Raw genomic sequence first — 113,483 nt, 5'->3', positions numbered from 1 at the left:
CAGTTGACCAGGGTAGGGGTAGCCAGGTTGAAAGCATGGCCAGCCGTAGAAAAATGCTTATTGAAACGTTCAATTATAGTGGATTTATTGGTGGTGACAGTGTTTCCTAGCCTCAGTGCAGTGGGCAGCTGGGAGGAGGTGCTATTATTCTCCATGGACTTTACAGTGTCCCAGAACTTTTTGGAGTTTGTGCTACAGGATGCTAATTTCTGCTTGAAAAAGCTAGCCTTAGCTTTCCTAACTGCCTGTGTATATTGGTTCCTAACTTCCCTGAAAAGTTGCATGTCACGGGGGCTATTCGATGCTAATGCAGAATGCCACCGGATGTTTTTGTGCTGGTCAAGGGCAGTCAGGTCTGGAGAGAACCAAGGGCTATATCTGTTCCTGGTTCTACATTTTTTGAAAGGGGCATGCTTGTTTAAGATGGTGAAGAAGCCACTTTTAAAGAATGACCAGGCATCCTCTACTGACGGGATGAGGTCAATATCCTTCCAGGATACCCAGGCCAGGTCGATTAGAACGGCCTGCTCGCTGAAGAGTTTTAGGGAGCGTTTGACAGTGATGAGGGGTGGTTGTTTGACCGCAGACCCATTACGGATGCAGGCAATGAGGCAGTGATTGCTGAGATCTTGGTTGAAAACAGCAGAGGTGTATTTGGAGGGTAAGTTGGTTAGAATGATATCTATGAGGGTGCCCGTGTTTACGGATTTGGGGTTGTACCTGGTGGGTTCATTGATAATTTGTGTGAGATTGAGGGCATCAAGCTTAGATTGTAGGATGGCCGGGGTGTTAAGCATGTCCCAGTTTAGGTCACCTAGCAGCACAAGCTTTGAAGATAGATGGGGGAAATCAGTTCACATATGGTGTCCAGGGCACTGCTGGGGGCAGAGGGTGGTCTATAGCAAGCGGCAACGGTGAGAGACTTATTTCTGGAAAGGTGGATTTTTAAAAGTAGAAGCTTGAATTGTTTGGGTACAGACCTGGATAGTAAGACAGAACTCTGCAGGCTAACACTGCCCCCTTTGGCAGTTCTATCTTGTCGGAAAATGTTATAGTTAGGGATGGACATTTACCGTTTTTTGGGATGTTGAAGAGATCAAAAATATTTCTGGAGTGATTGATGCACGTCAGTTGAATCTGTGTGGTGAATTAAGAAAAAGTGAAGAGTATCTGGTCTTTTGTTTTTTGATAAATAGTCTCTCCCTACTCAAGTGCAGTTAGGGTATATTAACTACAGAGTCAGATCATTTATCCCAAGACCAATGCAGTGTGATCATTGTAAAGCTTTTGGTCATGTTTCAGGTGTTTGCAGAAGGGAGAAGCCGAGATGTCCAAGTTGTGGGAAAAAATCATATCATGTGTTATAAAAGTGATGCAAATGTAACATGTTGCAATTGTGGTGAGAACCATGAAGCCACGTCTTTCGATTGCCCCACAAAGGTGAAAGAGAATGAGGTGGCCAAAGTCAGGGCTGTTCAGAACATTTCATATGCAGCAGCTGTTAAAAGGGTTGAGGGTTTGAATGGTGCACCTGAAGAGTCCATGTTGGTGGACAGGCCTTCACCGCAGGCTGTAGGGGTTGCCTTTCACCAGCAGGATCCTGACATTTTAAAGATTAAGAAGGTGGACTTTGTGGCCTTTATAGCTATGGTGATTTAATGGCACTGCCAAGGTGGAGAGAAGGTCCAGCCATACGAGATATGGAGATTTGGAAGAAGTGGGAGATTTGTTTTGTCAATGTACTATTTTTATTTGGGTGGATTAAGTTAGTTTCCCAGTTACGTATGGATTTTCTTTTTTACCTTGTTTTCGTTTCAACCCGTCCAGTTGGTGGTGGCAAGACACCTTTTGGGGTTGTAGTCCGCCATAGAAGGAGGTCGGGAAGACGAGAGGAAGGAGCGGGACGGAAAATGGCAGAAACTGAGGTTTTGTTTGAAACTGCTAGTGAGTCACGTGAAACTAATAGTACAGAAAGTGAGTGAGTGGGTTAGAGTGGCGAAGAAAAATGGAAATGAGAAGTAAAACTATGTTGGAAAACCACTAGACTCGTTTTTGGTCGGAGTCAGGGTTTTGGATCGATGCTACTTGGGAAATCTGTTTTAAAGTCTCCTTGAAAATCTGGAATGTGTTGGAAGAAAGTGTGGAGTCGGTGAGAGTCACAAGAAGTAGTCTTATTTAAGTTTTTTGTGTGTCTGTGGAGCAGAAGAAGTGTGTGTTAATGTCACGTCCTGACCAGCACAGGGAGGTATTGTATCAGTTGTGGTCAGGATGTGACAGGTTGTTTGTATGTTAAGGGTTTGTGTTGGGGATGGGACTCCCAATTGAAGGCAGGTGTGTTGAGTTGCCTTTGATTGGGAGTCCTATATAGAAGGGTGTGTTTTTCTTTGGGATTGTGGGTAGTTGTTTGTGTGCACTACGTTTGTTTTAGCCTGCCACACTGTTGCTGTTGTGAGTATTGTTTTTTTGGTTTTCCAGTGGATACTTTACTTGTTTTTTTATTAATAAACATGAGTATCCACATTCCCGCTGCGCCTTGGTCTTCTCTCCACTACGAATCTTGTGACAGTTAAGACAAAAAAATATATCTGATTGGAATGTTTCCTGCATGGATTTTCATAGCAGGGCGCCTGTCAAGGGGGTTATTTCTCGGGTGGCACGAAAAAAATAAAGGCAGAGCATATAAATGAAGACATTGATGTAGTGGTTGGTGCACGTCGATTGACCTGTATGGTGGATGGAGAAAAGAAGTTCACTTCATCTATGCTACTGTTCTTTGATGAAGAGTCTCTCCCTTCTCATGTAAAGTTAGGATTCATGAGATACCCTGTAAGGGCTTTTGTGCACAAGCCCCTTCAGTGTCATAAATGTAAAATATTTGGTCATGTGGCAAGTGTGTGCAGAAGGGAAGAATATCATATGCCAGATGAAGGGAAATGCTGCAACTGTGGAGGTGAACATGCACCTGAATTCTTGGGAGTGCCCTGTAAGGAGAATGAGGTGGCAAGGGTAAGCTGTGTCCAGCGTGTCTCCTATCTGGAGGCGGTGAGAAAATTGAAAGGAACGAGTGGCGGGTAAGAAGCAATGGTAGTAGTCAAAGACTCTAAGTTAAGTTGTCTAGTACAGCTTCCACACTAAAGCACATTTTTAAAACACTAACTTGGCCGGCAACTGCAAGCTCGGAAGTTAATATTGTTTGTCAACTGATCTGGTGCTTCCCCAGACACCTGATGAGGTCCATGGTTTCCTTGGTCACCGAATAGGTACCTCCGCTGCTATGATAAATTCACCTACTATGCTGTTGGAGTTGACTGATACTCCACAAGAAAGAGAACATTATGGTAAGTCCTCTAGTTATATCTGCTAATCATATGAGGGACTGGACAGTAAAATAGAAGTCGAGGAACACTTATCTAGTACACCTATTTGGAAACTATATAAACTTGCTAGCTAACATTGTTTGCCAGTTTATTAGTGCTTTTAACTGATCTGGGGCGCTCACAGATTAATCTCGAGCCAGCTGGTCACCTGAGGAGGTCCATGCATTGTTAACACTGGATATTAAGTTGTACTATACATTTTCAAAATATGTGAGTGCTTTTAAAAATGGTGGCTGGCTTTATAGCTATTCGTTGAAGCTGGCTAGTATCCCAAACTCTAGCGAAAGCCATTTTAGATCTAACTTATACAATATTTTAGGTTTAAACTTGTCCTTGGATTTTATCTTATGTAATACATATTTTCTTGTTTCCCACTGTAGGTCCTGGTTTAACTCTGTCCTCACTGTGTCTCCTTGCTCCACCATTATGCCTGATGTCAGCATTCATGTGGCAAGTGGCTCAGCAGCATATTGTAAAGCATTATGGGAAGCTGGAGGAGTTTGTGCCTTTGGTGACAGAGATGCTGCTGAGTTCCAGGCAGAGGACCCAACTACTTCTGGGTCTGAGAGCAAGGGTGAGATAGGTGGAAATGCATGCAGAGGATTCTGATAGAAGTTTGGGCAGCTGCTAGCTGCAAATAGTATGTTTTCCTCTGGGGCTGCCTCTCACGTCTACCTCTTTTTCAGCTGGTACTGGAGTTGTCTCAGTGAGAGCACAGCTGACCTCGTGACCATCCAGCCTCACTTGGACAAAATCCATTATTTGACAGAATACGTTGTACACAGAGGTTAGTTAACTTATTTTGGCAACATTGTAAAGTGAAGCAAATATGAATATTTTTAAGATGTTTTCAGCCAATATGTTGCAGTGAGTTCATGTCTGATGTCATTTGTTTGGTTTGTTTATGCTTACTGACAGAGTAATGATGATGAGTTGGAGGCTACAGAGTCTCTTTGTGGAGGTGGTCCAAACCCTACTGGAAGACCCTTCTGAGAGGGAGCACTTCTTCCAGATAAGAGATCTTTCTGGTTCGTGACTAAGGTGCTTATTGCTTGTATAAGCATTGGCACTGGATGTTGTGTTAAATTATCTATTTTTCAGGAGGTATTCCCAGTACACTACAGCCCTCGGGTATGACAGCACTGCATGTACTGGTGTGGGAGTTCCCCTCAAGACTGGAGGAGCTGCTACCTGTACCAGACTTCACACAGGTACAGAATAGTATACGTTTGATCCTTTTAGTTTACAGTAGGTTTTATGCAAAAAAAATGGTTTGCTGTCTTACAAAGTTGGCCAGACTACAACTGAATAGAAAATACTTCACATTACATTTTAGGTAATTCCATGTGTGTAAAACATCAAGTGACTGGCATAGTGTATTTTAACTCTATATTCCTCTGCTCCTCAGACGGCAGCATGGCTCAGTGCTGCCCCCTCTGTCTTGGAGGAATGTGGACAGATTATCTTTGACCCTGAAGCGCTAAAGTCTTCATCCAGAGCAAACCAAATATGATAATGCAGGTGTTTGGAGTTGGACTACACAGCCAGTCAGTGGCAATCATTTTAGCTGTAAGGGAAAGGAAAACTTCTGAGAAATATAGCAAGAGTAAAATACATTTTAGTTTATATTGTTTTTCTAAGATATTGTCAGTTGGATATGCTCTCATCAAGGTTTTATATACGCATCTTCCCTATCATATGATCATCCTTTTCTGACTTAAATAAGATTCCCTCAAGATTACTCTAGTGTCCAAAAGATGTCAAATCAAAATTTTGTGATATGTAATTTTTAAGTTACAGAAATTACAGACATTTTCAATACGCACAATAGCACAAAAGCTTATTTCTCTCAAATTCTGTGCACAAATAGTTTTACAGCTGTGTTTATTTACACATTTCCCATTGGTAAAGATAATCCATCCACGTGACAGGTGTGGTATATCAAGAAGCTGATTAAACAGCATGATCAGTACACAGGTGCACCTTGTGCTGGGGACAATAAAAGGCCACTAAAATGTTTTGTTACACAACCCAATGTCACAGATGTCTCAGGTTTTGAGGGAGTGATTATTTGGCATGCTGACTGCAGGAATGAGCTGTTGCCAGATCTGTTGCCTAAGAATGTAATTTTAATTTGTCTACCACAAGCCGCCTCCAACATTGTTTTAGAGAATGTGGCAGTACTTCCAACCGGCCTCACAAACGCAGACCATGTGTAACCACGCCAGCCCAGGACCTCAACATCCGGCTTCTTCATCTACGGGAGCCACCCAGACAGCTGATGAAACTGAGGAGTATTTCTGTCTGTAATAAAGCACTTTTGTAGGGAAAAACCTATTCTGATTGGCTGCGCCTGGCTCCCCAGTGGGTGGGCCTAGCTCCCAAGTGGGTGGGCATGGTTGGGTCGTGTTTCGGAGGACGCATGGCTCTTGACCTTCGCCTCTCCCGAGTCCGTACGGGAGTTGCAGCGATGAGACAATTGGATACCACAAATTTGGGGAGAAAAAGGGGAAAAAGTTTTTTAAAAATTGATTAGGGCCTAATTCATTAATTTCAATTGACTGATTTCCTTATGAACTGTAGCTCTGTAAAGTCATTGAAATTGTTGCATGTGTTTCTATTTTTGTTCAGTATATCTACATTAGTCAATCCAAATTACATTTTTAATTCTGTCATGGAAATACATTTCCTATTCAGTTGTGATTTTAGCATGTAAATCTTAGTGGGGCAAAAAAATAATGTGGGATACATGCCAGCAAAGCCACTAGACAACACTAAACAATACATGAATTCCACTATAATGGTAACAAACGGTTCCCACAAACTGTTAGGGCCTACATAAAGCTGTCCCAACAGCAGTCCTAACACCTTACCACTGCTACATCTGGCTATCAGCGGAGCCTTGTCTGGCAGCGAAATAGTTCATTCAGTCTCATTTACTGCCTTTAAAAAAAATAGCTGATATGGCTGACTTGCTTAAACAAATGTAGTTTCTACTGACAATTGAGATGTAAAAACTATGGCACAAGGGGACAACAAGCGGATAAGAGGCAATCCGTAATTTTGATTAAGACATTAATGAGCGAGCTAGGACAGACGTAGTCAATATAACTATTTGTTCAGCACTTTTGAAATGTACAGTGACAGAATTCAGAACATGAGCCATTCTTACAGTGTACTCCCTGTACACAAGTCAGAACTGTAGGATAAATAAATGGGGCATATAAGCAGACAATGAAAGCTCTTGCAATATTTGATGATTACATTTCTCAGAAACAGGTCATACATGTGCACCAACAAGTCAGAACAGTAGGCGAAATTAAGAGGTGAAAATAGACCAAATCATTAAGGTGAGGCACATGGGCTACTAACAGCTTACTACACAACATGCACTTTGTATTACTTTCCTAGCTACAGTATACATGTTTCCCTGTCATATTACATAATTTATACAGCAGCATGCAATACATTTTTGGACTCACCTTGTTGTGCTGTGCTCACTTCAACAGGAAGGTGGCGCAGCGGTCCTTCGGTGGCAAATTATGGCCTCAAACGTTGTCAAAGTCTGGCATTATCTGGATTTATGGTGCTTTCAAGACAACCGGGAACTTTGGGGAAAAAAAGCTTGAATCATGATGACGTCAGTGATCTTCAGGTCGTAGCTCTAGAAAGATGCACGAGTTCCGAATTTACAATTCCGAGTTGGATGAAAGTTCAAAAATTATTTTCCCAGTCGTAGTTCGTTTTTCCCAAGTTCCCAGGTGTCTTGAACTCACTAAAGTCAAGCCCGATTTTGCAGTTCCGAGTTAAGTTGTTTTGAGCGCTTCACAAATCATGCTTAATTGACAGCATGGCCAATGTAGAATGTTTATAATTTTAAACTAGGAAATGAGACCCTTAATCTTGGGATCACACAGCCACTCCATTGAATAACAAGCTAATGATTGCTTTGCAATGCTTGCAGTTAGCAACTGATTCCTTCCAAATCACTTATTGTTGAATTTGCCATTTCCAACTTGTGTAATGTTTATGTCCAATAGCCGATGAGCATCAATACGTTCTCTAATTTCTCTTCATTATTTCTCTTTATATGACAAGTGTCACGTCCTGACCAGTAATAGGGGTTATTTGTTATTGTAGTTTGGGCAGGACGTGGCAGGGGGTATTTGTTTTATATGGTTTGGGGGTTGTGTGTATGGAGAGGGGTATTGTATTTATGTGTTCCGGTATATGTTCTGGTGTTGGTGTTCTAGGTTTTTCTAGTTTGTGTATTTCTTTGTTGGCCTGGTGTGGCTCTCAATCAGGAACAGCTGTACATCGTTGTTCCTGATTGAGAGTCATATTTAGGGAGCTTGTTTTCACCTGTCTGATTGTGGGTAGTTGTTTTTGCATTGCTTATAGTCTAGCCTGCAAAACTGTTGACTGTCGCGTTTCTATGTTTTCTTGTTTTTCCGTGTTCACGTTTATAATAAATATAATGATGAGCACGCAACCCGCTGCGCCTTGGTCTAATCACTACGACAGTCGTGACAAGGATTGAAAAGGATTTGCCAGTAGAATGTGAACTTGATTCTTGACTGCTAGCTAAGATTTTGAAAGTATGATGTTGACATGATCAATCAAAACTACTGTAGCTATAACGTGATTTGATGTAATTTTATCTGTGGCCAACAACCTTGAGCCTTCTTGGATGGGCACTTCTAATGTAACTCTATGGCAGCACCCAAGGGGCTTGAATTTTCGAGCTCTACCCTTAGACTTGGCTGTGACGTAGTGTCCCCATGAGTGACAGAACACTGAGCCAATCACAGCGCAACGCTCCGTATTTTCTGCTGGCTTGCCCCACCACCACGGAAAGCACTGAGCTAGGCTGAAACACCTTCATTTTGGAGCTGCCTTACTCAAGAAAAAAAGAGATCACGTTTGTATGCGGCTTTAACTAAATTAACTAAACTTTACATTGTTTGCAAACTGATATGTGACATGTATTAATGCCTAAATAGCATGCAAAACAGGAAAGCCCACCCCAAGAATTTGCTAAAACTGTGGGGCTCAAAACAGGTGAGGCTCTGCCCTACCTACCCTGAATGGCGAGTCGCCACTGTTCCTATTACCAAGTCATTTATGGTTTCTATGCCTTTAGTTTTTCATGTGGACCAATTTATCTATATATTCTGAAAAGCTATCCAAGGATTGTACCATAAGGTTGTGTTTTTAGGACGTGATATTGGTTCTTGTAAAATCTGTTTGTTTTCTTCCATATTGTTATAGTGTTCTAGACTGAACTATGCCCGAGAAGCTGGTGTTTGGAGGATATATTTGTCTCGGCTGGCAAACTGTGCCAATGTATCCTCCAAACACCGGCTTCAAGGGCATTAACACTTTGACATCGGTTTACCAACATATGTAATGATTGACATGTTTTCATGAAAAACATTTTGATGAATTTATTCTTACCATTTCATCCTTCCACAAGATATAGTCCCGACACAAATCTAAGGTTGCTACCCAAGCCGACTGGTCGTTTGTTCTATCAGTTCCGTTGCAAGAGAAACCACCCAGTCATTCAGTCTTGTTCTGTATCTATGGAAAGGACCCAGTCGTTTGTGTTAGGCAGAGCGACACAGGGGAACCCAAGAGCAGACTCAGATGAGGAAACGGGGATGAATGAAACAAAATATTTATTGTTACACAGGGAGATATGGAGTGCAGATCTGGGGAAGCTTGGATGAGTTGCAGAAAAAACAGATGTGGAGATTGAGGTTGGAGTTAGCTGAGACGAACAGGGTAAACAGGTCCTGAGGGGAATCCAAGGTAGTGATGGTGAGTAATCCAGAGCTAGGTAGTTGGGTGATGTGGAATGGGAGACAGGAACCAGAGACAGAGCTGGAAATGGCAATGAGAGGATAAATGTGTCAGGCAGGGAAAAAGGCACAGCTGAGTAACATGAACTTGAATAATCATAAATGGCTAGAATCATGAACTGACTGAGCAGAGATTACAATCTGGCAGAGTGGAAGTGGCAGGACTGAGTATTTGTAGAGGTCTTGATTATGGGACGAGTTGCAGCTGGTAGGGATCTGCTCTGACACCAGCACACCTGTCTCTAACCAGACAGAGAGGGAGAGTGTGTGCAGGGGGGACTAACTGCAGGTCAAGAAGACACCGGGTGAACACCAAAGGGCGTAGCAGGAGCAGATGTGGCAGTACCCCCCCACAGATGCAACCTGGCGCACGACCCGGCTTGTCTGGGTGTGAGGTAAGAGGGAGGGATCCAGAATGTGACGACGGGGCACCCAGCAGCGCTCCTCAGGCCCATATCCCTCCCAGTCCACCAGATACTGCCAACCACGACGGCGCACATCCAAAAGCCGCCGGAAGGTATAGGTAGGATGGTCGTCAATGAGCCGAGGGGGTGGAGGAGCAGCTGCAGGAGGGGACAGGGGACTGGAGCAGACTGGTTTAATTAAGCATACATGGAAGGTAGGGTGAATTTTGAGACAGTCTGGGAGTTTAAGGTGAACAGCAGAGGGGTTTATGACATGATCAATCTCAAAGGGCCAATGAATCGGGGAGTTCGTTTTTTGGAAACCACTTTCAGGGTCCTTAGATGAAAGTCATACCTTTTGGCCTAGTGTACAGTCGTGGCCAAAAGTTGAGAATGACACAAATATTAATTTTCACAAAGTCTGCTGCCTCAGTTTGTATGATGGCAATTTGCATATACTCCAGAATGTTATGCAGAGTGATCAGATGAATTGCAAATGAACTGAATCCCCAAAAAACATTTCCACTGCATTTCAGCCCTGCCACAAAAGGACCAGCTGACATCATGTCAGTGATTCTCTCGTTAACACAGGTGTGAGTGTTGACGAGGACAAGGCTGGAGATCACTCTGTCATGCTGATTGAGTTCGAATAACAGACTGGAAGCTTCAAAAGGAGGGTGGTGCTTGGAATCATTGTTCTTCCTCTGTCAATCATGGTTAACTGCAAGGAAACACGTGCCGTCATCATTGCTTTGCACAAAAAGGGCTTCACATGGATATTGCTGCCAGTAAGATTGCACCTAAATCAACCATTTATCGGATCATCAAGAACTTCAAGGAGAGCGGTACAATTGTTGCGAAGAAGGCTTCAGGGCACCCAAGAAAGTCCAGCAAGCTCCAGGACCGTCTTCTAAAGTTAATTCAGTGGTGGGATCGGGGCACCACCAGTACAGAGCTTGCTCAGGAATGGCAGCAGGCAGGTGTGAGTGCATCTGCATGCACAGTGAGGCGAAGACTTTGAGGATGGCCTGGTGTCAAGAAGGGCAGCAAAGAAGCCACTTCTCTCCAGGAAAAACATCAGGGACAGACTGATATTCTGCGAAAGGTAAAGGGATTGGACTGCTGAGGACTGGGGTAAAGTCATTTTCTCTGATGAATCCCCTTTCCGATTGTTTGAGGCATCCGGAAAAAAGCTTGTCCAGAGAAGACAAGGTAAGCGCTACCATCAGTCCTGTGTCATGCCAACAGTAAAGCATCCTGAGACCATTCATGTGTGGGGTTGCTTCTCAGCCAAGGGAGTGGGCTCACTCACAATTTTGCCTAAGAACACAGCCATGAATGGTACCAACACATCCTCCGAGAACAACTTCTCCCAACCATCCAGGAACAGTTTGGTGATGAACAATGACTTTTCCAGCATGATGGAGCACCTTGCCATAAGGCAAAAGTGATAACTAAGTGGCTTGGGGAACAAAACATAGATATTTTGGGTCCATGGCCAGGAACCTCCCCAGACCTTAATCCCATTGAGAACTTGTGGTCCATCCTCAAGAGGCGGGTGGACAAACAAAAAAACACAAATTCTGACAAACTCCAAGCATTGATTATGCAAGAATGGGCTGCCATCAGTCAGGATGTGGCCCAGAAGTTAATTGACAGCATGCCAGGGCAGATGCAGAGGTCTTGAAAAAGAAGGGTCAACACTGCAAATATTGACTCTTTGCATCAATGTCATGTAATTGTCAATATAAGCCTTTGACACTTATGAAATGCTTGTAATTATAATTCAGTATTCCATAGTAACATCTGACAAAAATATTTAAAGACACTGAAGCAGCAAACTTTGTGGAAATTAATATTTGAGTCATTCTCAAAACTTTTGGCCACAACTGTAGACTAGGGCTGAAACTCGGCGGCGGTTAGCGCGGAATTGGGTCCTGGTGGAGGCACGAAGAAGAGCAGCCTGGGCCCTCCTCCAGGTGCGACGACAACGGCGCATGTGGTCCTGGACTGAGGGCACTGCTACTTTGACCTCTTGGGCAGGGAACAACACTCAAAGGGAGACATGCCTGATGAGGCGTTTATGAGGGTGTTGTGGGCATATTCCACCCAGGGTAGCTGGGCACTCCAGGAGGAAGGGTTAGCCCAAGACAGAGTATTGCAGTTTCCAACTCCTGGTTGGCCCGCTCGGTCTGGCCGTTGGTCTGGGGGTGATATACAGATGAAAGGCTAAAATTAATACGCAGAGCTGTGCAGAAGACTCTTCATACCTGGGATGTGTCGTGTCTTTGGGGTACCATTAAACTGAAGACATGTTTATCAATTAACTCCCTCTAATTATTATCACGCGATTAAACTGATTAATCGTTTAATTGTAATTAAGTAGGAGATCGGGGCACCAAGGAAAATATTCAGATTACAAAGTTATAATTTTCCTAATATAACTTTCCTATATTATAACATTATATATTATATTCTATTATAGTATAGGCCGATTATCTTCTGGTTTAAATGGTGTATTTTACCTCGCATCCAGTCTCATTCCAAACGTCGTAAATTGTTGTATCTGCACGAACCCAGTCTTTACTAAGAGTCATCCATACATCAATTGTCTTAAAATCATTTATTTACTAAAGTAATTAATTCACAGAAAGTATACAAACAGTAAATATCATCACAAAGAATTGGTAGGGTAATGTGTCCTAGTGGGCTAAAACAGGCATGGCTGGTCTGTTAGACAATGGGTCATAAACGGTCAGCTGAGGAGGTACACAGAGTTCATTAATATTAACAATTGACAATTGAACGCTCACTCATTCGGGAACAATTGCAATCAATATATATTTACGCTCAGCGTGTCGTCGGGATCCTTGTTGGAGCGTCGTTCTATTGGAGAGTTCTCTCTCTCTCTCTCTCTCTCTCGGTTAGAATGGATCTTTCAAAGCGACATTCATTAATGTCGTCATAGAATGGATGTTTCGTTGGTCTTCGCGTTCAATGATATAATTTACTTAGCTGCAGACTAATAATTAATATCAAAGACTTGTTCTTATTCTGTCGGTATCGATAGTCTAAAAGTTAACCACGTGGTATAGTTCACTTTCAGTAGATGGATTGGATGGTCAAACCTATTGGCCAAATTCTCGCAATGGAGTGGAGGCCTGGTCTGTTAAATGTAAATCAGGGTATAGTTTTATAGTGAACATGTCACATGACGCCTGGTCCTGTCTGTGTCCCTGGGGGCGTGCCGATGACTGAGTTAAGCTTGGTACAGAAATATAATTCTATCACATTAACCTCTATGGGACCGGCGGGACGAATTCGTCCCACCTACGTAACAGCCAGTTGAATCCTGTGGCGCGATTTTCAAAACCTTTGAAATGCTATTACTTCAATTTCTCAAACATATGACTATTTTACAGCTATTTAAAGACTAGACTCTCGTTAATCTAACCACACTGTCCGATTTCAAAAAGGCTTTACAACGAAAGCAAAACATTAGATTATGTCAGCAGAGTACACAGCCAGAAATAATCAGACACCCATTTTTCAAGCTAGCATATAATGTCACAAAAACCCAGAAGACAGCTAAATGCAGCACTCACCTTTGATGATCTTCATCAGATGACACACCTAGGACAATATGTTATACAAAACATGCATTTTTTGTTCAATCAAGTTCATATTTATATCAAAAACCAGCTTTTTACTTTAGCATGTGACGTTCAGAAAAAGCATACTTCCGGGGAATTTACTAACAATTTACTAAATTACTCACGATAAACGTTCACAAAAAGCATAACAATTATTTTAAGAATTATAGATACATTACTCCTCTATGCACTCGATATGTCCGATTTTAAAATAGCTTTTCGGATGAAGCACATTTTGCAATATTCTGAGTAGATAGCCCGGCATCACAGGGCTAGCTATTTAGACACCCGGCAAGTTTAGCCTTCACCAAAATCCCATTTACTCTAACAAAAATGGTCTTACCTTTCCTGTTCTTCGTCAGAATGCACTCCCAGGACTGCTACTTCAATAACAAATGTTGGTTTGGTCCAAAATAATCCATCGTTATATCCGAATAGCGGCGTTTTGTTCGTGCGTTCAAGACACTATCTGAAAGGGTAAATAAGGGTCGTGCGCATGGCGCAATTCGTGACAAAAAAAATCTAAATATTCCATTACCGTACTTCGAAGCATGTCAACCGCTGTTTAAAATCCATTTTTATGCCATTTTTCTCGTAAAAAAGCGATAATATTCCGACCGGGAATGTCCATTTAGCTAAACAGAGGAAAGTAAACAAAGCTTTCGGTCGACGCGGGTACGAGCCTGAGTCTCACAGTACTGTAACCAGCCACTACCAAAACGCGCTACTTTGTTTCAGCCAGAGCCTGCAAAGCCACGATTCAACTTTTTGCCGCCTTCTGAGACCCTATGGCAGCCGTAGGAAGTGTCACGGGACAGCTAAGATCCTCACTCTTCAATAAACAGAGACAAGAAGAACGACACCTTGTCAGACAGGCCACTTCCTGCATGAAATCTTCTCAGGTTTTTGCCTGCCATATGAGTTCTGTTATACTCACAGACACCATTCAAACAGTTTTAGAAACTTTAGGGTGTTTTCTATCCAAAGCCAATAATTATATGCATATTCTAGTTACTGGGCAGGAGTAGTAACCAGATTAAATCGGGTACGTTTTTTATCCAGCCGTGTCAATACTGTCCCCTATCCCCAACAGGTTAACATCAGTACATAGCATCTCAATGTATTACAAATAGCTTTATCCTTATTAATACATTCTATACAACCATGTGAATGCAAGTCTCAAGGCTGAGGCTATTATATAAACCTTTTTATGGTAATATGGCTATATTGTCTCTTCTGAGTATCACAAAATTGTACCAAGCGGATCAGTTCGTAGCTGGATTCTTCACCAGTCTTCCATACCTTCTCCAGAACACAAATGTCGCTTGGCTCCCCAATTCTGTGAGTTGGAAGAATTTCCTGTGTCTCTCTATGGGCCATGTGGCCAGAGACTCTCCTGGAATTTTACCACTCCTTCACACAGGGACTGGGTGGGGGAAGGTAGGTTGGGGGATGGTGCAAAGGGGGGGAGGGGGTCAACTGTCCTCCCTGTACTCAAAGAGGCCAACGTCATGACATACCCCCCCTGGTGGTTTGGATCTTGTTTATCCTGCAAGTTACAAATCAACATAAAATCATGACCACGTGATGTCCCGTTGGTAGATCATCGTTGCAGTCCCCTCTGGTAGTTGAACTGTTATAGGCTCTCTGGAAGCGGAGCAGTCCCCCACAAGGATGGGCAGTTGATGTCCGGTTGGTGATCGCCGTTGCGGTCTCCTCTAGTGGTGTACCTTGGTAGGTTCCCTGGAAGCTGCAAAGTACCCCAGGAAGGGCCAGGGGATGTCCTGGTTGGTGATCGCCGTTGCGGTCCCCCCCTCTGGTGGTTTACCTTGGTAGGCTCTCTGACAGCGGGCATGCCGCCACAAGGATAGGCCGTGGGTGTCCGGATTTGGGGTCGCCGTTCCGGACCCGTCGTCCAGACTGGAAGATCTGGGCAGTAACTTAGGCAGATGTTAACAACGCACACACACTCATGAAATATATATAATTACATTCATTCCCCAATGAGCGGCGTTGTGGCACTAAGTGATGGTTGTATGGGGATGGTGTTTATGGCTCTATCACTTCCTAAGTGTCAAAGGAACTGAACCGAAAAGGAATGAAAGCATAAACAAAACAAAAATATACAAAATATAGTTCTCACACAAAAAAAATAATCTAATTGGACTGTATTCTATATACGTCCAATGTTCTGGCAAAATGATTATCATGGCATTGTCTCTAATGCCATATCTAGGGTTTTCCTACTTGGTGTGTTGCTTAGGCACTATCCTAAGTTTAACTATATGATAAGTCTACAGCTGTAATGCACTAGTTTTGGGCAGTCTACAGGGATGACCTATGGACTTCTGGGAAGAAAACTGGTGAGTGCTGTAGAGTCAAAGGCCTATAAGTAAATGTTCAACTTCACTAAGGCTGGTATATTGCTTGGGCCCTTAAGTGGTCCTAGCATAAATCCTAATTGGATGTTCCGTTGTGCATGTGCGTTTATGCTTACACAAGCACGCATGTCAAGGGAAGAAAACCAAGTATCCGGGCAGATTACAACTTGTTCAGAATGAGTCTGACGTAGTCAGGTAATTTTCAGGTCAATGCCTGGAGGTCAGTCAGAATTGGTGTCAAAGGAGGCTGTAGTAGTTTTTCTACAAGTCACTGTGTCTTCCACTACTGTAGTGGCGATAGGTATGAAGTCTATTTCATAGCTATGTTATCCACGGAGGAGCTAACCTCACGACGGAAGTACTCTTTAAGTATTGGACCAGTCATACGTGGTGTGATCATGGTTCATGACTTCTAATAATTTTACTCCTGAATGGAGGGTCCTATTTATTAGTGACGTGTGTGTTAACCATTGGAAGAGTGCACTGGAGATTCCCCTCCACATGTTGCACTCTGAGTGACTCCTATGTCGCTGTTGTCAATGGTAATTTGATTGGTTAGGTCTCTAACCTTCTTACTGATTGTAGCGGGACTGACTGTTGCTAGTATTGGTACTGGTACTCAAGGGGACCAGTTATCCTACCGATTTATTCTGAAATATTATCTACCGGAACACATGATTGGAGCATATTACTAGTTGTATTGTAGTTGAACCTACACATGGCAAGGAATGACTATTGATGCCATTTGTGTTGGAGGTGAACAAGTCCACTGGACTTCCTTTACGACCAGTGTGGTACACCTCAGTACTATCTTAGATGTCTTCTAAGATAATCCCCGTTTAGGGGCCTGTCTGCTCCTCACTGTTCTCATAGGGGAGTTTACAACTAGATTTGATTTATGCTCTGGCGGCCTCGTACGGTGTTGTCCGTAGTCTTGACCCCCCCACCGGCCTCGATGAGGCTCATCATGGGTCTGGGCTACTATTCCCCCCCTTTGTGCCTCGGGACCCCCCCACCAGTGGGTGGTGTTGGTGTCCGATGCGCAAATGAAAAGGTCGGACCCTATGTACGAGTTGTCAGCGGCCGCGTTGTTATGAGAATGGCTGTAACCTTTCAACCAAATCTCCTGGTGTTTGTGCTTCAAAACGCTCAGTGGCTGTCGAGGCATGTCAGTCACCACCGCGTCCGCGTGTGGCAACCTCTTCATTACCTGCGAACTGAGACGAGGATATCGGTCTGTGATATCGCAAAGTGTTTCACCAGTGGGAGTCATCGGGTCAGTTGCTGGACTGACGCCATTAGTGTCATTGTAAGGGGTGACAGTCCCCAACAAAGCGGAAGGTGTATCATCGGAAGCAGAGTATACTCTGCACATCGATGTTTTTCTTGCTGAGACGGCTGCAGTGCTTGTGGAAGTGTCCAAAGGGCAAGAGAAGTTCATCTCAGCTATTGTATTGCACGACTGCAAGGAGGAGGGAAGTTGCTTATTCACAGAGACAGCTGGCTCGAAATCATGAAAAGAATGGTCGGCTGATGGAATGTGTCGAGATATCGTACTATCTCCGTGGATCGGATTCTGTACCAAGAGGTTTCTAAACGTCTTTTTCCCAAGGGGTGCTTTCGACAGATACCCCTCGTGAAGGACTGCGTTGCAGCTAGCGTTAGGGGGAGACAGTGTGGTCAGTGGAGAAGGCACTGTGGCCTGTGACCATACCTGGTTGGTTTTCCAATCCATCAATGGGAGTAACCGATCCATCAAGTCTGCTCCAAGTAGCAGGGGTACAGTTTCGAGGCTGGTAACATACACAGGGTGAACGAGCGATACGTCCTGGAAGTGTAGTTTCAGCATGACTCTCAATGTGAGAGGTGAGGTAGTCTGAGTGACCCCTCGAAGTTTAGTGTCGCATCGTTCCACTTTTAACCAACGTTTAGTTGGCTTCAAAGCCCTTTTGAGATCATCAAACAATGTTTGAGAGATGAGTGATATTGTCGCACCCGAATCCATTAGCGCATGACAAGTTAAGCAGTCCTCCAGGACTGTTTCCAGGTATGGCCGTTTAGATTCGTGGTTAGTGGGCATATTCCCCACAAAGTGGAGTGGTCGTTCGCAACGACGTGATGTGCCATGTCTGTTCAAGATGGAAGCAGATTGACTTATCAGATTTTGAGTGGGCTTGGCTTTAACGAAGCGTTTGACCTTTTTCTTCGCAATTTTTGTATCAGAGTCTATAGACAGAGCCCGGGGGCTTGTTTCTTGATCAAGCGGGCCCTGGATACGGTCTTGAATGAGAGCGGGAGAAATTTGAACTTTAACGTCCTTGCTATGGGTGTTAATTCCTGCGGACCTGGTGTCCGGTAATTCCCCGTCTAGTCCTTGTGACTTATATTTTACCCTTTTCTCAAATTGTTCTCGCTTAAGTTCTTCCCGTAGTGGGACTTCTGGAGAACATTGGTCTACGTTTTGATCGTCCTTCAACCCTTTGTTACCCTTGTGCGCTGACACTTTTTGTGGGTTGGGTGCAGGAACGTAGCGAACGGGTCGATTGTAGCGGTAGTCATGTTGATGGCTACGTATTTTACAGTTATTTCGACCGCGGAGGTTATTGGAACCATGGTTTCGTGGTAGAAACTGTTGTTGTGCGTCATCTCTTGACGCTCCAATACCTGATAATGCACCCTCTAACTGGAGTGAGTGCTCCTGGTCAAACTTCAAAACCGAGTGGTCAGGGCTCTTAGCGTTGTGAACTTTTGATGCCTCAAAAGCTGTGCTTGCAAGCTCTGAGTTGTAAGATAGGCAAGCCAACGTGGGCGGCAGGGCCCAAGTAGGTAATGAAGGTGGGATACATGTTCGACAGAAACATTTGTTTGAATGGTAACAGCTCTTCCATTCCTGTTTCAGTGAGTAGGCCAAAGTAAGCTGAACGAAGCCTATGATAGTAAGCTTGTGGGTGTTCGTTTCGAGCTTGTTTGACGGTGTTAGCCAGTGAGCTATCGTGTTTGCGAGTCGCAGAACCACTGAATTCTAATTTCAAAGCTGTGGCAAGTTTAGCATAGTCATTTAGCACGTGTTGCTGTTGTAGACGAATGAACCTCGTCACGTGTCTATTCGACGTTCGCTTCAACAGGTAAACCCGGTCAGAACCCGTAGCGTTCGGGTAGCCATCCAACGCATCCTCTATGTCAGCTAGGAACGTCTCAGTATTGTTTGGCTGACCTGGAACGGGGTCAAAGGTGGGGAAATTCTTGACGAGTTTGTCAAGGTATTCCGCGCCAAGCGGGCGGAGAGGGTTGGCTTCATCCTGTGGAGAAATTGGGGCCGAAAGGCCAAGAGAAGAAGCCAAGCCTTGTTGTCGTTGACCAAGAGGCGCCATATTACTCAGTGCCGAAGGGCCAAGAGGAGAAGACTGAGGGACACATGAGGGAGGCAAGGTCTGAAACCTATTGTCTTAACTCCTGTGAGTACAGGGCTCCGGTTGCTTGGATGGGTAGTTGCGCTGTAGAGCGTGACCATTCTGGATTTCCTCCAGATGGTACCTAAGGGTGGAATTCTGCTGCATTGCAGAGTCCACTTGAGCGCTTAGAGTACTGATTTTGGACACGTGAGTGTCACACCTGCTCCTTTCGGTCTCAAACTTATCTGTCATGGTTTGCAGATAGAGGTCTTGAGTACGGAGCGAGAGATTCAGTGATGAGATTTCCTCTGCTTGCTTAGAAATCAATATTTCCATCCTCATCACCTGAATTCTCTCATCATTCAGTTGGACTTCAACAAGTTCTGCTGATTTATCATCCAACTTTGTCACTGTGTTCATTAACTGATCGTCTTTGGTCTGCAGCGCTTTGAGGAGAACCGTGTTATTTTGAGTAACATTCAACAAAACAGCATGCATGTTGTCAAGTTGAGCGCTCCTGTTTGTAGATAACTCTTCAGATTTATCTAGTTTGGCGTGGACATCATCGTATTTAGTTTTAGCTAAATCGAGTTGTTCCTGTAGCATATGATTTTGTTCCTGTAGAAAACGATTTTGTTGAAGAGCTTGTGCTTATTCGTCGTCATACGGATTTGCAATTACATTTAATTGTTCAGTTTTCGAACGCAGTTCCATAGCTAGCAGAATTTTTCCCTTGTCTGCATTGGTCATTGGTTTCCCGGTTCTCTCCACCTGTCCCTTTATGTCTACCGTTACCTGCTCGTGCTTCAGCTGTGCACTGCGGTATTGGACAGATGGCAATCTCGGATGGCAAGACATCAGAGCTAGACTGGAGAGAACCTTTATGAGACCTGCGCCCGATGGTTGGTTTTGGAAAGCATTGTTGTCTGCTTTTCCACTAATGGCATAATTAGGGTTGTTATCGCTGCTGAGGTCAGAGATCAATCCATTTACAGGTGGAGGTTCACTAATTAGCGGGCGAGTGGGGACCACCCCCTCTGATAGCTTGCACATTATTAGAACATTTGAAAGGAAAAAATGTTTTTCCTAATTTTCCAAAATTTGGTTTTGGAATGTGGGGAGCTGCAAAGACGATTTTAATCTATTTATAGACGTTAACCTGTTAGGGCTAGGGGGCAGTATTGACACGGCTGGATAAAAAACATACCCGATTTAATCTGGTTACCACTCCTACCCAGTAACTAGAATATGCATATACTTATTACATATGGATAGAAAACACCCTAAATTTTCTAAAACTGTTTGAATGGTGTCTGTGAGTATAACAGAACTCAAATGGCAGGTCAAAACCTGAGAGATTCCTTTACAGGAAGTGGCCTGTCTGACCATTTCTTGAACTTCTTTTCCATCTCTATCATTTACTAAGGATCTCTGCTCTAACGTGACACTTCCCACGTCGTCCATAGGCGCTCAGAGCCCGGGAAAAAACAGAATGTCGTCATTCCAGCCCCAGGCTGAAACACATTATCGCCTTTCTCAAGTGGCCGATCAAGGGACACTGGGCTTAGGCGCGTGACCCCGACCGCCCCCGCCTTTGGGATTTTTTCCTCTGTTTGCCGAAAAGGAGATTCCCTGTCGGAATATTATCGCTTTTCTACGAGAAAAATGTCGTAAAAATTGATTTTAAACAGCGGTTGACATGCTTCGAAGTACGGTAATGGAATATTTAGAATTTTATTGTCACGAATTGCGCCATGCGCGCGACACTTCTTTACTATTTCGGATAGTGTCTGGAACGCACGAACAAAACGCCGCTATTCGGATATAACGATGGATTATTTTGGACCAAACCAACATTTGTTATTGAAGTAGCAGTCCTGGGAGTGCATTCTGACGAAGACAACAAAAGGTAATCAAACTTTTATAATAGTAAATATGATTATGGTGAGTGCTAAACTTGCCGGGTGTCTAAATAGCGAGCCCGTGATGCCTGGGCTATGTACTTAGAATATTGCAAAATGTGCTTTCACCAAAAAGCTATTTTAAAATCGGACATATCGAGTGCATAGAGGAGGTCTGTATCTATAATTCTTAAAATAATTGTTATGCTTTTTGTGAACGTTTATCGTGAGTAATTTAGTAAAATGTTAGCGAATTCGCCGGAAGTTTGCGGGGGGTATGCTAGTTCTGAACGTCACATGCTAATGTAAAAAGCTGGTTTTTGATATAAATATGAACTTGATTGAACAAAACATGCATGTATTGTATAACATAATGTCCTAGGGTTGTCATCTGATGAAGATCATCAAAGGTGAGTGCTGCATTTAGCTGTCTTCTGGGTTTTGGTGACATTATATGCTGGCTTGAAAAATGGGTGTCTGATTATTTCTGGCTTGGTACTCTGCTGACATAATCTAATGTTTTGCTTTCGTTGTAAAGCCTTTTTGAAATCGGACAGTGTGGTTAGATTAACGAGAGTCTTGTCTTTAAATAGCTGTAAAATAGTCATATGTTTGAGAAATTGAAGTAATAGGATTTTTAACATTTTGAAAATCGCGCCACAGGCTGCCAGTGGCTGTTACGTAGGTGGGACGAATTCGTCCCGCCTAGCCCAGAGAGGTTAATGAACCATCAGTACTGTACAGTACTGTGGAAGTTGGACGTGAATGAATTTGCAAAAGCAAATTGAATTAATCAATGCTAATGATTAGTCCTACCTGGGTAGGCTATCTGGGTATTAAACTTGAAATTACCTGAGAGGTTGCTTCATCCAGGTTAATATGCAAAGTTTAAGTTGTCTCATTTAATTGGAAGAACCTAGAAAGGTATGTTCGACAATTTAACTTATTAAATTGAATGAGACGATAATCCATACAATTTCCATTGATTGGATATCATAAGTGTAAACCGTAGGTCAAATGTTGGCACCCTTCACCACTAGGGTACGCTCCTCCCTGGGGCTGAGCGTCAGTAATGGGTTTTACTGACTGTGCTTTGCTAAAGCAGATTTTACTGATTAATCTATTTATGATATATCAAACCTGTATAGGCTATCTGGGAATTAACTTTCAATTAACCTGAGAGCATTGCTTCATCTAAGTTAAGTTTGGAAAAAGTTAATCATGTCTCATTGTAGACGCCCAATCAATTCTGGATATTATTTAAAAGATCCACTTGAAAAGGTAAATCTGGCAATTTCACTTGTTAGTTAAATTGAATGAGACGTCATATCCAGTCAATTGCGATTGTCTGGATATTTTACTGTGCTCCACGTTTGGATTTCCCCTAGAGATGTACTGGCAATTCTTCACCACCAGGTGAAGTACAAAGGTCGGACTTCCGTCGCGCTACGGTGGAATTTTAAACGTGGTACGGGGAGGGTAAAATGTTCCCTCTCTGTTAGCTTGCAGTAATGCTAAGCTCTTCCTAACTTTGTTCAGGAGTATCACTTCCAATCACCAAAATAGGGTCCTTTCACTATGGAAAGGTTGGGTTTTCTAGTGACGTCTCACCTTAACCCCATTCAGCATATTCTGCTAGCATTTATGTTGACCGGAGCGACACGGTACTTAAATACAGATACGCATACGGTCTGCCCACACTGTCTTAGTGCGGTAGGCCATTTATTCGGCTCGGTTACCGGACAGTTAACTTCTAATTTCTAACCTTACTCTAGAAGTTAATATTGACCGACAGAAATAGTACCGTTTGGCCTAACGGACTAAATCTGGAATTTATCCCTCACTGCTATCGACATAAGACTGGAGCCACTCTAAATAGCTTCTCCCAATGGAAAATACACAATCACTTTGTTTAGATAGCAGGCTGTTTGTACAATTCTGTTTGCACAATTGATATATAGAATTTCACAGCAAAGTCCAATTCTATCTTAGATTCCTCGCACGGGGGCTCCAAATATGTTGTGTCTTTGGGGTACCATTAAACTGAAGACATGTTTATCAATTAACTCCCTGTAATTATTATCACGCGATTAAACTGATTCATCGTTTAATTGTAATTAACTAGGAGATCGGGGCACCAAGGAAAATATTCAGATTACAAAGTTATAATTTTCCTAATATAACTTTCCTATATTATAACATTATATTCTATTATAGTATAGGCCGATTATCTTCTGGTTTAAATGGTGTATTTTACCTCGCATCCAGTCTCATTCCAAACGTCGTAAATTGTTGTATCTGCACGAACCCAGTCTTTACTAAGAGTCATCCATACATCAATTGTCTTAAAATCATTTATTTACTAAACTAATTAATTCACAGAAAGTATACAAACAGTAATTATCATCACAAAGAATTGGTAGGGTAATGTGTCCTAGTGGGCTAAAACAGGCATGGCTGGTCTGTTAGACAATGGGTCATAAACGGTCAGCTGAGGAGGTACACAGAGTTCATTAATATTAACAATTGACAATTGAACGCTCACTCATTCGGGAACAATTGCAATCAATATATATTTACGCTCAGCGTGTCGTCGGGATCCTTGTTGGAGCGTCGTTCTATTGGAGAGTTCTCTCTCTCTCTCTCTCTCTCTCGGTTAGAATGGATCTTTCAAAGCGACATTCATTAATGTCATCATAGAATGGATGTTTCGTTGGTCTTCGCGTTCAATGATATAATTTACTTAGCTGCAGACTAATAATTAATATCAAAGACTTGTTCTTATTCTGTCGGTATCGATAGTCTAAAAGTTAACCACGTGGTATAGTTCACTTTCAGTAGATGGATTGGATGGTCAAACCTATTGGCCAACTTCTCGCAATGGAGTGGAGGCCTGGTCTGTTAAATGTAAATCAGGGTATAGTTTTATAGTGAACATGTCACATGACGCCTGGTCCTGTCTGTGTCCCTGGGGGCGTGCCGATGACTGAGTTAAGCTTGGTACAGAAATATAATTCTATCACATTAACCTCTATGGGACCGGCGGGACGAATTCGTCCCACCTACGTAACAGCCAGTTGAATCCTGTGGCGCGATTTTCAAAACCTTTGAAATGCTATTACTTCAATTTCTCAAACATATGACTATTTTACAGCTATTTAAAGACTAGACTCTCGTTAATCTAACCACACTGTCCGATTTCAAAAAGGCTTTACAACGAAAGCAAAACATTAGATTATGTCAGCAGAGTACACAGCCAGAAATAATCAGACACCCATTTTTCAAGCTAGCATATAATGTCACAAAAACCCAGAAGACAGCTAAATGCAGCACTCACCTTTGATGATCTTCATCAGATGACACACCTAGGACAATATGTTATACAAAACATGCATTTTTTGTTCAATCAAGTTCATATTTATATCAAAAACCAGCTTTTTACTTTAGCATGTGACGTTCAGAAAAAGCATACCCCCGCAAACTTCCGGGGAATTTACTAACAATTTACTAAATTACTCACGATAAACGTTCACAAAAAGCATAACAATTATTTTAAGAATTATAGATACATTACTCCTCTATGCACTCGATATGTCCGATTTTAAAATAGCTTTTCGGATGAAGCACATTTTGCAATATTCTGAGTAGATAGCCCGGCATCACAGGGCTAGCTATTTAGACACCCGGCAAGTTTAGCCTTCACCAAAATCCCATTTACTCTAACAAGAATGGTCTTACCTTTCCTGTTCTTCGTCAGAATGCACTCCCAGGACTGCTACTTCAATAACAAATGTTGGTTTGGTCCAAAATAATCCATCGTTATATCCGAATAGCGCCGTTTTGTTTGTGCGTTCAAGACACTATCTGAAAGGGTAAATAAGGGTCGTGCGCATGGCGCAATTCATGACAAAAAAAATCTAAATATTCCATTAGCGTACTTCGAAGCATGTCAACCGCTGTTTAAAATCCATTTTTATGCCATTTTTCTCGTAAAAAAGCGATAATATTCCGACCGGGAATGTCCATTTAGCTAAACAGAGGAAAGTAAACAAAGCTTTCGGTCGACGCGGGTACGAGCCTGAGTCTCACAGTACTGTAACCAGCCACTACCAAAACGCGCTACTTTGTTTCAGCCAGAGCCTGCAAAGCCACGATTCAACTTTTTGCCGCCTTCTGAGACCCTATGGCAGCCGTAGGAAGTGTCACGGGACAGCTAAGATCCTCACTCTTCAATAAACAGAGACAAGAAGAACGACACCTTGTCAGACAGGCCACTTCCTGCATGAAATCTTCAGGTTTTTGCCTGCCATATGAGTTCTGTTATACTCACAGACACCATTCAAACAGTTTTAGAAACTTTAGGGTGTTTTCTATCCAAAGCCAATAATTATATGCATATTCTAGTTACTGGGCAGGAGTAGTAACCAGATTAAATCGGGTACGTTTTTTATCCAGCCGTGTCAATACTGCCCCCTATCCCCAACAGGTTAACATCAGTACATAGCATCTCAATGTATTACAAATAGCTTTATCCTTATTAATACATTCTATACAACCATGTGAATGCAAGTCTCAAGGCTGAGGCTATTATATAAACCTTTTTATGGTAATATGGCTATATTGTCTCTTCTGAGTATCACAAAATTGTACCAAGCGGATCAGTTCGTAGCTGGATTCTTCACCAGTCTTCCATACCTTCTCCAGAACACAAATGTCGCTTGGCTCCCCAATTCTGTGAGTTGGAAGAATTTCCTGTGTCTCTCTATGGGCCATGTGGCCAGAGACTCTCCTGGAATTTTACCACTCCTTCACATAGGGACTGGGTGGGGGAAGGTAGGTTGGGGGATGGTGCAAAGGGGGGGAGGGGGTCAACTATCCTCCCTGTACTCAAAGAGGCCAACGTCATGACAGATGTAAACTGGGGTCCTCTGTCAGAAACAATGTCACTAGGGTTGCCATGAAGCTGCAAAACATGGGATACCGGCAGGTCCGCAGTCTCCTAGGAGGAATGAAGCTTGGAGGGGAATAAAGTGAGCCGCTTTGGAAAATCAGTCAATAACAGTGAGGATGACTGAGTTACCATTCGATGGGGGAAGGCCAGTGATGAAGTCCAAAGCTATGTGTGACCTGGGGCGACTGGGTATGGGAAGAGGACGAAGCAGACCAGATGTTGTTTTGGTGGAGATTTTGTTCCGAGCACAAATCGAGCAGACGGAGATGAATTCCCGAGCGTCTTTCTCCATTGTCGGCCACCCCCAAAAAAATAATATATATATATATATATATTTAATTTTAAAAAACATATATATTTTTTTTAAATCGCTGACGCAGGAAGGTGACAGTCCGGTTCTGTGAGTATAACAGAACTCAAATGGCAGGTCAAAACCCTGAGACATTTTCTGACAGGAAGTGGATACCTGATGTGTTGAATTACCTTTAAGCCTATGCCATTGAAACACACAGGGGTTGATTCATGTTTTGGCACTTCCTATTGCTTCCACTAGATGTCACCAGCCTTTACAAAGTGTTTTGAGTCTTTTACTGTGAGATCTGACCGAACAAGAGCCTTGGAACGGTGATGGCCGATTAGACTCTGGCGCGCGAGTTCATGTTGGGTACCCTCGTTCCAATACGTTATAAAAGAGAATGCATTCATCCACCTTGAATATTATTCATGTTCTGGTTAAAAAAGGCACTAATGATTTATGCTATACAACGTTTGACATGTTTGAACGAACGTAAATATATTTTTTCCCCTCGTTCATGACGAGAAGTCCGGCTGGCTTAGATCATGTGCTAACAACACGGAGCTTTTTGGACATAAATGATGAGCTTTTTTGAACAAAACTACATTCGTTATGGACCTGGGATTCCTGGAAGTGACATCTGATGAAGAGAATCAAAGGTAATGGATTATTTACATAGTATTTTCGATTTTAGATCTCTCCAACATGGCCGTTTGTCTGTATAGCAAAGCGTATTTTTCTGGGCGCAGTGCTCAGATTATTGCAAAGTGTGATTTCCCAGTAAGGTTATTTTTAAATCTGGCAAGTTGATTGCGTTCAAGAGATGTAAATCTATAATTCTTTAAATGACAATATAATATTTTACCAATGTTTTCTAATTTTAATTATTTAATTTGTGGTGCTGACTTGACTGCCGGTTATTGGAGGGAAACGATTTCCTGAACATCAACGCCATAGTAAACCGCTGTTTTTGGATATAAATATGAACTTGATAGAACTAAAAATGCATTTATTGTCTAACATAATGTCCTAGGAGTGTCATCTGATGGAGATTGTTAAAGGTTAGTGCATCATTTTAGCTGGTTTTATGGTTTTGGTGACGCCTGTCTTTGAATTGACAAAACATTACACACAGCTATTGTCAATGTACTCTCCTAACATAATCTAACTTTATGCTTTCGCCGTAAAACCTTTTTGAAATCGGACGACGTGGTTAGATTAAGGAGATGTTTATCTTTCAAAGGGTGTAAGATAGTTGTATGTTTGAAAAATTTGAATTTTGACATTTATTTGGTTTCAAATTTGCCGCTCTTGAAATGCACCTGCTGTTGATAGGGTGCACCACGGGTGGCACGCTAGCGTCCCACATAGCCCCAAGAAGCTAGCAGGGCTTTGTCATGTTGCTCAAGAAGGGTGCCTTGACCAACAACAGTTTGGTGAAGAGTAGTGGAGTCTGCTGGGTTCATCTTTTGGCCAGATCGTACTGTTAGGTGGAGGGACACAGGGGAACCCAAGAGCAGACTCAGATGAGGAAACAGGGATGAATGAACCAAAATACACAGGGAGATATGGAGTGCAGATCCGGGGAAGCTTGAATGAGTTGCAGAAAAAACTGATGTGGAGATTGAGGTTGAAGTTAGCTGAGTAGAACAGGGTAAACGGGTCCTGAGGGGAATCCAAGGTTGTGGTGGTGAGTAATCCAGAGCTAGGTAGTTGGGTGATGTGGAATGGGAGACAGGAACCAGAGACAGAGCTGGAAATGGCAATGAGAGGATAAACGTGTCAGGCAGGGAAAAAGGCACAGCTGAGTAACACGAACTTGAATAATCATAAATGGCTAGAATCATGATCTGACTGAGCAGAGATTACGATCTGGCAGAGTGGAAGTGCCAGGACTGAGTATTTGTAGAGGTCTTGATTATGGTACGAGCTGCAGCTGGTAGGGATCTGCTCTGACTCCAGTACACCTGTCTCCAACCACACAATCACACAGAGAGGGAGAGAGTGTACAGGGGGGACTAACTGTGCTGCTTTTGATACCATCGACCACCACATTCTTTTGGAGAGATTGGAAACCCAAATTGGTCAACACATACAAGTTCTGGCCTGGTTTAGATCTTATCTGTCCGAAAGACATCAGTTTGTCTCTGCAGATGGTTTGTCCTCTGACAAATCAACTGTAAATTTCAGTGTTCCTCAAGGTTCCGATATAGGACCACTATTGTTTTCACTATATATTTTACCTCTTGGGGATGTCATTCGGAAACATAATGTTAACTTCCACTGCTATGCGGATGATACACAGCTGTACATTTCGATGAAACATGGTGAAGCCCCAAAATTTCACTCCCTGGAAGCCTGTGTTTCAGACATGAGGAAGTGGACGGCGGAAAATACTTTTAAACTAGGACAAAACAAAAAGTTCTAGGTCTAGGTTCCAAGAAACAAAGATATCTTCTCTTTGATCTGACTATTAATCTTGATGGTTGTACAGTTGTTTCAAATAAAACTGTGAAGGACCTCAGCGTTACTCTGGACCCTGATCTCTCTTTTGACGAACATATCAAGATTGTTTCAAGGACAGCTTTTTTCCATCTATGTAACATTGCAAAAATCTGAAACTTTCTGTCCAAAAATGATGCAGAAAAATGTATCCTTGCTTTTGTCACTTCTAGATTAGACTACTGCAATGCTCTACTTTCCGGATACCCAGATAAAGCACTAAATAAACTTCAGTTAGTGCTAAACATGGCTGCTAGAATCTTGACTTGAACCAAAACATTTGATCATATTACTCCAGTGCTAGCCTCTCTACACTGGCTTCCTGTTAAGACTAGGGTTTTTTTCCAAGTTTTACTGATAACCTACAAGGCATTTAATGGGTTTGCTCCTACCTATCTTTCTGATTTGGTCCTGCCGTACATACCTACACGTACGCTCTGGTCACAAGACGCAGACCTCCATATTGTCCCTAGAATTTCTAAGCAAATAGAGCTCCATTTTTCTGGAATGGTCTGCCTATTCATGTGAGAGACGCAGACTTGGTCTCGACCTTTAAGTCTTTACTGAAGACTCATCTCTTCAGTAGGTCCTATGATTGAGTGTAGTCTGGCCCAGGGGTGTGAAGGTGAACGGAAAGGCACTGGAGTGACAAACCGCCCTTGCTGTCTCTGCCTGGCCGGTTCTCCTGTCTCCACTGAGATTCTCTGCCTCTAACCCTATTACAGGGGCTGAGTCACTGGCTTACTGGTGCTCTTCCATGCCGTCCCTAGGAGGGGTGAGTCACTTGAGTGGGTTGAGTCACTGACGTCTCAACGTCAACAGTAAAGAGGCGACTCCGGGATGCTTGCCTTCTAGGCAGAGTTCCTCTGTCCAATGTCTGTGTTTTTTTGCCCATCTTAATCTTTTCTTTTTATTGGCCAGTCTGAGATATGGCTTTTTCTTTGCAACTCTGCCTAGAAGGCCATCATCCCGTTGACGTTGAGACTGGTGTTTTGCGGGTACTATTTCATAAAGCTGCCAGTTGAGGACTTGTGAGGTGTCTGTTTCTGAAACTAGACACTCTAATATACTTGTCCTCTTGCTCAGTTGTGCACCGGGGCCTCCCACTCCTCTTTCTATTCTGGTTAGAGCCAGTTTGCGCTGTTCTGTGAAGGGAGTAGTACACAGCGTTGTACGAGATCTTAAGTTTCTTGGCAATTTCTCGCATGGAATAGCCTTCATTTCTCAGAACAAGAATAGACTGACGAGTTTCAGAAGAAAGGTCTTTGTTTCTGGCCATTTTGAGACTGTAATCGAACCCACAAATGCTGATGCTCCAGATACTCAACTAATCTAAAGAAGGCCAATTTTATTGCTTCTTTAATTAGGACAACAGTTTTCAGCTGTGCTAACATCATTGCAAAAGGGTTTTCTAATGATCACTTAGCCTTTTAAAATGATAAACAATGATTAGCTAACACAACGTGCCATTGGAACACAGGAGTGATGATTGCTGATAATGGGCCTCTGTACGCCTATGTAGATATTTCCCAAAAAATCTGCCATTTCCAGCTACAATAGTCATTTACAACATTAACAATGTCTACACTGTATTTCTGATCAATTTGATGTTATTTTAATTATGAACAAACGTTTTAATGGTAGTGTACATTTCCTTCCCTGTAGCTCAGTTGGTAGAGCATGGTGTTTGCAACACCAGGGTTGTGGGTTCGATTCCCACGGGGGGCCAGCACAGAAAAAAAAAAAATATATACATTTACGAAATGTATGCATTCACTACTGTAAGTCGCTCTGGATAAGAGCGTCTGCTAAATGACTAAACAACAATAAAAGCTTCTAAAATTGTCATTAATCTCGTTGTTTCTAATTACAGTGTTTGTGTCTTTACCTTTGAAAATTATAACTGGTTAATCATGTATTCATGCGAGATACTGCGAGATACTGTATTTACCAGGCTTATTTGCCATTAAGTAGTATGCTTTATTTTAGATTAACCTGTAGTTGTTGGCTTTCTTCAAAAGTAAAAGATCATATTCCTGCTTACGTTCTGAAATTGTATTTTCTTCTTTACCCTGTAAAGATTTTTAATGGTCTTTTTCTGAGATAGTGATTCCTTATTCTTTCATTTTAATTTCTAAATCAGATGTAACTTTTGCAGAGTATAACAATTAGTAAATGAATAGTAAATTATCCTCTCCTAATGTTCGCCTTATAGGTATCCCAAATTATATCGGGGATCGGCTTTTCTCTGTCGTCTGTGTCTACATTTGTAATTGTAAAGGTTTTAATTTTTCCGTTTAAGTATTTAATGCATTTAGGGCCCAGAAGATGCTCTCTGTTCATTCTCCAAATTCTGTCGCCAATTGTATTTTCTATTGGTGTAATAAACATGATACCGGAGAATGATCCAATATCACTATATCATGAATGTTTTAATCCACTCAATTTTGAGTGCATTTTTAAAAATAAAAATGTAGTCAATTCTTTAATAGTTTTTCTTACTTTGAGAAAAAAATGAATAGTATTTTGTAGTTAATAATAATCTCTAGGTGTCCTGTAAGTAATTTGTAGAGATGAAAATGTTCAGCCTCTTTGGATCTCCCTAAATTAGCCCTTTTTATTACTACGTCTATCAGTCTTATCGAATGTATAATTTATGTCACCAGCTAAAATAATTCTTCCTGTCTGGATTTGATCTAATATAGCTTGAATTCCATCTAAAAACATCACATTTGCCCCTGGTGGGATATACATTAAAATCAATATGTATTTTTTTACCATGTAAGGTACAATTCAACATTAGAAAACGGCCTTCTTTGTTCTTATTTATCTCCAACCCAGCTCCTCTTTAAATGTTACATTTCTCTTTTTTTTTTAAATGTAACTCTTGCAAGAAAATCACATCAGCTGACAATCCCTTAAAGTGTTCGAAAACCATATGCTTCTTTTTTCAATCATGGAGCCCATGCACATTCCATGTGATAAGTTGTATTTTGTTGGTCTTTACTTGTATAGAATCAAAGTTAATCTTATCTGTTCCGTTTATCATTGAAGAACCAGGTAAAACATTTTAGCAGACACAACATATGAAAAAAGTGGGCATTCTATTAAATGGGAGGATCATAGTATAAATACATAGTTATTGTATACATTACATATATAGAGCTAGTGGGCATGTTGTACACAAAAAGTTGGAAACCGCAAATTCAACAATGAGTGGTTTGGAAGGAATCAGTGGCTAACTGCAAGCATTGCAATGCAATCACTAGCCTGCTTTTCAATGGAGTTGGTGTGTGGTCCAAGTCTGGGTTTTAGGGTATCTTTTCCAAGCTTAAAAGTATAAACATTCAACATTGGCCATGCTGTCAATCTAGCATTACTTATGCCGAGTTCAAAACAACCGGAAACTCTGAACTGGAAAATCTCAGACCAAGACAACAGGGAACTCGGAAAAAAACTAGCTCCGACTGGGAAAATATGTTTTGAACAGTCATCCAACTCAGAATTCCAAGTCATGAACTTAGGCCTCTTTCTAGAGCTCCGACCTGAAGATCACTGACGTCATGACTCAACCTTGTTTTTTCAGAGTTCCCAGTTGTCTTGAAGCACCATAAATCCAGATAACGCCAGACTTTGATGACAAAGTTTGACAACAAAATTTGCCCACGAAGGACCGCCGCATCACCTTACTGTTCAAGTGAGCATAGCACAACAAGGTGAGTCCAAAAATGTCTTGTATGGTGCTGCACGTCATATGCCATGGAGATATGTATGCTGTCGCTAAGTGTATGTTGTGTAGTAAGCTGTTAGTAGCCCATGTGCTTCACCCTAATAATTTGGTCCCTGTTCCCCTCACAACTTAGCCTACTGTTCTGACTTGTTGGTACACATTTAGCCTATAGTCTGTTTTAGAGAAATGTCATCATTGAATATTGTAAGAGCTTTCATTGTCAGCTTATATGCCCCCTTTATTTATCCTGTGGTTCTGACTTGGTTTACAGGGAAAATACTGTAAAAACGGCCCATGTTCTGAATTCTGTCGCTGTACATTTAAAAAGTGCTGAACAAATAGTTATATTGACTATGTCTGTCCTTGTCTTAATCGAAAACAGATTGCCTCTTATCCACATGTCGTCCCCTTATGCCATAGTTTGTACACCTCAATTGTCATGTCCTGATCTGTTTCACCTGTCCTTGTGCTTTTCTTCACCCCCCTCCAGATGTTGCCCATCTTCCCCATTATCCCCTATGTATTTATACCTGTGTTCTCTGTCTGTTTGTTGCCAGTTCGTCTTGTTTGCTTCCAGCTTACCAGCATTTTTCCTGTAAGCTCCTATCGTTTCCCAGCCTCTCTTTCCTCGTCCTCCTGGTTTTTGACTTTTGCCTGTCCTGAACCCTGTACCCGCCCGCCTGACCTCTCTGCCTGACCCTGAGCCTGCCTGCCGACCTGTACCTTTAATACACCTCTAGATTACTGAACTCTGACTGTCCCTGACCCTGTCACCCTGAGTCCCTGACCCTGTACCTTTGCCTTACCCTGGATTTTCGACCCCTGCCTGCCTTGACCCGTCTTTGCCTGCCCCTGTTGCTACAATAAACATAGTTACTTCGACAGTCTGTATCTGGGTCTTACCTTGATCTCTGATATCAATTGTCAGTAGAAACTAGAGGTCGGCCGATTATGATTTTTCAACGCCGATACCGATTATTGGAGGACCAAAAAAAGCCGATACTAATTAATCGGCCGATTTTTATTTTTTTAATAATTTGGAATAATGACAATTACAACAATACTGAATGAACACTTATTTTAACTTAATATAATACATCAATAAAATCAATTTAGCCTCAAATAAATAATGAAACATGTTCAATTTGGTTTAAATAATGCAAAAACAAAGTGTTGGAGAAGAAAGTAAAAGTGCAAAATGTGCCATGTAAGAAAGATAACGTTTAAGTGCCTTGCTCAGAACATGAGAACATATGAAAGCTGGTGGTTCCTTTTAACATGAGTCTTCAATATTCCCAGGTAAGAAGTTTTAGGTTGTAGTTATTATAGGAATTATAGGACTATTTCTCTCTATACGATTTGTATTTCATATACCTTTGACTATTGGATGTTCTTATAAGAACATAAGAACATCCAATAGTCAAAGGTATATGAAAGACTCATGTTAAAAGGAACCACCAGCTTTAGTACTGCCAGTGTAACAGTATAGCTTCCGTCCCTCTCCTCGCTCCTACCTGGGCTCGAACCAGGAACACATCGACAATAGCCACCCTCGAAGCAGAGTTACCCATGTAGAGGAAGGGGAAAGACTACTCCAAGTCTCAGAGCGAGTGACGTTTGAAATGCTATTAGCACGCACCCGGCTAACTAGCTAGCCATTTCACATCGGTTACACCAGCCTAATCTTGGGAGTTGATAGGCTTGAAGTCATAAACAGCTCAATGCTTGAAGCACAGCGAAGGGCTGCTGGCAAACGCACGAAAGTGCTGTTTCAATCAATGCTTACGAGCCTGCTGGTGCCTACCATCGCTCAGTCAGACTGCTCTATCAAATCATAGACTTAATTATAATATAATAACACACAGAAATACGAGTCTTAGGTCATTAATATGGTTGAATCCGGAAACTATCATCTCGAAAACCAAAAGTTTTTCCTGTCAGTGAAATACGGAACCGTTGCGTATTTTATCCAAATCGGCGTCCAAAAATACCAATTTTCGATTGTTATGAAAACTTGAAATCCGCCCTAATTAATCGGCCATTCCGATTAATCAGTCGACCTCTAGTAGAAACCACATTTGTTTTAGCAAGTCAGCCATATCATCTATGTTTTTTTAATGAGACTTAGTGAACTGTATCGCTTCCAGACAAGGCTTCGCTGATAGCCAGATATAGCAGTGGTAAGGCGTTGGGACTGCAGTTGGGACTCTGCTGTTGGGACAGCTTTATGTAGGCCCTAACAGTTTGTGGGCACCGTTTGTCACCGTCATAGTGCAATTAATGTATTGTTTAGTGTTGTGTTGTGTAGTGGCTTTCTGGCATGCATAAGGTTAACCCCACCAAGATGTATATACTAAAATCGCCACTGGGATACGTGTATGAATGATAATGAATCACTTCTTGTTGGGATGCGTTTGTTTTTTATTTTATTTATTGTTGTTTTTTTGTACTTTTCACCCCTTTTTCTCCCCAATTGGTAGTTACAGTCTTGTCCCATCGCTGCAACTCCCATACAAACTCGGGAGAGGCAAAGGTTGAGAGCCAGGCGTCTGCCAAGCCGCACTGCTTCTTGACACACTGCTCGATTAACTGCTTGATTAACCCGGAAGCCAGCCGTACCGATGTGTAGGAGGAAACATCATACAACTGGTGACCAAAGTCAGGGTGCATGCTCCCGGCCCACCACAAGGCTTCACTAGAGGGCGATGGGACAAGGACATCCCGGCCGGCCAAACCCTCCCCTAACCCGGACGACGTTGGACCAACTGTGCTCCGCCTCATGGGTCTCCTGGTCGTGGCTGGCTGCAACACAGCCCGGGATCGAACCCGGGTCTGTAGTGACGCCTCTAGCACTGCCTTAGACCACTGTGCCACTCGGGAGGGCCCGGGATGCGTTTGTTGAGTAAGGATGCATATGTGGGAAACCCGTTTGAGGTGTAAAAAATGGTGATGTATGCGCTGGGAAAAGTGGAGTCTGTCAGAGTGACCACGAATGGTCTTATTTTGATTAATTGTATTTCTGAAGAACAGAGGAAGATTGCAGTGAGCCTCAAAAGAATCTGAACAACAGAAGTTTTGTGTTTTGAACTTCGGAGTTGAGCACCCGTCAAAGGAGTTATCTCAGGGGTGACGATGGATGTTCAGGTTGAATACCTGAAGAAAAATCCTGGTGTTGTTGGGTAGGTTACTTTCTAAATGTAATCCGTCACAATTACTAGTTACCTGTCCAAAATTGTAATCAGTAACGTAACTTTTGGATTATCCAAACTCAGTAATGTAATCTGATAACATTGAGTTACTTTTAGATTACTTTTCACTTAAGAGGCATTCGAAGAAGACAAAATGTATGTTACCAATTGAATGATATCTATTGCAGGATAAATCAATGTTAAAGTTTACATTGCTGGCCATACTGTATATGGATGTTAAATTTTACTTTATGAATTGGTTAGGTAGGCTTTTTCTAACCCATCACTTTCTACTACATATAATAATACGATTAAATTATATCTTTACATTAAAAACCAAAGTCTATCAGAATTCCAGTCATTCCAATAAATGTTATACCCCTTGATCTTCAAGAATAGCACATGGAAATATGGAAGTATAGATTAGCCAAATTGTTTTACCTGAGCATAACCCCAAAACAAAGGACTTATTAGCCAGCCATACTCTGTTGTTTATGATATTGTTGTCATGGAGGACTGATTGGGCTCATTGATTCGAGTTGAAAAATAAATGCTGCGCCATGGAATGGCATGCTTTCAGCACTACTGAAAAGTGCTATTTACATGTGAAAATTGAATGCCATTTGCTGCATTTACTATAGGCCTATTGTATATGTAATCTGATTGCAATATTTTTGCTGGTAACGTAATGGATTACAATTACAGTTTTTGTTGTAATTTTTTGTACTCCCCAACACTGGTGGTTGGTGCTGAGCGTCTGACCCGCTGGATGAATGGAGAAAAATAAGAAAGTCTGTCGGTCTTGTTGTTTTAGGTGTTCCTGGAGTGCCCTGTAAGGGTGAAGGAGACTAAGGTGGCAAAAGTTTGAGCGGTCAATCGAATCTCTTATGTGGAGGCGATTAAAATAATTGAGAAAACAAGTGAAGATACTGTATGGTAGTGAATGCACCACAGCCTGTAGTAAATGTTTGCTTCCAGTCAAAAGATACCCTGTGTGTTAAAAAGGTGGATTTTGTGGCATTCATTGCCACATGTATAAACTGTACAGCACAAGTCTCAAAGAAGTCTAAGAAACTGGACATTATTGTGGCTGCGGCAGAAAAGGTTTTGGGACTTAAGGATTTTACATCTGAAGACTTGCAAGGAGTACTGGCACCGGAAGACCCACCCTCCCAGGTTCCCCTTGAGGCTGTGTAGGAATAAGATCTGTTTTATTTTTTTACTGAAAAGTTGTTTGATTTGGTTTAGTTTATTTTTTGGTAGTTTGGTAGTTTTTTGGGGGGGGGGGGGGGGGGGGTGTATTTTGTTAAATTTTTGGGAATCCTGTTTCCACCCCGCACAGTAGGTGGCGGGATGCACATTAAGTTGTGCGATCGCCAATATACCATAGAAGAAGAACATTCCTCCAGGAAGAAGATTCGTAGGTATGACAGATCATTTCATTCAATTTGTGTGACTAACACATTTATATTTGTCTAGAATATGTATCATTTTCGAATGTGAACAGAGTTGTGGCATTACAGTCAACACAACAACTGAAGTAACTAGATCCTAACATGTTTCCATGGTTGTTGTAGCCTATACTATTTCCACAGTGTCGTTAGCTAGCCACTTAGCTAGACAGAGCTATCTGGCCAACTAGCGACGTCAACATGCAATGGGTTACTGTAGTTTATAATCCGTTATTAATAGTTAGAAACATTGAACAATTAATTGTAGCTAACTATGTTTTTATAAACTCACTCCAGCCAGCTAGCTAAGGGAGTGATATTACACACGCTACTTGTTAGCTAGTTCTTGAAAACCCATGGTGGTTTATACAGCCGGCCAATGTAATCCAATGGAGTTTGAGTCGTGAATAAGGGTTACTTGTTATCAGCTGTTTGTTAGCTTGTATGCCGGTTAGCTAGCCAACTTTAGCGTGTGGCAACATCTTCCACTAGCTGTCATTTAGTGACAAGCAATAACTAGCTAATGTGCTTCCTACCGTTGACAGAGGCCAAAAAAAAAAAAAAACGTATTTGCTGGTCTTGTCTTCAGGTTGTCTGGTCGATTCAACAGTGAATGAGATGGCAAAGAATGGGGCAAGCTGTGAACAACCACAGAAGCGAGGAACCAAAGACAAACAGAATGGACATTTTGCAGGTTGGTTTTGAAACTGCTCCAACTGAACCAGCATTAGGCTGTGTTTTTATGGAGAATAGATAAACAATTTTACCAAGGAAGGAGAATGGTGTGTGTTGCTATTGGTAAGCAGCAACGGCAAAAATTATTCTTGCAACATTCCAGTATTGCCAGAATGGTCCCAAGCTGTTGGGTACTAATTTATTCCATAGTTAATTAACAACTAAATGATTAAAAGGTCTAGACTATAGAACACCACCAATTGCTAGTTTTATGTTCCTACTTAGGCCTAGACAGTCACATGACTTTGTGAAAGTCAAGATAGTCTGTCAAATTAAATTGTATTTGTCACATGCGCCGAATACAACAGGTGTAGACCTTAGAGTGAAATGCTTACTTACGAGCCCTTAACCAACAATGCAGTTAAGAAAATACAACAAAAAAAGTAACAAATAATTAAAGAGCAGCAGTAAATAACAATAGCGAGGCTATATACAGGGGGTACTGGTACAAATTCAATGTGCGGGGGCACCGGTTAGTTGAGGTAATATGTACATGTAGGTAGAATTAAAGTGACAATGCATAGATAATAACAGAGAGTAGCAGCAGTGTAAAGGGGGGGAGGGGAATGCAAATAGTCTGGGTAGCCATTTGATTAGATGTTCAGGAGTCTTATGGCTTGGGTGTAGAAGTTGTTTTAGAAGCCTCTTGGACTTAGACTTGGCGCTCCGGTACCGCTTGCAGTGCGGTAGCAGAGAGATCAGTCTATGACTAGGGTGACTGGAGTCTTTGACCATTTTTAGGGCTTTCCTCTGACACCGCCTGGTGTCCAGCAAAATAATGGGATATTGCAGTAGCTTTTTAAAAACTATCCCACTTTATAAGTTAGTCTGACCTCACGAGTGTGCTCCGGAATCTACAGACTCTGCGGTGAGTGAGAGGAGGCAGAAAGATCGGGAGGAGCGTCTCGCTCTGGTGCTGTGGAGGAGGCCTATCGTCACACTGCACTACTTCCTCCTGGAAACCTTCATCACACTAAAGAAATGGACATTAAAGTAAACCACCAATACTTAACAGTAAAACTAGAAATCAACTGATCAGTTGAAAGCTTTTTTCAGTTTGCCAGTCTAGTCATTAAGTAGTTGTACCTAATAAACTGTTTTACTTCTCCCCTCTATAGGTTATGGCAAAGAAGGGGTACAGTGTTCTTGATCCTGGTATTGTGTTCACTCTTCTCCCTTGCCTACTCCACTGAGGGAGCACACCAGAAGGTAAGGAAGGAGAGAAACAGAAACCTCTATCACCTCCTCTGTAATTGATTTATTTGAGATGTTTAATGGTTAAAGATAAGTAACTGTTCATTCAGATACACAGCATTTCTAGAGGAAAGGTCATCTGAGGAGGAGACATTTTTTGCTTGAGGCTCAGGCCAATACATTGGATGTAACAAAATGTATATGTTGATATTATGGTGTACAATTTTTACATTTCCTCTTTTTCCACCACTATCCTTAGCATAACATAGATCACCAATGTTCTCTCCAAAGGATAAAAGTATTTTGCAGTAGTATGTTATGGCTATCTATGTCCATGCAAAAGCCTAAAGCTTTCTCTACTTCTCTTTCCCCCTCCTGTCTGTTCTCCTTTGCAGTATGTGCAGTACCTGGAGAAGAGATTCCTGTGGTGTGCCTACTGGGTAGGTTTGGGCATCCTGTCCTCAGTAGGCCTTGGGACTGGCCTACATACCTTCCTACTATACCTGGTAAGTAAGATAACCACCCTTCCCTTGCCTGTCAGCTGTGCCAACAAAAACATAAGCTAACTTATCACGCTCAGACAGTGGAAAAGCCTGCTGTATCTCTGTAGTAATTACTTATCTGAGAATGCTGGCACAGTATGTGACATTGGATATTTTTGTGAGTCTGTTAGCTCTGCTTGTTGTTCCATAACTGGCACAATAGATACAAAAATATATAGTTACGTTGAATTAGATGACAGGCTTGTCCTTGTCCTCTTTGAGCAAGAGGGACATATTTTGTGCACAGGATATTTCCATCATCTGAGTGATATTTAACGCTGACCACTACCAGAAATGTAATACATATCCACAGTTTGTCCAGTGGGTGGCCTCATACTTCCTATCTCATTCTTTGTGTTCAGTTCTCCATAGATCTGCCTTTCACCTCTGGGCACAGTTTTTCAAAAGTTATCTATCTGAACTAAGTCCAAATAGATAACTTTTGAGAAACTGGGCCCTGATTAGGGCTGTTACAGTGACCGTATTATCGCTACACCCGCAGTCAAATTCCATGTGACCGTTGAGTCACGGTAACTTGGCTTCTCCAAAACTGCGCTCTGATGCCACTGATGGTCATTAGTAGCCTACCAAACTTGCTAACGGCCGGTTGCTAATGACCTGGTACTCAGCGATCTGTTCCTATAATCACTCTGACATCAATGCAAATGCAATCGAAAATCAAATCAAACACTGAAAGAGAGCCCTGACATTGAGTTTGAGCAGAATAGGATCACCTGTTGCGCAGCGAGAGCCAGCTCCTCATAGCTGGTTGATGCATAGAATGAAATAAGTGTTAATATAAGCCCATGATGCGCAAAATTTCTATAGGCTATGCAAAAAATAATTTTGATGGCCTCTATTGAAGAGGATCTTATCAGCTTTCTATAGGCTAGGCCTACTTTATTTATTTCTCAACTTTCCTAATATTAAGCACATTGCTTATTTTACAACCGGAGTAGGTTATCTGGCATGAAAATGAACCATGGGAAAAGTGTCCTCCATTCACTATGACGTCTTTTTTTCCCCCCCTGTTCCTACAGGTGCTTGATAATGGCCCATTCTAAATCAAAACTAATTTCACACACATTATTTGGCATATGTAAAGACAAAATTAAATTGAGAAAAGTCTAATGAGTGAAATAATAATAATAATAATAATCACTTGTGAATGATGGTCAGCATGTGCAGTCTAAGGGAAGACACTTTTTGCGACTTTTTCAAATCATAGTCACATGCATCATGTATCCTAGCCAATAGGCCTGTATGTTTTGACAAGGTTCGTAGCACAACTAAAGTGGCCAAATAACTCTAAGCATAGCCTATAGGCCTAAGGATCCCTGGAACAGAGTTGGAGAGCCTACAGCCTACAGAGTCTAGTGATACGTGTTCTTATAAACCCAGTCATTGCACAATCGTGTGTGTAAAGAATTTTGACCGACCACTATTTTAAAAGAGGATCCAAGCTTTCTTGTGCTGCTATTTATTGCTCGATTTTTATTTTTTATTTTTTTATTGCTAATTCAAATTGTGAGTGAGAGAATGAGGGAAGAGCTTCCTCCATTTTCTATTCGAGTGCAGGCTATGTTATTTGGGGGGGGGCTTTTAAAATAAATAAATAAATAAGGAGACAGGTTAAAGAAGGATTTTTAAGCCTTGAGACATGGATTGTGTATGCGTTCCATTGAGGGTGAATGGGTAAGACAAAATATTTAAGTGCATTTGAACGAGATATGGCAGTAGGTGCCAGGGGCACCGGTTAGTATGAAGATCTGCAACGCTGCTGGGTTTTTCACAAAAATGGCCCACCACTCAAAGGACATCCAGCAACTTGACACAACTGTGGGAAGTATTAGAGTCAACATGAGCCAGCATCCCTGTGGAACGGTTTCAACACCTTGTAGAATCTACGACAAATTGAGGCTGTTTTATACACTTGTTAAAATTAGTAGGCTATATGTAAAGACCATATTTTAATTCTAATCAAATCAAACTTTTTGTCACATGCGCCGAATATAACAAGTGTAGACCTTAACGTGAAATGCTTACTTACAAACCCCTAACCAACAGTGCAGTTCAAGAAGAGTTCAAATATTTACCAAATAAACTAAAGATAAAAAGTAACACAATAACAATAACGATGCTATATACAGGGGGTACCAGTACCGAGTCAATGTGCGGGGGTACAGGTTAGTTGAGGTAATTTGTAGGTAGGGGTGAAGTGACTGCATGGGGGGGTGTCAATGTAAATAGTCCGGTGGCCATTTGATTAGTTGTTCAGCAGTCTTATGGCTTGGGGGTAGAAGCTGTTAAGGAGCCTTTTGGTCCTAGACTTGGTGTTCTGGTATCGCTTGCCATGTGGTAGCAGAGATCACAGTCTATAACTTGGGTGATTGGAGTTTCTGACGATTATGGGCTTTCCTAAGACACCGCCTATTATATAGGTCCTGGATGGCAGAAAGCTTGGCGCTGGTGATGTACTGGGTTGTACGCACTACCCCCTGTAGCGCCTTACGGTCAGATGCCGAGCAGTTGCCATACCAGGCAGTGATGCAACCGGCCAGGATGCTCTCGATGGTGCAGCTGTAGAAGTTTTTGAGGATCTGGGGACCCATGCAAAATTCTTTTCAGTCTCCTGAGGGGGAAAAGGTTTTGTCGTGCCCTCTTCACGACTGTCTTGGTGTGTTTGGACCATGATAGTTCGTTGGTGATGTGGACACCAAGGAACTTGAAACTCTCGACCCGCTCCACTACAGGCCCGTCGATGTCACTGGGGGCCTGTTTGCCCGCCTTTTCTTGTAGTCCACGATCAGCTCCTTTGTCTTGCTCACATTGAGGGAGAGGTTGTTGTCCTGGCACCACACTGCCAGTTCTCTGACCTTCTCCCTATAGGCTGTCTCATCGTTGTCGGTGATCAGGCCTACCACTGTTGTGTCGTCAGCAAACTTAATGGTGTTGGAGTCGTGTTTGGCCACGCAGTCGTGGGTGAACAAGGAGTACAGGAGGGAACTAAGTATACACCCCTGAGGGGCCCAGTGTTGAGGATCGGTGTGGCAGACGTGTTGTTGCCTACCCTTACCAACTGGGGGCGACCCGTCTGGAAGGCCAGGATCCACCCGTCTGGAAGGCCAGGATCCACCCGTCTGGAAGGCCAGGATCCACCCGTCTGGAAGGCCAGGATCCAGTTGCAGAGGGAGGTGTTTAGTCCCAGGGTCCTTAGCTTAATAATGAGCTTTGTGGGCACTATGGTGTTGAATGCTGAGCTGTAGTCAATGAACAGCATTCTCACATAGGTGTTCCTTTTGTCCAGGTGAGAAAGGGCAGTGTGGAGTGCGATTGAGATTGCATCATCAGTGGATCTGTTGGGGTGGTATGCAAATTGGAGTGGGTCTAGGGTGTCCGGGAGGACGCTGTTAACCTCTTGGGGCTAGGTGGGACGCTAGCGTGCCACCCGTGGTGCACTCCATCAACAGCAGGTGCATTTCAAGAGCGGCAAATTTGAATCCAAATAAATGTCAAAATTCAAATTTTTCAAAAATACAACTATTTTACACCATTTGAAAGATAAACATCTCCTTAATCTAACCACGTTTTACGATTTCAAAAAGGTTTTACGGCGAAAGCATAAATTTAGAGTATGTTAGGACAGTACATTTACAAGAGTTGTGTGTAATGTTTTGTCAAGTCAAAGACAGGGTCACCAAAACCATAAAACCAGCTAAAATGATGCACTAACCTTTTACAATCTCCATCAGATGACACTCCTAGGACATTATGTTAGACAATGCATGCATTTTTAGTTCTATCAAGTTCATATTTATATCCAAAAACAGCGTTTTACTATGGCATTGATGTTGAGGAAATCGTTTCCCTCCAATAACCGGCAGTCAAGTCAGCGTAACAAATTAAATAATTAAAATTAGAAAACATTGGTAAAATATTATATTGTCATTTAAAGAATTATAGATTTACATCTCTTGAACGCAATCAACTTGCCAGATTTAAAAATAACCTTACTGGGAAATCACACTTTGCAATAATCTGAGCACTGCGCCCAGAAAAATACGCGTTGCGATACAGACTAGACGTCATGTTGGGGAGATCTAAAATCGAAAATACTATGTAAATAATCCATTACCTTTGATTCTCTTCATCAGATGTCACTTCCAGGTATCACAGGTCCATAACGAATGTAGTTTTGTTCAAAAAAGCTCATCATTTATGTCCAAAAATCTCCGTCTCGTTAGCACATGATGTAAGCCAGCCGGACTTCTCGTCATGAACGAGGGGAAAAAATATATTTCCGTTCGTTCAAACATGTCAAACGTTGTATAGCATAAATCATTAGGGCCTTTTTTAACCAGAACATGAATAATATTCAAGGTGGACGAATGCATACTCTTTTATAACGTATTGGAACGAGGGTACCCAACATGAACTCGCGCGCAAGGTGTCTAATGGGCCATCATCGTTCCATGGCTCTTGTTCGGTCAGATCTCCCTCCAGAAGACTCAAAACACTTTGTAAAGGCTGGTGACATCTAGTGGAAGCAATAGGAAGTGCCAAAATATTCCTAAACCCCTGTGTTTTTCAATGGGATAGGTTTAAAGTCAATACAACACATCAGGTATCCACTTCCTGTCAGAAAATGTCTCAGGGTTTTGCCTGCCAAATGAGTTCTGTTATACTCACAGACACCATTCAAACAGTTTTGGAAACTTTAGAGTGTTTTCTATCCATATATAATAAGTATATGCATATTCTAGTTACTGGGTAGGATTAGTAACCAGATTAAATCGGGTACATTTTTTTTATCCAGACGTGCAAATGCTGCCCCCTAGACCCAACAGGTTAATGTGAGCCATGACCAGCTTTTCAACGCACTTCATGGCTACCGACGTGAGTGCTACGGGGCGGTAATCATTTAGGCAGGTTACCTATGCTTCCTTGGGCACAGGGACTATGGTGGTCTCCTTGAAACATATAGGTATTAGACTCAAACAGGGAGAGGTTGAAAATGTCTGTGAAAACACTTGCCAGTTGGTCCGCGCATGCTTTGAGTACACGTCCTGGTAATCCGTCTGGCCCTGCGGCTTTGTGAATGTTGACCTGTTTAAAGGTCTTGCCCACATCGGCTACCGAGAGTGTTATCACACAGTCAACCAGAACAGCTGGTGCTCTCGTGCATGCTTCAGTGTTGCTTGCCTCGAAGCGAGCATAAAAGTATTTTAGCTCGTCTGGTAAACTCGCATCACTGGGCAGCTCGCGTCTGGGTTTCCCTTTGTAGTCCGTAATAATAGTTTTCAAGCCCTGCCACAAACAATGAGCGTCAGAGCTGGTGTAGTAGTATTAAGAATAGTCTGATAGGTGAGAATATTATCAAGTGCTTGTCAAATTGTGAAGTAGAGACTGAAGTGTGTGTAGCCTGCGCCAGAAACAGAGCAGAGTTCATGACTTTCATGGAACTTTTTCAAATCATTTGAGTTGCAGACTTAAGCCTCGTTCACATTACCCATAAGTACACTGTTACGCCGGATGTCATGCATTTCATTGGGGACGTTCACAACTGGGAGGAATCGCAATGCCCCCTTTTGAAGGCTCCATTGTCAGACAGACGAAGCATGCTTTGACATTTTTCAAACATTGAGTTTTCAGTCCAGCTATTTTATTTTACCTTTATTAAGAACATATTATTATTTTTAATGATGGCCTAGGAACAGTGGGTTAACTCGCTTGTTCAAGGGCAGAACGACAGATCTTTACCTTGTCAGCTCGGAGATTCGATCTTGCAACCTTTCGGTTCCTAGTCCATCGCTCTAACCACTAGGCTACCTGCCGCTAGAGTCCATTGATGACTTGAATAATACACATGGGCTGTTAAGCCAATTATATTATGACAGTTGCCTCCCCTTTTAAGTTTATTGTGATGGTAATGACGTTTGTTTTTTATGATGATTATTAGGTGGAGGTCACTAGCTACACTGGTATCTTCAGCCTAGCATTTAGTTGCCTAGTTAACTAGCTACTCTGCAGTGCAAGCTAGCTTGACTTGCTATAAAGTTAAGAGAAACAAGTTGAGGAAAAAGTAACAATATACTCCCAGTTTATTAGGTACACCACCCCGTTAACGAAAATGGATAGCTCCTACAGACAGTGAGTCACGTGGCCGTGGCTTGCTATATAAAGCAGGCAGACTGGCATCTAGGGATTCAGTTACTGTTCGATTGAACGTTAGAATTGGCAAAATGAGTAACTTAAGTGACTTTGAGCGTGGTATGATCGTCGGTGGTAGGTACGCCAGATCCAGTGTCTCAGAAACATCCGCTCTCCTGGGCTTTTCACACACATCTTTTGTCTAGGGTTTACCGAGAATGATGAGACAACCACTCCGCGGCAGTCCTGTGGGTGAAAACGGCTCGTTTGATGAGAATGGCAAGAATCGTGCAAGCTAACAGGCAGGCCACAAACAGACAAATAATGGTGCAGAATGGTATCTCCGAACATACAACTTGTCGATCCTTGTCACAGATGGGCTATTGCAGCAGACGACCATACGGGGTTCCACTCCTATCAGCTAAAAACAAGAAGAAGCGGCTCCAGTGGGCACGCGATCAACAACACTAGACAATTGAGGAGTGGAAAAACATTGCATGGAACAGGACAGCGAGTTCAGTTTACTTGAGTGGCCAGCGCAGTCCCCAGACCTCAACCCAATAGACCATCTTTGGGATAGTGTGGAACGGAAATTACAGTGGGGGGAAAAAAGTATTTAGTCAGCCACCAATTGTGCAAGTTCTCCCACTTAAAAAGATGAGGCCTGTAATTTTCATCATAGGTACACGTCAGCTATGACAGACAAAATGAGAAAAAAAAATCCAGAAAATCACATTGTAGGATTTTTAATGAATTTATTTGCAAATTATGGTGGAAAATAAGTATTTGGTCACCTACAAACAAGCAAGATTTCTGGCTCTCACAGACCTGTAACTTCTTCTTTAAGAGGCTCCTCTGTCCTCCACTCGTTACCTGTATTAATGGCACCTGTTTGAACTTGTTATCAGTATAAAAGACACCTGTCCACAACCTCAAACAGTCACACTCCAAACTCCACTATGGCCAAGACCAAAGAGCTGTCAAAGGACACCAGAAACAAAATTGTAGACCTGCACCAGGCTGGGAAGACTGAATCTGCAATAGGTAAGCAGCTTGGTTTGAAGAAATCAACTGTGGGAGCAATTATTAGGAAATGGAAGACATACAAGACCACTGATAATCTCCCTCGATCTGGGGCTCCACGCAAGATCTCACCCCGTGGGGTCAAAATTATCACAAGAACGGTGAGCAAAAATCCCAGAACCACACGGGGGGACCTAGTGAATGACCTGCAGAGAGCTGGGACCAAAGTAACAAAGCCTACCATCAGTAACACACTACGCCGCCAGGGACTCAAATCCTGCAGTGCCAGACGTGTCCCCCTGCTTAAGCCAGTACATGTCCAGGCCCATCTGAAGTTTGCTAGAGAGCATTTGGATGATCCCGAAGAGGGTTGGGAGAATGTCATATGGTCAGATGAAACCAAAATAGAACTTTTTGGTAAAAACTCAACTCGTCGTGTTTGGAGGACAAAGAATGCTGAGTTGCATTCAAAGAACACCATATCTACTGTGAAGCATGGGGGTGGAAACATCATGCTTTGTGGCTGTTTTTCTGCAAAGGGACCAGGACAACTGATCCGTGTAAAGGAAAGAATGAATGGGGCCATGTATCGTGAGATTTTGAGTGAAAACCTCCTTCCATCAGCAAGGGCATTGTAGATGAAACATGGCTGGGTCTTTCAGCATGACAATGATCCCAAACACACCGCCCGGGCAACAAAGGAGTGGCTTCGTAAGAAGCATTTCAAGGTCCTGGAGTGGCCTAGCCAGTCTCCAGATCTCAACCCCATAGAAAATCTTTGGAGGGAGTTGAAAGTCTGTGTTGCCCAGCGACAGCCCCAAAACATCACTGCTCTAGAGGAGATCTGCATGGCGGAATGGGCCAAAATACCAGCAACAGTGTGTGAAAACCATGTGAAGACTTACAGAAAACGTTTGACCTGTGTCATTGCCAACAAAGGGTATATAACAAAGTATTGAGATAGACTTTTGTTATTGACCAAATACTTATTTTCCACCATCATTTGCAAATAAATTCATTAAAAATCCTACAATGTGATTTCCTGGATTTTTTTCTCTCATTTTGTCTGTCATCGTTGAAGTGTACCTATGATGAAAATTACAGGCCTCTCTCATCTTTTTAAGTGGGAGAACTTGCACAATTGGTGGCTGACTAAATACTTTTTTCCCCCCACTGTATTTGCATGACAATTACCGTCCGACAATTCCATGACCGCCACAGCCCTAGTTCCTGATCATAGTGTGACTGCGGTTGAGTCACGCTCCTTCCTCACTGTGTGGTATGTTTGTGACATCCATCTTGGCTGTGGTGAAATGAAGCATTCAACTGTGACGAAGACAAGGAAGTGATTCTGCCGAGGTCCCCATTTTTTTCACTGAGGTGGCCATTGTTCACTAGATCTTATGATATAGATACCCTTGAGTCAACAGCTCCACATTTACAAATAGGAAATTGCAAGGTTTCTACTAAACTTTTGAAATAACTGCTTTGGAAATACAATTTACTTTGATAGCCTTTCCAATTCTATGCCTAACGACCCATTTTCCTCACTAAACACTACCTAAACCCACTAGTAGAGACATGCCTGTAAACCACAGCCTCTGGTAGTGTTGGTGGTGTTGACCTCATGACGTGTCACCTTCCCTAGACATGTGTATGACCTTTCCCACATCTCCCCACTCAGTGTGAGGGTGGTTATTTCCATCAGCTTTCAGTCATCTTCTCCAAAATTAGAAACTGTAGCTCTCTAATGCAACTTACAAACACTCAAATTATTCAATATGAATTCATAAAGACAGTGTCAGTATCATGATTTGTATAGTGGTTGGCCCCACTTAGTCTAATGCAACTTATAAACACTTAAATTATGCTATATTCATTCAAAGATGCAGTGTCATGATTTCTATAGCGGTAGGCCTACTTTGTATTGTACAAATGTTCATGTGGATATTACCAGTATGTTTGCTTTATATTTCAATCAAGGCATCACTAACATATCAACCACTTGTGTAAATATGTGCTGATATGAGAGTGCTTGCTTAACTGTTTTTTTGTACTCTCCACTTAACAATATCCTCCTATCTGGAGAATGACGAGGTTGTGCTCCCTGATAAAATAGTTAGGCTTTGTGCACACTTTACCATACTGAGGTGAGGTCAACATGTTGGACAGTACCAAGTTCAATGGTGCCAGAAACATCTGCCCTCTAAAGAGCTGCTATGGATTTACCTCAGACCTAAAGAATTAGATACCCCATAGTAAGGAGCAGATACCATACTCCCATTTAGCTGGGGGTTACAGGCATAATTGTATGATTCATGAGTCTGGTAATGCTGGATTCAGATGGAAATGTAGGGACTGTTTTTCTTATTTTGCTAAACATTCAAGGCAATGGCCACCGTGCATTTCATTTGCTGTGTTTCGTGGATTATTTCTTTCCAAATAATGAAAAGGTGTTGTTTTGTTATCATTGACTCACCATCATGGCGAAACGAGTATAGATTTGTAATGGAAGGAATGGAAAGGCAGGGATTGAGACCTGGTGAACCCGTATTGTGAAAAGAAGACTCCTCAGCATGTCTGCTCGCTTTCTCAAGGAGAGCTATGGTGATCAGCCCTGACTAATTGTCTTCTGTCTATCTCCTGTCACTTTGGTATCTCAATAGGATACGGCATACTAGGCTTCCTGTGTTGTGGTTTCAGGTGCCCTGACTGCCCTTACTTGTTAATGAAGCCAGGTGGCTAGAGCTGGGCGACATGGACAAAAATCCATGTCGCAGTAAATTGACCCATTTCCCCCCCCCCCCCCCCCCCCCCCCCAATAACGATAAATCAGCAATAAATTACAACACTTTTTTTGGGGGTTGGGTAAGTGCTAGAGCTGTGTACAAAAAGTCACATTTAATAGCAATATAACTATTTTGCTCAATTTTTTAAAAATGTTTTTTGACAGTTACTTTACATTAGCGATGCGGCTCTAGACAACTTATTTCTCCAGTGCCAAGTAAGACAACTGAGGTTGTAGCCTTGATTTCATCTAACATATCCAGCAAATGCATGATTGATATTTTGATGTGCAACCTGTCAAAATAGGATCTGGAATTATCAGATTTATTTTTGGCTCTGTAGAGAATCTGCTGACATCTTTGTACATATTGGCCTACAAGCTATAGCCTATTATTCACCAGCTGAGGAAGTGGGAACTCAAAACTCTAAATATGATATTGTAGCTAGATAGATTCATTGATTAGTCTACATGGCTATCAGTAAATGTAGTCTAATGTCCTACAAACACTTTCCAGCGCTAGGCCTATGCTACTTGATGTAGGCAAATGGCGCACTGGGCTCTGCGGGCGCATCAAAACCATACTAACTAAAGCCTACACCGGTTGTAAAGTGGTGTTATGAACTCAATGTTATGAGGTGAGAAACGCATTGACATACTCACAGAAAGCTGTGAATCGCCTCTGTAACTAGAACAACAGTAGTTGCTTTGAAAACAGTCTTTGTCCCGCAATAGCATTTTGAGCAAAGGTCATGTGCTTTTCAGATTGCATTGTTGTGTAGCAAAATCAACAAATTAAGCTAAATGCTTTGCTAAGAAGGTGGTGTCGGTAATTTTCGGTTTATCATCCCAGCTCTAGTGTGTGTCAACTGTACATGTTCAGTTGAATTATGGAATACCCATCTATCCTCTGGCTCTCAGGGTCCACACATAGCATCAGTCACCCTGGCTGCGTACGAGTGTGGTTCTACAGACTTCCCCGAGCCCCCCTACCCAGACCAGATCATCTGTCCAGAGGGAGGAGTGGAGGGCAGCATCTCACTCTGGTCCATTGTCTCAAAGGTCCGCCTGGAAGCCTGTATGTGGGTGAGTAAACATGCCTTTCTTCAATGGCAAAAATAAGTAGAATTAACCTAAAATCTAGGTTCAACATTCTAGTGAACTCTATGGGGTGGTTTCCCGGACACAGATTAAGCCTAGTCCTGGGCAAAAAAAGCAAGCTCAATGGGGAATGTCCATTTTTAAAACGTTTTTGTTTTTTGGTCCAGGACTTAATCTGTGCCTGGGGAAACCGCTCTTTTGGGTTTAGAACAATCGGGGCATCTTGAGGGCTCAACATGGGTAGTCTTCAGTTGACCTCACGTAACCTCACCAAAGAGATTCTCTAGTAGTGAGAGACCATAGAGCTAGGCTTGACTCTGGTATGAACCAGTGCTAAACTAAATCAATGTGTGACTGTCTCTCCAGGGTGCAGGCACAGCCATTGGGGAGTTGCCCCCCTACTTCATGGCCCGAGCAGCCAGGCTATCTGGAGCAGACCCAGACGACGAAGACTATGAGGAGTTTGAGGAGATGCTGGAGCAGGCACAGACTGCTCAGGTGAGTGGGGACTCTGTCCTCCCCTCTCACAGTGTAGTAGCCTACCTCTTGAATGCCCCATTCCACCCAAGTCTCTGGAGTCTTATATACTCTCATTTAGTATTTTATTTGGGGATGGAATTCTACCTAACTGTCCATCACTATCTACTGACTTCTCTATCTGGCCTGCGATTGGCTTCCAGTTATCACATGACTTCTCTGAAAGCCCCTCCTCCCACCATTTCCAGTAACAGCGTTGCTAGTGGAGTGAGTCACGGTGAAACAAGCTCCCCTTTAATCATCCCTAAGGCCTTTCATGATCCTTTCAATTGAAGGACAGGCAATGTGAACAGGCTACTGACATGACAGCCAGTGCCTACCCTTTAGATTAGATTGCTAACTAAGCAAAGAGCTTAGATTAAGAATCAGATTTTCCTCCAGTCTAGTCTCACTTAATGGAATCTGAAATAAAGAAGTAATATCTTATCATGTCTTCACTAGTAAATGTGTGTACCACTGCATACTCATTTATTATTAAGATATTGTGACCTTGGGACTATAAGGTTCTATCTGCGCAAAGCATAGTTTTGAGATATTGAGTATCAAAGTTTTTACATCCAACATCTCAGAACTGTTTGGTAGTGAATTCTTCTTTCATAACCCATTTAAGGTCCTCACCTTAAAGGTACCTAAATTACAGAGTATCCAAACCCAATCCAACATTTGTAAAAAGTTTCTGAAATGTCAATATAGGTTCAGCCATAAGGTTCTATCTGGCACAGAATGTTACAATTATTTCAACAGGTAGACATGTTAATGATTAAATAAAGAGAATACCCTTCCTTCTTTATAATCACATCAGCAAATATATTAATGTTCATTACACAGTCATTAGTTCACTAAAATAACAACAATACACTATATCCTATGCAGAACTAGCAACATTGCTAAAGCTTAGCTCTGGATGAGTACACTGATATATTTTTCTGGTCACTGACACCCAAAGTCCGTAAACTACTTGCTAGTTATCAATAAAATGTGGTATGTTTGTAGTTTTAGTGAAATACTCCTTCCATTAAGGGGTGGCAGGTAGCCTAGTGGTTAGAGCGTTGGGCCAGTAACCGAAAGGTTGCTAGATCAAATCCCCGAGCTGACAAGCTAAAAATCTGTCATTCTGCCCCTGAACAAGGCAGTTAACCCACTGTTCCTAGGCCGTCATTGTAAATAAGAATTTGTTCTTAACTGACTTGCCTAGTTAAATGAAGGTTAATTATTATTTATTTATTTTTAATTTAAGGTTTTCATATTGATATCGAACAAGACAAAAACGCAATGCCTCTCCAATGGTTCTTAAACATGCCTTAAGGCACCTGTATTTATGTTTGCCATAAAGAGCTTAAGTGATGGCCATTTTTCTGAAAAAGTGGTGAAAAAAAATCTAAGTAATTGCAAAACCTGTGATATGAACAAAGGACTTGGTACTGGAAGGTTCTATCTGAAAAATGTATGGTTTTGAGATGAGTATTTTTCAAGTCCCAGACTGTTTTGTGATGTCTTCCTCTTTCATGATTCAAAAAGTACATCGACATTTTTTTTGACAACCCAGCTCTGTGTGATTGGATTGCAGATATAACCTTTATAGCACCAAGTTCAAAGGTGTTTGCACAGATTCAGACTTTCAGATTTTTTTCATTTTAAATGGACTTTTTCACAAATCTGACACATTTTACACGTGAAGGACTTCCTAAACTCTATGTGAATAACTCCTTTTTGACAAATGTCAGATGGAACCTTGTAAGTCCTAAGGTCTCGATATAGAGATTCATGTCAGATGTTTTTGACCTGACGTTTACAACTGAATAGTTTTAGGGCAAGGGTTGACACATTATCACTGAAGACGTCATTGATTTTAATATAGTGTATATCAATCAGATCAAAAGAGTTCAACAGTTCTTTGCCAACAACTCTTGGCTTGGACTTTTAGCAGAGCTGCTAAAAGAGATCAAAGGAAAAGATAATAGCCCATCTGATAGCGTTTGTTATACCACATGAATTCTTTATCAAGTAACACCCTTTTCAGAATTACATTAGACTTGTTTTTCAGTTTGGTTATATATCATGATATTATTGAAAAAAATTGTTTGTTAAGGTGTTAAGCATAAATGTAATATTTGATAATAAACTGTTGAATTATGTTTCCAGGATTTTGTCACAAGAGCAAAACTGGGCGTTCAGAACATGGTGCAGAAAGTGGGATTCTTTGGGATTCTAGCCTGCGCCTCGGTAAGTCCAAACCTACATTTGATGACTTGACGTGCACTCTGTTATCTTGTACTGTTTTTTAAAGTTGAGGCCTTTATTATTAAAGTGCATCACTGAATATTGTATGTTGATGTTGGTTGCAATGAAGTTATGGAAATGAAGGTAAACCTCAAACTCCTCTATTACAGGATATATTTTCACATGTTACAACCTGTCTTTCAGATACCTAATCCTCTGTTTGACCTGGCTGGTATAACATGTGGCCACTTCCTGGTACCATTTTGGACCTTCTTTGGAGCGACGCTTATTGGGAAAGCCATCGTCAAGATGCACATACAAGTAAATATTTTAGTTGTACTAACCAATTAGACATTCAGACAATGTCAGAATATGTTCAGTTGGCTGTAATTCCATGGTTTCTGTGTGTTGAAGTACTTTGAGTGCTGCTGTAGAAGACCATTCCAAATGAAAGGAGTATGGAGAGCACTTTAATGAGAGCCATTGCTTTTTGTAAACCAGATCAAACTCTTAATTGTAGGCTTTATTGTTGAGTCTGCCACAGTGACTAATCTACTCCCAGACGGTGAGAGACTGACTGTGAGTCGTGGTGGTGAGAGCTGAGCCGTCTAACCAGACCAATTCATCTCCGTGGTACCAGCCAGTGATCTCAGCATCTGACAAAGCCCTCCAGGGTTGAGGAGGACCAGGGTCCGGGGGAGGCTTTGTTCTTCTCCCTCAGACCTCATGGGTCTTTTACTGTCCAGATTTGGCTGGGATGGCATGTGTCACTGTGTTCATAGGATATGTCCCCCAACTCGGTGCAGATGGCGACTCAGGTTCTCACTGTCTGTGTCTCTAACTGAGACTGATCACTAATCACCCAGTTGATTCATTTGTCTTCCCACAGAAACTGTTTGTTATTATAACGTTCAGCAAGCACATAGTGGAACAGATGGTGTCTCTGATCGGGTGAGTATGTGTCTGTTAATGTATGTGTATAGATGAAGAGAGAGGTGCTTTGCTTTGCCCACTCAGCATTCTTCCTCTGCTTTCCTGGGGGGGCAGGGGCTCAACATGGATGCTTGTCCTCTTAAGTAAAAAAACAAATAAAAATTGTTTAAAACCGGATTTCAAAGTAGCTGAACCAAAATAAGACCATAGAAATGTTGAGGGAATTATTTTATAAACACTTAAGTCTAATAGCCTATGCCATTGAAACCAGCATTTTTCTCATGTTCTATGTAGTGAGCGGTGTTTTCCCACTAATTGCATTTTGGAACATTTGCGCACAGCCTACAGCCATGTGCACATTGTTGAGCTTATAATATTAAGAAATAAAACTACTGTATCAACATTCTAAGCTAAACTGTCTGATCTGTTGCATCAGCATCATTGCTTTTTTTATTTTGTGCAGTGGTTGTATGAATCTTCCCAGAACTGTCTAAGAGTCTGTTTTGTACCGTAGACATAAAGTATTTGTCGACGGGACGCCCTTAATTTCGAGCCCTGGAGGGAATTATTTAATAAGACCAAGTATTTTGTTATAATTGTAATGTTGCAGTATTTTATATGCTACCAAGGGTGATCAACCATCCTCCAGGAGAGCCTTAAAGGGGCAGTGTTGTATTTTGAGACAGGCTTGAATATGCAAAGCAGCCAATGGGCAGAGTGTAGCCTACATTTTTGTCTGATTCTATGGTGAAAAAGTTGTTGATCATTCTGAACAAATACCATCATAAAAGCTTAACATCAAAGTCAGATGTGTGTGTTTACCATTAAGGGTATTTCCCTTACACGCAAACCAATTCCCCACATAGGACCCCACACAGCTGGCTGACCACCTATCAGATGGAATCTGTTCTGACTCACATCAGTTTAGCTTTGACTGCACCAGAATCTCCCTGACAGCAGCAGGGAAACAATAACTGCAGGATGTACAGTGCCTTGCAAAAGTATTTGTCCCCATTGGTGTTTTTCCTTTCTTGTTGCATTACAATTTGTAATTTAAATGGATTTCATGTAATGGACATACACAAAATAGTCCAAATTGGTGTAGTGAAAGGAAAAAATTACTTGTTTCAAAACAATTCTTAAATAAAAAACGTAAAAGTGGTATGTGCATATGTTTTCACCCCCTTTGCTATGAAGCCCCTAAATAAGATCTGGTGCAACCAATTACCTTCAGAAATGACATATTTAGTTAGATTGCACACAGGGGAACTTTATTTAAGTGTCACATGTTCTCAGTATATACACACCTGTTCTGAAAGCCCCAGCATCTGCAACACCACTAAGCAAGGGGCACTACCAAGCAAGCGGCACAATGAAGACCAAGGAGCTCTCCAAACAGGTTAGGGACAAAGTTGTGGAGAAGTACAGATCAGGGTTGGGTTATAAAAAAATACCTGAAACTTTCAACATCCCACGGATCACCATTTTAAATCATTATTAAAAAATGGAAAGAATATAGCACCACAACAAACCTGCCAAGAGAGGGCCGCCCACCAAAACTCACGGACCAGGCAAGGAGGGCATTAATCAGAGAGGCAACAAAGAGAACCTGAAGGAGCTGCAAAGCTCCACAGCAGAGATTGGAGTGTCTGTCCATAGGACCACTTTAAGCCGTACACTCCACAGAGCTGGGCTTTACGGAAGAATGGTCAGAAAAAAGCCATTGCTTAAAGAAAAAAATAAGCATACATGTTTGGTGTTCACCAAAAGGCATGTGGGAGACTCTCCTAACATATGGAAGGTACTCCGGTCAGATGAGACAAATGTATCTTTTAGGCCATCAAGGAAAACGCTATGTCTGGCGCAAACCCAACACCTCTCATCACCCCAGGAACACCATCCCCACTGTGAAGCATGGTTGTAGCAGCATCATGCTCTGGGGATGTTTTTCATCTGCAGGGACTGGGAAACTAGTCAGAATTGAAGGAATGATGGACGGCGCAAAATACAAGGAAATTCTTGAGGGAAACCTGTTTCAGTCTTCCAAAGATTTGAGACTGGGACAGGTTCACCTTCCAGCAGGACAATGACCCTAAGCATACTGCTAAAGCAACACTCGAGTGGTTTAAGGGGAAACATTTAAACGTCTTGGAATGGCCTAGTCAAAGCCCAGACCTCAATCCAATTGAGAATCTGTGGTATGACTTAAAGATTGCGGTACACCAGCGGAACCCATCCAACTTGAAGGAGCTGGAGCAGTTTTGCCTTGAAGAATGGGGGAAAAGTCCCAGTGGCTAGATGTGCCAAGCTTATAGAGATATACACCAAGAGACTTGCAGCTGTAATTGCTGCAAAAGGTGGCTCTACAAAGTATTGACTTTGGGGGGTGAATAGTTATGCACACTCAATTTTGCATCTTCAAAGTGGTAGGCATGTTGTGTAAATCAAATAATACAAACCCACAAAAAATACATTTTAATTCCAGGTTGTAAGGCAACAAAATAGGAAAAATGCCAAGGTGGTGAATACTTTCGCAAGCCACTGTTTGAATGAAAAATAAATGATCACTTCCATCTAACATAGAGGTAAAATCTTCAGCTCTTCCTTGACAATTTTTTTTAATCATGAACAAATAAAATACAAATCTTAGCACTATAAACTGATAATTAGTTGTATCTTATTCACAGTTCAAATGAGTCGCATGAGAAAGAACAATTGCTTGCTACCATTGCAATTGTTTGACTGGTCAGACTCACTATTATGTGTTACACTGGTGCTTGAATGCTGAATCGGAACTGTTGGTGATTGCAGCAGTTTGTGTGTCGCTGAGTGAGTCACTCAAAGTTAGCCTGGGAATGGGCATGCCATATCCCTTTGTTTAAGATCAGCAATTCCAATTAACTTTTTACCCCGATAGTAAATTATCTTGAATCTGTCTAGTCAGGTTTTAGATGAAGTTTATATTAACACCTGCATTTAAAAAAACTCTAACCATGTCTAAGAAATGTTTGTATATTGTATTTAATGATGGTTGTGATACATTGATTAAACTATACCAATTATTTTGGTATAGTACTGCCAACTATGAATTATTGTGGTGTTACTCAGGTACATCAAGTTGTGGTGTCTGAGGGTTCTCTTCCAATAAATTTATGTCTGCATTCCCTGTAACTATAATGTAAAGAGCCCTGATGAACTGAGGGGCCCACACAGTGATCTAATCCTTTGCTCTCCCTCCCATATATGGACAGTCATATTGATGAACACGCCTAGTTTTGATCTGTTTTCACCCATAAGGCTGTGATGACAGCATATCGAGTCACTTCCTGGTTATTGGGCTCAGACTGATTTCTTATAGGGACCTCAGGAATAAATAAGAGATGAGGACTGCCTCACTTCACTCTGCTGTGTGCTCTCAGCCACTACACTGGCAACTCCCAGCTAGACTTGATGCCTAACTAGAAACACAGAAATTGGAACTCTCGACATCATGAGCAGTAGACTGCTCTCTTTAAACCCTGGTCCTATGGACCAAGGGTTCCCTCTACAAAGCCTCATTATTTTACCATGTGAAGGGATACTGCTGATATGGTAAGTACTCTGGGATATAATGTTGTCTGTCTTTACCTCCCTCTTTTCCCCCACCTCGCCTCTCCCTTGCCTGTGGATGTCCTTGCCCTGCCACTGTGTCAGGTCTCTGCCAAGGGTAGGTCCCTCCATACAGAAGCCCTTCAGTGAGTACCTGGAGGCCCAGAGGAGTAAACTCCACCACCACACTGGCGCTGGCACCCCGGCGGTAAGAGCACTACTACCATCATCCATCCTTCCTAAGCATGTGATTTTATTGATTGCCAAGATAATACAAATTGTAATGCATTCGTGTTAGTCAAGAGTAATATTCCTCTGTATGCATGTCTCTCTGTGCAGACTGAGAACTGGCTGGCATGGGTCTTTGAGAAGGTGGTTCTGGTCATGGTCTGTTACTTTATCTTCTCCATCATCAACTCCATGGCTCAGAGCTACGCCAAGCGACGACAACAGAGTCGGCAGCAGAGGTACACTGAGGAGAAAACCAAGTGATAAGAGACTCACCAACTGACTGCTGAGAGTCCCTCGGCTCTGTCTCAAACTAACCTCGCCCTTTTCCATTCTTAAGAGGCTGAACTGGCACTATTCTGTGTGTGCTTACGGATGTATACTGTTTGTTTGTCCTTAAGGTTTTGTAGTTTCCCCTCATCTGTGTTTAGTGTGTGATGATTGATGATAGGATATTATGAACAGTTAAGCAGAAACTGGAGGTCAACTGTTTTGCTGGCAGCTATACCAGCTGCAATGCCTTATGCAAGGTGGAGGGTCCTACTTCCATTGAACACAGTTCTTAAACACTAGACTTTGATTTGTACCAAATATTTCACTGTATGGATGGACTCAGACATTGTGTATGCTGATATGATGCTAAGGACGTTTTCAGGGTTACATTTTCTTGTGTTTTGTCCTGTTGATCAGAAATAGACCATCTGTCATTTGTGTTTCTTGGAAATAGCAATATCAAGACGGATCAATGTGTTATTGGTTTGCACATCCTGGAAATATTTTTTGGGACGGTATGTATGCACATGTATTCTGAATGATCTGGACGAACTAACTTGGACCAAAACGGAACAAAAAGGATTTGTAACTTAACACTCAGCTAACTTAGTGTCATTTTTATTCTGTACATTTAGACGGTCTTTGAGCAGAATATATAAAAATGCCTAAATCATTCTTGTTTCCATGTCTGAGTTTCTCTCTCACTATTTAAACAATTGCTTCCATTCTTGTAAGCTTGCCCCATATTATTGTATATAGAGAGTCTTCTACTGTTGAGGTAATAGTGCTTAGGCACTCATGACCACCAAGATTGAAAAAATGCTTGAACCTCTTTTAAAGAATTAACATCCAAAAGGTAAGTGCCAAGATTCTCAAAGCATATGGATCGCTATATTGTAAATTGGAGAATAATGTATTTAAAGGAAAATATGGAATTGATATGTTGTAATTTGAAACTAGATATGAGCGAGTTGTATATCATCACAGCTTATTGTCCTGTCGGGAAAATACGTTTTCTGAAGCTGGTTCGTATAGACCTGGTCCTGGCTGTTGCAGGTATTTTACTCCCTCTCCCATCCTGTCAGATAGCTTATCAGACTGGTGTTGACTGTTTGAATCACATGGCGACAACAGTCTGTAAGCTGTCTGAAGTTCTGGGTATTAACCATCTGAAGAGTGCTGTCTTGACTATGGTACAACCTTTAAAAGCATGTGCTAATTTCAGTACCTTTTGTGGCTAATGGATCAAATCAAACTTACCTTCCCAACAAAGACATCTTTGTAGGGCATCATGGCTGTTTTGTGTGCATTATTGATCTTTTCTGAAAAATTGTCAATAAAAAGCCTTGTTCATATAAAATGTGTTACTTGTATTTATACACCTCAATGTACTTGAATAATGGAATTTTATTTGTATAAATTCATTTTACATAAATGTACATGTAATTCTTTCAACATTAATGCTCTTTGACTCAAGAGAACAGTACCTGTGTAATGTTCAATCTCCCGTCCAATAACATGCCAATATAGCATCAGCTCCCTGCAACTTTTTATTGGCTTAGGCCGGAATACAATCTGATTGCGCAGTTTAAAAGGCAATGTTCAGAGACCACATTCACGCTAAACACTGCATATGTTGGCTCAATCTGAAAGTACATTGTCCAAATTTGCAGTTGGAGTGAATCCTGGTTTTTGTCGTATCTTACTGGTCCAAAGCAGACCGTAGCATCAAAGTTGACTGTAGCTAGAGATGACCTGTTCAAGAGATGTGAAGCTATCCAAGAAATCCTCCTCTGAGATCCCGAACTTTGTGTATTGATGAATGTAGGCCCTATGGAAGCAAAGATACCACATCACTATGTGGAAACCCAATAACCTGGGAATGAGGTAGTTTAAATCAGAAGTCTACCATTGGAAAACGTCAATGTAAGTGAACATGCATGCCTTTTTTACATGATGTGTCTAACTGTACCTGGAGGCAAACATGTTCCAGGCTTTCCCCACCATGTTGTCCAGAGGCCTCAGCAGAGTCTGGCTATTGCTGACCAGTATAGCAGACTTCTCATACTTGTTAAAGGGGACTGGGGTTTTCCACATGCTGAAAGCCTCATCTGCTGGAAGCCAGGGGGTATATAGACTCGGATGCTGAAATCCACCTATAGATTTAAAAACATTCAAAAGTTGTTGGATTCTAGAATGAATAAAATGGAATCAACTACTATCTATATTAAAGTCTAATGTCCCATAGTAGTTAGACACCTATGTACTGGTCTCTTACTTATCTCTGCATTGTTCACATCCTTCCCCCGCAGTATGAGCAGGTTGGCCAGGGAGGTGTTGAAGCCTGGTCGTCTGTGACTCCTGGTCCTCTCTATCCCTTCGGGCTGGAGAGAAGGGGCTCGCACCTGCCAGTCGATGCCTGACAAATAACAGTCCTCAGAGCATTAACATGAACATCTGGACATGAAACAGTAAACACATGATGTAGAAGCTAGCTTATACAAACTAGCATGGCTACACCCCAAAAAAATATTTAAAAAAATACAATTCATGACTAAACAGCATCAATATAAATAGACCCATGTTGAGTTGCATGGGGACATAGATTGATTTGGAATTTCACAGTTAGCCAATACAGACTCCTAGTGTTCAAGACTAGTACAGCACTCATTTCTGACCAATGCACTATGAGAACACAACACTTGCCTTCCTCCATTTTGGAGTTGGCAATGAGCATCTGACGAAGGTGTTTGAGCAGGCCCGGCCAGGTGAACATGCTGTAAGCCATAGAGGAGCTGGACACCTGGGGAATGTTGCACACGCTGAGAAGCTTGTACTCTGGGTGACATACCAGGCTGCTCATCAGTTCACCTGGAAACACAGTGTGTGATATGCAACTTCAAGACTTTCTGACACACTGGTTTGTTTCGTCCTCCGACTACACTTGAAGGGGGCATATGTTTATGTACAGAATGTGTGTTGTTACAGTACAGTGTTGATGTTGCTCAGTGCTCACCTATGGGGTTTCTATTGTAGACACCATGGGAGTCACCAGTGAGTGCAGGCTGCAGAACACTCCCTAGCTGGTGGGCGATGACTTTGTTGACGTCCCTGAATGATATGTGTTTGATATTCATGAGCTGGGCACAGATCTTGTGAACCGTGTCATTTTCGTGAACCAGGATGGCATCTGAGAGTTGGTAGAGGTGTGACAGTGTGAGCACAGAGTTGTAGTTCTGGACTATCACCTTCAAAAGGAAAGCACAATACAGCAATTAGTGAAAACTGGTCATCCAGAGAGTACTGATGATGTTGTTTCTACATTCAAAAATGATATTATTGTAACTGTGTAATTGTTTTTCATTTCTACTTTGGAAATGTGGTTCTCACCTAGCTATCTTAAGATGAATGCACTAATTGTAAGTCGCTCTGGATAAGAGCGTCTGCTAAATGACAAATGTAAAAAGTAAATGCTTTGCAATATTACTTTCTTATTCCATAGGAAATATGTCTGTATTGTAAAACATAAATCTTAGGCCTTTACAGTGCATTCGGACCCCTTGACTTTTTCCACATTTTGTTACGTTACAGCCTTATTCTAAAATCTATTAAATTGTTTTTTTGTCCACATCAATCTACACACAATACCCCATAATGACAAAGCAAAAATAGGTTTGAAATGTTTGCTAATTTAAAAATAAAAAAACTGAAATATTACATTTACATAAGTATTCAAACCATTTACTCAGTACTTTGTTGAAGCACTTTTGGCAGCGATTACAACAGAGTCTTCTTGGGTATGACGCTACAAGCTTGGCACACGTGTATTTGGGGAGTTTCTCCCTTCTGTTTTTGCTTTGTCATTATGGGGCATTGTGTATAGATTACTGAGGAAAATGTTTTATTTTATCCATTTTAGAATAAGGCTGTAATGTAACAAAATGTGGAAAAAAGTCAAGGGGTCTGAATACTTTCCGGAGGCACTGTATATACATGTTTGTTGACAGATCTGTGATGTTTTGCAGGTGCTGAAGCAAGCCTCTTACCTCTCCAGTGCCATAGGGCCATGTCAGGTGATTGAGGATGAAGGAGTTTGGGTATTCGTCCCGGAGACACTGAGTAACGTATGTGCCCACCCCTGACCCTGTGCCCCCTGCCACACTCATCATGGCCATGATTCCTGCCAGACAGTCACAGTGCTCCACCTCCCTCCTCACAATGTCCATCACTACCTCCTCATGACGTGGTCCATGGACACAGTATCTACACACAAAGAAAAGAAAACACAGTGTTGTCATATTATAGTGCTATGGACACTGCTGTCAGATGCGGGGCATAGAGTTTTTCCTAACTACAGTGCATTCGGAAAGTATTCAGACCCCTTGACTTTTTCCACATTTTGTTACGTTACAGCCTTTTTCTAAAATGATAAAATCATTTTTCCCCCCTCATCAACCTACACACAATACCCAATAATGACAAAGCAAAAACAAGTTTTTAGACATTTTTGCAAATATATTAAGAATAAAAAATGGAAATATAACATTTACATAAGTATTCAGACCCTTTATTTAGTACTTTGTTGAAGCACCTTTGGCAGCGATTACAGCCTCAAGTCTTCTTGGGTATGACGCTACAAGCTTGGCACACCTGTATTTGGGGAGTTTCTCCCATTCTTCTCTGCAGATCCTCTCAAGCTCTTTCAGGTTGGATGGGGAGCGTCACTGCACGGCTGTTTTCATGTCTCTCCAAAGATGTTTGATCGGGTTCAAGTCCGGGCTCTGGCTGGGCCACTTAAGGACATGCAGAGACTTGTCCCGAAGCAACTCCTGCGTTGTCTTGGCTGTGTGCTTAGGGTTGTTGTCCTGTTGGAAGGTGAAGCTTCGACCCAGTCTGAGGTCCTGAGCGCTCTGGAGCAGGTTTTCATCAAGGATCCCTCTATACCTTGCTCCGTCCATCTTTCCCTCGATCCTGACTAGTCTCCCAGTCCCTGTTGCTGAAAAACATCCTCACAGCATGATGCTGCCACCACCATGCTTCACCGTACAGATGGTGCCAGGTTTTCTCCTGTCAGGACACTTGGCATTCAGGCCAAAGAATGTTGTTCCTCATGGTCTGAGTCCTTTAGGTGCTTTTTGGCAAATTCCAAGAGGGCTGTCATGTGCCTTTTACTAAGGAGTGGCTTCTGTCTGGCCACTCTAGCATAAAAGCCTGATTGGTGGAGTGCTGCAGAGATGGGAGAACCATCTCCACAGAGGAACTCTGTCAGAGTGTACATCGGGTTCTTGGTCACCTCCCTGACCAAGGCCCTTCTCCCGATTGCTCAGTTTGGCCGGGCGGCCAGCTCTAGGAAGAGTCTTGGTGGTTCCAACATTCTTCCATTTAAGAATGATGGCGGCCACAATTTCGAGTCTCATAGCAAAGGGTCTGAATACCTATGTAAATAAGGTATTTCTGTTTGTTATTTCTAATAACCTGTTTTCACTGTGTCATCATGGGACATTGTGTGTAGCTCGATTAGGAAAAATGTTTACTTTATCAATTTTAGAATAAGGCTGTAACGTTTCCAAAAATGTGGAAAAAGTCAAGGGGTGTGAATACTTTCTGAATGCACTGTACATGATGTCACCTGACCAGTTTTTCCTGTCACGTCGTGTGGTCATGAAAAATTCAGAGCCTTTATAATTACAAGGTGGCCAGCCCCTCCAAACAAATTCTGCACATTGAAAACGTCGTTACCCATTTGCCCAGTTGTTTCCAGAACCCTGTTTCTGACTGAAGTGTGAACGGTCCCCATATCTCCACTTCCCAGATTTGGCAGTCTTTGCAATACTCTGCGAGATGACTTTGGGTTCCATGTCAATCAGCACTGACCTTGCCACGAGTTCTGTGCAAAGACAACATTAAATGTTAAATACACATCTGTTAAGTTTACATGTTAGAAGCGGTGCACCATCTTATTATCATTAGGAATAGCTAACTTACCTCTATTTGCAGTCTCATTGAAGAACCGCTCACTGCTGCATTCACTGTAAACCTTTCTTTGCGTATCATTTGCATCATTGCTGATCACCTCGAACAACTCTTGGCCTACCTGGTTGCCACATTGTCCAAGTTGTACTGTCACGATGGACATTACTATTCCTGTTTGCAAAAGCTGTTGTTTTCAAGTATGTTCGCCTAAATGTTCAATGATTATGTGTGGAAAATAAACTTGCTAGCTATGTTTGCTCCAACTGTCAATGAGAGTGTTATGTTTGTATTCCAATCTGGTTTGAAGCTCGCCGCGTTTCCTGCAACAAATCGATCATGTCCGCGCTTCACTTGGTTGGTTGCGTGGTGCGCATGCTCTGTGTAGTAGCCGGTTATGGCCGCGGCGATGTGTGTTTGTCCATGAGGCGGGGAGCGCGAGCTATTTTCACGGACTGAACGAGAGCAGCGATGGCGGGTATATTCGACATCGATTTGGATCAGCCGGAGGAAAATGTCTCCGACGATGAGCTCGAGGAGGTAATTTGCTCGATTTTTGTCGCGTGTGGTTTCACAAGTATTCGATGTAACTGCTAATAGCCTTGTTAGCTAGCTTACTAGGCCTGTCGTCTTGGTTTGTTGCCAATGCATTAGGCCCAATTTTGACAATACTACCAGCTAACATTAGCTAGCCGCACAGATCAACCAGCTAAATGAACACTCATGAGCTGTCACTTGTTCTCAGCTTTCGCGAGATAGTTGTTATACATTGAATTACGACATTTGCATACGTACCGCGTTATACTAATATTGAATATACTGTTTTCAAACTTGCTGGGCAGTCTGTGCAGCAAAGGCAAGCGTGCTTTGGTTGCTGGTGTGCAACAGTTTATTTTGGCACTTCTGCAGTTTAGAACAAAATGGACTGGAGGTCTTTATGTGGACACAGGCAGATCCCAATTTGGACAAGCTTTTTAATCATGGTTATAGTGGACATCCACAGTTCTGATAGACCTATCTATGAACAATTTTCGACAACTAGCCAGTGAGTTGGTTGTATAGGGCCATGTTTAAATGGTATGAAATAACTATTCATGCACTGACAGTTAGCTACCAAGAATGACAACTTTAGCGTAAACATTTCGTAAGTAATCGCATCTCATGTCAAGGATTTTGGGCAACACTGAATATTACGTCACATGTTTTTTGGGGTGTAAAATATTTACCTCCATAAAGATTTAACATTTATAACATAATAAACGTAAATTAGGGGTCAATTCTAAGGCTGTCAAGAAAAGCAGTCTACAGCTCAAGATCCGCTATCCAGGGTTCTGAATTAAATGTAGACAATACAAATTGTAATTTAACCTGCTTTCACATGATGGTATGCTCTCGCATGTTGGCCTTTGTTGAGTTAATGTTGTAACTAATATTGCATTGATTTCAGTTGTCCTTGCGTCTAAGATTGAACACTTTTAAAATATAATCAACATTCCTGCTGAATCTAATGAGATGCTACTGCGGTTCTATGGCTCTGCAGTGATTTCAGTTATAAAGCAGATTTGTTTTTACAATGTGCTAATTCACATTTTCTGTCAGACTCAGATCAACGATTTCATGGACCAGTGCAGCGGCTTTGAGTTGTAAGTGTTGACACTTAGCATTATAAAGGCCTGGTCGATTAAATCATTATGTTGAGTAGTTATAGTAATTGTACTGTGCTACAGTCAGTGTATTGAAAGTGAGCATATAATTGCATGACTTCTTTCCCCAGCAATATGGACGACTGTGAGAAGATCGAGATATCTGAGGACAACGTCAATCAAGGAACAGAGAACATCAGGCCAGAGTGTTTTGAGCTGCTGCGAGTGCTGGGAAAGGGCGGTTATGGAAAGGTATCCTCCTCTTATTCAAATGTCTTTTCATAAGATTACTTTTATGACATTTTTTAATTCCATGTCACACTTGTCATTATTTGGCCTGGCCCATTGTCTTGAACTGGTCATTCCCTTTTTCTTTTTGTAGGTTTTTCAAGTTCGAAAAGTTGCTGGGGCAGCATCGGGGAAAATATTTGCAATGAAGGTTTTAAAGAAGGTACCTAAAAACAACATTCAAACACACATTTAGTACATAATTGGCAGCATGCATAGCCCTTAAGTGTGTCTCAATTTTGTCTCAAACTTAGTAAATATGACAAATAAACATTGTTTTATGTTGCTTCTGTGTACAAATATTTCCTTGGATCCTGTTAGTGGGTAAGGTCTTGTTGGTAGTTAGCCGTCTTTGCTGCTGCAGACTTGGCTGTTAAGAAGCTGTCTCAGTCCATTAGATTTTGCACAATAGATAGTGCTTTTGCTTGATCAGTGAAAGTGAAATGGACTTTAATGACAGATGCAGTCACATACCACTTCAAGATTTGTCGATCAAGCTATGCTACAAAAATGCACTGAAAAGCCAATTGCTTAATTTCAAACAGAACTATTCTAAGCAACACAGTGTTAGCACATTCTTGACAGTGGCTGCTTGTCGTGAACTGATAATGAAATGTATTTTATCATGTGGCTTTTGAAATGGCAGACTAGTGGTAAAAGCGTGAATAATGGTCATGAATGTTTTGGGGCCTTGCAGGCTATGATTGTACGCAATGCTAAGGACACTGCCCACACCAAGGCGGAGAGGAACATCCTGGAGGAAGTGAAGCATCCTTTCATCGTGGATCTCATCTACGCCTTCCAGACGGGGGGAAAGCTGTACCTCATCCTGGAGTACCTCAGCGGTCAGTAAATCAGGGGTCACACAGGCAGTTACATCGAACGACCTATTCACCCAAAGATGAACAACCATCCATTCTTTCCACACTCTTCCTGTTGCCCAAGAGTTGCTGGGGAGTCAGACTGAATCTCCTTCCATATTAGCAGTCCCAGTCATGCAGGTGGTTTCTTTTCTTAGACCAAAGGATGGTTTCACCAAAATGATGATTCAAATCATCTGAATTGGTTGTCACACACAGGATGTTGGCCTTTGCAAACTTTACATCAACACTTAATGGGCCTCTGCTCATTACATCTAACCATAATGTATGTAATAGTGTCTACATCCTGTCTGTGCACATCTAGAGTTAGAGAAGAATGCACACTATGGTATGTGAAATACAGTCAATGTCAGGATTCAAAATGTAAATGGGTTATTTTGGTGTAGTCTCCCCACAATTATTTTGTGCATTTGTACAACACTACAATTGCGTATTTTTTGTTGTTGTGTCTGTTTTCAGTTTTAATTAATTTGGTTGTAATTTTCAGGTGGAGAGCTGTTTATGCAACTGGAAAGAGAGGGGATTTTTATGGAAGACACAGCCTGGTGAGTAGAGATGACGAAAGGCAATATTGTCATACCATTGGCAGTTTTCTTAGATCCACTGCACTAAGACACTTCTTTGGAATATCCTACACTGTTATGTTAGTTGGTGAAAGGGAAAATACAATTTACAAAAGCAGTAAACTGAAGATTAGGGTACCAGGTGTTGGCTGTGCCTGGCACAGAAAATAACTTAGTAAAAGTCAGTATAGTGTGTGTATATACAATGTAAATGTGGTTTCTTTCTTATCTGCAGTTTTTACCTGGCAGAAATCTCCATGGCTCTGGGCCATCTGCACCAGAAAGGCATCATCTATAGAGACCTGAAGCCTGAAAACATCATGCTTAACAACCAAGGTAATGCTGGAGCTGGGCAAGGATGTCAGAACAAACATCCTGAGTTGCAATCATGTTCACTGCAAGTCAGACAATATTTGATGCTACATTAGCTGTAAATACATCCACATTTGTGCTTGTATATGCACTTCATGTTAGACATTAGGGCTGGGAATTGCCAGGGACCTCATGAGACGATATCACTATACTTAGGTGCTGATTCGATATGGGTTGTGATTTTCACAATTAAATATGTATTGCGATTCGATACTGAGATTTTATTGCAATTTGGTATTCCAAAAATATTGCTCATTATAAGTCTGCTGCTGAGAGACGAGAGAGCATGTTAAAACGAGTTTTTATCAGTCATGGAAATAAGTGGTGAAAACATGTTGCAACACTTTAAAAAGAAGATGGGGAACAAGCTATAGGATGACAAACACCAGAGTTTTGGCTAACAGCTGACTAGCGCTAGCTAATGCTACCTACAGTAGCAAAAATATTAAATAATACTGCGATATATAACTTGATTTCTTCCCCATCAATATAAGACACAACATTATTCTGCAGGAAATGTAATTTACTAAATGTTCTGCATAGCCACCTCAAAGTGAAATTGACTGACTTGTTTCTGTGTTGTGTTTTTCCAGGCCATGTGAAATTGACTGACTTGTTTCTGTGTTGTGTTTTTCCAGGCCATGTGAAATTGACTGACTTGTTTCTGTGTTGTGTTTTTCCAGGCCATGTGAAATTGACTGACTTGTTTCTGTGTTGTGTTTTTCCAGGCCATGTGAAATTGACTGACTTGTTTCTGTGTTGTGTTTTTCCAGGCCATGTGAAATTGACTGACTTTGGGCTGTGTAAAGAGTCCATCCACGGCGGCACAGTCACCCATACTTTCTGTGGCACCATAGAGTACATGTAAGTCACACTTTGTAAAATACACACCACCTGTTCTTCATGGAAATCTGTTGAAAGCTGTGCAATTTTTATATATTGACTGCCTCAGTCTATCATGAGAAGATGTATAAAAAAATGGATGTTGTGTCAGGGCCCCAGAGATCCTGATGAGAAGTGGACATAACAGAGCAGTGGACTGGTGGAGTCTTGGAGCGCTTATGTATGATATGCTGACTGGAGCGGTGAGTGCAAAACTTCTCTCATAGCCTCCTGCTTATAATGATGTGGTAATACAACAACTTCTATTACAATCAAGTGGTGTTGACCCAAGGTTATTATTTTGTTCTTTCTTCAAATGTAGCCACCCTTCACTGGTGAAAACAGGAAGAAGACCATTGACAAAATCTTAAAATGCAAGCTGAACCTCCCACCCTACCTCACACAAGAAGCCAGAGATCTCCTGAAAAGGGTGACTATTTGTTGAAACATTTTACCTTTTTATTTTCATTTTTTGTAATCACCTATGTATTTATACTAGTTCTTGTTTTTCAGCTGCTGAAGAGAAATGCCTCGTCAAGACTTGGAGCAGGGGCCGGAGATGCTACAGAGGTGCAGGTGAGAACAAGAGAAGGAATGGAACATTTTTGGATGGAGTGACTTGATGCTGTCAAGAATGAACTGTAACCTCATCCTTGAGGGCAGGAGAGTTTGAGATTTTACCCCATTCTGGCAAGCGCCACTTTCTGTCTCAAGCCTTTGATCATAAAACAACAGAAGATGACCCTAAATAGAAGTGTTCAAAAGTGAGAAGGGAAAGGGAAGTATTGAAATTAAAAAGCTATTGTTATAATTATTTTCTGATGATCTTTCCTTAGGCTCATCCCTTCTTCCGACACATTAACTGGGAAGAGCTCCTGGCCAGGAAAGTGGAGCCTCCATTCAAGCCTTTCCTGGTAAGCAGCAGAAGAGCTTCTGTTTTGTTTTAGACAACCTTTCAAGCTCTCACAGGCGTTAGACTCTGTAACACACCTGATCTCTTGTATCCATAGCAATCCGCTGAAGATGTGAGCCAGTTTGACTCTAAGTTCACCAGCCAGACACCAGTAGACAGCCCAGACGATTCCACGCTGAGTGAAAGCGCTAACCAAGCCTTTCTGGTAAGACCGCTACATATCTTGTTAGGGATTACATTTTTAAAATTTTATTTGTTTTTTGGCCTTTTTTTTACCTCTTTTTCTTTCTTTGTTACATGCACATTCTACAGACATTTTAAACGGAACAAAAATATAAACACAACAATTTCAACGATTCTACTGAGTTCCAGTTCATATAAGGAAATCAGTCAATGGAAATTAATTCTTTAGGCCCTAATCTATGGATTTCACATGACTGGGCAGGGGTGCAGCCATGGGTGTGCCTGGGAGGGCATAGGCCCACCCACTGGGGAGCCCGGCCCAGCCAATCGGAATGAGTTTTTCACCACAAAAGGGCTTTATTACAGACAGAAATACTCCTCAGTTTCATCAGCTGTCTGGGTGGCTGGTCTCAGACGATCCTGCATGTGGAGGTCCTGGGCTGGTGTGGTTACACGTGGTCTGCGGTTGTGAGGCCGGTTGGACGTGCTGCCAAATTCTCTAACCGACTTGAGGCGGCTTATAGTAGAGAACTTGAGACATCTGTAGCATTGTGTTGTGTGACAACTGCACATTTCAGTGGCTTTTTATTGTCCCCCGCACTAGGTGCACCTGAGTATTGATCGTGCTGTTTAATCAGCTTGTTGATATGCCACACCTGTCAGGTGGATGGATTATCTTGGCAAAGGAGAAATGCTCACTAACAGGGATGTAAACACATTTGTGCACAGACTGAGAAAAATAAGCTTTTTGTGTGTATGGAAAATTTCTGGGATCTTTTATTTCGGCTACATGTTGTGTTTTTATTTTTGTTCAGTATACATAGTGGCAAGAAAAGTATGTGAACCCTTTGGAATTACCTGGATTTCTGCATAAATTGGTTATAAAACGTTATCTGATCTTCATCTAAGTCACATCAATAGACAAACCCAGTGTGCTTAAACTAATAACACACAAACAATTATACATTTTTATGTCTTTATTGAACACACCGTGTAAACATTCACAGTGCAGGGTGGAACAAGTGTGTGAACCCTTGGATTTAATAACTGGTTGACCCTCCTTTGGCAGCAATAACCTCAACCAAACGTTTTCTGTAGTTACGGATCCGATCTGCTCAGAGGTCAGGAGGAATTTTGACCATTCCTCTTTACAAAACTGTTTCAGTTAGGCAATATTCTTGGGATGTCTGGTGTGAACTGCTCTCTTGAGGTCATGCCACAGCATCTCAATCGGGATGAGGTCAGGACTCTGACTGGGCCACTCCAGAAGGCGTATTTTCTTCTGTTAAAGCCATTCTGCTGTTGATTTACTTCTGTGTTTTGGGTCGTTGTCCTGTTGCATACACAACTGAGCTTCAATTGGCAGACAGACAGCCTTACATTCTCCTGCAAAATGTCTTGATAAACTTGAATTCATTTTTCCGTTGATGATGGCAAGCGGTACAGGCCCTGAGGCAGCAAAGCAGCCCCAAAACATGATGCTCCCTCCACCATACTTTACATTTGGGATGAGGTTTCATCCCAGTAAAGTATGGTGGAGGGAGCATCATGTTGGTGTTATGTGCCATTTTTTTCTCAACACATAGTGTTGTGTGTTCCTTCCAAACAAATAAACTGTAGTTTAATCTGTCCACAGAATATTTTGCCAGTAGCGCTGTGGAACATTCAGGTGCTCTTTTGCAAACTTCAGATGTGCAGCAATGTTTTTTTTGGACAGCAGTGGCATCTTCTGTGGTGTCCTCCCATGAACACCATTCTTGTTTAGTGTTTTACGTATCGTAGATTCGTCAACAGGCGTTAACAAAATATTCATACAAATATGATTAGGCCTCTCATAGACTAGGCCTTGTAGAAAGAGGGTCAATCAAGTTAGGTCTGCCAAATTAATGTAGCATAGGAAAAAATATAAATCCAGCCATAGAGTATAGCCTATCATCAAAAAGAAAATGGTTTATAACATGCACAATTAGATGCATCATCTATATAGAACAAGCTTGACTAAATTCGAGCCTCCTTTGATTGTCTCTTCTGGCTGCCACCAAAAGCCCCCACCTTGGAGACAATCGATCACATTGTGGAGCTGCTAATCTGCACGAAGTTACAGGCTGACTACACCGCTCGAATTGCAAAATAAATGTAGAAATCTATGTTATTCAATTATTGCACCAACGAGCGTCTGCACTGCCAAGGGCTAAAATAGAAGTCAGTTCTATTTCTGACGCAGATCGCGCTGCAAGTCCTGCCTCTCCCATCTCCTCATTAGTTTATAGAAGCAGGTACCCACGTGCCATCTCCTCATTGGTTATACACACATGGGTGATTGAAAGACAAACGAGGTCAGTGGCGGTAATGCATCTAATTTATGAAAGTTGCTAATGGCAATATAAAGTCAAGAGAAGAAAAGGTCTGGAATGAGGAGAGATGACTAGAAACGATTCGGTTGACCATTTTATGCGTGGATTAATTGGTGGAATAGAGGACCTTGTGCATTTCAGGTAAAATAACAACTCAATGTTTATATCCCAGGACAAATTAGCTAGCAACAGCAAGCTAGCTAAATAGGACAAATTAGCTAGTATGTGCACGCTAGCTAGCTAAAGTGCCATACATGTTTACAGATTTTCGACCTGTCCCCAAATTAATGTGATTGGTTCAGAGTTTGTTTTGATATTTTAACCTGCGTGTCGTGATCGCGTTTGGTGTGGGGGGACAAAATTAATTTATGCACGATGGCACACGCGCACAGCTGGTTTGAGTTCTGTGTTATAAACAAAGCGCAGAATATATTGCCCAAAAAATAACACATCTGATTTGGAGAAAAGTAAGGCGGGACATCCGTTAAACTGTAATTCAACTTGTCCAGCTTTATACATTATACATCGTGTTTTAAGTCATAACTATTATAGAACATGAGCTTTTAAACCCACCCAACAGCTACTCAGTCCATCCCACCTATCTCCGTAAACCACCCTCTTATTATTTCCATGTGCCATATAATTTAACTGTGCTGTGATGTTTCACAAATTCTGAACCTGTCTAATCGCATAGTACATGTGTTGTGTTCATTTTGCTCATAATACAAAATCATGACAGAATTCACCTTCATTTCTCCTTAATACATTTGTAGGCAGTACTGGTGACCATAACCCCTCTGTCATTGCTTCTGCAGGGCTTTACGTATGTTGCTCCATCAGTACTTGAAAACGTCAAGGAAAAATTCTCATTCGAGCCAAAAATCCGCTCACCCCGACGGTTTTTGGGGAGCCCAAGAACACCAGTCAGGTATTCCATTGTTTCAGCCTCTACGGCTGTTCCTACATAGCTTGTGCAGTAACACTGAATATGCCACATCATCACATAGTCATAGTATGTCCCCTATTCCTTTTCAGCCCTTTCAAGTTCTCTGCTGGTGACGTGTGGCCCCGGGGCCCCTTGATGCCCGGCGGATCCGCTCTATGTCTCCAGTCGCCCCAGGAGCAGGTCATGGAGGTGTCCGCCCCAGAACAGATGGAAGTGCAGACCAGCTCTGAGGCCTCTGCGCCCCTTCCCATTCGCCAGCCTTCGGGAGCCAACCTGTCCCAGTTCAAACAACAGGCCTACCCTGTCATGGCCAAGCGGCCCGAGCATCTACGCATTAACCTATGACCAGCAGCTCATCTTAGACGATTTTTTAATTTTTTATTTGTTGATATTTCTTCTCTTATTTTTTTAAATATAAAGACACTAGAGACTATGAAACATTACATTTCACTTCTACACACACATCACTACCTGAAGTCTCCCTCGGGCTTTAACCTCCAGTGTGCTGCAGCTGAGCTCGGCGGACTAGGCCACTCCTTCAGGTCCCCTTGACCTCTTCACCCTGACCCCTAGCAGGACTGGACCAGCGGGACGGGGCATCACTTTGAATCTTTAACTTGTTTTTATTACTCCATCCTACCACGAAAAAAAGGAATGAGAAAATGTATAAAATGTGCAGTATATAAAATATCATCCAAAGTGCTTCATGTTTGATGATTGAATGCTTATGAGGAATTAATTGCTTTCACTGAACACTTGGGAGATTTTACAGTATTTCTTGAAGATTGCTTCCTGGCTCAGAATGAAATCATGGATTATTGTTAATTGAAAAATATGATTGGGAGGATTATCAATAAGCTGAGGTTCTGAACATAGCTTTATGTCTTAATACAAAAGAAATGCATCTACTGTGCTATATCAATGATGGATCAATTCATGAGGGCCTCAATAAAAACAAATGTTTACTTTTTACATTCTTTCACTTTTAGTGTCAATTACTTACTGAATGGGGACATTTGGTTATTATATTTGTTCTTGTGCTGAGAGAGAAGAGAATTGTGTCAGGTAAGAGCTAAATGAGTACATGCATATCTTCTATAATGGTAAACATGAATAATGACTCATAGTGTATTTTTAATTGTTGGAAAGGTACCATTGCTTAGTTGGACTAGAATTGCTGTGACAAAGACCTGGGACTATGACTAGACTTTAAAACGTGTTAAATCTCCTGGTTCGTATCCTGCCGAGATTAAATTCTGCTGCCTGGCAAACTTTGGCATAAAGTAAATATGTTCAAGTCATTAACTCAGCTTTCCAGCCTGTCGTACCAGCTCGCCTTGAATAATATTTGCCAGCATCAACAACCTTGTATAAATTATTTTCACGTCCTCTTCGCTGTGGAAAAGTCTCTGCTTCTGTCCTATAAACCAGCAGTACCAAATTGAGAGCCAGATTGGGTGGCTGCTGCCAATTTTGGTGAAAATACATTTCTCAAACTGGAGCTGCCGCCACATGGTACTGCATGACTAGATGCACTTGTTTGGATTTTGCCTCCCAAACATTAACTAGGCAAGTAAGTTAAGAACAAATTGTTATTTGCAGAATGACAGATTTTTACCTTGTCAGCTCAGGGATTAGATCTAGCAACCTTTCGGTTACTGGCCCAATGCTCTAACCACTAGCCTTTCCTGCCGCGCTAAAACAATGATACTGATAGAGTTTAGACTCAAAATGAACCATGTATTTGGATTGCTGTCATACCTTGTCCATTGGTTTCCTTACCCTGTAAGCAGTCTGTTATTTTGTAATTTGGGTGTATCCCTTTAAATATGAGGTATAATACTCCCCAGAAATCTGGATCAAAAGAACGGGCAACAGTTTGGTCAAAATGCACTGCGTGCAAGACTGGTCTTCACACCAATGTTCATATACAGTACCAGTCCAACATTTTGTACACACCAACTCAAGGGTTTTTCTTTATTTTTACTATTTTCTACATTGTAGAATAATAGTGAAGACAAACTATGAAATAACACATACAGTTGAAGTTGTACATTTACATACACCTTAGCCAAAAACATTTAAACTCAGTTTTTCACAATTCCTGACATTTAATCCTAGTAAAAATTCTCTGTCTTAGGTCAGTTAGGATCCCCACTTTATTTTAAGAATGTGAAATGTCAGAATAATAGTAGAGAGAATTATTTATTTCAGCTTGTATTTCTTTCATCACATTCCCAGTGGGACAGAAGTTTACATACACTCAATTAGTATTTGGTAGCATTGCCTTTAAATTGTTTAACTTGGGTCAAACATTTCGGGTAGCCTTCCACAAGCTTCCCACAATAAGTTGGGTGAATTTTGGCCCATTCCTCCTGACAGAGCTGGTGTAACTGAGTCAGGTTTGTAGGCCTCCTTGCTCGCACATGCTTTTTCAGTTCTGCCCACAAATTTTCTATTGGATTGAGGTCAGGGTTTTGTGATGGCCACTCCAATACCTTGACTTTGTTGTCCTTAAGCCATTTTGCCACAACTTTGGAAGTATGCTGGGGGTCATTGTCCATTTGGAAGACCCATTTGCAACCAAGTTTTAACTTACTGACTGATGTCTTGAGATGTTGCTTCAATATATCCACGTAATTTTCCATCCTCATGACGCCATCTATTTTGTGAAGTGCACCAGTCCCTCCTGCAGCAAAGCACCCCCACAACATGATGCTGCCACCCCCGTGCTTTACGGTTGGGATGGTGTTCTTCGGCTTCGCAAGCCTCCCCCTTTTTCCTCCAAACATAACAATGGTCATTATGGTCAAACAGTTCTATTTTTGTTTCATCAGACCAGAGGACATTTCTCCAAAAAGTACGATCTTTGTCCCCATGTGCAGTTGCAAACTGTAGTCTGGCTTTTTTATGGCGGTTTTGGAGCAGTGGTGTCTTCCTTGCTGAGCGGCCTTTCAGGTTATGTCGATATAGGACTCAATTTGCTGTGGATATAGATACTTTTGTACCTGTTTCCTACAGCATCTTCACAAGGTCCTTTGCTGTTGTTCTGGGATTGATTTGCACTTTTCGCACCAAAGAACGCGTCTCCTTCCTGAGCGGTATGACAGCTGCGTGGTCCCATGGTGTTTATACTTGCCTACTACTGTTTGTACAGATGAATGTGGTATCTTCAGGCGTTTGGAAATTGTTCCCAAGGATGAACCAGACTTGTGGAAGTCTACAATTTTTTTTCTGAGGTCTTCGCTGATTTCTTTACATTTTCCCATGATGTCAAGCAAAGAGGCACTGAGTTTCAAGGTAGGCCTTGAAATACATCCACAGGTACACCTCCAATTGACTCAAATCATGTCAATTAGCCTATCAGAAGCTTCTAAAGCCATGACATAATTTTCTGGAATTTTCCAAGCTGTTTAAAGGCACAGTCAACTTAGCGTATGTACACTTCTGACCCACTGGAATTGTGATACAGTGAAATAATCTGTCTGTAAACAATTGTTGGAAAAATTACTTGTGTCATGCACAAAGTAGATGTCCTAACCGACTTGCCAAAACTATAGTTTGTTAACAAGAAATTTGTGGAGTGGTTGAAAAACGAGTTTTAATGACTCCAACCTAAGTGTATGTAAACTTCTGACTTCGATGGTATTTATATATAAAAAAGTGTAGGTCAAATAGCCCATTGCAGAGCTTGGAGGTGTGTTTTGTATCATTGTCCTGTTGAAAAACAAATGATAGTCCCACTAAGTGCAAACCAGATGGTTTCGCTGCAGAATGCTGTGGTAGCCATGCTGGTTAAGTGTTCCTTGAATTCTAAATACATCACTGTCAGTGTCACCAGCAATGCACCATCACACCTCCTCTATGCTTCACGGTGGGAACCACACATGCGAAGATCATCCGTTCACCGACTCTGCGTCTCACAAAGACACGGCGGTTGGATCCAAAAATCTCCCATTTGGACTCATCAAACCAAAGGACAGATTTCCACCATTCTAATGTCCATTGCTCGTGTTTCTTGTTCCAAGCAAGTCTCTTCTTATTATTGATGTCCTTTAGTAGTGGTTTCTTTGCAGCAATTTGACCATGAAGGCCTGATTCACGCAGACTCCTCTGAACAGTTGATGTTGAGATGTGTCTGTTACTTGAACTCTGTGAAGCATTTATTTGGGCTGCAATTTCTGAGGCTGGTAACTCTAATGAACGTATCCTCTGCAGCAGAGGTAACTCTGGGTCTTCCTTTCCTGTGGCGTTCCCCATGAGAGCCAGTTTCATCATAGCACTTTGTGGTTTTTGCGACTGCATTTGAAGAAACTGTCAAAGTTATTGAAATGTTCCATATTGACTGTCCTTCATGTCTTAAAGTAATGATGGACTGTCATTTCATTTTGCCTATTTGAGCTGTTCTTGCCATAATATGGACTTGGTCTTTTACCAAATAGGGCCATCTTCTGTATACCACCCCTACCTTGTCACAACACAACTGATTGTCTCAAACCCATTATGAAGGAAAGGAATTCCGCAAATGAGGTTTTAACAAGGCACACCTGTTAATTGAAATGCATTCCAGGTGACTACCTCATTAAGCTGGTTAAGAGAATGCCAAGAGTGTGCAAAGCTGTCATCAAGGTAAAGGGTGGCTACTTTGAAGAATCTCAAATATAAAATATATTTTGATTTGTTTAACACTTTTTTGGTGACTACATGATTCCATTTGTTATTTCATAGTTTTGATGCCTTCACTATTATTCTACAATGTAGAAAATAGTAAGAAAGAAAGAAAAACCATTGAATGACTAGGTGTGTCCAAACTTTTGACTGGTACTGTACATTGGATGCAAGAGTTTCACTCGTGACAAACATAAAATAATCAACAAGGGTGCTTTCTGTCACTCTACAACTGAAATTGTATGGGGAATATTTGACAAATGTATTCTGATAGCTGTAACAGTAATCTCCAAAATAATTATGGATGTGAATTAATAAATCTATTTGTAGACACTAGAGTGCCCTGGAAATTAAACATTATACCCTCATGTCATCAGCTGGAGTTGAAAGTATGCCAACTTCTGTCAGCGCTCCCCCAAACAGTTATGTGTATGTTTGAGATATGATTCCCCCTCCTTAACCTCTATTTACCCTTTTCTCTACCTTATGTCATATTCCCCTCTAATAAAGAACAGGGGAAAACTTGCAAAAATGCTAACATTTAGTAAAACTGTCCTATTGTGCCCTGTTTTGGTGACATATTTTACAGTAGTTCTGTATTTTTATTTAACTAGGCAAGTCAGTTCAGAACAAATTCTTATTTACAATGACGGCCTAGGAACAGTGGGTTAACTGCCTTGTTCAGGGGCAGAACGACAGATTTTTATCTTGTCAACTCGGGAATTCGATCAAGCAACCTTTCGGTTACTGGCCCAACGCTCTAACCACTAGGCTACCTGAAGTGGATTAGCTGCGATTGACTGACTGGGACTAGGATGAGAGTTTCCGTTTTTTTTACTATTTCCATTAGATTATGGTTGGCTGGAGCCTGAAAACATAATGATCATTATAGGATGAGATTGGCTTGATACAAAGATGTCTTTGGTTTGATCAGTAAACTCAGTTACGAGCTATCAGTTATAGTGTGACGCCCCCCCCCCCCCCCCCCCCATTACCACAAATTGGCCAATGGGAGTTGGGAGGCAGAGTTGTCCTCTTGGCCGCCATTAAAGAATTCAATCCTTGAATTCAAATGGCAACCTGCAAGACCCGAGAATCAGTAAACGCAAATGCTTACCCTTACTGGACATTTACATCGTGATGTCAGTATTTTAGTGAAAGTTTTGATAGTTTTATCGGATTCCGGAGACTATGGGGAATGTAAGGGTGGTGTTAGCTAACTGTTTTATTTAGTCTGACTTGGCTATGTTAGCTTAACTCGGGGAGGGGAGCGTTTCTTTGCTCTGAACTTGTTTTAGATTACATCACTTCATGGTGAGGCTGTGGTATGGTTCGTGTATATATTTTAGTTAACGTATTGTGAAGTAAAGTAAGAAAACGGACTCGAAGTGGGGGTTGATGAATTTGTTAGCGTAGAAAGCTAACTAGCTAGTTGTGCTAGCTGGCTATTAAGACAGCGAGACTGTTTAGCCAGCAAGAAGCTAGCATAGTGGCTAGGCATCAACCGGTTGTATAAATAACTAGCAAGTTAGCATCTTAGTTTTCTGGGTTAGTTGACTAAATACTCAATATCCAGATCAAATAACTTAGCTGAATATTGCTCTTCTCGGTAACTGAGACGATGGATTGTTCAACCACGCTGTGAGGATGAGTTCATGTTTTGTACCAAACGGGGCCAGTTTGGAGGACTGCCACTCCAACCTATTTTGCCTGGTAAGTGATTAAACTATGTTGGCATGCTAACGTTAGCTAGCTCAAACTGAGGCCATAAAGCCATTTTGGCTAGGTAGCCAGCAAGCTAAACCGCTTGAGTACAGCTGACTGGAGGCGTCAAGGCCTGTTCTAGATTACTGGCTAATGCAATTTTGCAAGTGAGTTAACTGTAGTTAGCCAACATTAATACTTTGTTGATACGATGTTAGTTTATAGCAATTGAAGTCAACCAGATTCAACTACAAACATACTTACTTAGCTAGCTATCATTTCGCTAGCTAGCTAATGATGGCTAACTGGCTTGCAAGGTTCAGGTTATTTTGTGAGGTTGTCTGTCGTTGTGAGATGTTAATGATTCTTCTTCACCTCATTACCATTGGCTATATATTTGATTTTAATTTATTCTATCCAACTAACTGTTACTTAGCAACTAGTCATAGTGTACATTAGCGTTTGTTTACAACTTGATGCTTGGTTAGTTAGTTATGGTTAACTTTTTAGGCCAACAATATGAGCCTATGACTAGGTCTACAGTATTGTTTTCTTCAGTGAGCATTCCTATCACCAGTGCTGTCAACTACAACTCATGAAGCTAGTGAGTTGCACACTTCCTCATTGTAGTGTTATGTGGTACTCCTTTCAACAGGGTACCCAGACAAGTGTACCCTATATGAACTATAGGCCAATAGTTTTAGTGATTATGAAACTGTATATTTTATTAAAACTAAGAAATGTCTTGTCATATTTTGAATTGATTCTATATTCTTGTTCTAGAAAATGTTGCATAGCATTCGAAGGTATTCTATATTGAGTATTCTAGGTAATAACCATTGGCACTAAATACTTTGATAGAAATGGGTTTCTCGCCCTTTGAACCCTAAAGACTAATGATTTGGAAGGTTAGGTTGCACTCAAAGGAACAACTGCATCCTTTACATTTTGTATTTGGAGGTACTTCACACTGGTTAGATAAAGCAGCTGTTAAAGTTGTCCCAGGAGTTAGGCTACTACTGCACTGCTTTACATTCAGCCGGCTTGCATCCTGTCTCTGGGCCAATCCCAAATGGACCCTACGCACTTTCGGAGATCTGCAAGGAAGTGGGTGGTATAAGCAATATGGTGAAACTTCCATCGAGCCTATCAGAGGGCAAGGTGGAGCTATTAACATATTAGTTGCACCTGTCAAATCCTCTCAGATCTCTACAAGTGCATAGGTTCTAGTGTCCATTTGGGATTGGACCTCTGTCTCAGCTCTCTCTTTTCCCACCCCATCCCCCAGGCTGACCTGACTGGGATAAAATGGCGACGTTTTGTGTGGCAAGGGCCCACCTCCTCGCCCATCCTCTTTCCCGTGACAGAGGAAGACCCCATCCTGTGCAGCTTCAGCCGGTGCCTGGCGGCCGACGTGCTAAGCGTGTGGCGGAGGCACCACACCCCGGGTCGCCGTGAGCTCTGGCTTTTCTGGTGGGGGGATGACCCCAGCTTCGCTGAACTCATCCACCACGATCTGTCAAGTAAGGGCAAGCCTCTGCTACGGGAAGAGATGTTTGTGGCTCACATGGCATTGGAGTTAGGATAAACTCTGACTTTTGGGAGAGAGGCTGCCAGAGTCATGCAAGGCACTGCTCAGATGAGTAGTCCAGTAGTCCACAGCCTGACGCAGTTCAATGACTACCTGCATCTTTCACTACCAAAAGATGCAAGTAGTTTACATGTCGGGCCTACAGTTTTAAGGTCTACTTGTTGTTGGGAGGGGGTTTGCACACCACGATACCGGTCAGCTGAAAGCCTAAATCATAAAGTCGCAGCTCCTGTTACAGTAGTTAGCTGCCTACAGGGTGAAGCTAAGTGGCTGCCTGGTGGCTAGATCTTATAGTCCTTGCCACTGATAAAACAAAGTGAACATTTTTGTTTAGTATCTATGCTACACTAGTCAAGTGAAATTCCCTTTTGTATCCCCACCACCCGTCAAACTGTTGCAACAGTTCATCATGAAAGCTTAAAGGGAAACTCCACTCAAATGATGTTTTGGATATGATGCATCATGATTATGTGGGTGGTGACGCTTTGCTTCTTGAATGTCCATGAAAGCTACACAGTTTGACGACTGTTTTTGAGTGGATTTTCCCTTTAACATATTATTTACATGGTTGCATAATGTGTTGAGTTCCATCGTAAACATTGGCAGATGGTCAAAAATTCCTATCCAATCTTGTTTGAACCCATAACAAATGGCAACACCACCAATCCTTGTTCTTGTTTACAGTTGTGATGTTGATGGAGCATTCAGCAGCTATCTGACTGTCTTTGCTCTCTCCCTGGCTCAGGTGAAGAGGAAGGCGAGTGGGAGAGCGGGTTGTCCTACGAGTGCCGCACACTCCTGTTCAAAGCTGTCCACAACCTGCTGGAGCGTTGCCTCATGAACCGCAGCTTTGTCCGTATTGGCAAGTGGTTTGTCAAGCCCTACGAGAAGGATGAGAAGCCCATCAGTAAGAGGTAAGAGTCCCCATATTAACCCTCTTCTGTAACCAGTGCATTGATATCTTCATCAGTTTTGCGGAGTGCTGTGGTGACTTTCTAGTAAATTTCTACAGCAGGTCAACCAGGCATCCTCATCCAGTGTAATTCCTTATTGGTTTTAGTAATGTATTGCACTGGATTAAAAACATCTGCCAAGAAAGTAAATTGGTTGGCCACAAATGTAGGCCTATAGTAAATTGAGTGAATGCCAATGGAAGTTGTTAATGACGTGCATTAATGTCTAGTGTGAAATTCAGCCGTTTCTGACATGCTGAACACACCGCTCGCGTTACAAAATAAATGTACACGTTATTCGACTATTTCATCCAAACTGCTCGCTCGCGTCATCAAGCGTCTGCATAGCCAGGCTCTAAAATAGAACTTTGTTCTATTTTTGACGCACTGCAAGCCCCGCCTGTCCCATCTCCTCATTGTTTTTTTGGATCATATACCCACGTGGGTGATTGAAAGATGAAATGATGTCCACAGTCCAGTTGGTGGTGGTAATGCACCTTATATGGCGGTCGGCAATCAACTTTTTAAACTCCAAAGAAGAAGACTGAAGGAGGAGCGATAACTAGAAACTAACTAGGTTTAACCTTTTATCTCTGGAATAATTGTCGGAGTAGAGGACCTTGTGCGTTTCATGTAAAATAACCCAATGTTTATATCCCAGGACAAATTAGCTAGCAACGGCAAGCTAGCTAGCTGAATTGCAATGAATGTTTCATGTGTTTCGACCTGTCCAAAATGAGTATAGTTGGTTCAGAGTTTGTTTTGATATTTCAACCTGCGTGTCCTGATCGTGTCTGGTGTGGCTGGACATAATCAACATTTGTGTGATGGCGGACCCACTCACGTGCCTGATCTTGTCAGCATGTGAATGTGATAGTTTTCCTTTTACTTGATGTTCGGGCATATGCTTTGTAACACACAGGCCATAGAAATGTACACACTTCGTCATTGACTCCCTATCTGACGCTTTTGTCCCTTATGATTTATTCTTGAAATAAACCCTGAGGTTCATTGGATAGATGGATTCAGTGAAATCCCCCTAGGACACTTGGCTCTTCAAAGGCAGCATATGTTTAGTAGCCATTCACATGTCCACTTCAGTATCCTTTTCTGTTAATAGCCCTGCTGGATTACTTCTTGGATGTCTGGAGAGTTTCCTGTTGTCCGTAGATAGTATTTTATTGGGGGCAGGTGAATGTATACTTGTTCACGTGAGTCAGCCCTGCACAGATTCTAATCTATAAATTACCTCAGATTCCAGACAACTACTACACTGCCATTAGATATTTTGGAAACATTAGGGAATCTATGCGGAGCCTATCTCAGGCTGAACAAGCAGCAGATAATTATTTTCTGCTGCTGAGAGTAGACATGCATACTGTATTCATTTTTGCCCTGTTATGCGTCAGCATGCTTTAGTTTGCCTGGCGGCTAGGCTGACCCAACGAGTGTGCTCTCATAAGCCCTTAAAAGACCTTAGCTTGTAAAACGTGAAAAAAACACCAATAGTACTGTTTGTAAATTTGAGACGCCCTAGCCAGTATACACTTCCTCAAAATAGTCAGATTTATTCAAATAAATCTGTCATTCATTTTGAGGTTTTTGCAGAGAAGATCTTAGTCGAGCAATTTTACATCTAAGATGTTTGGTGTTGTATTTCTCAATGGAGGAGAAAAAAAAGTGCGCGAAAACATAAGTCTCCTTGAATGACAAAAAATACTTAATTGAAGAATCCCTACTGTTGACCAAACCTAGATGAAGGGGCGTAGACATTGACTTGCGCCCTGAAAAAATATACCCTAACAGCCTAAATAAATAAATAAAACCTTGACAAGTCCAAAACTAACAAAACCGTCACAAAATGTAGTCATAATATATGCAAGAACTCTTCGGCTGGGAAGCATGCAGGCGCTTTTAAGTGGAATGACATCACAGTTTTGGCTTCCCCTGCACTCAAATGGGGCCTGGGGGAATCCTGGAGAGCCCTAATGGGCTAATTTGAGCCCTGCCTGTTTTGTCTGCCCTGGTAATTCAAGCAGTGCATGATCACTGGGGTGTTAAGCTGTCATGGTGTGTTTACGGGTGTGAAGTGTGTGAGAATTGTCCACAATGTTCAGGTTGAAGACATCTACAAGTGGGTGTTGAAGAGCAGTGCCTCCTTGGACTTGGTGAAAATGAGAGTTGGTGTGTGAGTGAGATTCAGCGGTCTCACTGTCGCCTGTACTCTGTCTGGTCTTTGGAAAATGCTGAGTCTGCATTGTGGTTTTACACAAACCTTGTCAACAGGAACTATTTTGGTGTGTTTAGCCTGCTTGGCTGTGCAGCACTAGTGAGGAAATAAAGCCTTGTTTCAACATTTCAATTCTATAATAGTCTCTGTTATTTTTAACTAGGTGATCACATTTTGGCCTATTTAAGGAAAGTAGGTGTCTTGGAGGATCACTTTTAACTGAAACTAAAATAATCTGTCTGTTGTCCATGCTGGTTGAAGGCCAGGCCTCAGGCCTTAATGGCCATTTTCCTCACAGTAAGCAGTCATTGTGACCTGGAAGTAGGTTTTAATGGCTTATAAGTCAGTATGTGAGTAGAGCAGAGCGAGAAGCGGAGCGTGCCTAGGAGCGCTCTCTTCACCAGCTCAGGGCATGTCCGCCCCAGCATGCATTTGTAGTCTACTTGTGTGCTACTATAGCCCCTTGCTTTAGCTACTGTCATGGAGTTAGCTAAATATTTTCATAAAGAAACTAATAAAGCACACAAGTGCTAAATCAAGGTGACTTACAAAGATGAGTACCAAGAGAGGGAGTGCGGTGATTGTAGTGTCCACAACTAAAGAATCATTGTGGAATCTGAAGACACATATCCCAAAAGCAAGATGGTGTACTTATTGTGTGCACATGCTAAAATAAAGGAATGTGGTGGGTAGATAACTGTATCATTGTAGAAAAGTATTTGTAAACTAAAAATCAGATCTCTTAAATGTTTACTTCATTTCCGTTGTATTATTTATACAATAAGCCATAATTGATTTTGGCCTAATAGGCCTGGGATATTCCCACATTCAAGGAGCTTTCTGTTTTGATTGGGGCCAGTACAACAAAAGAAATGCATGAAATGTATGCATTCACTACTGTAAGTCGCTCTGGATAAGAGCGTCTGCTAAATGACTAAAATATAAATGTAAAAATGAAATGAAATAATGTACCCTACCAAAATAATGTATTTTAATTCCTCCTTCTGGCTACTGACCTGTTTAGTGTTTATATGCTGTTTAATATGACATGTAGCCTATTTGAAATGATGTTCGCTGCTTATATTTACTGTTTCATGTTTATTCAAGTACTTTTCATTCGAATCCATATGGTTTGGTTTCAATACTTAAAAACCAATTGCTAGGTCCAGGTAGTCACAAAAATAGATGGGTGTTGGTTAAATTGTGATTTTAAAGAACGGAGCGCATTTGGGCCAGCAGTTTTCTTTTCTTGTGGGCGGGTTTTAGCGGAGCGCCCTCATCGGGATTTCCAGCTGCTTTCTCTGTGGTGAAGACATGGGCCTGTCGCTCTAGGAACAGACCAATAGCCTGTCATACAGTCTTCAGTTGTATTTCTGGGATGTTGAGACTATTATCCTTCCAGCAAAGTACTGGAGCTGCTATCTATGTAACACAGACTGTAAAAGCTTTGATTGTAAAGATTAGTTTGACATTGATAACCCTGTCTTGTGCCTTCTCGTGCCAACATTCCCACCTTTTGATTGAACTTTATAGAAAATCAAGGTTTTTGTTATGATTTAACTGGAAAACGGGGGATTTTTCAGCCATTTTAATCCTTGGGCGGGCCACCTAAGCATCCAAACAGTAATTTAAAAAAAAAAATTCACTTTTGGGATGGACAAATGCTTTCGGTGTGAACTTAAAACCACATATAAAGTATGTTGAAAAGATAATAGACCTATTTTTTTGTAATAATGTCTTTGTTAGTTCTCAATCACCAACATAAAATCTAGACAGGGAAAATTGAAAATCCCCCAAATAATTAATTTAGCAGTCTTGATTTTATGTTTGAGCATAAGAACACAGCATTAGCCATGGCAAAATGCATACAATTGCAGGAAATTAACTTTAAAACTATAACATTCTCTCTACTCCATGGCAGAATATGTAGAAAATATATTTTTTGTAGCAAATTTCATGATCTCCACTACATGGTGAAAATTGTAGGATTGCAGATTGGCTTAAAAATACCTACACAGCCAAGATGGTGGTGTAGAGAGATTCAGCAGTGCCGACCGCACCCATTGCCACGCCACACCCACCACCTACGCTCCTTTTTGATCCAGAAGAAAACCCTGGAAGTATTTTTTTATTTTTTTTAATCCGTACATTTACTGTTGTTAACTGTTCAGTGTACGTATAACATGAGTGAGCCTCAGGCAGAAAGAAAGATGGCACCGATTGTAATAAACCAGTGTATCCTGACTTGCTCCGTCTGTCAAGAAATCATGCAAGAAGATCTTTACTCTGCATACAGCAGCAAATCTTTGTTTACCTTTCAGTTTCATTTCCAGCCCAAACGCTGCTAACAGCCTCATATGATTGTAGATTGTTTTGGTATAGTTTTTTTCTTTCATGTCTGAAGTGTCCTGTCAGGTCAAGGACAACAGACCTCCCTGTTAAACCATTTTAATTGTTCTCTTTTGCATTTAGGAAATCTGTAATTTTGTCCTGTTACCAGTGAATCCAAATGAGAATAAATCATTATTTTGCTTTCTGTATCTGATAAGACATTGAATCTTGTGTTTCACTCGGATTGCTTCTCTGAAGAATGTCTTACCTATATTTCCAGATGGATCTGAGACTGACTGTGTTTTTCCATCCCTTCTGCAGTGAACACCTGTCATGTGCGTTCACCTTCTTCCTGCACGGGGACAGTAATGTGTGCACCAGCGTAGAGATTGCCCAGCACCAGTCTGTCCAGCGGCTGAGTGAAGAGCACCTGAGCCTGGCACTGCAGAATGCCAGCCCCCTGCAAGGTGGGTCTTAACCAGCCATGGCCTATTGATACAACAGTTAAACTACCTGTCATTGGTTAGATACTGTAATTTCCATAGATATTAATGATCTTTTTTTGTCAAAGGCAATGTCGCTGAAGTATTTATAATTCAAGCATAGTCTAGCCTGCTCTTATAATTCATTTATCTCTAGTCAAGACTCTATTCTGACCTGTGCTTACCTCACTTCATATCCCCTTTCTACAGTCATCTTGAGTCCATACGGTCTGAACGGGACGGTCACGGGCCAGTCCTTCAAGATGTCTGACCACCCCACCCAGAAACTCATTGAGGAGTGGAGGCAGTTCTATCCCATCAGCCCCAGCGCCAAGGACCGCCCCGAGGACAAGATGAAGGATGCAGACTGGGAGGACGACTCACTAGCAGCCGTGGAGGTCCTTGTTGGTAAGATGGGGATGTTGCTACAGTTGAGTGTGTTGTCCAGTGTGTGGATGTGTTATTTTCATGGTTAGTATGTGGTATTGCAATTGTGTGTGTTTTCTGAAGGAGGCTGTCACTGACTAAATGTGTTGTGCTGATCTGTTCCAGCTGGAGTGAGGATGGTGTACCCTGCCTGTCTAGTACTGGTTCCCCAGTCAGACCTCCCTGCCCTAGCCCCCCAGGGCTCAGCCAACCCCTCAGCCATCCTGTGTGAGGGCCAGGGGGCCCACAGAGACCCTGCCATGTCCTCTGTCACCCTTACCCCTCCCACATCACCAGAGGAGGCCCAAACAGGTAGCCTTACCATTTACTAATTAGTCTATTAGCACCACAAACACTGCAGGTGAAATAGGGTATGAGTAGCTGTCTGGCTTCAGTGTCCATCTTTTGAATGATTGAACCTGAACGCATCAATGTTTAATTATTTTATAAAACCCTTTTTACAAATTGCTTATACAGATACTCAGCCTAAAACCTCAAAGAGCAAGCAATGCAGAAGCACAGTGGCTAGGAAAAACTCCCTAGATGGGTACATGAAACTCATAACTGATTATTTTGGTAAGAAGGATTTACTAATACTGAGTATTATATTCATTTATACAATGGGTGGGTCTAATCCTGGATGCTGATTGGTTAAATACCGCCTTCCAGGCGATGTCTATTCCAGAAGTTACCACTGGCTAAATCTATGACGTTGTAATGCCTATTTACTGTTTCATCTGACTGTTCAATCCACTGTCTCATCAGCCCAGCCAGGCAATTTATGTAATAGATCTACACTAAAAGATTTGTATTAAGGAGACTTGTATTAACCTTGCTGTCGGTCTCTGACATTTGCAACATTGTTTCAATATTACATTCGATTTCCAGCTGTCCCATAGTAATGAACGTGTCTGATGTCAGGACGAGCCAGTCAATTATCATGAATCGGCATAATAAACTCAGCAAAAAAATAATCTTCCCCTTTTCAGGACCCTGACTTTCAAAGATAATTGGATTTTTACGAATTAACTTCACAGATCTTCATTGTAAAGGGTTTAAACACTGTTTCCCATGCTTGTTCAATGAACCATAAACCATTAATCAACATGCACCTGTGGAACGGTCATTAAGACACTAACAGCTTACAGACGGTAGGCAATTAAGGTCTTGTAGGCCTGTTGTAAGGCAGTTCCTCACCAGACATCACTGGCAACAACGTCGCCTATGGGCACAAACCCACCGTCGCAGGGACCAGACAGGACTGACAAAAAGTGCTCTTCACTGATGAGTCGCGGTTTTGTCTCACCGGGGTGATGGTCGGATTCGCGTTTATCGTCGAAGGAATGAGCGTTACACCAAGGCCTGTACTCTGGAGCGGGATCGATTTGGAGGTGGAGGGTCAGTCATGGTCTGGGGCGATGTGTCACAGCATCATCGGACTGAGCTTGTTGTCATTGCAGGCAATCTCAACACTGTGCGTTACAGGGAAGACATCCTCCTCTGTCATGTGGTACCCTTCCTGCAGGCTCATCCTGACATGACCCTCCAGCATGACAATGCCACCAGCCATACTGCTCGTTCTGTGCGTGATTTCCTGCAAGACAGGAATATCAGTGCCCTGCCATGGCCAGTGAAGAGCACGGATCTCAATCCCATTGAGCACGTCTAGGACCTGTTGGATCGGAGGGTGAGGGCTAGGGTCATTCCCCCCAGAAATGTCCGGGAACTTGCCGGTGCCTTGGTGGAAGAGTGGGAGTAACATCTCACAGCAGGAACTGGCAAATCTGGTGCAGTCCACGAGGAGGAGATGCACTGCAGTACTTAATATCTGCTGTGGCCACCAGCTGCATTGACTGTTACTTTTGATTTTGACCCCCCCCCCCCTTGTTCAGGGACACATTCCAATTATGCTAGTCACGTCTGTGGAACTTGTTCAGTTTGTCTCAGTTGTTGAATCTTATGTTCATACAAGTATTTACACGTTAAGTTTGCTGAAAATGAACGCAGTTGACAGTGAAAGGATGTTTCTTTTTTTGCTGAGTTTACATAAATGTCAATAGAAAATCACAAAATGCAGCTAGTTTGCTGTCATTCCAGCTTCAGTTTGAAGTTTTTGTTTTAGCTGTGCAGTTGGCAATCTGTTTTGAACAGTGGCCTGGCGAGAGAGCAAATGTTATATGCCAGGCGAAATCATTAGCGCGTTCATTGTTATGGATCTATCCCAAATTATTTTACTAGAAAAACAGCTTAAACAATATTCAGCTACTTTGCTGCTGTGCTGTTTGACGTGACTGTTAGCCAAAGTTGGCTGGCAAGCAAGCAAGGGATAAGAACGTTACCAGCCATCGTGGCACTTTTAGAACAAACGACTGGGTCGATCCATAGATTTAAAACAAAAATACTTTAACGACTGGTTCTAACCTAACCGATAGAACGAACAACCAGCCGGCACGGGTAGCAACCCTAGATTTGTGTCAGGACTATGTCTCGTGGAAGGATGAAATAGTATGAATAAATTGATCAGAATAACTTTAAATTAAAATATGTAAATTATTTGAGTATGTTGGTAACCAGTCTTATAAAAGTAACCAGTCTTAAGTGTTTCGTCTCTGGGCTAACACCTCTGCCAATACTGTATATCCTCCAAACACTGGCTTCTTGGGCATTATCACTTAAGTGTTTCTCTATCTTTTCTGCTGTAGATCATCAGGCAGCCCAGAGGTGGTTAAAGCTATGCTTGACAGTGGATGGTTTCAGCTCCAACAGCAGCGGTATCCACGGCAGCAAGATCCCCCGTAGGCTGGCTGCCCAGGTGGTGGAGAGCGTGTGGCAGGAGTGCACTACCAACCGGGCCCAGAGCAAGTATGTACACTACCCGTCACCTCACCCTACTGATTCATATCATACTACTGGTCTATTGAAGGAGAGTCTGTCTGCTGAGCTCTGTTTGTCTGGTTCTTTGTCAGGAGGAAGTTTGCTACATTGACCAATGGCACCTGTGAGGAGGAGGAGGAGGAGGGGGACAAAACGGGAGTATGGGATTTTGTGGAGTCATCGCATAGAGCACACTGCAACTGTTCAAGGTACTGTGGATCACGTTTGATTATAACGGTGGGGGTTTTAGGCCAGGGGTGTCAGACTCAATCACAGCACGGGCCATATTGAAAAAAAACACAATGAATTTACGGTCCAGACATGGCCTATGTTTGTTTTTAGAATTAAACGTGAATAGAACTGCAACCCAAACTGACCGTTTTTATAAAATAAATATGCCCCTTTATGATGTCCACTTATACATTTACATGGGATGCTGAATATAGCATTTTAACATAAATAATATTTGTCCAGCCTATGCTTGCAGATGTGCATTGGCTAACATGCTGTGCCCCAAATAAATAATATTTTAAGTGTTTTGTTGCATTTTTTTTTTTTTTTTTTTATAAACCGAAGCCAGAATTAAACATTTTAGTAGCTTAGGAGGACTGCCTGTGCCTTTCCCTCTGCTGTGCTGTAAATGGGACAGCATATCAAGCTGTAACTTCATAAAGTAGATGACTCAACCTTTAACTCGTACTCACGTGTGTCCTTTAGTATTCATTTATACTCGTGTGAATCCTTTATCTAATAACTTTTTGACATTCAAAATGGCATTGTCTGTAGGCTACAGCAATGACCTCTTGGAACTGAAACTTGGCATCAACATTTAGCCTACAACTTAAACTTTCGGTCTGGTATAAGATTCGGTCAGTACCATTAAGGAAAACAGCTTGGCTGCTGCAAATGTTTAGTGAGGTGATACAGCGCACTTGCTGGCTCCTGGTTGGGTGGGTGTATGTGTGGGTCTGGGAGGAGGGGTGTGTGTTTGGCAATGCACTGCCTTTGGAGCTCATCAAGTTGGCAGTGCTTGCTGGGACTTGTAGTGCAGAGCGTCGTGGGCGGTATGGAAGCAGGCCAAAATGAATTGACAACCCAAATCATTGTGCAAGCCAGATAGAAATGTGTCATGGGCCAGATCTGGCCTGCGGGCCTTGCTTGACATGTGTTTTAGGCTGATGTGAATTTTTCCCTGTAAACCACCAGAGTCCTTTAGGGGTCTGATTTTATCACAAACATCTTGGAAATGAACATTCAGTAAATTGCTATTCCAATATTTTGACTCTTCACCTCAGGCATAAAAACCAGAAGCAACGATCAGGCAGCACCTCAGGAAACCCGCCATCAGTGGGAAAGCCCCCACAGCCGCCACCCAAACACAAGCTGGGCGAGAAGTTGGAGAAGGGGGAGAAGCAGCAGAAGAGGCCCCAGACACCCTTTCACCACCGCAGCTATGTGTTTGAGGAGCAGGCCATGGAGCCCCGGAGGCTGTGTATGAGAACCCAGGATGAGGGACCCTACCCCAGCCTGCACCACATAGACACAGCCCCTTCCAAAGCCCCCATGTTGCACACCCACGGGACCCCCCAAGACCTGGCCGGCTCCCCCCAGCCCCCACCTCTCAGCCCCCACCCCTGCGAGCACGGAGAGGAAGACCCTGGGGCCATGAAGAGCTCCTCCACGCCCATCCACCAACACTTCTACCCCCCCTCCTCTGAGCCCTGCCTGCTGCCTCAGAAGACCTCATCTGATCTGCCCCTGCCTTTCCCCCCTGCCTACCCTGAATCCCTGGAACCCACTGCGTACGTGGGCTCAGCCATCAACCCCAACGAAGACTCAGCCCACAACCCCTGGAAGTACTTCAACCTGCCACGGAAGAAGGCCTCAGACTTCTTGACACCACTGCTGCCTGTGGACAAACTACAGGATGACTCTGGGGGAGGAGGAGGGCAGGAGAACATTGTCTCTGTCACAGAGTGAGTACACTACCCCATCCTCTCTTTCAAGATGTAATGATAAACCTTACTACAAGCACCAAGGTGATGAGTGGCTATGATAGATATTTGGGTTCTCCCTCTCTGTACATCCACTTTGAGCATTATATATGCAGTTTCCCCTCCTTTCACATGATTGCTGAACATCTACGTAACATTGTCTCCTCCCAGGTTGATGTCTGGCTCTGGCAGGCCTCTTAAGGTGTCTGACGACCTGGTGAGAACCTACACCCAGAGGAGGAACAGCCACCTGGCAGCTGCCATGGCTGATGAGGACCAGGAGGAGGAGCCAGACCCCTACGCCTTCGTGGAGGGAGACGAGGAGTTCACCTTCACTGACAAGAAGGACAAACCAGGCTCGGAGAGAGAGACCAGCAAGAGACACAAGGTGAGTATCAAACATGAGTTTCTAAGAATTAATTCCATAGTTATCCCTACACCCTTTTCCTAATCCTACCTAATGTGGTTGGATTTGTTAGTTCAGTTGACATGTGTATGCCACTGTTTTTCTTATGGGATGATGTAGCACAGTGGTTCCCAACATTTTTTGCTTACTGTACCACTAACTGAATTTTGCTCTGCCTGGAGTACCCCTGAAGTATCCATGTACATTTTACCAGTAAGCTTCTGGTCTTCTCAAGTACCCACTGTGGATAGACCAAGTAACCCCTGGTTGGGAGCCAGTGATGTAGCAGATGCCAAGAGAATAACACATTTTTTTACGCTGGTGTTTGTTTAGGGTGACGATGGCAGTGGGACTTCAGCAGATGGTGAGCATTTCCTCCTTTTATTGTTGAATACTTTTTTTTTTTAAATCACTCCTATAAAACTACGAGTGGAATGTCAATAAAATGGTCATCCAGAGTGGTTACTGACGGCACTTCCTTTGTGTGTGCAGATGGTCAGGGTGCGGCTGGAAAGCCTATACCCTCCACCAGCCTCATCCATGAGACAGACCTGGCTGTGTCCATCAACGATCTGGACAACCTCTTCAACTCAGACGAAGACGAGCTAGCGGTCAGTAGAGTATACAGTGCCTCTAGAAAGTATTCATACCCTTTGACGTAATACACATTTTGTTGCGTTACAGCCTGAATTCAAAATGGATTAAATAAAAATTCTCACCCATCTACACACGTTACCCCATACTGACGAAGTGAAAACATGTTTTTATAGATTTGAGCAAATTTCTTAAATGAAATACAGTCCTTTGCTTTAACAGTCCAAATTGTGCTCAGGCGTATCAACTTTCCTTTGATCATCCTTGAGACGTACTACAACTTGATTGGAGTCCAGCTGTGGTCCATGAAATTGTTTTAGGCAGAAACAGACCTGTCTATATAAGGTCCCACAGTTAACAGTACATTTAACAACAGAAATTATACCATGAAGTCCAAGGAACTGTCTTTAGATCTGAGATATAATTGTGATGAAGCATATCTGGGAAGGTTATAAAACCATTTCCAGTGTTGAAAGTTTCCAAGAGCACAGTGGTCTCCATCATTGGGAAATTTTAAAAATATGTAACTATCCAGACTCTGCCTAGAGCTGGCCGTCTGTCCAAACTGGGCAAGAAGGACCTAGGCAAGGGAGGTGACCAAGAACCAAATGACCACCCTGACAGAGCTACAGAGTTCATTGGCTGAGATGGGAGAACCTGCCAGAAGGACAGCAGTCTACAGCATTTCACCAATTTGGGCTTTCTGGGAGAGTGGCTAGATGGAAGCCACTCCTGAGAAAAAGGCACATGACAGCACACCTGGAGTTTGCAAAAATGCACATGAAAGAGACTGAGCATAAGGCAAAATATTGTGGTCTGATGAGACAAAAAATGTAACTCTTTGACCTGAATGCAAAATGCTATGTCTGGAGAAAATCAGGCACAGCTTATCACCCGTCTAACACCACCACTACTGTAAAGCATGGTGGTAGCAGCAGCATGCTATGGGGATGGTTTTCAGCGGCAGGGACTAGGAGACTGGTAAGGATAGGGGAACAATGAATGGAGCCAAATACAGGCAAATCCTTGATTTAAAAACCTGCTTTAGAGCGCAAACAACATTAGACAGGACGAAGATTTACATACCAACAGGACAATGTCCCTAAGCATACAGCCAAAGCAACGCTGGAATGGCTTCAGAACAAGAATGTGAAAGTCCTTGAGTGACCCAGCCAAAGCCCAGACTTGAATCCCATTGCAAATCTGTTGTGGAAGGATTACTGTTCACTGCTGCTCTCCATCTAACTTAACAGCGCTTGAGTAAATCTTGAATGGGAGAAAATCCCCAAATCCAGATGTGCAAAACTGATAGACATACCCAGGGCAACTCAAAGCTGTAATCACTGCCAAAGGTGCTTCTACGAAGTGTTGACTTGGGTGTAAATACTTGTAAATTTGATATTTCTGTAATTCAGTTTTAATACATTTGCTAACATTTCTCAAAACATTTGTTCACTATGTCATGGAGTATTGTGTGTAGATGGGTGGGCCAAAAAACCCTCTTTTATCCATTTTGAATTCAGGCTGTAACAACATTTTTAATAAGTTAAGAGGTATAAATACTTTCTGAAGGCATTGTAGTTCTCATCTACGTGGGGGACAACATTGTTTGGGTTACATATCCTTTTGTCCGTTTCCATATCTTAAGTTGATACTTTGTTAACAGAACATTGTGTAAAGTCTTATAAAAGCTCTCTGTTCAAAGCCTTTTTAAAATGATCGTCCCCAACAGCCTGGATCCAGGAGAGCAGGAGTACATGGAGACAAGTTTGGCAGTAAGGAACACAAAACATCAAATCTGGACCCTCTGTCCTGCATAAGTATGTTCACTTTCTCCAATTCCTTCCCTAAGTTCCTCTTTAGGTCATCACTGTATCCTACATTAGTTTACCAAACAATAGGGTGATTCCTCTGTTCACCTTCCTGTCCGCAGGCTCTGCTGACCTGCACAAGATGTTCCCCACCCCTCCCTCTCTAGAACAGCACATCATGGGCTACTCCCCCATGAACACTGGGGGGAAGGACTACGGTGGCCTGGAGGGTGGGTTGGGCCTCACTCTGCTGGATGGGAGCCAGTTTAGCAGCCACTACAAGATGGAGGTGGAGGAAGGCTTCTGCAGCCCCAAGCCCTCTGAGATCAAGGTATCTTAAAGGCCCAATGCAGTTGTTTTTATCTTGATTTAAAATCATTTCTGGGTAATAATTAAGTACTTTTATTGTTTTCTATTAAAATGGTCAAAAATAAACATGGCGTCTTAGCAAATTGCCAGAGCAATTTCTCAAGCAAGAATTTTGCTAGGACTGTCGGAGTGGTCGGCGTGTGGGGCCTAATGGGAGGGATATGTAATCTGAAAAATGGCCGTTATTGGCAGAGAGGTTTGAAACTTTATTGGTCTACTGACTTATACCGCCTGGTGACGTCCCCAAGCAATGCCGCTAACTCCATCCCACCAAAACGGACAGAAATTTCATGTGGTCTTTTCTAACAGCTTTTACACTAAAAGGGCATTATCATTTTCACAATATTATTCCAACCTCATGGTGTGGAAATATTTCTAAAACGCAGGAAAATAAAAATATTGATTGTAATGGGCCTTTAACTTCAGTGTAGTGTGGAGGGTCTCGATTTTACAAACTTTTTAGTCATTTAGCAGTTGCTCTTATCCAGAATGACTTGCAGTTAGTGCATTCATCTAAGGATAGCTTGGTGAGACAACCACATGTCATAGTAAGTACAGGGTATCAGCAAAGTGCTCGTAGTGTAAGGTATTTTCTTTCTGGGGGGGGGGGGGTGGAAAAGACTGTCTTATTTAACATACTCTTTGTCTAGTCATGCTGTTGTCAGCTTCAATACTTTCTCTAAGCTTAGACTTGCTGAAGTATTATAGTGGCTTATTTTCCTTCTCTCCCCCATCTGCCTTCAGGACTTCTCGTTTGTTTACAAGTCGGAGGCATGCAAGGCATTCACGGGCTGCTCCATGTTTGCTCCGCTGAAGATGCTGCCCAGTCAGTGTATGATGCCCATCAAGCTGCCAGAGGACTGTGTTTACACACCCAGCTGGACCATGGGCAAACTGGAGCTGATACCCCCAGTGCCATCCATGGGCCTCCTCACCAAAGACGGGTAACCAATCAGACTGGTCCCCTTGAATTATACAAGTCTCATGTACCCACTTGTGTGTCAGGGGTTTTAATGTTTGTGCTGTTGTCTCCCTATTTCAGTAACATCCCCAGTGTTGAGCCAGATTACCAGAGCTACACACCTCAGACCCACACGCCCTTCATGTCCAACAGTGCCCCACCCAGCAACAGCGGCATGGGCATCCTGCCCTCCCCGGCCACACCACGCTTCTCCGCCCCCACCCCACGCACTCCCCGTACCCCACGCACCCCAAGAGGGCCAGCCAGTGTCCAGGGATCACTCAAATACGAAAACTCTGACCTCTACTCGCCCGCCTCCACCCCTTCCACCTGCCGACCTCTCAGTTCAGTGGAGCCAGCCACCGTGCCCTCCATCCCTGAGGCCCATAGCCTCTACGTCACCCTCATCCTCTCCGAGTCCGTCATGAACCTTTTCAAGGACTGTAACTTTGACAGCTGCTGCGTGTGCGTGTGCAACATGAACATCCGTGGCGCAGACGTGGGCGTGTATCTTAACGACAACGGCGAGGCCCAGTACCCCTGTACCTGCGGTTTCAGCGCCGTGGTCAACCGCCGCTATGGCAGCTCGGCTGGGCTCTTCCTGGAGGACGAGCTGGACGTGGTGGGGCGCGACTCGGACGCTGGCCGGGACTCTGAGAGGCGTTTCCAGGAGCGGCACGCTGCCTCCCTTCACAGGACTGGCAACCCCAAAGAGAGGCCCCCAGACGAGCTCATCCTTCTGCTGCAGGACCAGTGTACCAACCCATTCTCCCCCATGGCTGGGGTGGAGTACCCCAGGGCTCTGTCCTCAGGCCCCTCTCGCTCTTCTCTACGGGTGGAGGAGAGGGACTGCTATAACGACTGCTACATGGCTCTGGAGCATGGCCGGCAGTTCATGGACAACATGTCAGGAGGCAAGGTGGACGAGGCACTGGTTAAGAGTACGTGTCTACACAACTGGCCAAAACGCAAAGGTGAGTCCGCTCCTTCACTCATTGACAATGCACAAACTTGTTTTCCCTCCTGCTCTTGTTCCTTCTTTTCCTTTCTTCCTACTCTTATGTGAAACTCAGTCTTCTTGGTTGGATGTGTGTTTGTATGATGCTGATCCCTCCCACCCTCTGTTTCCCCGTCCAGCTGCAGAAGTGAGCAGGCTGTTCTCTCAGGACGTGCTGCGGGTGTTGCTCTCCCTCCAGCCTGTACTCCAGGATGCCATCCAGAAGAAGAGGAGCATACGGTCCTGGGGAGTTCAGGGACCTCTCACCTGGCAGCAGTTTCACAAGATGGCCGGCAGGGGATCCTACGGTAAACACAAGGATAATAATAATACTACTTAAAGATGAATGCATCCCGGGCTTTTTCTGTATCAAAAAGGGGCTTAGGTGGTGGCCTTTCGGCACAGCTGAATTGAAGAGAATTCTTTCAATTCTGTAAATGTCTGCATGGAGCTGAGAATCTTTTTCCCTTTTAAATCTTATTTCCTGCAATTACATGCATTTTGCCTTGGTTAATGCTGTGTTATTTTGCTCCAACATAATGACAAAATCCATACTACAAAATGCATTGTTTTCTAAATGTAATTCACCTTGATTGTCTAGCTTTTATTTTGTTAGTTCTCAAATAATATTATTAAAAGAATATATAGGTCCATTGTCTTTTCTACATACTTTATATCTGGTTTAAGTTTACACAAAGCATTTTTTTCAGTTACTGGCCCAATGCTCTTATCTGCTAGGCTACCTGCCGCCCTTAACTAAACTTTGCAATGAGTCTGACTGTCCCTCTCTGAACCATTAGGCACTGACGAGTCTCCAGAGCCCCTGCCCATCCCTACCTTCCTGGTGGGCTATGAGTATGACTTTGTGGTGCTGTCGCCCTTCGGCTTGCCTTACTGGGAGAAGCTGCTGCTGGACCCCTTTGGCTCCCACAGGGACGTGGGATATGTAGTCGTCTGTCCTGAGAACGAGGCTCTGCTCCGCGGGGCTAAGAGCTTCTTCAAGGACCTTACGGCCGTGTACGAGGTAAGCAGATAGACACCCCCCCCCCCCCTCCCCCCATAGTCTAATAAAATATAAATGTTTAAGAAAATTGGTATGTTTACCCATGTTTTTCTCTTTGCAGGCCTGTCGCCTGGGTCAGCACAGACCAATCTGTAAGACTCATGCAGATGGCATATTGCGGGTTGGTACGGCAGAGGGCAGGAACCTGGCAGAGCAGCCCCTCAGTGATTGGTTCCTCAAGATGGCCAGCAGCAACGGGAACAGCGAGGCCTTCAGCAAACTCAAACTCTACGCCCAAGTGTGCCGGCATGACCTGGGTACGTCGTTCATTAGATTGCCATCTTCTATTTCAGGAGATTGTACTGAATAAAAGCTGGGATCTCTTTTGTGTTTATAGTTTTTGTTTTGGCTTCTACAAAGGCAAGTTGGGAGTCTCTTAATATCTGACATTGGTCTTCTTTTTCTCAACATTTTTGTTACTCTCCTCAGCTCCATACCTGGCTGAGCAGTCTCTGGACAGCTCTTTGTTGAACCAGCGCAGCCCCACTGTGGCCTCCCCCCAGTCCTCCTCCTCCCAGTCTCCCTGCTCCACCACCCCCTCCTCAGGCCCCCAGAACTCCACCAGCAGCAGCACTGGCCAGCCTACCAATAGCACCCCACCCTCCTCCACCATAGGCACCCAGGCAGTGGGAGGGATAGGGGGGGTAGGAATGCCCTCGGCCAAGCCCAGCTCCTACACACCATACGGGACATCAGGCCTGCAGGGCAGCGTCTCCCAGAACGGGCCCCAGTCGGGTGCTCAGACCACAGGAGAGAATGGCCCCACTGCCAACCAGCCCCAGGCCACCACTGAGCCCGTGGAGACGTATGTACCCTCACCATCTGACATCCTCTGGTTTAGTCACACTGATTTTCTGTAGCACCACTTGTAGCCCTGAGTTTGTAATTTACACGCACTTGGAATAGGCTGAATTACGACCTTACCCATCTCGCCCATTTTTATCCACGGCTTGTCTGGAAGAGAACATTTGGCCTGCTAAATGTCTTTAATCTAATACATAAAGCTAGTTGATTATTGGTTGTTTGACCTTTGACCCAAGTGCTTCTCTCTCTATAGCACGTTGGAGAGAGAGAAGGTTGGCGTCCCTACAGACGGAGAGTCCCATGCAGTGACGTTCCCCCCGGCCATTGTGGTCTACATCGTGGACCCCTTCAGCTACGAGGACGGGGAGAGGGACACCCACTCCAGTGTGTGGACGCTGGGTCTGCTGCGCTGCTATGTGGAGATGCTCCAGTTCCTGCCGTCTCACATCAGAAACTCTGTGTCTGTGCAGGTAATGGAGAACTTGACACATGTAGCCAGACTGCAGACCATTCATATTTATGTTCAGCACATTGAGATAACTTGTCAAAATAGCCAAACACCTATGGGTTTGGTGTGGTTAAAACGGCGGTTTCTAACTATTTGTTGTGTCGGTCAGATCATTCCCTGCCAGTACTTGTTGCAGCCAGTGCGCATTGATGAGCGCCATCTCTATGGTCAGCACCTCAAGTCCCTGGCCTTTTCGGTGTTCACCCAGTGCAGACGGCCCCTCCCCAGCAACACCAACATCAAGGCTCTGACGGGCTTTGGCCCTGGCCTGGCCATCGACATGGCACTGAGGAGCTCAGAGGTAAACAACACATCGGAAACTGCACTAAAACCTCACAAATATTATTAATGGATTGATTGACTGCTTATCAGTTCTAGAAACTTGTCACAATGTGAATGGTTTGTTTAACATAACATCCTGGTCTTTGGCAACTTCTTGCATATACCTTGATGATCCAAGAGACCACTGCTCGGTTGAATAAATCAAAATGGCTTACTAAATGCAGCTTGCTAAGTGACACATAAGGAACCATTGGTCTGACCCTTTGACTTTCACACCTTTGCAGAGGCCGGAGTGTCTGCGTTTGTACACACCACCGTTCATCCTGGCGCCCATCAAGGACAAGCAGACAGAGCTGGGGGAGACTTTCGGAGAGGCCTCTCAGAAGTACAATGTGCTGTTTGTGGGCTACTGCCTGTCGCATGACCAGCGCTGGCTCCTGGCCTCCTGTACTGACCAATCAGGAGAGCTGCTGGAGACATGCATCATCAGCATTGACGTGCCAAACAGGTCAGTGACACGCATGTCAAATGGTAGACACTTAAATTCAATTCAGAATCTGTCTCTTTTGTGACTTTGTTGTGTCCTCTGTAAAGAGCTCGGAGGAAAAAGGGGTCAGCCAGACGACTGGGCCTGCAGAAGCTGTGGGAGTGGTGTCTAGGCTTGGTGCAGGTGACATCACTTCCCTGGAGGGTGGTGATTGGCCGCCTGGGCAGGATGGGCCACGGAGAGTTACGAGGTATGCCACACAGAGAGGTGTGTGTGTGTGTGTGTGTGTGTGTGTGTGTAGATATATATTACACACACACACACACACACACAGTTGAAGTCGGATGTTTACATACACTTAGGTTGAAGTCATTAACTTTTTTTTCAACCACTCCACAAATTTCTGTGCCTTTAAACAGCTTGGAGAATTCCAGAAAATTATGTCATGGCTTTAGAAGCTTCTGATAGGCTAATTGACATCATTTAAATCAATTGTTGGTGTACCTGTGGATGTATTTCAAGGCCTACCTTCAAACTCAGTGCCTCTTTGCTTGACATCATGGGAAAATCAAAAGAAATCAGCCAAGACCTCAGAAAAACAATTGTAGACCTCCACAAGTCTGATTCATCCTTGGGAGCAATTTCCAAACGCCTGAAGGTACCACGTTCATCTGTACAAACAATAGTACGCAAGTATAAACACCATGGGACCACGCAGCCGTCATACCGCTCAGGAAGGAGACTCGTTCTGTCTCCTAGAGATGAACGTACTTTGGTACGAAAAGTGCAAATCAATCCCAGAACAACAGCAAAGGACCTTGTGAATATGTTGGAGGAAACAGGTACAAAAGTATCTGTATCCACAGTAAAACGAGTCCTATATCAACATAACCTGAAAGGCCGCTCAGCAAGGAAGAAGCCACTGCTCCAAAACCGCCATAAAAAAAGCCAGACTACGGTTTGCAACTGCACATGGGGACAAAGATTGTACTTTTTGGAGAAATGTCCTCTGGTCTGATGAAACAAAAATATACCTGTTTGGCCATAGTGAGCATTGTTATGTTTGGAGGAAAAAGAGGGAGGCTTGCAAGCCGAAGAACACCATCCCAACCGTGAAGCATCATGTTGTGGGGGTGCTTTGATGTAGGAGGGATTGGTGCACTTCACAAAATAGATGGCATCATGAGAAGGAAAATTATGTGGATATATTGAAGCTTGGTCGCAAATGGGTCTTCCAAATGGACAATGACCCCAAGCATACTTCCAAAGTTGTGGCAAAATGGCTTAAGGACAACAGTCAAGGTATTGGAGTGGCCATCACAAAACCCTGACCTCAATCCTATAGAACATTTGTCGGCAGAACTGAAAAAGCGTGTGCGAGCAAGGAGGACTGCAAACCTGACTCCGTTACACCAGCTCTGTCAGAGGAATGGGCCAAAATGCACCCAATTTATTGTGGGAAGCTTGTGGAAGGCTACCCAAAACGTTTGACCCAAGTTAAAGGCAATGCTGCCAAATACTAATTGAGTGTATGTAAACTGAAATAAATCATTCTCTCTTCTATTATTCTGACATTTCACGTTTTTAAAATAAAGTGGTGACCCTAACTGACCTAAGACAGGGAATTTTTACTAGGAATTGTGAAACTGAGTTTAAATGTATTTTGCTAAGGTGTATGTAAACTTCTGACTTCAACTGTGTGTATATATATGTATACACACACACTGCTCAAAAAAATAAAGGGAACACTTAAACAACACAATGTAACTCCAAGTCAATCACACTTCTGTGAAATCAAACTGTCCACTTAGGAAGCAACACTGATTGACAATAAATTTCACATGCTGTTGTGCAAATGGAATAGACAACAGGTGGAAATTATAGGCAATTACCAAGACACCCCCAATAAAGGAGTGGTTCTGCAGGTGGGGACCACAGACCGCTTCCTGGCTGATGTTTTGGTCACTTTTGAATGCTGGTGGTGCTTTCACTCTAGTGGTAGCATGAGACGGAGTCTACAACCCACACAAGTGGCTCAGGTAGTGCAGCTCATCCAGGATGGCACATCAATGCGAGCTGTGGCAAGAAGGTTTGCAGTGTCTGTCAGCGTAGTGTCCAGAGCATGGAGGCGCTACCAGGAGACAGGCCAGTACATCAGGAGACGTGGAGGAGGCCGTAGGAGGGCAACAACCCAGCAGCAGGACCGCTACCTCCGCCTTTATGCCAGGAGGAGCAGGAGAAGCACTGCCAGAGCCATGCAAAATGACCTCCAGCAGGCCACAAATGTGCATGTGTCTGCTCAAACGGTCAGAAACAGACTCCATGAGAGTGGTATGAGGGCCCGACGTCCACAGGTGGGGGTTGTGCTTACAGCCCAACACCGTGCTGGACGTTCGCCATTTGCCAGAGAACACCAAGGTTGGCAAATTCGCCACTGGCGCCCTGTGCTCTTCACAGATGAAAGCAGGTTCACACTGAGCACGTGACAGAGTCTGGAGACGCCGTGGAGAACGTTCTGCTGCCTGCAACATCCTCCAGCATGACCGGTTTGGCGGTGGGTCAGTCATGGTGTGGGGTGGCATTTCTTTGGGGGGCCGCACAGCCCTCCATGTGCTCGCCAGAGGTAGCCTGACTGCCATTAGGTACCGAGATGAGATCCTCAGACCCCTTGTGAGACCATATGCTGGTGCGATTGTCCCTGGGTTCCTCCTAATGCAAGACAATGCTAGACCTCATGTGGCTGGAGTGTGTCAGCAGTTCCTGCAAGAGGAAGGCATTGATGCTATGGACTGGCCCGCCCATTCCCCAGACCTCAATCCAATTGAGCACATCTGGGACATCATGCTTCGCTCCATCCACCAACGCCACGTTGCACCACAGACTGTCCAGGAGTTGGCGGATGCTTTAGTCCAGGTCTGGGAGGAGATCCCTCAGGAGACCATCCGCCACCTCATCAGGAGCATGCCCAGGCGTTGTAGGGAGGTCATACAGGCACGTGGAGGCCACACACACTACTGAGCCTCATTTTGACTTGTTTTAAGGACATTACATCAAAGTTGGATCAGCCTGTAGTGTGGTTTTCCACTTTAATTTTGAGTGTGACTCCAAATCCAGACCTCCATGGGTTGATAAATTGGATTTCCATTGATTATTTTTGTGTGAATTTGTTGTCAGCACATTCAACTATGTAAAGAAAAAAGTATTTAATAAGATTATTTCTTTCATTCAGATCTAGGATGTGTTGTTTAAGTGTTCCCTTTATTTTTTTGAGGTGTGTGTGTGTGTGTGTGTGTGTGTGTGTGTGTGTGTGTGTGTGTGTGTGTGATATATATATATATATATATATATATATATATATATATAGATAGATAGATAGAACCAGCCAAAAGTTTGAACACACTTACTCAATTAAGGGTTTTTCTTTTTTTACTGTTTTCTACATTGTAGAATAATAGGGAAGACATCAACACTTTGAAATTAAACCTATGGAGTCATTTAGTAACCAAAAAAGTGGTATGCAAATTAATTTATTTTAGATTTTTCAAAGTTGCCACCCTTTGCCTTGACAGCTTTTCACACTCTTGCTATTCTCTCAACCATCTTCACCTGGAATGCTTTTCCAACAGTCTTGAACAAGTTGCCACATAGGCTGAGCACTCTCCTTCTTGGTCAGATAGCCCTTACACAGCCTGGAGGTGTGTTTTGGGTCATTGTCCTATTGAAAAACAAATGATAGTCCCACTAAGTGCAAACCAGATGGGATGGCGTATCGCTGCAGAATGCTGTTGTAGCCATGCTGGTTAAGTGCCTTGAATTCTAAATAAATCATACTGTCACCAGAAAAGCACCCCCACACCACCACCTCAATGCTTCACGGTGGGAACCACACATGCGGGGATCATCCGTTCACCACCTCTGCGTCTCAAAGACACAGCGGTTGAACCAAAAATCTCAAATTTGGACTCATCAGACCAAAGGACAGATTTCCACTTGTCTAATGTCCATTCCTTGTGTTTCTTGGCCCAAGCAGGTCTCTTTCTTCTTATTGGTGGCCTTTAGTACTGATTTCTTTGCAGCGATTTGAACAGTTGATGTCTGTTACTTTAACTGAAGCATTTATTTGGGCTGCAATTTCTGAGGCTGGTAACTCTAATGAACTTATCCTTTAAAGCAGAGGTACCTCTGGGTCTTCCTTTCCCGTGGCGGTCCTCATGAGTGCCAGCTTCTTCATAGTGCTTGATGGTTTTTGCAACTGCACTTGAAGAAATGTCATGTTCTTGATATTTTCCAGATTACTCTGACATGAAGGTCAGTCAATGATGGACTTTCGTTTCTCTTTGCTGATTTGTGCTGTTCTTGCCATTTTGAATATGGACTTGGTCTTTTACCAAATAGGTGTTTTACCAAATAGGGCTATCTTCTGTATACCACCCATACCTTGTCACAACGCAACTGATTGGCTCAAACGCATTAAGGAAAGAAATTCCACAAATTAGGTTTTAACAAGGCACACCTGTCAATTGAAATGCATTCCAGGTGACTACCTCATGAAGCTGGTTGAGAGAATGCTAAGAGTGTGCAAAGCTGTCATGAAGGGTGGCTACTTTGAAGAATCTCAAATATAAAATGTTTTGATTTGTTTAACACTTTGTTGGTGACTACATGATTCCATGTGTTAATTCATAGTTTTGTTGTCTTCACTTCTGCAATGTAGAAAATAATAAAAATAAAGAAAAACCCTTGAATGAGTAGGTGTGTTCAAACGTTTGACTGTGTGTGAGACACGGACACCCCTTCAAATTAGTGGATTCCGCCATTTCAGCCACTCCTGTTGCTGACAGGTGTATAAAATCGAGTACAGAGCCATGCAACCTCCATAGGATAACACTGGCAGTAGAATGGCCTTATTGAAGAGCTCAGTGACTTTCAACGTGGCACCGTCATAGGATGCCGCCTTTCCAACAAGTAAGTTTGTCAAACTTATGCCCTGCTAGAGCTGCCCCAGTCAACTGTAAGTGTGTAGAAGGTGGAAGGGCCACACAAACTCACAGAACCGGACCACCAAGTGCTGCAGTGTGTAGCGCGTTAAAATCATCTGTTCTCTGTTGCATCACTCACTACCAAACTGCGCCTGGAAGCAACGTTATCACAAGACACAATCGTCGGGATCTTCATAAAATGGGTTTCCATGGCCGAGCAGTCGCACACAAGCCTAAGATCACCATGCAATGCCAAGTGTTGGCTAGAGCAGTGTAAAGCTCACCGCCATTGGACTCTGGCGCAGTGTAAACATGTTCTCTGGAGTAAGGAATCATGCTTCACCATCTGGCAGTCCGGAGAACAAATTTGGTTTTGGTGCATGCCAGGAGAAGTCTACTTGTCCCAATGCAAAGTGCCAACTGTAAAGTTTGGTGGAGGAGGAATAATGGTCTGGGGCTGTTTTTCATGTTTCGGGCTAGGGCCCTTAGTTCCAGTGAAGGAAAATCTTAACGCTACAGCATACAATGACATTCTAGATAGTTCTGTGCTTCCACTTTGAGGCAACATTTTGGGGAAGGCCCTTTAATGTATCAGAATGACAATGTCCCCGTGCACAAAGAGAGGTCCATGCAGAATGGTTTGTTGATTTGGTGTGGAAGAACTTGACTGGCAAAGGCCTGACCTCAACTCCATCGAACACCTTTTGGGATGAATTGGAACACTGACTGTGAGCCAGGCCTAATTGCCCAACATCAGTGCCTGACCTCACTAATGCTCTTGTGGCTAAATGGAAGCAAGTCCCTGCAGCAATGTTCCAACATCTAGTGGAAAGCCTTCCCAGAAGAGTGGAGGCTGTTATAGCAGCAAAGGGGGGACCAACTCCAAATGAATGCCCATGATTTTGGAATGAGATGTTAGAGCAGGTGTCCACATACTTTTGTTCATGGAGTGTGTGTATATACAGTGAGTTGTACATGATTTGTTGTGCCCTGACTGATGACATCCTCCCTGTCTCCCTCTGTGTTCCAGACTGGAGTATTCTACTGAGCAGGAGGAACCTGCAGTCTCTCAGCAAGCGCCTCAAGGAAACCTGCAGGATGTGTGGCATCTCTGCCGCAGACACTCCCAGCATCCTCAGCGCCTGCCTGGTTGCTATGGAGCCCCAAGGCTCCTTTGTCATCATGCCAGGTAAAAATGAACAGAAGTTGAACCTTGAGCAATGGCTGCACAGTGCAGCCTTGCTTCCCCTGTTTGTGAGTCCACTGAATTTTCTGAAATGTTTTGGTGATGTCTGTATCGTGTTAACCCTTCTCTCTGCTGTGTGTAGACTCTGTGTCGACAGGCTCAGTGTTCGGCCGCAGCACCACTCTGAACATGCAGACGTCCCAGCTGAGCACTCCTCAGGACACATCCTGCACCCACATCCTGGTGTTCCCCACCTCGGCCATGGTGCAGGTCAACAACGCCACCACCGAACAGAACTTAGACATCGCCTTCAACCCCATCAACCCTGGTCAGTCACACACACACACACACACACCACACACTGTAAATGTTGATGCGTTTCTTGGTTCTGGCTGTAGTCTGGCTCCACTCGGCGATGTTACTGAAACAGGGAGAAGGAGCAGCTCTCTGTCTGAGCTAATGGGACATAGTATTGAATGACCCTTTTGTTTATCCCTCTTCATAGATGGTTCAGATGGGATGGGCATCTTTGACCTGTTTGATAATGATATGGTGGACCCTGATCTCATCAACATCCTGCCCAACTCCCCCACCACCTCCCCCGTTCACTCCCCCGGTGGACACTATCACCAGGGGGGAGACGGCAGCAAGGTAAGCCCCTCTGCCCCTCCACAACATTACCAGCAGGCGGATGCCTACCTGACTGCTGGTAAATGAAGTTTGAATAAGTATTGTTGTCAACCTATGTCCCGGTGTGTTCCAGGGCCAGAGCACAGATCGTATGGAGTCCCACGAGGAGGCCTTGAACATCTTGCAGCAGCCTATGGCCCTAGGCTACTTAATCTCCACAGCCAAGGCTGGCCCCCTGCCTGACTGGTTCTGGTCAGCCTGCCCCCAGGCACAGAACCAGTGCCCACTGTTCCTCAAGGTACCTACAGTACCAGTCAAATGTTTGAACACACCTACTCATTCCAGGGTTTTCCCAATTTTTTTGTTTTTTTTTACTATTTTCTACATTGTAGAATAATAGTGAAGACATCAACTATTAAATAACACACAACCAAAAAAGTGCTAACAAATCTAAATATATTTGAGATTCTTCAAAGTTGCCACCCTTTGCCTTGATGACTGCTTTGCACACTCTTGGCATTCTCTCAACCAGCTTCACCTGGAATGCTTTTCCAACAGTCTTGAAAGAGTTCCCACATGTACTGAGCACATGTTGGCTGCTTTTCCTTCACTCTATGGTCCAACTCATCCCAAACCATCTCAATTGGGTTGAGGTTTAGGTGATTTGTGGAGGCCAGGTCATCTGATGTAGCAGTCCATCACTCTCCTTCTTGGTGAAATAGCCCTTACACAGCCTGGAGGTGTGTTTTGGGTCATTGTCCTGTTGAAAAATAAATGATAGTCCCACTAAGCGCAAACCAGATGGGATGGCGTATCGCTGCAGAATGCTGTGGTAGCCATGCTGGTTAAGTGTGCCTTGAATTCTAAATAAATCACCAACAGTGTCACCAGCAAAGCACCATCACACCACCTCCATGCTTCACGGTGGGAGCTACATATGCGGGGATCATCCGTTCACCTACTCTGCGTTTCACAAAGACACGGCGGTTGAAACCAAAAATCTCAAATTTGGACTCATCAGACCAAAGGACAGATTTCCACCAGTCTAATGTCCATTGTGTTTCTTGGCCCAAGCAAGTCTCCTTCTTATTGGTGGCTTTTAGTACTGGTTTCTTTGCAGTGATTTGACCATGAAGGCCTGATTTCACGTAGTCTCCTCTGAACAGTTGATGTCTGTTACTTTAACTCTGAAGCATTTGAGCTGCTTTCTTAGATGCAGTTAACGCTAATGAAATTATCCTCTGCAGCAGAGGTAACTCTGGGTAGGTAACTCTGGGTCTTCTTCCTGTGGCGGGCCTCATGAGAGCCAGTTTCATCATAGAGTTTGATGGTTTTTGCGACTGCACTTGAAGAAACTTTCAAAATTCTTTACATTTTCCCGGATTGACTGATCTTCATGTCTTAATGTAATGATGGACTGCTGTTTCTCTTTGCTTATTTGAGCTGTTCTTGCCATAATAAGGACTTATTTGGTCTTATATAGCCCTATTTGGTAAAAGATCATCTTCTGTTTTGCACCCCTACAACACAACTGATTGTCTCAAACGCATTAAGATGGAAAGAAATTCCACAAATTAGGTTAACAAGGCACACCTGCTAATTGAAATGGGTTCCAGGTGACTACCTCATGAAGATAGTTGAGGGAATGCCAAGAGTGTACAAACCTTTCAAGGCAAAAGTGGCTACTTTGTAAAACAATATAGTTTGTATTTGAGATTCTTAACTTTTTTTTGTTGGTTACTGCATTATTCCATATGTGTTATTTCATAGTTTTGATGTCTTCACTATTATTCTACAATGTAGAAAATAGTAAAAATTAAGAAAAATCCTTGAATGAGTAGGTGTGTCCTTACTTTTGACTGGTACTGTACCTACCTACTGCTTATCTGACAGTTAACCTACCACTCACTCTGCTCCCAAAGGCGTTTGTTCTTCACTGGTCCTAAAACTCAGCAGCACTTTTATGCTTTACTTAAATGCGTACTTGTCATTTGAATGTTTCCCTTTTCTAATCTAACTGGTGTGACGTTTGTGTTAATCTAGCTGACCTCTTGTCTGTCGTCACTCCCCAGGCCTCCCTGCACCTGCACGTGTCCTCGGTCCAATCAGATGAGCTTCTCCACAGCAAACACTCCCACCCTCTGGACTCCAACCACACCTCAGACGTGCTCAGGTACACTGCTCAATATGGAATGGAAGCCATATGAAATAACATAAATGGGAAATACACTGATTTGATAGGCAGAGCATAGGTTTATTAGGAAATATAGGGGAATTGAATGTATAGTTAGTTATACATAGTGATGTGTTCTCTGCCCCTGACAGGTTTGTGCTGGAGCAGTACAATGCCCTCTCCTGGCTGACGTGTGACCCTGCCACTCAAGACCGGAGATCCTGTCTCCCTGTTCACTTTGTGGTGCTCAATCAGATGTACAACTTTATCATGAACATGCTTTGAATAAGGATATCAAGTGGAATCTATGGAGCTCATCATGAAACTAATGGGAGGGGGTTTCCTGGAGTGGATGGACCCTCAACACTTCAGGGTGAGGGCATGGCCATAAGGAATCTCCCCCAGCCAGCGTCTCCATGGCAGCACTGGAGGTGTCCTATCAATCAAATGCCAAGTGTCCATTTTATCATTTTGGATAAGAGACTTTTCATAAAGGAGAATAATTTGTCTTTTTAATTATCTTAGAGTTCAATCTTCTGATAAAATGTTAGCTTATTGAAATGCCTGCATATATATTATTTATTGTAAGTTTAAATTTGTCATTTTTTATTTCTTTATCTTTTATATATAAAACATCTGATGGTGTGTATTGCCATCTCACTTTAAAAGGAATTGGTTTAAAATGTAATCACTTTTTTTTTTGAATTACAAAACTGTAAACTGCATTTGCTGTAGGCTGCTTTTAGAGTTTTTTTTTTTTTTTTTTAAAGGGTATTTACATTTGAATTCCCCTGATGTACAGATAGGTAGGCTGGGCATTTATATCCCTTCCTTTTGAGTGGACAGGACTTACAGCTCAGCTATAGTGGCAGAGTCTGTTGCACAGTAATTCAATGCATTCAGTTAAATGGGATGTGAGGTACAGATTGTCAGATTATATATATTTTATATGACAGATTTAGAGAATTTTGTGTGTGTGTGTATATATATATGTGTGTGTGTGTGTGTGTGTGTGTGTGTGTGTACATATACATGTGTGCCGCAGCTTCTGTTTTAGGAATAAAGTGCGTCTACCTATAATTTTTATTGGTCTCTTATGAAAACATTGTTTGCCGTGTTGGGGAATGGAGCGTTTTCTACATGTACATAATTCTAACCCTTGCTTTTAAATATATCATAGTTAATGAAAATGTTACCGCTTTCCTTGTTAGCCACTCCCTCACTGCTGGATGAGTTGGATTGGCATGTTAATGAGCTGTTTTAGGGATTGACTGGGCAATGGGTGGGTTTCAGATGGATCCTTAATGGACCACAGGTTTAGGGTTACCCTCATTTAGCCCCTACCCCAGCTAAAGGGATTTGGCAGGTCGGTTAAAGTGGAATTGGCTAACTAAGAACATCTCATCCCAAAGCCTCATCCAATCACTGCCTTATTTTCAGTCTAATGGGATCCCATTGGAAGGGTAGCTAAACTTGGGGGGGGGGGGAAGAAACCTTCCCTTTTTCAGGACCCTGTCTTTTGAAGATAATTCATAAAAATCCAAATAACTTCACAGATCTTCATTGTTAAGGGTTTAAACACTGTTGCCCATGCTTGTTCAATGAACCATGAACAATTAATGAACATGCACCTGTGGAACGGTTAAGACACTAACAGCTTACAGACGGTAGGCAGTTAAGGTCACAGTTATGAAAACTTAGGACACTAAAGAGGCTCTTCTACTGACTGGAAAAACAAACGCAAGATGCCCAGGGTCCCTGCTGATCTGTGTGAACGTGCCTTAGGCATGCTGCAAGGAGGCAGGGCAATAAATTGCAATGTCTACTGTGAGATGCCTAAGACAGCGCTACAGGACAGACAGCTGATCGTCCTCTCAGTGGCAGACCACGTGTAACAACACCTGCACAGTATCGGTACATTCGAACATCACACCTGCGGGACAGGTACAGGATGGCAACAACTGCCCGAGTTACACCAGGAACGCACAGTCCCTCCAAATCAAATGTATTTATATAGCCTTCTTACATCAGCTGGTATCTCAAAGTGCTGTACAGAAACCCAGCCTAAAACCCCAAACAGCAAGCAATGCCGGTGTAGAAGCACGGTGGCTAGGAAACTCCCTAGAAAGGCCAAAACCTAGGAAGAAACCTAGAGAGGAACCAGGCTATGAGGGGTGGCCTGTCCTCTTATGGCTGTGCCAGGTAGAGATTATAACAGAACATGGCCAAGATATTCATAAATGACCAGAATGGTCAAATAATAATAATTACAGTAGTTGTTGAGGGTACAACAGGTCAGCACCTCAGAAGTAAATATCAATTGGCTTTTCATAGCCGATCATTGAGAGTGTCTCTACCGCTCCTGCTGTCTCTAGAGAGTTGAAAATAGCAGGTCTGGGACAGGTAGCGCGTCCGGTGAACAGGTCAGGGTTCCATAGCCGGAGGTAGTACAGTTGAAACTGGAGCAGCAGCACGGCCAGGTGGACTGGGGACAGCAAGAAGTTATCATGCCAGGTAGTCCTGAGGCATGGTCCTAGGGCTCAGGTCCTCCAAGAGAGAGAGAGAGAGAGAGAGAAAGAAAATTAGAGAGAGCATACTTAAATTCCCACAGGACACCGGATAAGACAGGAGAAATACTCCAGTTATAACAGACTGACCCTAGCCCCCCGACACATAAACTACTGCAGCATAAATACTGGAGGCTGAGACAGGAGGGGTCAGGAGACACTGTGGCCCCATCCGATGATACCCCCGGACAGGGCCAAACAGGCAGGATATAACCCCACCCACTTTGCCAAAGCACAGCCCCCACACCACTAGAGGGATAACTTCAATCACCAACTTACCATCCTGAGACAAGGCCGAGTATAGCCCACAAAGATCTCCGCCAAGGCACAACCCAAGAGGGGGTGCCAACCCAGACAGGAAGACCACACCAGTGACTCAACCCACTCAAGTGACGTACCCCTCCTAGGGACGGCATGGAAGAGCACCAGTAAGCCAGTGACTCAGCCCCTGTAATAGGGTTTGAGGCAGAGAATCCCAGTGGAGAGAGGGGAACCGGCCAGGCAGAGACAGCAAGGGCGGTTCGTTGCTCCAGTGCCTTTCCGTTCACCTTCACACTCCTGGGCCAGACTACACTCAATCATAGGACCTACTGAAGAGATGAGTCTTCAGTAAAGACTTAAAGGTTGAGACCGAGTCTGCGTCTCTCACATGGGTAGGCAGACCATTCCATAAAAATGGTTCTCTATAGGAGAACCAGCTGTTTGCTTAGAAATTCTAGGGACAATTAGGAGGCCTGTGCTCAGACTGTCCGCAGTAGTCTGAGAGAGGCTGGAATGAGGGCTTGTAGCCCTGTTGTAAGACAGGTCCTCACCAGACATCACCGGCAACAACGTCGCCTATGGGCACAAACCCACCGTCGCTGCACCAGACAGGACTGGCAAAAAGTGCTCTTCACTGACGGGTTGCGGTTTTGTCTCACCAGGGGTGATGGTCGGATTCGCGTTTATCGTCGAAGGAATGAGCGTTACACCAAGGCCTGTACTCTGGAGCGGGATCGATTTGGAGGTGGAGGGTCCGTC

The 113,483-nt window shown here is 42.8% G+C and overlaps 4 protein-coding genes across 7 annotated transcripts; 3 read left to right on the top strand and 1 right to left on the bottom strand.

Moving 5' to 3' along the window:
- The first annotated feature begins 36,979 nt into the window (after positions 1–36,979).
- Positions 36,980–59,071, top strand: vmp1 (vacuole membrane protein 1). Of its 3 annotated transcripts, none has more exons than XM_014162779.2 (12): positions 36,980–37,062; positions 37,679–37,783; positions 38,685–38,817; positions 38,943–39,033; positions 39,414–39,524; positions 50,440–50,604; positions 50,986–51,117; positions 53,299–53,379; positions 53,581–53,697; positions 54,266–54,327; positions 58,003–58,105; positions 58,237–59,071. In XM_014162779.2, the coding sequence occupies exons 2-12, from the start codon at positions 37,708–37,710 to the stop codon at positions 58,387–58,389; spliced, it is 1,224 nt and encodes a 407-aa protein (XP_014018254.1). In that variant the 5' UTR covers positions 36,980–37,062; positions 37,679–37,707; the 3' UTR covers positions 58,390–59,071.
- A 716-nt stretch (positions 59,072–59,787) lies between these two features.
- tubd1 (tubulin, delta 1) lies at positions 59,788–64,721 on the bottom strand. Its single transcript, XM_014162952.3, has 8 exons — positions 64,384–64,721; positions 64,138–64,285; positions 62,445–62,661; positions 61,415–61,646; positions 61,105–61,269; positions 60,677–60,817; positions 60,371–60,554; positions 59,788–60,229 (listed from the first exon to the last, which is right to left on the bottom strand). Exons 1-8 carry the CDS (start codon positions 64,532–64,534, stop codon positions 60,127–60,129), a joined length of 1,341 nt encoding a protein of 446 aa, XP_014018427.1. The 5' UTR covers positions 64,535–64,721; the 3' UTR covers positions 59,788–60,126.
- Positions 64,722–64,743: 22 nt separating this feature from the next.
- Positions 64,744–74,365, top strand: LOC106581130 (ribosomal protein S6 kinase beta-1). 2 transcript variants are annotated; one of them, XM_045703818.2, is made up of 15 exons: positions 64,744–64,908; positions 65,968–66,011; positions 66,143–66,263; positions 66,394–66,462; positions 66,997–67,144; positions 67,668–67,725; positions 67,979–68,079; positions 68,889–68,979; positions 69,110–69,200; positions 69,320–69,427; positions 69,511–69,573; positions 69,834–69,911; positions 70,008–70,115; positions 73,263–73,375; positions 73,483–74,365. In XM_045703818.2, exons 1-15 carry the CDS (start codon positions 64,840–64,842, stop codon positions 73,736–73,738), a joined length of 1,518 nt encoding a protein of 505 aa, XP_045559774.1. In that variant the 5' UTR covers positions 64,744–64,839; the 3' UTR covers positions 73,739–74,365. The 2 variants fall into 2 exon arrangements, with proteins under 2 accessions (XP_045559774.1, XP_045559775.1); XM_045703819.2 differs by lacking the exon at positions 65,968–66,011 and having other exon boundaries at positions 64,769–64,908.
- Positions 74,366–79,080: 4,715 nt separating this feature from the next.
- Positions 79,081–110,976, top strand: LOC106581132 (mediator of RNA polymerase II transcription subunit 13-like). The gene is made up of 30 exons (XM_014162953.3): positions 79,081–79,774; positions 81,054–81,288; positions 82,102–82,270; positions 87,192–87,337; positions 87,563–87,760; positions 87,905–88,090; positions 90,481–90,640; positions 90,745–90,861; positions 91,948–92,628; positions 92,818–93,034; positions 93,386–93,416; positions 93,545–93,663; positions 95,379–95,466; positions 95,580–95,788; positions 96,571–96,770; positions 96,869–97,761; positions 97,925–98,092; positions 98,585–98,808; positions 98,909–99,104; positions 99,277–99,652; positions 99,905–100,121; positions 100,269–100,460; positions 100,726–100,949; positions 101,036–101,178; positions 106,938–107,096; positions 107,236–107,421; positions 107,599–107,744; positions 107,857–108,021; positions 109,796–109,896; positions 110,049–110,976. Exons 1-30 carry the CDS (start codon positions 79,709–79,711, stop codon positions 110,179–110,181), a joined length of 6,345 nt encoding a protein of 2,114 aa, XP_014018428.2. The 5' UTR covers positions 79,081–79,708; the 3' UTR covers positions 110,182–110,976.
- The last annotated feature ends 2,507 nt before the right edge of the window (positions 110,977–113,483 follow it).

This window comes from Salmo salar, chromosome 20, assembly GCF_965601325.2.
Source record: "Salmo salar chromosome 20, fSalSal1, whole genome shotgun sequence".
Taxonomy (NCBI): domain Eukaryota; kingdom Metazoa; phylum Chordata; class Actinopteri; order Salmoniformes; family Salmonidae; genus Salmo; species Salmo salar.
The sequence above is the reverse complement of the archived record's forward strand: the minus strand, read 5'-3'. Positions and strand labels throughout refer to the sequence as shown.

Coding starts and splice junctions, on each gene's coding strand:
- LOC106581130 (XM_045703818.2), top strand. CDS start 64,840: ATGGCGGGTATATTCGACATCGATTTGGATCAGCCGGAGGAAAATGTC. Junction 69,574..69,833: donor GAGATGCTACAGAGGTGCAG/GTGAGAACAAGA, acceptor ATCTTTCCTTAG/GCTCATCCCTTCTTCCGACA. Junction 73,376..73,482: donor AGCCCAAGAACACCAGTCAG/GTATTCCATTGT, acceptor ATTCCTTTTCAG/CCCTTTCAAGTTCTCTGCTG.
- vmp1 (XM_014162779.2), top strand. CDS start 37,708: ATGGCAAAGAATGGGGCAAGCTGTGAACAACCACAGAAGCGAGGAACC. Junction 39,525..50,439: donor ATACCTTCCTACTATACCTG/GTAAGTAAGATA, acceptor TCTGGCTCTCAG/GGTCCACACATAGCATCAGT. Junction 58,106..58,236: donor CTGGCGCTGGCACCCCGGCG/GTAAGAGCACTA, acceptor CTCTCTGTGCAG/ACTGAGAACTGGCTGGCATG.
- tubd1 (XM_014162952.3), bottom strand. CDS start 64,534: ATGTCCATCGTGACAGTACAACTTGGACAATGTGGCAACCAGGTAGGC. Junction 61,270..61,414: donor CTACAATAGAAACCCCATAG/GTGAGCACTGAG, acceptor CTGTGTTTCCAG/GTGAACTGATGAGCAGCCTG. Junction 60,555..60,676: donor TGTGAACAATGCAGAGATAA/GTAAGAGACCAG, acceptor TTAAATCTATAG/GTGGATTTCAGCATCCGAGT.
- LOC106581132 (XM_014162953.3), top strand. CDS start 79,709: ATGAGTTCATGTTTTGTACCAAACGGGGCCAGTTTGGAGGACTGCCAC. Junction 93,417..93,544: donor CAGTGGGACTTCAGCAGATG/GTGAGCATTTCC, acceptor TTGTGTGTGCAG/ATGGTCAGGGTGCGGCTGGA. Junction 95,789..96,570: donor CCAAGCCCTCTGAGATCAAG/GTATCTTAAAGG, acceptor ATCTGCCTTCAG/GACTTCTCGTTTGTTTACAA.